Raw genomic sequence first — 144,179 nt, forward strand, 5'->3', positions numbered from 1 at the left:
TTGAAGACGGAGCCGTCTTCAAATTGCGTTCAGTGTTACTATGGCAGCCAGGATGCTATTAAAGTCCTGGTTGCCATAGTAGGAGCGGGGAGCGGGGGAGCGGTATACTTACAGTCCGTGCGGCTCCCGGGGCGCTCCAGAATGACATCAGAGCGCCCCATGCGCATGGATGACGTGATCCATGCGATCACGTGATCCATGCGCTTGGGGCGCCCTGACGTCACTCTGGAGCGCCCTGGGAGCCGCACGGACGGTAAGTATGCTGCTCCCCCGCTCCCCGCTACACTTTACCATGGCTGCCAGGACTTTAGCGTCCCGGCAGCCATGGTAACCATTCAGAAAAAGCTAAATGTCGGGTCCGGCAATGCGCCGAAACGACGTTTAGCTTAAGACCGGATCCGGATCAATGCCTTTCAATGGGCATTAATTCCGGATCCGGCCTTGCGGCAAGTCTTCAGGATTTTTGGTCGGAGCAAAAAGCGCAGCATGCTGCGGTATTTTCTCCGGCCAAAAAACGTTCCGGAACTGAAGACATCCTGATGCATCCTGAACGGATTTCACTCCATTCAGAATGCATTAGGATAAAACTGATCAGGATTCTTCCGGCATAGAGCCCCGACGACGGAACTCTATGCCGGAAGAAAAGAACGCAGGTGTGAAAGAGCCCTTACACACTTATCGGCATTGTTGAAATGTTTCATTTGTTTCCTGTATGATTAAATAAATATATAATCTTTACGAGTACAATTACTTCTATTTTGTAGTAAAAGCTCTACTTTAAGGAAAATGATGTCCTAAAACCAGTAGCAAATTTTTTAACCACACACACAAACGACATACAAAATAAACCAGTGCAAAAACTGGGCAATTTTTATGGGGCCACTACACAAACAAAAAATGAAATTTACCCATTGAAGGGTCAGTGTTAGGCCTCCTGCACACGATCGTATGGCTTTTTCAGTGTTTTGCGGTCCGTTTTTCACGGATCTGTTGTTCCGTTTTTTGTTTCCGTTGTGTTTCCGTTTCTGTTCCGTTTTTCCGTTCCGTTTTTCCGTATGGCATATACAGTATACAGTAATTACATAGATAAAATTGGGCTGGGCATAACATTTTCAATAGAAGGTTCCGCAAAAAACGGAACGGAAACGGAAGACATACGGATGCATTTCCGTATGTGTTCCGTTTTTTTGCGGACCCATTGACTTGAATGGAGCCACGGAACGTGATTTGCGGGCAATAATAGGACATGTTCTATCTTTAAATGGAACGGAAAAACGGAAATACAGAAACGGAATGCATACGGAGTACATTCCATTTTTTTTGCGGAACCATTGAAATGAATGGTTCCGTATACGGAACACAAAAAACAGCCAGTAAATGGGGAAAAAAAACGGTCGTGTGCAGGAGGCCTTAAGGGGTGGGGAACTGTGGAATTCACTGTTAAAGGGGCGGGGTGCTGTAGAGGTCACTATTATAGGGGGCACTGTCGCTATCTTTTAACTACAAACATTAAATGAAATAGATGAAATATACCCGTGCAAAGCCGGGTCCTTCTGCTAGTCTATTATAGTGTTGATCACGAATATTCGAATTTCGAATTTTTATCGCGAATATAGGTACTTCGAAAATAGTTATATATATTCGTAATTTAGAATATTCAAATTTTTTCATTTTTTATTTTTTTTATCAGTACACATGATCCCTCACTGCTTCTAGCTTGTGGGCCAATAAGAAGGCTGCAATATACTTGACTTTAGGAGTAGTAGTGTTTGCGAATTTTGCTCTATATTCGTTTTTTTTTAATATTCGCTATATTGCTATATATTCTTGTTTTAGAATATTACGAATATTCGAAAAAACTAAGTTATAGCAATATAGAGAATATTCGAAAAAAATCGAATAGAGCAATTTAGCTAATATAGTGCTATAATCTTTGTCTAATAGTTGTAAATTGAAAAATTCGCAATAAAAATTCGAATCCGAAAATTAGAATTCCGAAAATTAGCATATTAAACAATCATTACCTTTCTGATTTTTCAAGTAAAAAAAAAACGCAAATTTTCGAATTTGCGAATTTTCAACAATTATTCTACAAAATATTCGAGAAATATCACGAATTCGAATATGACCCCTGCCGCTCATCACTAGTCTATTATATAAATGCCTCTATTACTATTAAGAACAGATTTGGGGGCAACCCTGTCTTGTGTTGAGTATAGCAAAACTTGGTGCCATTGAGCCAAATCTGCAAATTAGGGTTGTAATTAGGGATGAGCGAACCCGAACTGTATAGTTCGGGTTCGTACCGAATTTTGGGGTGTCCGTGACACGGACCCGAACCCGAACATTTTCGTAAAAGTCCGGGTTCGGGTTCGGTGTTCGGCACTTTCTTGCCACTTTTTGAAAGGCTGCAAAGCAGCCAATCAACAAGTGTCATACTACTTGCCCCAAGAGGCCATCACAGCCTTGCCTACTATTGGCATGGCTGTGATTGGCCAGTGCAGCATGTGACCCAGCCTCTATATAAGCTTGGGTCACGTAGCGCTGCACGTCACTCTGCTGATTCAAGCATAGGGAGAGGTTGCAGCTGCGACGTTAGGGCGAGATTAGGCAGATTAACTCCTCCAAAAGACTTCATTCTGTGATCGATCTGCAGCTGTGGATCATTGAAGTGCTATTATTGACTTGCTCACTTTTTTGAGGCTGCCCAGAGCGTTTTTAGATCACTTTTTTTTTTGGGGTGATCGGTGGCCATTTTGTGACTTGTGGTGCGCCAGCACGAGCTATCACCAAGTGTATTTAACCATCGATAGTGTGGTTATTTTGTGCTATATCCTACATCAGCTGCAGGCTGAGCCTGTGTCACCGAAGTGCATTTAACCATCAACAGTCTGGTTATTTTTTGGCCATATACTACATCAGCTGCAGGCTGAGCCTGTTTCACCCAAGTGCATTTAACCATCAACAGTCTGATTATTTTTTGGCCATATACTACATCAGCTGCAGGCTGAGCCTGTGTCACCCAAGTGCATTCAACCATCAACAGTGTGGTTATTTTTTGGCCATATATTACATCAGGGGCAAGTTGAGCCTGTCACCCAGTGCCTAAAAAATAGACCTGACATTTCTATTCAACCAAATCTGCACAGTTTTAGCTGGTCAAGTTATTTGTAGTGACCGTAAAAGCAGACTTTTTGTTCTGGGTTGAAAAAGCATTCCCAAATTTGCCATTCTGAAAATAACTAGTTTGTGGTATTTGAGGCCTACTTGAAATCTATCCCAAAAATAAAATCTTACATTGAAGTTATTGATAGTGTCATTCAGAAAAACCTAAGACACACGCTAGCGTGCTGATAGAAGTGTCATTCTGTGATTAAACCTATAACTGTCACACAGCGCAAAAAAAAACAGGTCTCACATCTCTATTCAACCAAATCTGCACAGTTTTAGCTGGTCAAGTTATTTGTAGTGACCGTCAATGCAGACTTTTTGTTCTGGGTTGAAAAAGCATTCCCAAATTTGCCATTCTGAAAATAACTAGTTTGTGGTATTTGAGGCCTACTTGAAATCTATCCCAAAAATAAAATCTTACATTGAAGTTATTGATAGTGTCATTCAGAAAAACCTAAGACACACGCTAGCGTGCTGATAGAAGTGTCATTCTGTGATTAAACCTATAACTGTCACACAGCGCAAAAAAAAACAGGTCTCACATCTCTATTCAACCAAATCTGCACAGTTTTAGCTGGTCAAGTTATTTGTAGTGACCGTCAAAGCAGACTTTTTGTTCTGGGTTGAAAAAGCATTCCAAAATTTGCCATTCTGAAAATAACTAGTTTGTGGTATTTGAGGCCTACTTGAAATCTATCCCAAAAAGAAAATCTTACATTGAAGTTATTGATAGTGTCATTCAGAAAAACCTAAGACACACGCTAGCGTGCTGATAGAAGTGTCATTCTGTGATTAAACCTATAACTGTCACACAGCGCAAAAAAAAACAGGTCTCACATCTCTATTCAACCAAATCTGCACAGTTTTAGCTGGTCAAGTTATTTGTAGTGACCGTCAATGCAGACTTTTTGTTCTGGGTTGAAAAAGCATTCCCAAATTTGCCATTCTGAAAATAACTAGTTTGTGGTATTTGAGGCCTACTTGAAATCTATCCCAAAAATAAAATCTTACATTGAAGTTATTGATAGTGTCATTCAGAAAAACCTAAGACACACGCTAGCGTGCTGATAGAAGTGTCATTCTGTGATTAAACCTATAACTGTCACACAGCGCAAAAAAAAACAGGTCTCACATCTCTATTCAACCAAATCTGCACAGTTTTAGCTGGTCAAGTTATTTGTAGTGACCGTCAAAGCAGACTTTTTGTTCTGGGTTGAAAAAGCATTCCAAAATTTGCCATTCTGAAAATAACTAGTTTGTGGTATTTGAGGCCTACTTGAAATCTATCCCAAAAAGAAAATCTTACATTGAAGTTATTGATAGTGTCATTCAGAAAAACCTAAGACACACGCTAGCGTGCTGATAGAAGTGTCATTCTGTGATTAAACCTATAACTGTAACACAGCGCAAAAAAAAACAGGTCTCACATCTCTATTCAACCAAATCTGCACAGTTTTAGCTGGTCAAGTTATTTGTAGTGACCGTCAAAGCAGACTTTTTGTTCTGGGTTGAAAAAGCATTCCCAAATTTGCCATTCTCAAAATTGTGGTGAATGGGAACAATGAGGAAAACATCTAATAAGGGACGCGGACGCGGACGTGGACATGGTCGTGGTGGTGTTAGTGGACCCTCTGGTGCTGGGAGAGGACGTGGCCGTTCTGCCACAGCCACACGTCCTAGTGAACCAACTAACTCAGGTCCCAGTAGCCAGCAGAATTTACAGCGATATTTGGTGGGGCCCAATGCCGTTCTAAGGATGGTAAGGCCTGAGCAGGTACAGGCATTAGTCAATTGGGTGGCCGACAGTGGATCCAGCATGTTCACATTATCTCCCACCCAGTCTTCTGCAGAAAACGCACAGATGGCGCATGCAAACCAAGCCCATCGGTCTGTCACATCACCCCCATGCATATCAGGGAAACTGTCTGAGCCTCAAGTTATGCAGCAGTCTCTTATGCTGTTTGAAGACTCTGCTGCCAGGGTTTCCCAAGGGCATCCACCTAGCCCTTCCCCAGGGGTGGAAGAGATAGAATGCACTAACGCACAACCACTTATTTTTCCTGATGATGAGGACATGGGAATACCACCTCAGCACGTCTCTGATGATGACGAAACACAGGTGCCAACTGCTGCGTCTTTCTGCAGTGTGCAGACTGAACAGGAGGTCAGGGATCAAGACTGGGTGGAAGACGATGCAGGGGACGATAAGGTCCTAGACCCCACATGGAATGAAGGTAGTGCCACTGACTTTCACAGTTCGGAGGAAGAGGCAGTGGTGAGACCGAGCCAACAGCGTAGCAAAAGAGGGAGCAGTGGGCAAAATCAGAACACCCGCCGCCAAGAGACTCCGCCTGCTACTGACCGCCGCCATCTGGGACCGAGCACCCCAAAGGCAGCTTCAAGGAGTTCCCTGGCATGGCACTTCTTCAAACAATGTGCTGACGACAAGACCCGAGTGGTTTGCACGCTGTGCCATCAGAGCCTGAAGCGAGGCATTAACGTTCTGAACCTTAGCACAACCTGCATGACCAGGCACCTGCATGCAAAGCATGAACTGCAGTGGAGTAAACACCTTAAAAACAAGGAAGTCACTCAGGCTCCCCCTGCTACCTCTTCTGCTGCTGTCGCCTCGGCCTCTTCTGCTGCTGCTGCCGCCGCCTCGGCCTCTTCCTCTGCCTCTGGAGGAACGTTGACACCTGCCGCCCAGCAAACATGGGATGTACCACCAACACCACCACCTGCGTGACCAAGCATCTCAACCATGTCACACGGCAGCATTCAGCTCTCCATCTCACAAACATTTGAGAGAAAGCGTAAATTCCCACCTAGCCACCCTCGATCCCTGACCCTGAATGCCAGCATTTCTAAACTACTGGCCTATGAAATGCTGTCATTTAGGCTGGTGGACACACACAGCTTCAAACAGCTCATGTCACTTGCTGTCCCACAGTATGTTGTTCCCAGCTGCCACTACTTCTCCAAGAGAGCCGTGCCTTCCCTGCACAAACAAGTGTCCGATAAAATCAAGTGTGCACTGCGCAACGCCATCTGTGGCAAGGTCCACCTAACCACAGATACGTGGACCAGTAAGCACGGCCAGGGACGCTATATCTCCCTAACTGCACACTGGGTAAATGTAGTGGCGGCTGGGCCCCAGGCGGAGAGCTGTTTGGCGCACGTCCTTCCGCCGCCAAGGATCGCAGGGCAACATTCTTTGCCTCCTGTCTCCTCCTCCTCCTACTCAGCTTCCTCCTCCTCTTCTTCCACCTGCTCATCCAGTCAGCCACACACCTTCACCACCAACTTCAGCACAGCACGGGGAAAACGTCAGCAGGCCATTCTGAAACTCATATGTTTGGGGGACAGGCCCCACACCGCACAGGAGTTGTGACGGGGTATAGAACAACAGACCGACGAGTGGTTGCTGCCGGTGAGCCTCAAGCCCGGCCTGCTGGTGTGCGATAATGGGCGAAATCTCGTTGCAGCTCTGGGACTAGCCGGTTTGACGCACATCCCTTGCCTGGCGCATGTGCTGAATTTGGTGGTGCAGAAGTTCATTCGCAACTACCCCGACATGTCAGAGCTGCTGCATAAAGTGCGGGCCGTCTGTTCGCGCTTCCGGCGTTCACACCCTGCCGCTGCTCTCCTGTCTGCGCTACAGCGTAACTTCGGCCTTCCCGCTCACCGCCTCATATGCGACGTGCCCACCAGGTGGAACTCCACCTTGCATATGCTGGACAGACTGTGCGAGCAGCAGCAGGCCATAGTGGAGTTTCAGCTGCAGCACGCACGGGTCAGTCGCACTGCGGATCTACCCACTTCACCACCAACGACTGGGCCTCCATGCGAGACCTGTGTGCCCTGTTGCGCTATTTCGAGTACTCCACCAACATGGCCAGTGGCGATGACGCCGTTATCAGCGTTACAATACCACTTCTATGTCTCCTTGAGAAAACACTTAGGGCGATGATGGAAGAGGAGGTGGCCCAGGAGGAAGAGGAGGAAGAGGGGTCATTTTTAGCACTTTCAGGCCAGTCTCTTCAAAGTGACTCAGAGGGAGGTTTTTGGCAACACCAGAGGCCAGGTACAAATGTGGCCAGACAGGGCCCACTACTGGAGGACGAGGAGGACGAGGATGAGGAGGAGGTGGAGGAGGATGAGGATGAAGCATGTTCACAGCGGGGTGGCACCCAAAGCAGCTCGGGCCCATCACTGGTGCGTGGCTGGGGGGAAACACAGGACGATGACGATACGCCTCCCACAGAGGACAGCTTGTCCTTACCTCTGGGCAACCTGGCACACATGAGCGACTACATGCTGCAGTGCCTGCGCAATGACAGCAGAGTTGCCCACATTTTAACGTGTGCGGAATACTGGGTTGCCACCCTGCTGGATCCCCGGTACAAAGACAATGTGCCCACCTTACTTCCTACACTGGAGCGTGATAGGAAGATGCGCGAGTACAAGCGCACGTTGGTAGACGCGCTACTGAGAGCATTCCCAAATGTCACAGAGGAACCAGTGGAATCCCAAGGCGAAGGCAGAGGAGGAGCAAGAGGTCGCCAACGCAGCTGTGTCACGCCCAGCTCCTCTGAGGGCAGGGTTAGCATGGCAGAGATGTGGAAAAGTTTTGTCACCACGCCACAGCTAACTGCACCACCACCTGATACGGAACGTGTTAGCAGGAGGCAACATTTCACTAACATAGTGGAACAGTACCTGTGCACACCCCTCCACGTACTGACTGATGGTTCGGCCCCATTCAACTTCTGGGTCTCCAAATTGTCCACGTGGCCAGAGCTAGCCTTTTATGCCTTGGAGGTGCTGGCCTGCCCGGCGGCCAGCGTTTTGTCTGAACGTGTATTCAGCACGGCAGGGGGCGTCATTACAGACAAACGCAGCCGCCTGTCTACAGCCAATGTGGACAAGCTGACGTTCATAAAAATGAACCAGGCATGGATCCCACAGGACCTGTCCATCCCTTGTGCAGATTAGATATTAACTACCTCCCCTTAACAATATATTATTCTACTCCAGGGCACTTCCTCATTCAATACTATTTTTAATTTCATTTTACCATTATATTGCGGGGCAACCCAAAGTTGAATGAACCTCTCCTCTGTCTGGGTGCCGGGGCCTAAATGTGTGACAGTGGCCTGTTCCAGTGGTGGGTGACGTGAAGCCTGATTCTCTGCTATGACATGAAGACAGATTCTGTGCTGACATCAGGCCAGATTCTCTGTTACGGGACCTCTCTCCTCTGCCTGGGTGCCTGGGCCTAAATGTGTGACAGTGGCCTGTTCCAGTGGTGGGTGACGTGAAGCCTGATTCTCTGCTATGACATGAAGACAGATTCTGCGCTGACATAAGGCCAGATTCTCTGTTACGGGACCGCTCTCCTCTGTCTGGGTGCCGGGGCCTAAATGTGTGACAGTGGCCTGTTCCAGTGGTGGGTGACGTGAAGCCTGATTCTCTGCTATGACATGAAGACAGATTCTGTGCTGACATCAGGCCAGATTCTCTGTTACAAGACCTCTCTCCTCTGCCTGGGTGCCGGGGCCTAAATGTGTGACAGTGGCCTGTTCCAGTGGTGGGTGACGTGAAGCCTGATTCTCTGCTATGACATGAAGACAGATTCTGCGTTGACATAAGGCCAGATTCTCTGTTACGGGACCGCTCTCCTCTGTCTGGGTGCCGGGGCCTAAATGTGTGACAGTGGCCTGTTCCAGTGGTGGGTGACGTGAAGCCTGATTCTCTGCTATGACATGAAGACAGATTCTGCGCTGACATAAGGCCAGATTCTCTGTTACGGGACCGCTCTTCTCTGTCTGGGTGCCGGGGCCTAAATGTGTGACAGTGGCCTGTTCCAGTGGTGGGTGACGTGAAGCCTGATTCTTTGCTATGACATGAAGACAGATTCTGCGCTGACATAAGGCCAGATTCTCTGTTACGGGACCGCTCTCCTCTGTCTGGGTGCCGGGGCCTAAATGTGTGACAGTGGCCTGTTCCAGTGGTGGGTGACGTGAAGCCTGATTCTCTGCTATGACATGAATACAGATTCTGCGCTGACATAAGGCCAGATTCTCTGTTACGGGACCTCTCTCCTCTGCCTGGGTGCATGGGCCTAAATGTGTGACAGTGGCCTGTTCCGGTGGTGGGTGACGTGAAGCCTGATTCTCTGCTATGACATGAAGACAGATTCTGCGCTGACATAAGGCCAGATTCTCTGTAACGGGACCGCTCTCCTCTGTCTGGGTGCCGGGGCCTAAATGTGTGACAGTGGCCTGTTCCAGTGGTGGGTGACGTGAAGCCTGATTCTCTGCTATGACATGAATACAGATTCTGCGCTGACATAAGGCCAGATTCTCTGTTACGGGACCTCTCTCCTCTGCCTGGGTGCCTGGGCCTAAATGTGTGACAGTGGCCTGTTCCAGTGGTGGGTGACGTGAAGCCTGATTCTCTGCTATGACATGAAGACAGATTCTGCACTGACTTAAGGCCAGATTCTCTGTTACGGGACCGCTCTCCTCTGTCTGGGTGCCGGGGCCTAAATGTGTGACAGTGGCCTGTTCCAGTGGTGGGTGACGTGAAGCCTGATTCTCTGCTATGACATGAAGACAGATTCTGTGCTGACATCAGGCCAGATTCTCTGTTACGGGACCTCTCTCCTCTGCCTGGGTGCCGGGGCCTAAATGTGTGACAGTGGCCTGTTCCAGTGGTGGGTGACGTGAAGCCTGATTCTCTGCTATGACATGAAGACTGATTCTGCGCTGACATGAAGCCAGATTCTCTGCTATGGCATGAAGAGACTGATTCTCTGCTGAAATGAAGCCAGATTCTTTGCTATGGCATGAAGAGACTGATTCTCTGCTGACGTGAAGCCAGATTCTCTGCTATGGGACCTCTGTCCAATTGATATTGGTTCATTTTTATTTTTTTAATTTTTATTTTAATTCATTTCCCTATCCACATTTGTTTGCAGGGGATTTACCTACATGTTGCTGCCTTTTGCAGCCCTCTAGCTCTTTCCTGGGCTGTTTTACAGCCTTTTTAGTGCCCAAAAGTTCGGGTCCCCATTGACTTCAATGGGGTTCGGGTTCGGTACGAAGTTCGGATCGGGTTCGGATCCCGAACCCGAACATTTCCGGGAAGTTCGGCCGAACTTCTCGAACCCGAACATCCAGGTGTTCGCTCAACTCTAAGAAAAATAAGCCTAAATGAATTCTGCAGAGAAGTCACATTTTCTAAGCACATGCCTCATATAAAGCTTCTATACTTTATCAGCATTATTCTCAGCATCAGTGCTAAGAAGGATCAATGGAGTGCTAGGGTTTCTAGTATAAGCAATTGCATTAGTCAAGTATTTTCCATACCTTTCTTACCTGTTATAAATGCTTTGTGTTCTTAATTGATCATAAAGGTCAAAAATGTTATCCATAAATATAGCAATTAAGTTGGCCTTTAATTGTATATCTACATTGAGTATCATTATAGCTCTAAAGCTAGCACATTAACATTCAAGGGAGATTAACATGGAATTTGACAGAATAAACTTTATATGTCCCCATATGAAACATAAGGCATACAGAAGCACAGAACACAGCCCATAAAGGTTTATGATATTTCATGGTTTCTACTGGTTGTAAGGAGGCATAATATCTTATGTTTATGTGCATGAAGTGAACTGTTTACATTTGGTTTATTTTTGCAGTCACCCTAAATCTTCACAATGTTTACGTGAACATTGTGAGTCAATTATCTTTTGCAAAGCTACCACAATACGATTGTGAGGTGCTGATGGTTGTCATTGCAGCTGTTAGGCTTATGAAGACTTCCAGGTCTGCTAACTACAGAAGCCTATGAAGTCTAGCTCCAGACTGGGTCTCATAGTGAACTGTCAGTGTGAAACTGCCAGTATGAAACGGCAAATATTGTACTGCATTGAACCAGCCATCAGACCCTCAAAAGTTGAAGTCCTCATACATTTCCGTAGAGAGAGACCGAAAAAAAAAAAAAACGTAGTGTAATAACAGTAATAACAGTACTGGTACCTCAGAGGCTGTTTGAAAGTAATATGGTACACGTAATCCAATCCATCAAAATATGTGTTACAAAAAAAGAAAAAGTGGTCTTTCACATTTGAACCCCTCAGCATACCCAAAACAGCAGTTTATGTCCACATTTATGGCAAATCAGTACCCAGTAGAACCCACCTAACAATTTAAGGAACGTGGGGTATCTAAGATGGCACAATCTGAGCAGAGCATATTAGGGACTGAACTTGCAATTTTCATTTTGCATGGTCACCCGCTAATTAATTTCTGCAAACCGCCTGTGGCGTCAAAATGCTTACTTTACTTAAGCATTTACTTAATACCTCGAGTAGTGAAGTTTCTAAAATAAGGTCACTTCTTAAGTGTTACATTTATTATTCTTCCCCTAACCAGAAAAAATTTCATAATAATGAGAGGGCTTACTTTTCACACTGGCACACGATAGGCACAACATATTGGGCACTGAGATGGCATATCTGTGTAAAAATTGCAGTTTTCATATTGCACCAACTGCTGTGCATTATTTTTTGCAAACCACCTGTGTGGTCAAAATGCACTCAATACCCCTTGGGAAATTCTGTGAGGTTTGGGGTTACTTCTTGAGAATTATTTTTCTTTTATTTCACCTCAGTGCATCTGAAGTTGTTGGGAGTGCTGTTCTGTATAAATTAATTGAATTATGCCGCAAATGCACATGGTTCTCTTTCTGTTCTAAACCCTGAAAAAGGCCCAAAAAGCAGTTTGCAACCAAATATCGGCTCACTCAGTAAAAATTATGTAATAAAATTTGGGGTGCTTTTTCTCCTATTACCACTTGTGAAAATTAAAGAGTAACTAAACTTCTATAATAATTTTTAATATGTTGTCCTTAATCCCCTAAATGAAATTTTTCTAATATACTTAATTTATTAATCTTCAAATTTTTACTATATTTTTACATCCCTAAAGCACACCATTCAGTGTGCGTTTAAAACTCAGATCTTCGTACATCGCTGAGTACAGAGTACATTTTATGAATGGTGCCACAGCAGCGCAGGGAGTACATTGCTGCTCCTACTGGTGCTCACTGAACTATTGATAACCTAAGAGAACTGCATGACAGCAGTTAGCTTAGCGGAGCAGGCAGAAGCAGGAGCCCGCTCCGCTCAGCTAATCCTGGCATAGTACATGGGTACAGGGTACCCATGTGCTATGCCAAGAGTTAATAATAGTTCAGGGAACACGGGCAGGAGCAGCAATGTGCGCTCCTGCCCGCACTCCCTGCGCTGCTGCTGCCCATTCATAAAATGTACTCCGTACTCCGTACACTCCTGAGCTGTCAGCATTGTACGGAGATCTGGGATTTAAGGGCACATTGAATGGTGCGCTTTAGGGCTCTAAAAGTATAGTAAAAATAGAAAATTTATAAATAAAGTATATTATAAAGATTTTATTTAGGGGATTCGGGACAACATATTAAAAATTATTATAAAAGTTTAGTTACTCTTTAAACATTTGCAGCTGAATCTACAGTCGTGGCCAAAAGTTTTGAGAATTACATAAATATTGGAAATTGGAAAAGTTGCTGCTTAAAATTTTATAATAGCAATTTGCATATACTCCAGAATGTTATGAAGAGTGATCAGATGAACTGCATAGTCCTTCTTTGCCATGAAAATTAACTTAATCCCAAAAAAACTTTCCACTGCATTTCATTGCTGTCATTAAAGGACCTGCTGAGATCATTTCAGTAATCGTCTTGTTAACTCAGGTGAGAATGTTGACGAGCACAAGGCTCGAGATCATGTCAGGCTGTTTGGGTTAAAATGGCAGACTTGACATGTTAAAAGGAGGGTGATGCTTGAAATCATTGTTCTTCCATTTTTAACCATGGTGACCTGCAAAGAAACGCGTGCAGCCATCATTGCGTTGCATAAAAATGGCTTCACAGGCAAGGATATTGTGGCTACTAAGATTGCACCTCAATCAAAAATTTATAGGATCATCAAGAACTTCAAGGAAAGAGGTTCAATTCTTGTTAAGAAGGCTTCAGGGCGTCAAAGAAAGTCCAGCAAGCGCCAGGATCGTCTCCTAAAGAGGATTCAGCTGCGGGATCGGAGTGCTACCTGTGCAGAGCTTGCTCAGGAATGGCAGCAGGCAGGTGTGAGCGCATCTGTACGCACAGTGAGGCAAAGACTTTTGGAAGATGGCCTGGTGTCAAGAAGGCCAGCAAAGAAGCCACTTCTCTCCAAAAAAAACATCAGGGACAGATTGATCTTCTGCAGAAAGTATGGTGAATGGACTGCTGAGGACTGGGGCAAAGTCATATTCTCTGATGAAGCCCCTTTCCGATTGTTTGGGGCATCTGGAAAAAGGCTTGTCCGGAGAAGAAAAGGTGAGCGCTACCATCAGTCCTGTGTCATGCCAACAGTAAAGCATCCTGAGACCATTCATGTGTGGGGTTGCTTCTCATCCAAGGTAGTGGGCTCACTCACAATTTTGCCCAAAAACACAGCCATGAATAAAGAATGGTACCAAAACACCCTCCAACAGCAACTTCTTCCAACAATCCAACAACAGTTTGGTGAAGAACAATGCATTTTCCAGCACGATGGAGCACCGTGCCATAAGGCAAAAGTGATAACTAAGTGGCTCGGGGACCAAAACATTGACATTTTGGGTCCATGGCCTGGAAACTCCCCAGATCTTAATCCCATTGAGAACTTGTGGTCAATCCTCAAGAGGCGGGTGGACAAACAAAAACCCACTAATTCTGACAAACTCCAAGAAGTGATTATGAAAGAATGGGTTTCTATCAGTCAGGAATTGGCCCACAAGTTGATTGAGAGCATCCCCAGTCGAATTGCAGAGATCCTGAAAAAGAAGGGCCAGCACTGCAAATACTGACTCTTTGCATAAATGTCATGTAATTGTCGATAAAAGCCTTTGAAACGTATGAAGTGCGTGTAATTATATTTCACTACATCACAGAAACAACTGAAACAAAGATCTAAAAGCAGTTTAGCAGCAAACTTTGTGAAAACTAATAATTTAGTCATTCTCAAAACTTTTGGCCACGACTGTACATATAATTGAAATACAATGTGATTTTTCATTTCACGTCACAATCTTAAAAAATTATATGAAACACCTGCTGTCACGGTAAGTGGGGATAAGAGGAACACCAAATAAAAAAACAGCGACAGAAAACAGACTAGGCCTCAAAGCTAGGGAAGAGGGAATGGTAACCTCCTAACAATCCCTGAGCCTCTCCCTGACTGCTGACAGTATGAGCAAGTCCTCATGGTGAATTAACTCATACGCTAGAACCTATGCCCTGCTGATACTGTCGCAAACCCTAACTTAGCCAGTGGGGAATGAGACAGCCGGTACCTTCCACCGTGAAGGGACCAGCGTCTCCCTGAGACCTAGAAACAACACATACACCAAGGAGAAACAGAACTTAGCTTGAGATGAGAGGGAAGCAGATGATCCACAAACAACTAGCATAGAACTCCAGAAGGAAAATATCAACCGCAAAGTCAGCAGTAAGAGGCGGACTTAAATAGAGCCTCTTCACAGATAACGAGCAGAACCTGTGGAGAGGTGGAATCCTGCCAGCAACAACAAACAGAAAGGAAACACAGAAAGACCTGTCAGATAGACTCACATGCTGCAAGTATATCCGATCTTCTCAGATCTCTCACAGGGGAGGCAGTGACACCTGCATGTTATGGCTAATCACTATACCTCTAGGGGAACTCCTTGAAGGATTTTGTTTCCAAATTGGTAACTTTTTTGGGCTTTATGTTGTATTAGTACCTTAGGGGCTCTACTAATGTGACATGACACCCAAAGACCATTCCAGCGGAATCTGCCCTTCAAAAGCCTAATGGCGCTCTTCTTCTTCTGAGACCTGCAGTGTGCCCAAACAGCAGTTTATGACCACATATAGGGTGCAGTCATACCAAAACGGGGTTACTTTTTGTGGGTTTCTACTGTACGGGTACCTCAGGGTCTCTTCAAATGCATGCTAAATCTGACCCCCAAAAGCTTAATGGTGCTCCTTCATTACTAAGCTCTGCCATGTGCCCATATAGCAGTTCATGACTACATATGGGGTGTGTTCATATTTAGGAAAAAATGTTTATCAAAGTGTGGGGTTATTTTTCTCCTGTTACCCCTTAAAAAAAATGAAAAATTTGAGGCTAAAGTAACATTTTAAGAAGAAATGAAATGTTTCATTTTCATAGCCGAGGGTCTCCAAAGTCTATATCACACCTCTAAGGTCAATGCACTCACTCCACCCCTCAATAAATTTCTTGAAGGGTGTAGTTTCAAAATGCGTTCACTTTTGTGGTTTCCACTGTAGCGGTACAATACCTCAGGATCTTTACAAATACGATATGGTGCCTAAAAACCATTGCAGCAATATCTGCCCTACAAAAGCTAAATGGTGCTCCTTCCCTTTCTCAGCCTCGCTGTGTTCATAAAGCAGTTTATGATCAAATGTAGGATGTTTCTGTAAACTGTGTTATAGAGGTTTGTTTTGCTGTTAACCCTTGCTGTGTTACAGGTAATAAATTGATTTAAATGGAAAATTTGCTAAGACATTTTTCTTTTGCTAATCCCTTTAGAACTCCGAAACAGTTAACAAAGTTTCTAAAAAAAATAGTTTAGAATCATTTGAGGGATGTAGTTTCTAAAATGGAGTGATTTATTTTTATTTTTTTTAATTATGTAAGCCCCTCAAAGTCATGCTTAGACCTGGACTAGTCCTTAAAAAAATTAGTTTTGGAAATTTTTGTTGTCTAATGTCCTAAACAAAATAAAAGAACATTTACAAAACAATGCCAATCTAAATTAGACATATGGTAAAAACTACTTTGTGAGGTTTTAAAAACAAAGAAATTTAAATTTAAAAAATTGCACATTTTTCGAAGCTTTCTGTAAATTTAGGATTTTGTATCCTGAAAAATCAATCTCAGAATCGCTTGAATGAATAAAATTACTCCAACTTTGTCACCATATAAAATGATATATGTAACACTTGCAAAATTAGGCTATGTAAAGAAGGTGAAAACTGGCTGACTCTGGAAGGGGTTAATGTGCATGGAAATATAATGTTAATTGCATATTGGTTCTCTTTTCTTTTAAATGTTAAATAAAGTAGTGCCTGTGTTTTAAAACTAAAAAAAAACATAAGTGGAAATACTGTACATAGCAGATATTCATTTTAATCCCAGACTAGTTCATTGGAAAGAAATACAGTACACAGTCCCTTAGGCATGACATGTTTTTCTGACAAAGAGTAACATTGCAATGATTTACAAAGATATTAAGATGGAAATGATGATGTTGAACAATATTTTCAATAGCTGTAAGTGTGTAGTGGGAGTTATGATTTCAGAGAAAGAAAATTAGTTACGTAGGTAACATTATTTTATAATTTCCCAAAGGACATTTACACAGGGAAGCATTTTATTATACTGTAAAATAAAGTTGTCTTGTGCTCACTTTATATATAATCTACTACAGAAATATTCTCATCAAGGCAAATCAGTGCTCTAGGAATAAGTTGTCGCCAGCATGAATTGTTGCAAAAAATGAGGACGGCTGCAAAGTGTTGCCTGTTAATGTATTTTTATTGCAAATGAATTCCTTTGGTTTCATGGTTTTGTAGTTTAAATTCAAAATCTGTCTTAGATTCATAGCTCTGTGATTCAGCTAGCTGCCCATTATTCAGTTCACTTGTGAGTGGATTGACACCAATAAAGTTACAGTAGCCTAGGTGGGATTCATGTTTGCTCCCATTTAGATGACAAAGTAACATTAGACAGCCCTTTCCTAAAACTAAGCTTTGTCAGTACATCTAAGGTTCTATTTACACTTTCACGGTAGTTTTTTGATCAAATAGCACTTTTATAATGAAAAAAAACCACATATTTAATGTAGTCTTAAATTGGTTTTCTGGCATTACTATGGTCTTTAACAGATATGCTCATGTAGCTTATTATCTAATGTAAAACATATTTCCAATTCTTTTTTTTTTCCAATATCCACTTATGATCCATTTTCAACATGTAAAAAAAAATCTCTCTGGTTCATTTGCATCCTGTATGTAGCACTCCCTGTTGCTGTATCCAGGGTTGAATTGCCTATCTGATAATTCTGACATACAGTATGCCAGATGGGTTGGTGTCTACAGTGGGCTGCCTCCTCTTTCTTCTTGCCAGGCACCTGTAACTCATGCTTACCTATTTCTGCATGCTCCAGTATCCTATCATCTTCGAAACAAAATGGGTATGATGCTGCAGTTTTTGTCCGGCCACATCTCGGCATGTTTGCCGTGCTGCGGTCACATCTTCAGCCTGTCCCCATTATAGTAAATGGGGCTGGGGCGGAGTTCCGGCAGCACAGGTGTGCAAACGTTGGTACAGATCCGGCAGGCTGTTCCCCTGCCAGAACAGCCTGCCAGACAAGCTTAACGCCAGTATAAAAGGAGCCATAAATGTGAAGTGGACAGGGCTTATTGGACTCTAGGCTAGGTCTTCGTTGCAAACTATATAGGCTCTATCAGGGTCCTGCAGTTGGAAAACCTAGGTAAGTAGGGTTAAGTGAACCTGAACTGTAAAGTTCAGGTTCGTACCGAACTTTAGGATTTTTGAACCCCGGACTGGAACCCGAACATTTCAGTAATAGTTTAGGTTCGGGTTCGGTGTTCGGCGATTTATTGCCGCTTTTTGAAAGGCTGCAGACTCCCTGATCACCCCCCTGTCATTGATCACCCCCCTGTCATTGCTCACCCCCCTGTAAGGCTCTATTCAGACGTCCGTATGTTTTTACGGATCCACGGATACATGGATCGGATCCGCAAAACACATACGGACATCTGAATGGAGCCTTACAGGGGGGTGATCAATGACAGGGGGGGGGATCACCCCATATAGACTCCCTGATCACCCCCCTGTTATTGATCACCCCCCTGTCATTGCTCACCCCCCTGTAAGGCTCTATTCAGACGTCCGTATGTTTTTTACGGATCCGCGGATACATGGATCAGATCCGCAAAACACATACGGACATCTGAATGGAGCCTTACAGGGGGGTGATCAATGACAGGGGGTGATCAGGGAGTCTATATGGGGTGATCAGGGGTGAATAAGGGGTTAATAAGTGACAGGGGGGGTGTAGTGTAGTGGTGTTTGGTGCTACTTATTACTGAGCTGCCTGTGTCCTCTGGTGGTCGATCCAAGCAAAAGGGACCACCAGAGGACCAGGTAGCAGGTATATTAGACGCTGTTATCAAAACAGCGTCTAATATACCTGTTAGGGGTTAAAAATATTGCATCTTCAGCCTGCCAGCGAACGATCGCCGCTGGCAGGCTGGAGATCCACTCGCTTACCTTCCGATCCTGTGAACGCGCGAAAATCATCATTTTCCGCTAACTTGTGACAAAAAATAAAAAGTTCTATGAACTCACTATGCCCATCAGCGAATACCTTAGGGTGTCTACTTGCCGAAATGGGGTCATTTGTGGGGTGTTTGTACTTTCTGACCATTGTAGAACCTCAGGAAACATGACAGGTGCTCAGAAAGTCAGAGCTGCTTCAAAAAGCGGAAATTCACATTTTTGTACCATAGTTTGTAAACGCTATAACTTTTACCCAAACCATTTTTTTTTTTACCCAAACATTTTTTTTTTTATCAAAGACATGTAGAACAATAAATTTAGAGAAAAATTTATATATGGATGTCGTTTTTTTTGCAAAATTTTACAACTGAAAGTGAATTATGTAATTTTTTTGCAATAAAATCGTTAAATTTCGATTAATAACAAAAAAAGTTAAAATGTCAGCAGCAATGAAATACCACCAAATGAAATCTCTATTAGTGAGAAGAAAAGGAGGTAAAATTCATTTGGGTGGTAAGTTGCATGACCGAGCAATAAACGGTGAAAGTAGTGTAGTGCAGAAGTGCAAAAAGTGGCCTGGTCATTAAAGGTGTTTAAGCTAGGGGGGCTGAAGTGGTTAAGCTAGAAATACAGCTATAATTTTCTGGGTTTGAAAAAACACCCTTTTTGGGCAAAATACTCAATTTTACAGCCTTTGCTGCATCTGTACGTGTGAAATTCAAGCGCTATATACTGCTGTCATATTCTGTTAGTAAAAAAACACCCATTTTGGGCAAAATATTAAATTTGCGGCCTTGTCTGCATCTGTCAGTGTGAAATTCAAGCGTTATATACTGCCGTCATATTCTGTTATAAAAAAAACTCCCTTTTTGGGCAAAGTACTTAATATTGCAGCCTTTGCTGCATCTGCTATTGTTAAAACAAGCTTTAAATACTTCAATAATTTTCTGGGTTTTAAAAATCACCCATTTTTTTGCAATACCCTCCATCTGGGGCCTCTGCCGCAATAGTCAGTGCGCAATCTAAGCTAGAAATATAGCTTTAATTTTCTGGGTTTTAAAAAACACAAATTTTTTGGTAATACCCTCCATCTGGGGCCTCTGCTGCATTAGTCAGTGTGCAATTTAAGCTAGAAATACAGCTATAATTTTCTGGGTTTTAAAAAACACCCATTTAGGGCAAAATACTTAATTTGCGGCTTTGTCTGCATCTGTTAGTGCGAGATACACGCTTTAGAAACTGCTGTGCTATTCTGGTATTAAAAAAACACCTATTTTGGGCAAAATACTTAATTTGCGGCCTTGTCTGCATCTGTACGTGTGAGATACACACTTTCGATACTGCTGTGCTATTCTGGTATTAAAAAAACACCCATTTTGGGCAAAAATCTTAATTTGCGGCCTTGTCTGCAACTGTACGTGTGAGATACACACTTTCGATACTGCTGTGCTATTCTGGTATTAAAAAAACACCCATTTTGGGCAAAAATCTTAATTTGCGGCCTTGTCTGCAACTGTACGTGTGAGATACACACTTTCGATACTGCTGTGCTATTCTGGTATTAAAAAAACACCCATTTTGGCCAAAAATCTTAATTTGCGGCCTTGTCTGCAACCGTACGTGTGAAATATACGCTTTAGATACTGCTGTGCTATTCTGGTAGAAATAAAACAAGCATTTTTTGCAAAAATCTTAAATTGTGGCCTTGTCTGACTCTGTACGTGTGAGATACACACTTTAGATACTGCTGTGCTATTCTGGTATTAAAAAAACACCAATTTTTTGCAAAAATCTTAATTTGCGGCCTTGTTTGCATCTGTACGTGTGAGATACACGCTTTAGATACTGCTGTGCTATTCTGGTATTAGAAAAACACCTATTTAGAGCAAAAATCTTAATTTACGGCCTTTGCTGCATCTGTCATTGTGAGATACACGCGTTAGATACTGTTGTTCTATTCTGTTACTAAAAAAACACCCATTTTTGGCAAGATCCTAAATTTGAGAAATATGAGGAAAGCGTCAAAAAAGGGACATGGGGATCATGGTGCTGCTGGTGGAGCTCCTGTTGCAGGGAGAGGACGTGGTCGATCTGTGCCAGTTACATGCACAAGTGAAACACCTTCCTCAGGTGCGAGTAGGCGATAGAACCTTCAGCGGAATTTGGTTGGGCCTAATGCGGCTCTGCGAATGGTGAGGCCAGAACAAGTACAGCCGATAGTAGATAGGGTTGCTGACAGTGCCTCCAGTTCCTTCACATTGTCTCCCTCCTAGTCTCCTGCTGAAAGATCAGAGTTGGCACCTGCAGCCGATGTCCATTAGTCTTTCACCTCACCCCCTTGCAAATCAGCCAAGCAGTCTGAGCCCCAAGTCATGCAGCAGTCTCTTCTGCTTTTTGATGACTCTGTTAGCAGGGTTTCCCAGGGCCATCCACCTAGCCCTGCCCCAGAAGTGGAAGAGATTGAGTGCACTGATGCCCAACCTCTTATGTTTCAAGATGAGTACATGGGAGGACTATCGCAGCACGTCTCGGATGATGACGAAACACAGGTGCCAACTGCTGTGGCTTTCGAAAGTGTGCAGACTGACAAGTAGGGCAGGGGAGAAGACTGGGTGGAAGATGATGTGGAGGACGATGAGGTCCTCGACCCCCACATGAAATCAAGGTCATGCGAGTGACCTGTGTAGTTCGGAGGAAGAGGCGGTGGTCGCACAGAGGCACCAGCACAAAGAGGGAGCAGGTTGCAAAAGTAGAGCTGCCGTCCCCTAGACAGTACGCCTGTTACTGCCCACCGCAGCAAGGGACCGAGCACACCAAAGCCAGCTCCAAGGAGTACCCTGGCGTTGCAGTTCTTCAGACAATGTGCTGATGACAAGACACGAATGGTTTGCTTGCTGTGCAATCAGAGCCTGAAGCGAGGCATAAACGTTCTCAACCTGAGCACAACCTGCATGACCAGGCATCTAAGTGCAAAGCACGAGCTGCAGTGGAGTAGACACCTCAAAAACCAAGAAAGTTCTCAGGCTCCTCCTGCTTCCTTTACTGCTGCAGTCTCGGCCTCTGCATCCACCTCTGGAGTGACAGTGCCACCTGCCACCCTGCAAACAGAGGATCTGCCAGCAACACCACCATCTGGCTCACCAAGCATCTCCACAATATCCCACGGAAGAGTTCAGTTCTCCATCTCCTAAACACTGGAGTGGAATAGGAAGTACCCCCCTACCCACCCGCGATCCCTGGCCCTAAATGCCAGCATTTCAAAATTACTGGCCTTTGAAATGCTGTCATTACGTCTGTTGGAGACAGAGAGTTTTAAAAGCCTTATGGCGCTGGCTGTCCCACAGTAAGTCCCTTCCCTGCACAACCAAGTGGGGGACAAAATCAGGTGTGCACTATCGCAAAGCCAACTGTGGCAAGGTGCACCTCACTACGGATACGTGGACCAGTAAGCACGGTCAGGGACGTTATATCTCCATAAAAGCACACTGGGTAAATGCAGTGGCGGCTGGGCCTGAGGCGGATAGCAGTTTGGCGCATGTCCTTCCACCACCAAGGATTGCAGCGCTTCAGTTTGCCTCCTGTTGCTTCCTCCTCCTACTCCGCTTCCTCATCCTCTACCGGCTCCTCATCCAGTTAGCGTAACACCTTCACCACCAACTTAAGCACAGCCAGGGGTAAATGACAGCAGGCAGTTTTAAAACTTATCTGTTTGGGGGACAAACCCCACACCGCGCAGGAGCTGTGGACGGTCCTTGAACAACAGACCGATGAGTAGTTTGTGCTAGTGAGTCTCAAGCCCGGCCTGGTGGTGTGCGATAATGGGCGAAATCTCGTAGCAGCTCTGGGACTAGCCGGTTTGGCGCACATCCCTGCCTGGAGCATATGCTGAATTTGGTGTTGCAGAGATTCCTTAAAAATTACCCCGATATGTCAGAGCTGCTGCATAAAGTGCGGGCCGTCTGTGCGCGCTTTCGGCGTTCTCACCCTGCTGCTGCTCGCCTGTCAGCGCTGCAGCGGAACTTCGGCCTTCCTGCTCACTGTCTCATATGCGACGTGCCCACACTGTGCGAGCAGCAGCAGGCGATAGTGGAGTTTCAGCTGCAGCACGCACAGGTGAGTCGCTCTGCGGAACAGCACCACTTCACCACCAATGACTGGGCCTCCATGCGAGTCCTGTGTTCCTTGTTGCGCTGTTTCGAGTACTTCACCAACATGGCCAGTGCCGATAACTCCATTCTCAGCGTTACTATCCCACTTCTATGCCTCCTTGAAAAGACGCTGCTGGCGATGATGGAAGAGGATGAGGTACAGGAGGAGGAAGAGGGATCATTTTGTAGGGTTTCCGGCCAGTAATTCACAAGTGGCTCCAAGGGTGGGTTCCTGCACCCACAAATGCAAGATACACAATTGTGCCAGGGCGCAGTTATGGAGGATGACGAGGTGGAGGATGAGGAGGAGGAGATGGAGGAGGAGAAACCATGTTCACAGCAGGGTGTCACCCAGACCAGCTCATGGCCATCACTGGTGCATGGCTAGGGGGATACAGAGGACACAGACGATACACCTCCCACAGAGGCCAGCTTTTCGTTGCCTCTGGGCAGCCTGGCACACATGAGCAATTACATGCTGCAGTGTCTTCGCAAAAACCGCCGAGTTGCCCACATTCTAACTTGTGCTGATTACTGAGTGGCCATGCTGCTGGATCCCTGTTACAAGGACAACGTACCGTCCTTAATTCCATCACTGGAGCGTGATCGTAAGATGCGCGAGTACAAGCGCACACTGGTAGACACGCTGCTGGTGGCATTCCCACCTGACAGCGGGGGCACAGTGGAAGCACAAGGCGAAGGCAGAGGACGAGGAAGAGGTCGCCAACACAGCTGGGGCATCGCCAGCACCTCATAAGTAAGGGTTAGCATGTCCAAAATGTGGAAAAGCTTTGTTAGCATGCCACAATAACCAGCACCACCAGCTGATATGGAACATCTTAGCAGGAGGCAGCATTTCAGCAACATGGTGGAGCAGTATGCGTGCACACGCCTACACGTACTGAATGACGGGTCTTCCCGTTTTAACTTCTGGGTCTCCAAATTGGGCACATGGCCTAAGCTTGCCCTTTACGCCTTGGAGGTGCTGGCCTGCCTTGCAGCCAGTGTATTATCAGAACGTGTGTTTAGCACGGCAGGGGGCGTTATCACAGACAAGCGCAGCCGTCTGTCCACAGACAATGTGGACAAGCTCACGTTCATTAAAATGAACCAGGCACGGATCCCTCAGGACTTGTCCGTACCTTGTGCAGAATAGAAATGTATACCAGTCTTTACCAGCCATTGTTATACTACAGGGCAATTGCTTATTCTTGTATTTTGGATATTTCACACTCTTTTGGAGTGTACCCTAATAATAAAAAAATTATAAAAAAATTAAAACCAAAAACCAGTGTTGGCTACCTCCTCCTCCACCGCCGCTTCCACCTACATTGCTACGTCCACCGCCTCCTCAAACTCCTACTCCATATGGACCTCCACCTCATAAATCAAGTATTTTTTTGGGTGTGATATACAACTGCTCTACCTAGTAGACAGGTAAAAATAATTCACTAAATTGTCTGTTACATTTTTAGGTGAAATTCACCAATTTTTAGGTGTGATATACCACTGCTCTACTTAGTAGACAGGTTAATAAATTTCAGTAATTTTTCTGTTACATTCTTGGGTGACATTTTAAAATTATTGCCGTGAAAAAAACCCGTCTGTGCGGCGTATTGCTTAATGACCTGTCACTTACCAGTAGGAGGAGCTCCCGCCGGACGCAGACATCGCAGCTCGCAGGTAAGTATAATGCTTCTACAAATTGCTAAGTAACCATGGCAACCGGGACAGCAGTAGCGTCCTGGTTGCCATGGTTACCGATCGGAGCCCCAGCGATTAAACTGGGACTCCGATCGGTACTCTCCGCTGCCACCAATGATAGGGGGGAGATTTTAATTAGGAGGGGGAGGGAGGGAAGAAGGCCCACTGGCCACCAACGAGTTAACTACAGGGGAGGGAGGGGGGCCCACTGGCCACCAACGAGTTAACTACAGGGGAGGGAGGGGGGCCCACTGGCCACCAACGAGTTAACTACAGGGGAGGGAGGGGGGCCGGCCGCACGGGCCACTAACGAGTTAACTACAGGGGAGGTAGGGGGGCCCACTGGCCACCAATGAGTTAACTACAGGGGAGGGAGGGGGGGGCGGCCGCACTGGCCACCAATGTGTTAACTACAGGGGGGGGGCTGCCCCCTGCTGCCTGGCAGCACCTGCCAGGCAGCAGGGGGCAGTCATGTACACAGTTCTTTTAGTATATTCTAACCTAAAGCGTCCCCATCACCATGGGAACGCCTCTGTGTTAGAATATACTGTCGGATCTGAGTTTTCACAAAGTGAAAACTGAGCTCTGAAAAAGCTTTTATGCAGACGGATCTTCGGATCCGTCTGTATTAAAGTAACCTACGGCCACGGATCACGGACACGGATGTTAATCTTGTGTGCATCCGTGTTCTTTCACGGACCCATTGACTTGAATGGGTCCGTGAACCGTTGTCCGTCAAAAAAATAGGACAGGTCATATTTTTTTGATGGACAGGATACACGGATCACGGTCTCGGCTGCAAAACGGTGCATTTTCCGATTTTTCCACGGACCCATTGAAAGTCAATGGGTCCGCGAAAAAAAAAAGGAAAACGGCACAACGGCCACGGATGCACACAACGGTCGTGTGCATGAGGCCTAACTGTGATCAACATGGTAGGCTCAGAAGAAAACATCGAAAGTTGATAGAGAAGATATCCAAATGGATCGTGGACGTCACAGGGACGTGCGATCAGGCAGAACTTATCTAGTGTCAGCAAAGCGGCAGCAGGGCCTCTCCTGGCTAATGTTTCCAAATCCTAAATACCCCAGTGACATTCCCTATAATTTTTTTTTTAATCATTTCAATAACAGGGCATCTTAAGAGTCCTTATTGTAATTTATCGTCACTATCTCCCCGAGTCGGGAGTGGGTAATTGCCGCGCTCCCCCTCCTTAACTTGGATGCTTATGCTTCAATACTTTGCCCCACATTTCCGCTCGATTACATTTAATTTCATCCATTGACCTCCCTTGGATGTGGTATCCCTTTCTCAGGCTCCCTCTCCGGCCTGGAACCCTTATTCCCCGCCACCCGTGATCACCATGGTAGGCGCATAAAAGAACATCGAAAGTTGATAGAGAAGATATCCAATTGGATCGTGGACATAACGGGGACGTGCGACATGGTGGAGCAGTATGTGTGCACACGCCTACACGTACTGAATGATGGATCTGCTCCCTTCAACTTCTGGGTCTCCAAATTGGGCACATGGACTGAGCTTGCCCTTTACACCTTGGAGGTGCTGGCCTGCCCTGCAGCCAGTGTATTGTCTGAACGTGTGTTTAGGACGACTGGAGGGGGTTATCACAGGTTATATTTCCCAATGTTTTGGGGTGTACCCTAATTTAAAAAAATAAAAATAAATTTTAAACCAAAAAGCAGAGTAGACTACTTCCTCCTCCACCGCCGCATCCACCTACACCGCCACATCCACCTCCTCCTCAACCTCCTACTCCATATGGACCTCGTCCTCCTAGATCGAGATTATTATTTTTACGTATTTTATGTTATTTAAAGTCATTTCCCTATCCACATTTGTTTGCAGAGCACTTGTCATGCTCTTAATCACATTTTGCTGGCATTTGCAGCCCTCTAGCCCTTTCCATTACATTTTTAGAGCCATTTTAGCTCTCAAAAGTTTGGGTCCCCATTGACTTCAATGGGGTTCAGGTTCGAGGTCGAGTTCGGGTCGAGTTCGGGTCGAGTTCGGGTCCCGAACTCTAACTTTTTTATGAAGTTCGGCCGAACCCGTCAAACCCGAGCATCCAGGTGTCAGCTCAACTCTACCGGTAAGTCATAGTGTAGTGAAAGTAGTCAGTGTTTGGTATGTGTCATGGGTGCTGTTGAATGATCCTTGTGGGGCATGTGCCCTATGTGTGTAGTGCATGTGCATGTGCATTATGTATGTTGTCGGTTACTGGTGCATGTGTCCAACGTACATGTTGCTTGTGTCTACTGTGTGAGTCATGTGTAAATTTTGCATGAGAATCATGTGCCCTATGTGACAATGATGCATGTGTCATACATGTGAATAGAGCATATGCAGCTTTATTGGTGAAAAACATATCAAGTGCGCCTATGTGCATTGAAATGTCAAAGCTAAAATTCAGTACAAGTCTGGCATTGGTTTGAACTAACTAGTTCATAAGCTCTGTTCCATCCAGATACATTAGTTACATAGGCACTCTGCTATCACTGCCCTTATTGCTGCTTTCACATATGTAATGTCACAGGAAATCAGAGCTGCATGGAGATGTTCATGTGACCACTGCCCAGAACGGAATATAGGACCAATAAAGGTAAAATAAATACATAAAAATTACACCTACTATCAAAAATTATTATTTTAAAGGATGTTGATGCAAACCAGAAAGTTCCCTTTAAAGAGTATCTGACAGCTGTCCAGTCTGTTATAGTAAAAAAAAAAATACAGTGACCTTTAACAGTGACCTTCACACTACCCGTCCCTTTAACAGTGACCTTCATAGTGTCCGCCGCTTTAACAGTGAACTTCACAGTACCCGTCCCTTTAACATTGACCTCCACAGTGCCCGCCCCTTCAACAGTGAACTCCGCACTGCCTGCTCCTTTAATAGTGAGCTCCACAGTGCCTGTCCCTTTAAAAGTGCCCGGCCCTTTAACAGTGACCTCCACATTGCCTGCCCCTTTAACAATGACCTCCACAGTGCCTGCTCCTTTAACAGTGATCTGCACAGTGCCCACCCTTTTAACAGTGACCTTTACAGTGGCCGCCCCTTTAACATTGACCTCCACAGTGCCTTCCCTTTTAACAGTGACCTCCACAGTGTCTGCTCCTTTAAAAGTTATCTCCACAGTGCCCACCCCTTTAACAGTGACCTTCACAGTGCCTGCCCCTTTAACAGTGACCTCCACAGTGCCCGCCCTTTTAACAGTGGCCGCCCCTTTAGCATTGACCACCCCTTTAACAGTGACCTTCATAGTGGCCACCCCTTTAACAGTGGCCTTCACAGTGCCCCCCCTTTAACAGTGACTTCCACAGTGCCAGCCCCTTTAAAAGTGACTTTACAGTGCCCGCCCCTTTAACAGAGACCTCCATAGTCCCCGCCCCTTTAAAAGTGACTTTCACAGTGACCACCCCTTTAACAGTGATTTTCACAGTGACCTACCCTTTAACAGTGATTTTCACAGTGACCGTTCCTTTAACAGTGACTTTTACAGTGACCGCCCCTTTAACAGTGACTTTCACAGTGACCGCCCCTTTAAGAGTGACTTTCACAGTGACCGCCCCTTTGACAGTGACTTACACAGTGGCCGCCCCCTTATCAGGGATTTTCACAGTGACCGTTCCTTTAACAGTGACTTTCAAAGTGACCGCCCCTTTAACAGTGACTTTCACAGTGACCGGCCTTTTAACAGTGACTTTCACAGTGACCGCCCCTTTAATAACAGTGACCTCCACTGTTACCGCCCCTTTAAAAACAGTGACCTCCACAGTGCCTGCCCCTTTAAGCAGTAAAGAAAAATGGCTGGGTTGTTATGGAAACCTGGAGTAAAACTGTGTTTATGGCAGTTGGGATTTGAAGAGAAAGACTTGCAGGCTTGTATTGGCTAATGTGGGTAATTTTTGGGGAATATCTCAGGAACGGTACGTCCTAGAGAGCTGAGACCCGATCTAAAACCTTCCCGGACACCTGATGTACCTGTGTGCTAAATTTGGTGAAGATCAGTCCAGTCGTTTGGTCGCGCATAAAGAACGTCCAGACAGACAGACGTCTAGACAGACAGACAGACAGAAATTCATTTTTATATATATATATTTATACAGTATATATACAGTTGCAAGAAAAAGTATGTGAACCCTTTGGAATGATATGGATTTCTGCGCAAATTGGTCATAAAATGTGATTTGATCTTCATCTAAGTCACAACAATAGACAATCACAGTCTACTTAAACTAATAACACACAAAGAATTAAATGTTACCATGTTTTTATTGAACACACCATGTAAACATTCACAGTGCAGGTGGAAAAAGTATGTGAACCCTTGGATTTAATAACTGGTTGAACCTCCTTTGGCAGCAATAACTTCCACCAAAAGTTTCCTGTAGTTGCAGATCAGACGTGCACAACGGTCAGGAGTAATTATTGACCATTCCTCTTTACAGAACTGTTTCAGTTCAGCAATATTCTTGGGATGTCTGGTGTGACGCGCTTTCTTGAGGTCATGCCACAGCATCTCAATCGGGTTGAGGTCAGGACTCTGACTGGGCCACTCCAGAAGGCGTATTTTCTTCTGTTTAAGCCATTCTGTTGTTGATTTACTTCTATCCTTTGGGTCGTTGTCCTGTTGCATCACCCATCTTCTGTTGAGCTTCAGCTGGTGCACAGATGGCCTTAAGTTCTCCTGCAAAATGTCTTGATAAACTTGGGAATTCATTTTTCCTTCGATGATAGCAATCCGTCCAGGCCCTGATGCAGCAAAGCAGCCCCAAACCATGCTGCCCCCACCACCATACTTCACAGTTGGGATGAGGTTTTGATGTTGGTGTGCTGTGCCTCTTTTTCTCCACACATAGTGTTGTGTGTTTCTTCCAAACAACTCAACTTTGGTTTCATCTGTCTACAGAATATTTTGCTAGTACTGCTGTGGAACATCCAGGGGCTCTTGTGCAAACTGTAAAAGTGCAGCAATGGTTTTTCTGGACAGCAGTGGCTTCCTCTGTGGTATCCTCCCATGAAATCCATTCTTGTTTAGTGTTTTACTTATCGTAGATTCGCTAACAGGGATGTTAGCATATGCCAGAGACTTTTGTAAGTCTTTAGCTGACACTCTAGGATTCTTCTTCACCTCATTGAGCAGTCTGCGCTGTGCTCTTGCAGTCATCTTTACCGGGCGGCCACTCCTAGGGAGAGTAGCAGTAGTGCTGAACTTTCTCCATTTATAGACAATTTGTCTTACCGTGGACTGATGAACAACAAGGCTTTTGGAGATACTTTTATAACCCTTTCCAGCTTTATGCAAGTCAACAGTTCTTAATCGTAGGTCTTCCGAGAGCTCTTTTGTGCGAGGCATCATTCACATCAGGCCATGTTTCTTGTGAAAAGCAAACAGAACTGGTGTGTGTTTTTTATAAGGCAGGGCAGCTGTAACCAACACCTCCAATCTCATCTCATTGATTGGACTCCAGTTGGCTGACACCTCACTCCAATTAGCTCTTGGAGATGTCATTAGTCTAGGGGTTCACATACTTTTTCCACCTGCACTGTAAATGTTTACATGGTGTGTTCAATAAAAACATGGTAACATTTAATTATTTGTGTGTTATTAGTTTAAGCAGACTGTGATTGTCTATTGTTGTGACTTAGATGAAGATCAGATGCCATTTTATGACCAATTTGTCCATAAATCCATAAAATTCCAAAGGGTTCACATATTTTTTCTTGCAACTGTATATATATATTTATTTTATTTTAATTTTTTTACAAAAAGTTAGTGATTTTTGGCTTTCGTGTGAAATATATGGAAAACGTAAAAAGTTCACTCTACAGTGATATTATCTTCTGAAAGTAGGGCATTTAACGAAGCATGCAATGGTAATTTTCTCATCTCAAATAATTTATTGAAACAAAAGCCAACAAAAAATTCTCCTATAACAACCACTCTAGTGAGTCTACTGGATCCTCTTCGTTCTTTGTAGTTTATGGACAACACCCTTGTACTCCATCTGTGGTATCTGAAGATTCTGACGAGACATTTGAGGTCAAAGACATCCTGGACATCAAAAGCGTGGCAAGATAACCTACTATCTTGTGGACTGAAATGGCTTTAGTCCTGAGGAGAAGTCTTGAGAATCAGAGGAGAACATTCATGCTCCAAGCCTGATTAAAAAGTTGTGGACTCAAGAAGAGGTGGCGTAAAGGGGGGGGGGGGGGGTGTTCTGTAACAGCGGCTGCTGTGCGCCGCTGTTCCCCTGCTTACCGCCGCAGTGTTCAGCGGTAATCTGCGGCCGGTGCTTCCCATTCACCGCTGCAGTCCTGGGCTCTGTCTGTGTGGGTGCTGTTGTTCTGGGATCTGCTCCACAGTTTGCTCTCAGCCCTGGTCACAGCATGCTTGCTGTTTGTTTCCTGCAGCACTTCCTTAAGAGCTGGCAAGTGTCACTTTCTGGGCTTTATTGGTTAGGTCATGTGACCTCGCTGACCTATCCTTGCCCCCCTGCAAATGTATAAGTGGCTCAGTCCCCTTCCCAGATGCCTCAGTGTCAAAGTCCTTGTGTCTTGCTAAGGTTCCTGTTTTCAGCTTGTGTTCTTGTGTTCCTGACTCGTATCTGCATTCCAGGACTCTGCTACCTGTTATATCCCTACTTGCTTGCCTTGACGCTCCTGTTGCCGACCCAGATTGCCTGAACTGTACCTGTGCCGTCTGCCCTGACCTTTTGCCTGTCTGACAAAGCCTCTAACTCATCCTTCGGTCCTGCACCTCTAGTACCTTTCTCAGTTACCTCCTGGTCCACCTGGACCGGCTGCCTCGTGTTCCTATCCTCTTCAAGAGGTAGCGACCTGGTGTTCCCCTCATGAAAGTATAAACCCACCATCAGGGGTACTGTGAAGATCCAGGGGTTCACTTAGACAACACCCTTAGAAGAGGTAGGACACGTGGCACAGTGGGTTCACAACCACTGGTTCGTGACAGTGACAACAGTGGCTGATGCATAGCACTCTCCTTGATGTCTCCAACATCGTTGGTGGCCATCATTTCTGCTCAGCATGAATTGACTTTCATAAGGGAACAGCACTGAGGCCCACTGGTCCCTCGTTCAGTGTAGATGCTCCCTGGTACATGCAAGATGATGATGCCTGTGGTCAGGTAACATTATGGGTCGTCTAGTATTCAGATGCAAATGATTTTGAATGGTCTGACATGACACTTCACAATTCCCTTAAATGTGCCTGGAGCCGTGTGGCATTCATCATCCGGTTTCCCAGGGAAATGTTCACAATGAAGCTGTCATCAGTGTGGGATGTGGCCAATGGACATGCCTTTCTGTAACTCTTCCAGTCTCTCCGTTGCAACCTGCTGATGATACTTTGTGACACCCTAAGCTCAGTGCCCCTTATTCACAGTTTGATAAAGGCATTATATGTGCCAAACGCGTCACTGATGTTGTGACCTATAAGATTTAAACTACAAGCAACTTGGGAGTGCCGGTCCTCTATTTTCTTTTCGTCTATTGGGGGAATCCGACCTTTGGACCGAGCACCCCGACCGATTTGGACAACATATACTCTAAGCTCAGTGGTCACTTTCGCCTGAGAACATCATGCTTGAAGGCTTGCAATGACGAGGTACTGTTGATCAATTGTTAGATGCTGTCTTGGTCTCATGATGTAAAAATGTGAACAGCATGAGAAGGACTGTTTAAATACCAATTCTAATTGAACCAAGAAATTTAATGGATGATTCATGGATCAAACACTGGTTGTGAATTTTGCCGTTAAGCAAGTTGTAATGAAACATTGGACATGTGCATTCAAAAGTTTAAAGAAGGTAACATTAAGTTCACCTGTAAAGATTAGAGTGAATTTTAGGTTCATCCTTAAAGAGGACCTTTCACTAGAATAAAACATCTAAACTAACTATACAGACATGTAGAGAGGCGCCCAGGGATCCCCCTGCACTTACTATTATCCCTGGGCGCTGCTCCGTTCTCCCGTTATAGCCTCCGGTATCTTCATAGTTAGGCTCCACCCAGTTGAGCCTGCCGGCGTCTCATTCTCCCATGCTGTAGCGCTGGCCAATCGCAGCACTCAGCTCATAGCCTGAGAGAAAAAAAAGCCTCTCAGGCTATGAGCTGAGCGCTGCGATTGGCCAGCGCTACAGCATGGGAGAATGAGACACCGGCAGGCTCAACTGGGTGGAGCCTAACTATGAAGATACCGGAGCCTATACCGGGCGAATGGAGCGGCGCCCAGGTATAACAGTAAGTGAAGGGGGATCCCTGGGCGCCGCTCTACATGTCTATATAGTTAGTTTAGATTTTTTATTCTAGTGAAAGGTCCTCTTTAAATTTGACCCAGAAGTAGGGATGAGCGGACCCGAACCCGAACATTTTCGTAAAAGTCCGTGTTCGGGTTCGGTGTTCGGCGCTTTCTTGGCGCTTTTTGAAAGGCTGCAAAGCAGCCAATCAACAAGCGTCATACTACTTGCCCCAAGAGGCCATCACAGCCTTGCCTACTATTGGCATGGCTGTGATTGGCCAGTGCAGCATGTGACCCAGCCTCTATATAAGCTTGGGTCACGTTGCGCTGCACGTCACTCTGCTGATTCAAGCATAGGGAGAGGTTGCAGCTGCGACGTTAGGGCGAGATTAGGCAGATTAACTCCTCCAAAAGACTTCATTCTGTGATCGATCTGCAGCTGTGGAAGTGCTAATATTGACTTGCTCACTTTTTTGAGGCTGCCCAGAGCGTTTTTAGATCACTTTTTTTCTGGGGTGATCGGCGGCCATTTTGTGACTTGTGGTGCGCCAGCACAAGCTATCACCAAGTGTATTTAACCATCAATAGTGTGGTTATTTTGTGCTATATCCTACATCAGCTGCAGGCTGAGCCTGTGTCACCGAAGTGCATTTAACCATCAACAATAGTCTGGTTATTTTTTGGCCATATACTACATCAGCTGCAGGCTGAGCCTGTGTCACCGAAGTGCATTTAACCATCAACAGTCTGATTATTTTTTGGCCATATACTACATCTGGTGCAGGCTGAGCCTGTGTCACCCAAGTGCATTTAACCATCAACAGTGTGGTTATTTTTTGGCCATATACTACATCAGGGGCAAGTTGAGCCTGTCACCCAGCAACTAAAAAATAGACCTGACATTTCTATTCAACCAAATCTATCCCAAAAAGGATATCTTACATTGAAGGTGCTGATAGTGTCATTCAGAAAAACCTAAGACACACGCTACCGTGCAGATAGAAGTCTGATTCTGTGATTAAACCTATACCTGTCACACAGCGCAAAAAAAAACAGGCCTCATATCTCTATTCAACCAAATCTGTACTGTTTTAGCTGGTCAAGTTATTTCTAGTGACCGTAAAAGCACTTTTTTTTTTCTGGGTTAAAAAACTATTCCCAAATTTGCCATTCTCAAAATAACTAGTTTCTGCTATTTGAGGCCTACTTGAAATCTATCCCAAAAAGGATATCTTACATTGAAGGTACTGATAGTGTCATTCAGAAAAACCTAAGACACACGCTACCGTGCAGATAGAAGTCTGATTCTGTGATTAAACCTATACCTGTCACACAGCGCAAAAAAAAAAAAGGCCTCACATTTCTATTCAACCAAATCTGTACTGTTTTAGCTGGTCAAGTTATTTCTAGTGACTGTAAAAGCACATTTTTTTTTCTGGGTTGAAAAACTATTCCCAAATTTGCCATTCTCAAAATAACTAGTTTCTGGTATTTGAGGCCTACTTGAAATCTATCCCAAAAAGGATATCTTACATTGAAGGTACTGATAGTGTCATTCAGAAAAACCTAAGACACACCCTACCGTGCAGATAGAAGTCTGATTCTGTGATTAAACCTATACCTGTCACACAGCGCAAAAAAAAAAAGGCCTCACATTTCTATTCAACCAAATCTGTACTGTTTTAGCTGGTCAAGTTATTTCTAGTGACCGTAAAAGCACTTTTTTTTTTCTGGGTTGAAAAACTATTCCCAAATTTGCCATTCTCAAAATAACTAGTTTCTGGTATTTGAGGCCTACTTGAAATCTATCCCAAAAAGGATATCTTACATTGAAGGTGCTGATAGTGCCATTCAGAAAAACCTAAGACACACGCTACCGTGCTGATAGAAGTCTGATTCTGTGATTAAACCTATACCTGTCACACAGCGCAAAAAAAAAACAGGCCTGACATTTCTATTCAACCAAATTTGTACTGTTTTAGCTGGTCAAGTTATTCCCAAATTTGCCATTCTCAAAATTGTGGTGAACGGGAACAATGAGGAAAACATCTAATAATGGACGCGGACGTGGACATGGTCGTGGTGGTGTTAGTGGACCCTCTGGTGCTGGTAGAGGACGTGGCCGTTCTGCCACAGCCACACGTCCTAGTGAACCAACTACCTCAGGTCCCAGTAGCCAGCAGAATTTACAGCGATATTTGGTGGGGCCCAATGCCGTTCTAAGGATGGTAAGGCCTGAGCAGGTACAGGCATTAGTCAATTGGGTGGCCGACAGTGGATCCAGCACATTCACATTATCTCCCACCCAGTCTTCTGCAGAAAACGCACAGATGGCGCATGAAAACCAAGCCCATCAGTCTGTCACATCACCCCCATGCATATTAGGAAAACTGTCTGAGCCTCAAGTTATGCAGCAGTCTCTTATGCTGTTTGAAGACTCTGCTGCCAGGGTTTCCCAAGGGCATCCACCTAGCCCTTCCCCAGGGGTGGAAGAGATAGAATGCACTAACGCACAACCACTTATTTTTCCTGATGATTAGGACATGGGAATACCACCTCAGCACGTCTCTGATGATGACGAAACACAGGTGCCAACTGCTGCGTCTTTCTGCAGTGTGCAGACTGAACAGGAGGTCAGGGATCAAGACTGGGTGGAAGACGATGCAGGGGACGATGAGGTCCTAGACCCCACATGGAATGAAGGTCGTGCAACTGACTTTCACAGTTCGGAGGAAGAGGCAGTGGTGAGACCGAGCCAACAGCGTAGCAAAAGAGGGAGCAGTGGGCAAAATCAGAACACCCGCCGCCAAGAGACTCCCCCTGCTACTGACCGCCGCCATCTGGGACCGAGCACCCCAAAGGCAGCTTCAAGGAGTTCCCTGGCATGGCACTTCTTCAAACAATGTGCTGACGACAAGACCCAAGTGGTTTGCACGCTGTGCCATCAGAGCCTGAAGCGAGGCATTAACGTTCTGAACCTTAGCACAACCTGCATGACCAGGCACCTGCATGCAAAGCATAAACTGCAGTGGAGTAAACACCTTAAAAACAAGGAAGTGACTCAGGCTCCCCCTGCTGCCTCTTCTGCTGCTGCCGCCTCGACCTCTTCTGCTGCTGCCGCCGCGTCGGCCTCTTCTGCTGCTGCTGCCGCCGCCTCGGCCTCTTCCTCTGCCTCTGGAGGAACGTTGGCACCTGCCGCCCAGCAAACATGGGATGTACCACCAACACCACCACCTGCGTCACCAAGCATCTCAACCATGTCACACGGCAGCGTTCAGCTCTCCATCTCACAAACATTTGAGAGAAAGCGTAAATTCCCAATTAGACACCCTCGATCCCTGGCCCTGAATGCCAGCATTTCTAAACTACTGGCCTATGAAATGCTGTCATTTAGGCTGGTGGACACACACAGCTTCAAACAGCTCATGTCACTTGCTGTCCCACAGTATGTTGTTCCCAGCCGCCACTACTTCTCCAAGAGAGCCGTGCCTTCCCTGCACAAACAAGTGTCCGATAAAATCAAGTGTGCACTGCGCAACGCCATCTGTGGCAAGGTCCACCTAACCACAGATACGTGGACCAGTAAGCACGGCCAGGGACGCTATATCTCCCTAACTGCACACTGGGTAAATGTAGTGGCGGCTGGGCCCCAGGCGGAGAGCTGTTTGGCGCACGTCCTTCCGCCGCCAAGGATCGCAGGGCAACATTCTTTGCCTCCTGTCTCCTCCTCCTCCTACTCAGCTTCCTCCTCCTCTTCTTCCACCTGCTCATCCAGTCAGCCACACACCTTCACCACCAACTTCAGCACAGCCCGGGGTAAACGTCAGCAGGCCATTCTGAAACTCATATGTTTGGGGGACAGGCCCCACACCGCACAGGAGTTGTGGCGGGGTATAGAACAACAGACCGACGAGTGGTTGCTGCCGGTTTGCCTCAAGCCCGGCCTGGTGGTGTGCGATAATGGGCGAAATCTCGTTGCAGCTCTGGGACTAGCCGGTTTGACGCACATCCCTTGCCTGGCGCATGTGCTGAATTTGGTGGTGCAGAAGTTCATTCGCAACTACCCCGACATGTCAGAGCTGCTGCATAAAGTGCGGGCCGTCTGTTCGTGCTTCCGGCGTTCACACCCTGCCGCTGCTCGCCTGTCTGCGCTACAGCGTAACTTCGGCCTTCCCGCTCACCGCCTCATATGCGACGTACCCACCAGGTGGAACTCCACCTTGCATATGCTGGACAAACTGTGCGAGCAGCAGCAGGCCATAGTGGAGTTTCAGCTGCAGCACGCACGGGTCAGTCGCACTGTGGATCAGACACACTTCACCACCAATGACTGGGCCTCCATGCGAGACCTGTGTGCCCTGTTGCGTTGTTTCGAGTACTCCACCAACATGGCCAGTGGCGATGACGCCGTTATCAGCGTTACAATACCACTTCTATGTCTCCTTGAGAAAACACTTAGGGCGATGATGGAAGAGGAGGTGGCCCAGGAGGAAGAGGGGTCATTTTTAGCACTTTCAGGCCAGTCTCTTCAAAGTGACTCAGAGGGAGGTTTTTTGCAACACCAGAGGCCAGGTACAAATGTGGCCAGACAGGGCCCACTACTGGAGGACGAGGAGGACGAGGATGAGGAGGAGGTGGAGGAGGATGAGGATGAAGCATGTTCACAGCGGGGTGGCACCCAAAGCAGCTTGGGCCTATCACTGGTGCGTGGCTGGGGGGAAACACAGGACGATGACGATACGCCTCCCACAGAGGACAGCTTGTCCTTACCTCTGGGCAGCCTGGCACACATGAGCGACTACATACTGCAGTGCCTGCGCAACGACAGCAGAGTTGCCCACATTTTAACGTGTGCGGACTACTGGGTTGCCACCCTGCTGGATCCCCGGTACAAAGACAATGTGCCCACCTTACTTCCTACACTGGAGCGTGATAGGAAGATGCGCGAGTACAAGCGCACGTTGGTAGACGCGCTACTGAGAGCATTCCCAAATGTCACAGGGGAACCAGTGGAAGCCCAAGGCGAAGGCAGAGGAGGAGCAAGAGGTCGCCAATGCAGCTGTGTCACGCCCAGCTCCTCTGAGGGCAGGGTTAGCATGGCAGAGATGTGGAAAAGTTTTGTCAACACGCCACAGCTAACTGCACCACCACCTGATACGGAACGTGTTAGCAGGAGGCAACATTTCACTAACATGGTGGAACAGTACCTGTGCACACCCCTCCACGTACTGACTGATGGTTCGGCCCCATTCAACTTCTGGGTCTCCAAATTGTCCACGTGGCCAGAGCTAGCCTTTTATGCCTTGGAGGTGCTGGCCTGCCCGGCGGCCAGCGTTTTGTCTGAACGTGTATTCAGCACGGCAGGGGGCGTCATTACAGACAAACGCAGCCGCCTGTCTACAGCCAATGTGGACAAGCTGACGTTCATAAAAATGAACCAGGCATGGATCCCACAGGACCTGTCCATCCCTTGTGCAGATTAGATATTAACTACCTCCCCTTAACAATATATTATTCTACTCCAGGGCACTTCCTCATTCAATACTATTTTTAATTTCATTTTACCATTATATTGCGGGGCAACCCAAAGTTGAATGAACCTCTCCTCTGTCTGGGTGCCGGGGCCTAAATGTGTGACAGTGGCCTGTTCCAGTGGTGGGTGACGTGAAGCCTGATTCTCTGCTATGACATGAAGACTTATTCTGTGCTGAAATGTTCCAGATTCTCTGTTACGCGACCTCTCTCCTCTGCCTGGGTGCCTGGGCCTAAATATGTGACAGTGGCCTGTTCCAGTGGTGGGTGATGTGAAGCCTGATTCTCTGCTATGACATGAAGACAGATTCTGTGCTGACATCAGGCCAGATTCTCTGTTACGGGACCTCTCTCCTCTGCCTGGGTGCCGGGGCCTAAATGTGTGACAGTGGCCTGTTCCAGTGGTGGGTGACGTGAAGCCTGATTCTCTGCTAAGACATGAAGACAGATTCTGTGCGGACATAAGGCCAGATTCTCTGTTACGGGGCCTCTCTCCTCTGCCTGGGTGCCTGGGCCTAAATGTGTGACATTGGCCTTTTCCAGTGGTGGGTGACGTGAAGCCTGATTCTCTGCTATGACATGAAGACAGATTCTGTGCTGACATAAGGCCAGATTCTCTGTTATGCGACCTCTCTCCTCTGCCTGGGTGCCTGGGCCTAAATATGTGACAGTGGCCTGTTCCAGTGGTGGGTGACGTGAAGCCTGATTCTCTGCTATGACATGAAGACAGATTCTGTGCTGACATAAGGCCAGAATCTCTGTTACGGGACCTCTCTCCTCTGCCTGGGTGCCGGGGCCTAAATGTGTGACAGTGGCCTGTTCCAGTGGTGGGTGACGTGAAGCCTGATTCTCTGCTATCACATGAAGACAGATTCTGTGCTGACATCAGGCCAGAGTCTCTGTTACGGGACCTCTCTCCTCTGCCTGGGTGCCTGGGCCTAAATGTGTGACAGTGGCCTGTTCCAGTGGTGGGTGACGTGAAGCCTGATTCTCTGCTATGACATGAAGACAGATTCTGTGCTGACATAAGGCCAGATTCTCTGTTACGCGACCTCTCTCCTCTGCCTGGATGCCTGGGCCTAAATATGTGACAGTGGCCTGTTCCAGTGGTGGGTGACGTGAAGCCTGATTCTCTGCTATGACATGAAGACAGATTCTGTGCTGACATCAGGCCAGATTCTCTGTTACGGGACCTCTCTCCTCTGCCTGGGTGCCTGGGCCTAAATGTGTGACAGTGGCCTGTTCCAGTGGTGGGTGATGTGAAGCCTGATTCTCTGCTATGACATGAAGACAGATTCTGCGCTGACATAAGGCCAGATTCTCTGTTACGGGACCGCTCTCCTCTGTCTGGGTGCCGGGGCCTAAATGTGTGACAGTGGCCTGTTCCAGTGGTGGGTGACGTGAAGCCTGATTCTCTGCTATGACATGAAGACAGATTCTGTGCTGACATAAGGCCAGATTCTCTGTTACGCAACCTCTCTCCTCTGCCTGGGTGCCTGGGCCTAAATATGTGACAGTGGCCTGTTCCAGTAGTGGGTGACGTGAAGCCTGATTCTCTGCTATGACATGAAGACAGATTCTGTGCTGACATGAAGCCAGATTCTCTGCTATGGCATGAAGAGACTGATTCTGTGCTGACATGAAGCCAGATTCTTTGCTATGGCATGAAGAGACTGATTCTCTGCTGACGTGAAGCCAGATTCTCTGCTATGGGACCTCTGTCTAATTGATATTGGGTCATTTTTATTTTTTTTATTTTTATTTTAATTCATTTCCCTATCCACATTTATTTGCAGGGGATTTACCTACATGTTGCTGCCTTTTGCAGCCCTCTAGCTCTTTCCTGGGCTGTTTTACAGCCTTTTTAGTGCCCAAAAGTTCGGGTCCCCATTGACTTCAATGGGGTTCGGGTTCGGGACGAAGTTCGGTTCGGGTTCGGATCCCGAACCCGAACATTTCCGGGAAGTTCGGCCGAACTTCTCGAACCCGAACATCCAGGTGTTCGCTCAACTCTACCCAGAAGCCAAATATCCCTAAGTGTATATATAGTTTTCATGAAATAACAATGCTGGTGTAACACAGTTCAGGGCAGCATTTATCTTTCTCAATTAGCACAGTATACTAATATATCTATTTTAACTATAAAAAGATGTGTTACAAAAAAAATAAAGACATGTAAGGGTACCATTGCAGGGCTTACATTGTCGGGTTTCCACATTAATACTTTTTATTCTAAGGAAAAAAATAAGTGATTTTCCAGTGCGACAGGGTTGCTATTCATATGCACTTATATACTAACTAGACATTAAGCACGTTACAATAATGGACGTTAAAACAGTAGTGCATAAGCATTAGTATGAACAGTCTATATTAAATGGCAAGGGAACTTGACCACACTGACTGGGGGCTGAGACTGGTGGCTGTGTCTGGTGGCCAAGACTGGCCGCTGTGGCTGAGACTGCTGGAACTGACTGGTGGCTGTGGCTGAGACTGCTGGCACTGACTGGTGGCTGTGTCTGGTGGTCGAAACTGGTGGCTGCGACTGAGATTGCTGGCACTGAGTGCTGGCTGTGGCTGAGACTGCTGACTGCGGTTGGTGGCTGAGACTGCTGGCTGTGGCTGAGACTGCTGGCTGCAGCTGAGACTGCTGGCACTGACTGGTGGCTGTGGCAGAGACTGTTGGCTGCAGCTTGTGGCTGAAACTGCTGGCACTGAGTGCTGACTGAAGCTGAGAATGCTGGCACTGACTGGTGGCTGAGACTGGTGGCTGTGGCTTAGACTGCTGGCACTGACTGGTGGCTGTGGCTGCTGGCCGAGACTGGTGGCTGCGGCTGAGATTTCTAGCTGTGGCTGGTGGCTGAGACTGCTGGCACTGGGTGCTGGCTGTGGCTGAGACTGCTGACTTCGGCTGGTGGCTGAGACTGCTGGCACTGACTTTTGGCTGTGGCTGAGACTGCTGGCACTGACTGGTGGCTGTTACTGAGACTGCTGGCTGCGGCTTGTGGCTGAGACTGCTGGCACTGAGTGTTGGCTGTAGCTAAGACTGCTGGCACTGACTGGTGGCTGTGGATGGTGGCACTGACTGATATTTGAGATGGCTGGCACTGACTGGTGGCTGTGGCTGTACGACTGACACTGACTGCTGGTAGCGACTGGTAGGTAAAACTGCTGACAGGGCCTCCTCTCTAAATGGCTGATAGTGCTGTGAATGACTAACAGAAATGGCGGCTGGAAATGACAAACAGAAATGGCGGCTGGGACTGGCAAACAGAAATGGTGGCGCTCCTACCTGCTTAACCAGCGCGCAGGTGTGGGCAGTGCAGGCGGAATGTGGAGTGCCGTGTCCTGATTGGTCGCGTCTGGTGTGAGCAGTGCGGGGCGTGTTATTATTAGAACTGCAGCATAGAAATCTTTTGCTAGAGGTAGTTTGCATTGTGTGTGTGTGTGTGTATACATATATATACACTCACCTAAAGAATTATTAGGAACACATGTTCTATTTCTCATTAATGCAATTATCTAGTCAACCAATCACATGGCAGTTGCTTCAATGCATTTAGGGGTGTGGTCCTGGTCAAGACAATCTCCTGAACTCCAAACTGAATGTCAGAATGGGAAAGAAAGGTGATTTAAGCAATTTTGAGCGTGGCATGGTTGTTGGTGCCAGACGGGCCGATCTGAGTATTTCACAATCTGCTCAGTTACTGGGATTTTCACGCACAACCATTTCTAGGGTTTACAAAGAATGATGTGAAAAGGGAAAAAACATCCAGTATGCGGCAGGCCTGTGGGCAAAAATGCCTTGTGGATGCTAGAGGTCAGAGGAGAATGGGCCGACTGATTCAAGCTGATAGAAGAGTAACGTTGACTGAAATAACCACTCGTTACAACCGAGGTATGCAGCAAAGCATTTGTGAAGGCGGATGAGCTACAACAGCAGAAGACCCCACCGGGTACCACTCATCTCCACTACAAATAGGAAAAAGAGGCTACAATTTGCACAAGCTCACCAAAATTGGACTGTTGAAGACTGGAAAAATGTTGCCTGGTCTGATGAGTCTCGATTTCTGTTGAGACATTCAAATGGTAGAGTCCGAATTTGGCGTAAACAGAATGAGAACATGTATCCATCCTCTGATGGCTACTTCCAGCAGGATAATGCACCATGTCACAAAGCTCGAATCATTTCAAATTGGTTTCTTGAACATGACAATGAGTTCACTGTACTAAAATGGCCCCCACAGTCACCAGATCTCAACCCAATAGAGCATCTTTGGGATGTGGTGGAATGGGAGCTTCGTGCCTTGGATGTGCATCCCTCAAATCTCCATCAACTGCAAGATGCTATCCTATCAATATGGGCCAACATTTCTAAAGAATGCTATCAGCACCTTGTTGAATCAATGCCACATAAAATTAAGGCAGTTCTGAAGGCAAAAGGGGGTCCAACACCGTATTAGTATGGTGTTCCTAATAATTCTTTAGCTGAGTGTATATACAGTGGATATAAAAAGTCTACACACCCCTGTTAAAATATCAGATTTCTGTGATGTAAAAAAAAATGAGACACAGATAAATATCTTCAGAACTTTTTCCACCTTAATGTGACCTATAAACTGTACAACTCAATTGAAAAACAAACTGAAATCTTTCAGGTAGAGGGGAAAAAAATATAAAAATAGAATAATATGGTTGCATAAGTGTGCACACCCTTAAACTAATACTTTGTTGAAGCACCTTTAGATTTTTTTACAGCACTCAGTCTTTTTGGGTATGAGTCTATCAGCATGGCACATTTTGACTTGGCAAGATTTGTCCACTCTTCTTTGCAAAAACACTCCAAATCTGTCAGATTGCGAGGGCATCTCCTGTGCACAGCCCTCTTCAGATCACCACACAGATTTTCAATCGGATTCAGGTCTGGGCACTGGCTGGGCCATTCCAAAACTTTAATCTTCTGGTGAAGTCATTCCTTTGTTGATTTGGATGTATGCTATGGGTCGTTGTCATGCTGAAAGGTGATGTTCCTCTTCTTGTTCATCTTTCTAGCAGAAGCCGGAAGGTTTTGTGCCAATATTGACTGGTAATTGGAACTGTTCATAATTCCCTCTAGCTTAACTAATGCCCCAGTTTCAGCTGAAGAAAAACAGACCCAAAGCATGATGGTGCCACCACCATGTTTCACTGTGGGTATGGTGTTCTTTTGGTGATCTGCAGTGTTGTTTTTGCGCCAAACATATCTTTTGGAATTATGACCAAAAAGTTCAACCTTGGTTTCATCAGATCATAACAACTTTTCCCACGTGCTTTTGAGAGACTACAGATGTGTTTTTGCAAAATGTAGCCTGGTTTGGATGTTTTTGTTCGTAAGAAAAGGCTTTCTTCTTGTCATTCTACCCCATAGCCCAGACATATGAAGAATACAGGAGATTGTTGTCACATGTACCATACAGCCAGTACTTGCCAGATATTCCTGCAGCTCCTTTAATGTTGCTGTAGGCCTCTTGGTAGCCTCCCAGACCAGTTTTCTTCTCATCTGTTCATCAATTGGTGGGACGTCCAGTTCTTGGTAATGTCACTGTTGTGCCATATTTTCTCCTCTTGATGATGACTGACTTCACTGTATTCCATGATATATCTAATGCCTTGGAATTTTTTTTGTACCCTTCTCCTGACTGATACCTTTTAACAATGAGATCCCTCTGATGCTTTGAAGTTCTCTGTGGACCATGGCTTTTCCTGTGGGATGCGACTAAGAAAATTTCAGGAAAGACAAACTAGAGCAGCTGAATTTATTTGGGGTTAATCAGAGGCATTTGATGGCAGGTGTATGCTGACTCCTATTTAACATGATTTTGAATGTGAGTGCTTAATTCTGAACACAGCTACATCCCCAGTTATAAGAGAGTGCACACTTATGCAACCACATTATTATTATTATTATTATTATTTATTTTTTTCTCCCCTCCACCTAAAAGATTTCAGATTGTTTTTCAATTCAGTGGTACAGTTTATAGGTCACATTAAAGGTGGAATAACAGGGATGTGTAGACATATTATATCCACTGTATATATTGTGGGAGATTAGCTGGTGGGGATCACCTTTTCTGAAAACAGACAGTCCGTATGCAGGCAGTTTCTTTGAAAGTCTGGCTGGTTGCCAGGTTTATTTAGCCCAAAGGTTTGCACAGCAGAAAACAAACAAAACAGAAAGTAAATCCTTGCCGTCCGGCGCTAAGCTATACAGTTATGTCCTGACTATACGGTGTGGGGCTGCTCCCCGACCCCGCCAACACAAATGGTAAAGCAAACCTTTTGTTTCTCTTGCATCCAACATAGCTCTCCCTTCAGCCACACAGGTTACAATCCTGAGACTCAGCACATTAGAGAGCTGTTGTGCTCTCTTCCTGTTTATTTAAAGTCCACCTGGAGGTGAACTCCAGTGGACCACAATCTCTGGACCGGAACCAAGCCTGCCTTAGAGGCTGGAAAAACCCGGGCCGGATTCCGGTTCAGTCCCTCACAACAGAGCGCATGCGAGGTGAAACATACCTATCATCCACCTCCTCGCCTCGCATACCGTCACAATATATATATATATATATATATATATGCAAAAAAGGCCAAGGCAGAACTCAAATATCCGTGAAAAACAAGGGGTATTTTATTAACCCATGTGGTAACAGCAATGTTTCAGCTCACTTCATGGAGCCTTTGTCAAGCCATGGCTTGACAAAGGCTCCATGGAGTGAGCTGAAATGTTGCTGTTACCACATGGATTAATAAAATACCCCTTTTTTTTCACAGATATTTAAGTGCTGACTTGGCCTTTTTTGCATATATCTAATAAGACCGGGTCCGTGGTCTGCTTCAAGGTATTGCACCAGTCTTTATTTGTGTGCTGCTCTTCAGCTTTTTTCATATATATACAGTACAGACCAAAAGTTTGGACACACCTTCTCATTCAAAGAGTTTTCTTTATTTTCATGACTATGAAAATTGTATATTCACACTGAAGGCATCACAACTATGAATTAACACATGTGGAATTATATACATAACAAACAAGTGTGAAACAACTGAAAATATGTCATATTCTAGGTTCTTCAAAGTAGCCACCTTTTGCTTTGATTACTGCTTTGCACACTTTTGGCATTCTCTTGATGAGCTTCAAGAGGTAGTCCCCTGAAATGGTTTTCACTTCACAGGTGTGCCCTGTCAGGTTCAATAAGTGGGATTTCTTGCCTTATAAATGGGGTTGGGACCATCAGTTGCGTTGAGGAGAAGTCAGGTGGATACACAGCTGATAGTCCTACTGAATAGATTGTTAGAATTTGTATTATGGTAAGAAAAAAGCAGCTAAGTAAAGAAAAACGAGTGGCCATCTTTACTTTAAGAAATGAAGGTCAGTCAGTCAGCCGAAAAATTGGGAAAACTTTGAAAGTAAGGGCTATTTGACCATGAAGGAGCGTGATGGGGTGCTGCGCCAGATGACCTGGCCTCCACAGTCACCGGACCTGAACCCAATCGAGATGGTTTGGGGTGAGCTGGACCGCAGAGTGAAGGCAAAAGGGCCAACAAGTGCTAAGCATCTCTGGGAACTCCTTCAAGACTGTTGGAAGACCATTTTAGGGGACTACCTCTTGAAGCTCATCAAGAGAATGCCAAGAGTGTGCAAAGCAGTAATCAAAGCAAAAGGTGGCTACTTTGAAGAACCTAGAATATGACATATTTTCCGTTGTTTCACACTTGTTTGTTATGTATATAATTCACATGTGTTAATTCATAGTTTTGATGCCTTCATAGTCATGAAAATAAAAAAAAACTCTTTGAATGAGAAGGTGTGTCCAAACTTTTGGTCTGTACTGTATATATATATATATATATATATATATACAGTTGCAATAAAAAGTATGTGAACCTTTTGGAATGATATGGATTTCTGCACAAATTGGTCATAAAATGTGATCTGATCTTCATCTAATTCACAACAATAGACAATCACAGTCTGCGTAAACTAATAACACACAAAGAATTAAATGTTACCATGTTTTTATTGAACACACCATGTAAACATTCACAGTGCAGGTGGAAACAGTATGTGAACCCCTAGACTAATGACATCTCCCATAGCTAATTGGAGTGAGGTGTCAGCCAACTGGAGTCCAATCAATGAGATAAGATTGGAGTTGTTGGTTACAGCTGCCCTGCGCTATAAAAAACACACACCAGTTCTGGGTTTGCTTTTCACAAGAAGCATTGCCTGATGTGAATGATGCCTCGCACAAAAGAGCTCTCAGAAGACCTACGATTAAGAATTGTCGACTTGCATTTAGCTGGAAAGGGTTATAAAAGTATCTCCAAAAGCCTTGCTGTACATCAGTCCACGGTAAGACAAATTGTCTATAAATGGAGAAAGTTCAGCACTGCTGCTACTCTCCCTAGGAGTGGCCGCCCTGTAAAGATGACTGCAAGAGCACAGTGCAGACTGCTCAATAAGGTAAAGAAGAATCCTAGAGTGTCAGCTAAAGACTTACAAAAGTCTCTGGCATATGCTAACATCCCTGTTAGCGAATCTACGATACTTAAAACACTAAACAAGAATGGATTTCATGGGAGTATACCACAGAGGAAGCCACTGCTGTCCAAAAAAAACATTGCTGCACGTTTATAGTTTGCACAAGAGCACCTGGATGTTCGACAGCAGTACTGGCAAAATATTCTGTGGACAGATGAAACCAAGGTTGAGTTGTTTGGAAGAAACACACAACTCTATGTGTAGAGAAAAAGAGGCACAGCACACCAACATCAAAACCTCATCCCAACTGTGAAGTATGGTGGTGGGGGCATCATGGTTTGGGGCTGCTTTGCTGCGTCAGGGCCTGGACGGATTGCTATCATCGAAGTAAAAATGAATTCCCAAGTTTATCAAGACATTTTGCAGGAGAACTTAAGGCCATCTGTCCACCAGCTGAAGCTCAACAGAAGATGGGTGATGCAACAGGACAACAACCCAAAGCATAGAAGTAAATTAACAACAGAATGGCTTAAACAGAAGAAAATACACCTTCTGGAGTGGCCCAGTCAGAATCCTGACCTCAACCCGATTGAGATGCTGTGGCATGACCTCAAGAAAGCGATTCACACCAGACATCCCAAGAATATTGCTGAACTGAAACAGTTCTGTAAAGAGGAATGGTCAAGTATTACTCCTGACCGTTGTGCACGTCTGATCTGCAACTACAGGAAACGTTTGGTTGAAGTTATTGCTGCCAAAGGAGGTTCAACCAGTTATTAAATCCAAGGGTTCACATACTTTTTACACCTGCACTGTGAATTTTTACATGGTGTGTTCAATAAAAACATTGTAACATTAATTTCTTTGTGTGTTATTAGTTTAAGCAGACTGTGATTGTCTATTGTTGTGACTTAGATGAAGATCAGATCACATTTTATGACCAATTTGTGCAGATATTCATATAATTCCAAAGGGTTCACATACTTATTCTTGCAACTGTATATATAGAGGGATAAATCCACTAGGGATTTACGCTTCACTGAAATGAGCAAGAAATTTGCAGTTCGAGGGTATCCGAAGAAACTCATTGCAGAGAGCAAGTTGCGGGCTGACACTAGCCTCCCTGCAATGAGACTACAGTAGCCCCACATATTCCCTTTATCTCACAGTATTCTGCTGACAGTCTGCAGATTGCGTCTGTCATCAGAAAACATTGGAAGATTATTGGTAACAGTTTCCCTCAGATTGATGAGTTTCGGACACCCCCACTTTTCTCTTATCGTAGGGGGCTAAACTTGGGTGATAGGTTAGTTAGAGCTGATGTGGGCAGAAACAGAACCACTGTGAGATCATTTTGTGGCTCCACACGGACTGGCTGCTATCCATGCTACCACTGTGTGAACTGTTGCCTCATGCTCAAGGGGGACTCTTTCCTTAATCCAACAACAAATAAAACAATTAAGATTGCTCCATATTTGACGTGTGATTCGTCCCACGTGGTCTACCTACTGTCATGTCCATGTGAGGCTTGGTACGTTGGGGAGACCACGTGGGATGTTAAAACATGTTTAAACCAACATAAATATTCTATTAGGAAGGAAAAAAAGGATTTGCCAGTCTCCAAACATTTCAAGGAGGCAGGTCATTCTGAAAAAGACCTTAGGTTCCGTGTGCTACAGCAGGTACAGATGGGCAGACATGGTGGTGATAGGAAGGCTCTCCTTAAAAAGCGAGAATTATTTTGGATATTCACTTTGTAGACACTTAAACCAAACGGCCTGAACGTTGATTTCAGGGTGAACTGATGGTGTCTCTCTCCGTGTTTCGTGTTGTTCTCTTTCCCTGGTGTAGTCCTTTTGGACATGTGTGTAAATAACTATGCTTACATTTTACAAGTATGTTATAAAATGAGTAATATTTTCTCTCTCTTTATAAATCTTTTTAGATTCAGCTACGAGTTACAACTCCAGTGGATATCCGGGGTGATTATTTGAGCATCGCGGCCTTACATCAGCTATCCACATTATGTTTTTTTTATATATTGTCAACAATTATAGGATGGCCATATTTATATAGTACTATACATGTGTCATGCTGTAGATTGCAATTTTTTGTCCACCTTTACATATGACTATCTGTGATATTTTTTGGAAACATTGAGATGGTGGCTTCCTCCTGACCCTGGGGTTTACACTGCGTCTGCTTTCTATATATATCTGTCATACGTATGGATTTGTTTGAGGTCTTTTGGTAGCCGTTGACGGTTTGACAAGGTAACCCGTGCCAACGTCTTCGCCTTCCCACAACAGTGATGACCTGACTGATGACCCGGTCGGTTTTGACTGTGAGACACCTTCAATCCTGCGGTTTATATTATTTTATTTTGTTCACCTTTGGGTCTATACAGCGTGATGAAAGTTGGGGGGATGCTCGGCGCCGGGGATCCATGGCGGCGTCTCCATCACCTATATCATTAGTGAATCGTTGACTGCTGATACAGTCTAGATCCGCTGCTAGTCGCTGTGATCCTTTATGTATCATTGATCATGTTTACTTGTTGCGATCTGGATCATGTGACTATGATCACATGACTTTGCTTTGGGTGGCAACTATTGCTCAGACATGCGCACATGTAAGTATCTCCAGATTTGGCCATCTTTGATGAGGTTTCCATAGAGTTCCTTTGCGCATGAGATATCGTAAGATCTATGGATCTCGCACATGCGCATTAACTGAATGTGGACGCTCTCGAGACCGTGAAGCTCCATCGACACTGTTTGTTAACTGGTTTTGTAAGTTTTTAATCAACACCACTTATTGGGAACACGTGTATTTTTAATTATCAATTATATTCGATCATGCACTTTTGTCATGTACTATGTATTTTTGCACGAGGCACTGTCACTTTACCTGTACTGTATGTAATTTCACATTGATGCTGATTAATATGTATTTATTTAAACATAGCTCTTATGAATTGTGATTGTTTTTATTTTAATTGGATATTTAATGTAATGAATTGACACACCTTTATATATCGCTGTTGTGACACATGTTCACATAGCTTGAGAAAGACCGCAACAAGTGGTTGAAACGTCGCTGCTATTTGACACTGGGTGAATAAACCGTGTTGATTTTTTGATTACATTGGAGTGCTGCTGGCTTTTTGAATTTTCTCTCTCTCTCTCTCTCTCTCTCTCTCTCTCTCTCTATATATATATATATATATATATATAGAATAAAAAAAATTGGACAGCACTCCAAAAGCTATAAAAATATGAAAAGTTTATTTACCCATGTGGAACAGTTCATATTCTTATAGCTTTTGGAGTTCGGGTTCGCTCAACTCTAGTATTAACATTACTTGCACCTCAGATATCAGCTCCATTTTCTGCTTTGATTTCTACAGAGATAAAAAACATAAATAAAAATGTAGTAGCTCTTCCAACAGGAAGATGGCCACCTGGGATCAGGAAAAGACATTGTTTAGGGCAGGCATCCTCAAACTGTGGCCCTCCAGCTGTTGTAAAACTACAACTCCCACAATTCCCTGCTGTAGGATGATACCTGTAGGCTGTTTGGGCATGCTGGGAGATGTAGTTTTGCAACAGCTGGAGGGCCGCAGTTTGAGGATGCCTGGTTTAGGGGATCCAACCTGACTAAATGACATCAAAGAAAATAGTTGGATGAAGCTTCCTTTGTTTATGACAATGCATAGTATGCGGTATCATGTCTGTAGCTATACCAGCTTGAGCTCATATGTTATCCTATACCAGTGATGGTGAACCTTTTAGAGACCGAGTGCCCAAAACTGCAACCAAATACCCACTTATTTATCGCAAAGTGCCGACACTGCAATTTAACCTAAATACCAATATAATATATCTTTCATGTCCTTTATCATTTATCTATAATAGATTAATAGCCTACATTTAATGCACTGCCAGTGCTGTTTATAGTGTATCCTGGGGATGATGAATGGCAGGAAAAGTCTAAAGCATATTGCTATGCCATAGACTTTTTCCAGGGCGTGGGTGCCCACATAGAGGGCTCTAAGTACCGCCTCTGGCACCCGTGCCATAGGTTCGCCATCACTGTCCTATACTCTGTGCAACTGTAGGTTCTCAACAAGAATCATTACAATTTTAGAGACAATTCCATCTTGGCTCATTGTACAATATACTGTAGGCAGCTTTCCATTACGACAGTCATTAGTATGAAAAAGAATTGTAAAGCAGGGCTGCGAAAATGGATTGAAGGAGTGCTATACTTTGAGTCAATATATGGTGAATAACACTGTATGCCTATGCAACGGAATACATTGATTCCTTCTGGATATATACCTCAGGGAATATTCCTGATGTATAACACCAATGGAAGAAATATACAAGGTGTGAACAGAGCATAATCTCATGTGATAAATCTTTATCCCCTGCTCCCCTTCACATAAATCCGGGATTCTTGCTCTAGGAGGAGCAGATAAAGACATTTATTTTTCAATTCAATGCCAGCTGTAAAAATCCACATGCGGTGAACTCCTTCTAGTGTTCATTGCAGAGAGTCAGGATTTTTTTTCCCCACAAGTTTCAATTCTTGCTCCAAAAATTTCTCTCATAAAAATAATTTTTTTATTTTTTCATGCAATTTAGGCTTATTGCACACGACAGTATATTTTCACGGTCCGCAAAACGGGGTCCCGTTTTTCCGTGATCCGTGACCGTTTTTTCGTCCGTGGGTCTTCCTTGATTTTTGGAGGATCCACGGACATGAAAAAAAAGTCGTTTTGGTGTCCGCCTGGCTGTGCGGAGCCAAACGGATCCGTCCTGAATTACAATGCAAGTCAATGGGGACGGATCCGTTTGACGTTAACACAATATGGTGCCATTTCAAACGGATCCGTCCCTATTGACTTTCAATGTAAAGTCTGGAGTCCCTTTTATACCATCGGATCTGAGTTTTCTCCAATCCGATGGTATATTTTAACTTGAAGCGTCCCCATCACCATGGGAACGCCTCTATGTTAGAATATACTGTCGGATATGAGTTAGATCGTGAAACCTCATTTCCGACAGTATATTCTAACACAGAGGCGTTCCCATGGTGATGGGGACGCTTCTAGTTAGAATATACTACAAACTGTGTACATGACTGCCCCCTGCTGCCTAGCAGCATCCGATCTCTTACAGGGGGCCGTGATCAGCACAATTAACCCCTCAGGTGCGGCACCTGAAGGGGTTAATTGTACTATCATATCCCCCTGTAAGAGATCAGGGCTGCCAGGCAGCAGGGGGCAGCCCCCCCCCCCTCCCCAGTTTGAATATCATTGGTGGCCAGTGCGGCCCCCCCCCTTCCTCCCTCTATTGTAATAATTCGTTGGGGGCACAGTGTGCGCCCCCCATCGCCCCCCCCTCCTTCTATAGCATTAACAACATTGGTGGCCAGTGTGCGGCCTCCCATCTCCCCCCCCCCCGATCATTGGTGGCAGCGGGTTACTAGCAATAGTACAATAGTAAAAGATTCATACTTACCTGGGAGCTGCGATGTCTGTGTCCGGCCGGGAGCTCCTCCTACTGAAAAGTGACAGTTCATTTAGCAATGCGCCGCACAGACCTGTCACTTACCAGTAGGTGGAGCACCCGGCCGGACACGAACATCGCAGCAGCCACCAGCAGGTAAGTATGAATCTTCTACTATTGTACTATTGCTAAGTAACCATGGCAACCAGGACTGTAGTAGCGTCCTGGTTGCCATGGTTACCGATCGGAGCCCCAGCGATTAAACTGGGACTCCGATCGGAACTCCGCTGCCACCAATGATGGGGGGGGGGAGATGGGAGGCCGCACACTGGCCACCAATGTTGTTAATGCTATAGAGGGAGGGGGGGGGCCGATGGGGGGCGCACACTGTGCCACCAACGAATTATTACAATAGAGGGAGGGAGGGGGGGGCGCACACTGTGCCACCAACGAATAATTACAATAGAGGGAGGGGGGGGGGCCGCACTGGCCACCAACCTATTATTACAATAGAGGGGGGGGGCCGCACTGGCCACCAATGATATTCAAACTGGGGAGGGGGGGAGGGTCTGCCCCCTGCTGCTTGGCAGCCCTGATCTCTTACAGGGGGATATGATAGTACAATTAACCCCTTCAGGTGCCGCACCTGAAGGGTTTAATTGTGCTGATCACGGCCCCCTGTAAGAGATCGGGTGCTGCCAGGCAGCAGGGGGCAGTCTTGTACACAGTTTGTAGTGTATTCTAACTAGAAGCGTCCCCATCACCATGGGGACGCCTCTGTGTTAGAATATACTGTCGGTTCTGAGTTTTCACGAAGTGAAAACTCAGCTATGAAAAAGCTTTTATGCAGACGGATCTTCGGATCCGTCTGTATAAAAAGTAACCTACGGCCACGGATCACGGACACGGATGCCAATCTTGTGTGCATCCGTGTTCTTTCACGGACCCATTGACTTGAATGGGTCCGTGAACCGTTGGGCGTGAAAAAAATAGGACAGGTCATATTTTTTTCACGGCCAGGAAACACGGATCTCGGATGCGGCTGCAAAACGGTGCATTTTCCGTTTTTTCCACGGACCCATTGAAAGTCAATGGGTCCGCGAAAAAAAACGGAAAACGGCACAACGGCCAAGGGTGCACACAACGGTCGTGTGAAAGAGGCCTTAAGAAGATGTTTTACACATGGTGGTTTTGCTTGCCTGTTTGCAATGTAAATTTCCACAGGAATCTACTTCATCAGTATTGCTATAGATTTGCTTTAGTGATCGTAGTTAATTTAAAACATATTCAACTCAACACTATTTACTCAAATGCAATTAAATGTTGAATTTTTCTTATTAGCTTTCTAGTATGTATTTTACTAAACAGCTACTAAACAGCTTAGCTAGCACTGTTTTGCAGATTTTTTATAGTCTATCCATGGTAAAATAGGAACAATGTCTCAGCACATAAGCATGCTTCATGGGTATGATAATGAAGCCAGCTGTTGTATAAAGGAGTATGGAGTCCAAAAGTATTATTGCTTAAAAAAAGTTAAAAAAAGAAATGTGTATATTTGTTCTTTGCATCTAACTCAGATATTACATTGGCTATCTTCCTAGTAAACATCTGTGTCAATTTAGAGCAAAATGAACACAACAATGACCATCACCATCACTTCATAACTGTTGTGATTCAGTTTTCTTGGCTTAGTGCCTAGCCTACTGTAATTATTGTGGCAATTTAACAGAAGGAAAGATAGTTGGATTTTTCTGTTTGAATCAGTAGGTCTCTCTTTTTGTGCTATATAGTGTGTGCACAAAATCTAATCTATAGTCTGGTGTAATTATCTTTCCACCTCCTGTTGCAGTTTGCTTCTATATCATATCTTGTACTTATGTCGTAGCTGTATTATTATTTTTTATTCAATCTTTATTTAACATTATGACAGACAAATAAAGATGTAGGAACACCAACATCCAGTACACAAATCAAAAGAACATGCCTAAATTATATGATTCACTTATCTAAAGAAAAAACTTACGGGTGTGTCCGCATTGCTGCTAGTGGACTCTGTGGATGCAGACCTGGTCTTCCACGGACCCCAGAATTTGAGAAACTTGTCATGCGACCAAGCTTCTCAGCTACTACAATCTGAAAATTTGTTGGGACTTATATACCCACATCTGAATTTGTTGTGTGTGTGGAGGTGTCAGTCTGCAAATTTGTTGGGACCTATCTACCCACATCTGAATTGTGTGTGTGTGTGTGTGGGAAGGGGGGGGGGGGGGTCAGGGATCAACCAGTGGAGACATATTAGTAATTTAGCTGCCATGATCAGGTGAGTAGGCATCAGGCTAGGATTGGCCCACAGGGGTACAGGTGAATCCCCCAGTGGACCCCTTAGCAAGGTGGGCCCCTTGTCTTCCACTTGAATATTTAAGAAACTACCTAGTTTATTATAGACACGTTCATGTGGCTGATATGACTTATAGGTACAGAGGCAGGATGGCCAGTATCCTTCAATCCCAGAGACCGGCTTTTTCAAGGTGGGAACCCATAATCAATCATCTTGTTGCTGCCTACTGCTGTGTGAGCAGGTGATATTTGGACATATCTGTATGGTAGGCCTCCAAAATAAATTTTACTGGTGGGCCGTAGACAGCCCAGGCGACACTGGTAGGCAGGGAGGTTTTGGATAATCTACATGCCTTGGAATGTAAGTTCAGGAGGACTGAGGTGTTAAAGTGATTTTTGTCTGACGTGGAGTTTATCAATGTTTTTACTCTTTTCCAAAAGCGGTAATATATGGACAAGACCACAGGGTATGTAGTAGCAAGCCTGGGCTATGTCCACATCGCATCACATATTGGGTGACGTAGGGTACATTCTGGCCACAATGTTCAGGGATCTGTGCTATCTGGTAATAATCTTGTATGAGTTCTCTTGAGTACTGACACATCTAGAAAACACATTTGAGTTGATAAAGTTAGTTTTAACCTCAGAATCAGAGAAATAGATACAGTACCTACATTTTTCTCACAAGCCTGTAGATACAAGGGTTTTATTGGGGCAGAGAATGACACCAATACTTCAGGTTTGGCTCAGTGCTCAAATTTATGATCTGAAAGTCGAATCGCTCAAGCCTATTTAGAACATTAAATTTACAAATATATTGTAGTATATATTCTAGTTTAAAATATATATTTGTGGTTCAATTTAGATTTCAGTTAACCACCTCCCGTCCGCCCATAGACTAAAAACGTCCGGAAGGAGATTCTCTATTTCTGAATGGACGTTCCAGAACGTCCATTCAGAAACTGCAGCTGCACGCTAATCGTGCAGCTGCTGATCGGGTTGCCCGCTGTCAGTGACAGCAGGGCAACCCAGAGAGAAGGCAGGGACAGTGCCCAGGTATCCCTGCCTTCTGGATCGCTGCATACACAGCGCTCACCGAGCGCTGTGTATACAGTGCAGGAAGCGCTATGCGCTTCCTGTTCCTGCCCGGCGGTCATGTGATCGCCGTGATCGGAGAGTGCAGGAGCTGTGTGAGGTCTTTCAGAGACCTCGATCAGCCCTGCACCGAGGCTGTACAGCCTCTCTGGGGGCTACTATTTCTCCTGTAACTGGGGCTACTATGTCAGCCCCAGTTACAGGAGAAATCAACAGTGAAAAACAAAAAAAAGTGAAGTAAATGTCCCCCAGAGGTCTTGTATGACCTTATGGGGGACTTAAAGTGTAAAATAAAAAATAAAAAAATAAAGTGTTAAAAAAATAAAATAAAAAAAAGGTTTCACATGTAAAAAAAAAAGATTCCCCAAGTAAGGAATAAAAAAAAAAAAAAATTAAAAATAGAAAAAATTTAATAAAATAGACATATTTGGTAATGCTGCGTCCGTGACGGTCGGCTCTATAAATATATCACATGATCGACCCAGTCCGATTAACACCATTAAAAAGAATAAAAAATAACTGTCAAAAAAAGCTATTTTTGTCACCTTACATCACAAAAAGTGCAACACCAAGTGATCAAAAAGGTGTATGTCCAACAAAATGGTACCAATAAAACCGTCACCTCATCCCGCAAAAAATGAGCCCCTACATGAGAAAATCTCTCAAAAAATAAAAAAACTATAGCTCTCAGAACATGGAGACACTAAAACATAATTTTTTTGGTTTTAAAAAAAATATATATATAAAACTGTGTCAAAACAAGCAATTTTTGTCACCTTACATCACAAAAAGTTCAACATCAAGTGATAATTTTTTTTATTTCAAAAATGCTATTAATGTGTAAAACTTAAATAAATAAGAAAAAGTATACATATTAGGTATCGCCACATCCGTAACGATCTGCTCTATAAAAATGTCACTTGACCGAACCCCTCAGGTGAACGCTGTAAAAATAAATAAATAAAAACTGTGCTAAAACAACCAATTTTTTGGTCACCTTGCCCCATATATACACTGCTCAAAAAAATAAAGGGAACACAAAAAAAACACATCCTAGATCTGAGTTAATTAAAAATTCTTCTGAAATACTTCGTTCTTTACATAGTTGAATGTGCTGACAACAAAATCACACAAAAATTAAAAAATGTAAATCAAATTTTTAACCCATGGAGGTCTGGATTTGGAGTCACACTCAAAATTAAAGTGGAAAAACACACTACAGGCTGATCCAACTTTGATGTAATGTCCTTAAAACAAGTCAAAATGAGGCTCAGTAGTGTGTGTGGCCTCAACGTGCCTGTATGACCTCCCTACAACGCCTGTGCATGCTCCTGATGAGGTGGCGGACGGTCTCCTGAGGGATCTCCTCCCAGACCTGGACTAAAGCATCTGCAAACTCCTGGACAGTCTGTGGTGCAACAGAGCGGATAGAGCCAGACATGATGTCCCAGATGTGCTCAATTGGATTCAGGTCTGGGGAACGGGCGGGCCAGTCCATAGCATCAATGCCTTCGTCTTGCAGGAACTGCTGACACACTCCAGCCACATGAGGTCTAGCATTGTCTTGCATTAGGAGGAACCCAGGGCCAACCGCACCAGCATATGGTCTCACAAGGGGTCTGAGGATCTCATCTCGGTACCTAGTGGCAGTCAGGCTACCTCTGGCGAGCACATGGAGGGCTGTGCGGCCCTCCAAAGAAATGCCACCCCACACAATTACTGACCCAATGCCAAACCAATCATGCTGGAGGATGTTGCAGGCAGCAGAACGTTCTCCACGGCATCTCCAGACTCTGTCACATCTGTCACATGTGCTCAGTGTGAACCTGCTTTCATCTGTGAAGAGCACAGGGCGCCAGTGGCGAATTTGCCAATCTTGGTGTTCTCTGGCAAATGCCAAATGTCCTGCACGGTGTTGGGCTGTAAGCACAACCTCCACTTGTGGACGTCGGGCCCTCATATCACCCTCATGGAGTCTGTTTCTGACCGTTTGAGCAGACACATGCACATTTGTGGCCTGCTGGAGGTCATTTTGCAGGGCTCTGGCAGTGCTCCTCCTGTTCCTCCTTGCACAAAGGTGGAGGTAGCGGTCCTGCTGCTGGGTTGTTGCCCTCCTACGGCCTCCTCCACGTCTCCTGATGTACTGGCCTGTCTCCTGGTAGCGCCTACATGCTCTGGACACTACGCTGACAGACACAGCAAACCTTCTTGCCACAGCTCGCATTGATGTGCCATCCTGGATAAGCTGCACTACCTGAGCCACTTGTGTGGGTTGTAGACTCCGTCTCATGCTACCACTAGAGTGAAAGCACCGCCAGCATTCAAAAGTGACCAAAACATCAGCCAGGAAACATAGGAACTGAGAAGTGGTCTGTGGTTACCACTCCAGAACCACTACTTTATTGGGGGTGTCTTGCTAATTGCCTATAATTTCCACCTGTTGTCTATCCCATTTGCACAACAGCATTTGAAATTGATTGTCACTCAGTGTTGCTTCCTAAGTGGACAGTTTGATTTCACAGAAGTGTGATTGACTTGGAGTTACATTGTGTTGTTTAAGTGTTCCCTTTATTTTTTTGAGCAGTGTATATAATGAATGATCAAAAAATCATATGTACCCAAAAATAATACCAATAAAACTGGCACCTTATCCCCTAGTTTCCAAAGTGGGTTCACTTCTTGGCAGTTTCTACTGTAAGGGTGCATCAGGGGGGCTTCAATTGGGACATGGCATCTAAAAACCATGTGGAGTTCCTTTTCTTCTGCGCCCTGCCGTGTGCCTATACAGCAGTTTATGACCACATGTGGGGTGTTTCTGTAAGACGCAGAATCTGGGTAATACATATTGAGTTTTGTTTGGCTGTTAACCATCGATGTGTTAAAGAAAAAATTGGATTAAAATGGAAATCTGCCAAAAAAGTGAAATGTAAAAATTTGATCTCCATTTTCCTTTAATTCTTGTGGAACGCCTAAAAGGTTAACAAAGTTTGTAAAATCGGTTTTAAGTAACTTGAGGGGTGTAGTTTCTACAATTGGGTCATTTATGGGGGTATCCACTATGTAGGCCCCACAAAGTGACTTCAGACCTAAACTGGTCCTTAAAAAGTGGGTTTTGGCAATTTTCTTAAAAATCTAAGCCTCCTAACGTCCCCAAAAAATAAAATGACATTTCCAAAATGATGCCAACATAAAGTAGACATATGGGAAATGTTAAGTAATAAATAATGTATGAGGTATCACTTTCTGTTTTAAAAGCAGAGAAATAAAAATTTAGAAAATTGCGAATTTTTCAAAATGTTTGGTAAATTTGGGATTTTTTTCATAAATAAAGGTGAAATATATTGACTCAAATTTATGACTATCATGAAGTACAATGTGTCACAAGAAAAGAATCTCAGAATGGCTTGGATAAGTAAAGGTGTTCCAAAGTTATTACCACATAAAGTAAGATATGTCAGATTTGCAAAATTAGGCCTGGTCAGGAAGGGGGAAAATGGCCCAGATGGGTAGTGGTTAAAGGGGTTGTCCCATGATAAAATATTGCAGATTCCAACAAAATTACACAACGCAACAATTTTCTAATTGCCATCATTTAAAAACAAAAAGCTTTTTAGTGTATATGTAATAAGGCCGATTTATTGGCATGTATTTGTGGGAGGGGCTCTGCCCCGCTATTTTAGGGTCACTCTCCCCCCTGCACTTTGTACGTCGGTTTCAGCACATGTTACCCAGGTGAGCGTGGCTGCAGCAGACTGCAGTGCTACAACATACCCACACTGCCCTTTGTTCGTCTCCGGACTGCGCCCCGCAAGCCCAGGTAAGTAGCCGCCTCAGTCAGCAGCACCGTTGTTTCAGTCAGGTCGGCAGCGCCGACTCCCCAGAAAAGGGGGAGACACGCTGCACCGGAGCGATCTGCCCGGCAGCCCCGGCTCCCAAGCAGCAGTGTAGGTAGGATGCAGGGGTGTGCGTGATCCCGATCTCGTGTTTCGTTGCGCGGTGTCTTTGGCAGTCACGCTCCCCGATCCTGTCTGGGTTCTTGCGCCCCTGGTGGCCACAGCTGGGTTTGCAGGCCGGGGGTTCGCAAGCCAGCATTGTTGCAGGCAAGGATACTGGCGCCCTCTGGTGTTTCACTCCTGCTATTGCACAAAATAAATAAATAAAAAAATATATATACTCATATACACTCACCTTAAGAATTATTAGGAACACCATACTAATACGGTGTTGGACCCCCTTTTGCCTTCAGAACTGCCTTAATTCTACGTGGCATTGATTCAACAAGGTGCTGATAGCATTCTTTAGAAATGTTGGCCCATATTGATAGGATAGCATCTTGCAGTTGATGGAGATTTGAGGGATGCACATCCAGGGCACGAAGCTCCCGTTCCACCACATCCCAAAGATGCTCTATTGGGTTGAGATCTGGTGACTGTGGGGGCCATTTTAGTACAGTGAACTCATTGTCATGTTCAAGAAACCAATTTGAAATGATTCGAGCTTTGTTACATGGTGCATTATCCTGCTGGAAGTAGCCATCAGAGGATGGATACATGTTATCATTCTGTTTACGCCAAATTCGGACTCTACCATTTGTATGTCTTAACAGAAATCGAGACTCATCAGACCAGGCAACATTTTTCCAGTCTTCAACAGTTCAATTTTGGTGAGCTCGTGCAAATTGTAGCCTCTTTTTCCTATTTGTAGTGGAGATGAGTGGTACCCGGTGGGGTCTTCTGCTGTTGTAGCCCATCCGCCTCAAGGTTGCGCGTGTTGTCGCTTCACAAATGCTTTACTGCATACCTCGGTTGTAACGAGTGGTTATTTCAGTCAACGTTGCTCTTCTATCAGCTTGAATCAGTCGGCCCATTCTCCTCTGACCTCTAGCATCCACAAGGCATTTTTGCCCACAGGACTGCCGCATACTGGATGTTTTTTCCCTTTTCACACCATTCTTTGTAAACCCTAGAAATGGTTGTGCGTGAAAATCCCAATAACTGAGCAGATTGTGAAATACTCAGATCGGCCCGTCTGGCACCAACAACCATGCCACGCTCAAAATTGCTTAAATCACCTTTCTTTCCCATTCTGACATTTAGTTTGGAATTCAGGAGATTGTCTTGACCAGGACCACACCCCTAAATGCATTGAAGCAACTGCCATGTGATTGGTTGACTAGATAATTGCATTAATGAGAAATAGAACAGGTGTTCCTAATAATTCTTTAGGTGAGTGTATATATGTTTGCAAAAAAAAAATAATATATATATATATATATATATATATATGTTTGCAAAAAAATAAATTATATATATATACACTGCTCAAAAAATAAAGGGAACACAAAAATAACACATCCTAGATCTGAATTAATTAAATATTCTTCTGAAATACTTTGTTCTTTACATAGTTGAATGTGCTGACAACAAAATCACACAAAAATGAAAAAATGGAAATCCAATTTTTTAACCCATGGAGGTCTGGATTTGGAGTCACACTCAAAATTAAAGTGGAAAAACACACTACAGGCTGATCCAACTTTGATGTAATGTCCTTAAAACAAGTCAAAATGAGGCTCAGTAGTGTGTGTGGCCTCCACGTGCCTGTATGACCTCCCTACAACGCCTGTGCATGCTCCTGATGAGGTGGCGGACAGTCTCCTGAGGGATCTCCTCCCAGACCTGGACTAAAGCATCTGCCAACTCCTGGACAGTCTGTGGTGCAACGTGACGTTGGTGGATAGAGCCAGACATGATGTCCCAGATTTGCTCAATTGGATTCAGGTCTGGGGAACGGGCGGGCCAGTCCATAGCATCAATGCCTTCGTCTTGCAGGAACTGCTGACACACTCCAGCCACATGAGGTCTAGCATTGTCTTGCATTAGGAGGAACCCAGGGCCAACCGCACCAGCATATGGTCTCACAAGGGGTCTGAGGATCTCATCTTGGTACCTAATGGCAGTCAGGCTACCTCTGGCGAGCACATGGAGGGCTGTGCGGCCCTCCAAAGAAATGCCACCCCACACCATTACTGCTTCAATGCCAAACCGGTCATGCTGGAGGATGTTGCAGGCAGCAGAACATTCTCCACGGCGTCTCCAGACTCTGTCACTTCAGTCACATGTGCTCAGTGTGAACCTGCTTTCATCTGTGAAGAGCACAGGGCGCCAGTGGCGAATTTGCCAATCTTGGTGTTCTCTGGCAAATGCCAAACGTCCTGCATGGTGTTGGGATGTAATCACAACCCCCACCTGTGGACTTGGGGCCCTCATGTCACCCTCATGGAGTCTGTTTCTGACCGTTTGAGCAGACACATGCACATTTGTGGCCTGCTGGATGTCATTTTGCAGGGCTCTGGCAGTGCTCCTCCTGTTCCTCCTTGCACAAAGGTGGAGGTAGCGGTCCTGCTGCTGGGTTGTTGCCCTCCTACGGCCTCCTCCATGTCTCCTGATGTACTGGCCTGTCTCCTGGTAGCGCCTCCATGCTCTGGACACTACGCTGACAGACACAGCAAACCTTCTTGCCACAGCTCGCATTGATGTGCCATTCTGGATAAGCTGCACTACCTGAGCCACTTGTGAGGGTTGTAGACTCCGTCTCATGCTACCACTAGAGTGAAAGCACCGCCAGCATTCAAAAGTGACCAAAACATCAGCCAGGAAGCATAGGAACGGAGAAGTGGTCTGTGGTCACCACCTGCAGAACCACTCCTTTATTGGGGGTGTCTTGCTAATTGCCTATAATTTACACCTGTTGTCTATCCCATTTGCACAACAGCATGTGAAATTGATTGTCACTCAGTGTTGCTTCCTGTGGACAGTTTGATTTCACAGAAGTGTGATTGACTTGGAGTTACATTGTGTTGTTTAAGTGTTCCCTTTATTTTTTTTGAGCAGTGTATATACACGTACAATGGTTATAGTGAGGTTTTCCATTCTCATCTCACTAGATTGTGTTCAGTCATTTTCAGATACAAAATTATCACGTTAGTTCGCTTCATACCACAACAGACTACGCATAGCTCGTATATTCATCAATCTCATTCACGTTTCAAGTCACTTATCGCCGTTTCCTTATCCATTTAAGTATGTTTTTTCGTTCTCTCTCCAGGGACGTTCTTTCTTCTCAGGGTCAACTATCGATTCTGGGTGGTCCAGTATCGTTTCCAACTGGTAGTATAAGGAAGTTAAAGGGGTAGGTTCGCTCCCTTATTTGTTTTCTAAACATACGATTTAACTCAGGTATTCTCCTCAACTTGCCATCTGCTCTCCCCGCGCTGTGGGTAAGTCAGCTCAGTCTATCGGTTGCAGCAATTCTCGGTCACGAGGTGACACCATTCGCGACTCCTTTTTTCACAAAATAGCATGTTTGCGCACACCACATTATTCGGTGGTAGGTTTGTCACTGGTGTCTGGTCTCGGGTCATGTCACTGAGCCTCATTGTTACATACTGTACCTACAGGACCATGTCTCACGCTTCTGATATTGTGGAGGCCTCGGTCAATTATAATGCCACCAGACTGTCCAAAGGGGGTAGCATCCCGTCATTATGGAATTGGACCGTACCCAAGTTGATGTTGGAGCTATCCAGGAGGGGTATACCGTTTTCAGCCTCGGCCAGAAAGGCAGAATTATACCTCCTACTCATGTCCAATTCATGTCCTCAACGCCAGGAGGAAGTCTCTATGGCCATGGTCCAGACTTCACTAGCTCAAATTCATGTTATGCTTAACAATCTCACGTCATCGGTCACGGACATTCAATCCAGACTGGAAACGGTCGAGTCCCGTGGTGCCATCCTCACTCCTCCGAATCCGGAGTTGGCCATCCCGTCCACGTCCGCCACTGGGAGTACCGGTACGAAAGTCTCAGTTACCAATATCACTCCGGCTCACTTCATACCGGCTAACACCAAAAAAGATATCCTTGAAGGCAGGGACGTCAACTTGGCTTCCTTGTTGATTGCTACCCGGGATTTCTCAGACAGCAAAGTCATCGCGTGCGGTGATGTTTCAGTGGTACTCCGGGGCCGTGATCTCAGGTTGAATAGAATTCATACCATCCCTGAGTTCATTCTAGCTTTTAGCCTATATAGGGATGTTATTTGCTCTGTACGGCCCGACCAGAGGGAGGAATTAGATCTCTATTTGTTCAGAGTAACCGAGTTGGGGTACAAATATGGTGGTAGTTCGTTCTACGACTATCACTGTTCCTTTTCCGCTAAGGCTGCTGCGGCCCTTAGTCAGTTTCAATTCGTCATGAACTGGGCTAATATCAACACTGAGCTATTTTGTAGACATTTTGTTCGCCTTAGGGCTCCTGCTTGTTCCCTATGCCAGTCCATCTACCATACAGCATAATGGTGTCACAAAGCTGCCTCAAGTGTCGATAGCAGCCTTTTTGCACAGCCATCTGGGTACTCTGAACCCCAGAAAACCTCCGGTTTAGTCGATAAGTTAGGGAGGCCCATAAAACACCTCGGCCGGTCTCAGATCTGCAATAACTTTAATTTTCCTCCTGCAATTACAGTCAGTGTAGGCTATTACATGTTTGTGTTAATTGCTTCAGAGCCCACCCCAAATCGGTCTGTACATTAAAGTCGGATAAGTCATATTTAAGTGTCGTTAACATTGATTGCTTGCTGCATTTCCTACGCAACCACCACGATCCTAGCTTCGTAACAGTTCCTCATATCGGGACTTAGGTCAGGTTTCCACACTGGTCTAATTGCCCTGCCCGAATCATCTTATGAATGCAGAAAATTATTATCGGCGGAGCGCTACCCTGAAGCAGCAGATGAACGTATTGCCATCGAGTTGGCCAAAGGGTTCCTGATAGGCCCCTTTTCTTTCCCTCCTTTTGATCAGTGGAGAGTCAGTCCTATAGGCGTAGTCACAGGGAAGTTTAGCAATAAAGAAAGATTGATCATCGATTTATCAGCCCCACACGGTCACTCCATTCCCAGTATCAACTCCCACATACCTTCCGAAGAAGTCAGTATGAAATATTCCTCGATAGATCAGGCTATCGCCATAATACTGCAGTTAGGCCGTCATACTATTCTGTCAAAAGCCAATATTCTGACGCTTTTAAACTACTCCCCATCAGTCCAACTCTGTGGCAGTGGCACGGTATAAAGTGGAGAGATCTTTACTACTTTGCCTCTAAACTCACCTTCGGGTCCAAAAGCAGCCCGTGGTTGTTTGACAAATTGGCTCAGGCTCTCCACTGGATACTAATCAACGAGATTCATTGTAGTTTTGTCATCCATTACCTGGTCGCTTCTAAGCTGTTTCCACCAACTTGGTATTCCCGTATCCCCAAAAAAGGTTGAAGGTCCATCCTCGGTTATCATTCTGGTCACGCTAAACATGGTCGTAAAATTACCGGAAAACAAATTGAGTAGGATTAGGGTCGTCCTTCACAAGTTTACGCAGACCACAATTATTAAGAAAGTAGAATTACAGTCTCTTTTAGGTATGTTAAACTTCGCTATGCAAATTATTCCCCAAGGTAGGCCATTTGTTTCACGACTACTAGCTCTCCTTCCTTTAGCTCCTTCCCAAGACAGCCTTATATGCCTTGACGATCAAGCAGTAGCCGATTTAGCCACGTGGGACTATTTTCTTAACAACTGGAATAGTATTTCACTTTTCATCCCTGAAGTGTCCAACAGTTCCCCTGTAGTATTCTCCAATGCCGCTCCCAGTTCTGGGTTCGCAGCCATTTTTGGCACACACTGGCTAGCGAACGAGTGGCCTAACGAGGTCAAGACACTACCGGGGTTTCTAAAGTCTTCAGCTTCCTTTGAGATTTCCCCCATAGTTGCAGCCGCTCGTGTTTGGGCCGGTCATACGGTATTATTCGTTTCCGACAACGCAGCGGTCATTGATATCTTGAATAACGGGTCATCTAAATCCCCTCAGGTGTTGTTGTTCGTCAGACGTCTAGTGCTTCTTTCGTTGCAGCACCAATTTCGATACATATGCTCACATATATCCGGGGAAAAGAATGTCGCGGCCGATGACCTGTCTAGAGCTAATTTTGCCCTTTTCTCACAGGTATTTCCCGAAGCGGACGTCAACGGTGCCACAGTCCCTCCTTTTCAGTCACTGATCTGGGTTTAAACTCTCATCTGGTCACAGCTCGTTCATTACTAGCCAAGTCCCTGTCACCTAACACCAGATCTTACCATACAGGTTGGAGGGCATTTCTCAAGTTCCAAGACAGGTTTCCCCAAGGCAGTCTCGATTTTACCAACTACATTTCAACCAGAAGCTTGCTCACTATTCTCCATTCTATTCTCCATTCATGTAATTAAGGCTACTCTCAGGGGTCTTGACAAATGCAATCAAGATAAATGTCCTGGCCGACAGGCCATCACCGGGCAAACATTTTGTGAGTTATCTGACATGTCAGACAGAAGCCCCTTTGGAGCCCAACAGAGTCTAGTGATCAAAGCAGCCATGTACCTGGCTTTCTATGGGTTCCTGAGACCAGGAGAATTTACCTCAGCCCTTAGTAGCAGTAGGTATCTTACCGTCGGTCAACTCAAGGCAAATAGATAAAGTTTTATTCTCTCGCTCACATTCACCAAAACATCACAATCAGGCCCTCCAACCCAGATCATATACTACCCTACCACCCACCACTGGTGCCCTGTTCAAGTGGTACGCCAGTTGTTAAAAAATTCAGACAATAAACCACCCGATAGTCCATTGTTGCCATTCAATGCTGCGCATCTCACAACTACGCAATTTGTCTCTCATATCTGTACCCTGGTGGCCAACCTAGGTATAGACCCAGCATCTGTCTCCGGCCACTCCTTTCAAATTGGCGCCGCTTCCGCAGCATCCAAGAACCAAGTTCCGTCTCATGTCATCAGGAAACTAGGGCGGTGGCAGTCCTCCTGTTATTACAGATATATACCTCATCCGAACATTGAGATGTCTCTAGCCTTTCAGAACTTGGTGTTGTAAGTGCGAATTGTAATAAAGTTTTTCTGGTTATATGTTGTCTCTTTTGGCCTCCTTCAGTCATCACTACAACGTTGCGGTTACGACACAAATCAAACCGCTTATTCAGGTAAATACTTAGTTAGGATTCCTGTTCTAGTTGTAGCCCCGACCACAAGTAATAAGGCCGATTTATTGGCCTGTATTTGTGGGAGGGGCTCTGCCCTGCAATTTTAGGGTCACTCTCCCCCCTCCACTTTGTACGTCGGTTTCAGCACACCCACCCTTCCCACCCTGTATTCCATTGTCACACCAGGGGATGGCCTCCTTCAGTCATCCCTACAACGTTGCGGTTACGGCACAAATCAAACCGCTTATTCAGGTAATTACTTAGTTAGGATTCCTGTTCTAGTTGTAGCCCCGACCACAAATCATGGTTATATACATGTTATATTGGCCCCTGGTTTTATTTTGATTTTTACACCAGAACATCCAGGGAGGGTGTCCCCCACACAGTACAATGCCCCTGTGCCCCTCACGCATACTATGGGCCCTGGGCTGTGTGAAAAATGTGGGCACCCACCCAACTAATACATAGACATTGTAACAGAACCATGCTTACTACAGAGATATGATAATGGTATATGTAGAGTGTATGTATGAGTATACAGAAATAAGTACAGTGTATATGTGAGTATATAGATATATGTACTGTGTATGTGTGTATATAGATATATGTAATAGTGTATGTGGCTGTATATAGATATATCTACAGTGTACGTATGAGTATATAGATATATGTACAGTGTGTGTGTGTAGATATATGTACTGTACAATGTATGTGAGTATATAAATATAACCCATAAAATCCAGTTGCTGGGCTGTAGTGCACATAAGGACCATATGTATTTATAACATGAACACTGACATCTATATACTCACATACATCATACGCATAGCTATATACACACACTGTGCATCTATATACTCATACTGTACATACAGTATATCTATATACTCACATATACTGTACATATATCTATATAGACATACACTGTACATATAGTACATCTTTATACTCACATATACATTGTGCATATATCTATACACTTACACACTGTACACATTGCTATACACAAACAAATTACAAATGTTACCATACTTACGTGCTGGACAAGCTGGGGCCAGGATCCTGGCGGTTAATTTGGTTTCTTCTCCACTACTGCTGATGGATCTTCTTTGTGTCAGAGGGCAGAGTGAGGTTATCATTCACTGCCCCTCAAGTAGACAGAATTTGCTTGGGCATGTAGCAGAGTGTGACAGCAGAGATAAACTACATGGAGCTGGAGGTACACAAGCAGAGGGTAGTAGCAGCCCGATATGAAGGAGGAGGCAACGTCGGGTCATGCTCCTTACAGATCGCCCTGGCAATAGTGTCAGTACGCTATGAACACCAGTCTGAAGCTGGGCTTGCGGCGGTGAGTGGGCCTATCTGGGCCCTGGGCAAGGTGCTGAAGAAGCTGCATGGGTGCAGCTTAAAAGGAACAGTGGCCAGTTCCCTGGAGCTCCAGTAATGAGGTCTTCCATCTGAATTGATGGAAGCACTCATAGAGGCTCCCACCCTCTGAGAGCAGGCACAAGAGGGCATACCCACCCCCCTCCTTTGCACACCACTGTATCCACCTAATGTATTCAGTACTAGTGGGCACATGTGCCCAATAGCACAGTCCTTTCATACACAAATGATCGACTTCTGCGATTGTAGAGGTCAGCCAATCATAATCTGTAGCAATGAATTACAGTAGATGGATGCTAAGAGGGAACCGAACAAACACCAGGGGGTACAATAACAAGTATATATCAGCAATATCTAGATATAGGAGCATTTAAAAAAATATAAATGAAAAATTATAATCACTATAATTATAATTTCCTGTTTTTTTCATTATTCCCACATTGCTGTACAGTACATCCACACATATGTATACATATACATACATACATAAATATACATACACACGTAAGAAGGTTGAACATAATGTGGTCTATCATTGTACCTCATAGCTATCTACATCTTATCCTTTTTTTGTATATAGTTGTCAATTGTCATGTTTTGTGTGTGCTATGGGATGCACCCCTCCCCCCCAAACACACACACACATCCACACCTATTGACCATTAACATACATTACACACCATAATGCACACAATTGTGTGCTTGGGGCTAAAATCTGTTTTAAAAAGTTGCAATGTCTGATTGTGTGCCAGCTGTCATCATTTCAGTCTAGCAGAGGGAGCCAGAGGAGTTCAATTAGGGCCTGGGGAAGAAGAGAAGTGCAGTGTCAGAGATCCAGAGTAGGGTCTGTTACCAGAGCTCAAGGGTGGGGTGATAGGACCACCCAAGTAATGAAGTTCAGCCCAGACAGGTATAGAGAGGCTTCAGCAGGCAGAGCATTGTATGGCACTGATAGAAGAGTGCAACATGAGCCAGTGCAAGGGGGCAGATTGTGGAGCACATGTGACAGATGAGCAAGGCCTCAGAAGTGTCCTGCCAGACTCTCCACTGTAGCAAAGAGAGGTTCTGTCGCCCGATAGCAGCATCAATAAGTGTGGCCCTTGAGAGACGGCATAAGGTTAAAGGGGTTTTCCGGGAATAAACTTTTAATTTCCCAAAAACATGCCCTGGCATTACTAACATATATATAATATGATTTTATTACCTTTACCCATTATGGCCCATTTCCTTGATTTACAAACCAGTCACTTGATATCATTTCAACGGATCACATGTTCCCCCCATCTCCCCACCCCCGAGCTACACTGCCAGTTGACTCGATGTCAGTATTAAAAGTCAGGGAGGGGCTGCCTCTGTGTACGCGCATGCCCCCCTCCTCTGTCACATTTGCTGCCCAGCCCGGGACCATCTTTCCCTGCCTGCATTGCTGCCCCTCCACTGCCTCCTCCGTCTGCCTCCTCATATCGCCGCTACATACTAGCAATATGTACTAGCGCTATGTGTAATCAGATGTCGCTTTGTCTGCACAACTATGTGACAAGCGTGCAGACTGGGCGGCATCTGATTGCATATAGCAATAGTACATACTGCTAGTGTACTGTATATCAGCGATATCCAGCTCAAGGATGAGGAGGCAGGTGGAGGAGGTAGTTGAGGGGTGTCAATGCAGACAGGAAAAGGCAGTGCTGGGCTGGGCAGCAAGTGTGGACACAGGAATAGATACACATACACTGATGAGCAAAAGGGTAACAATGTTTAGAACTTTTGACTTTCATACTCCATTTCTCACCATCCACTACACCTTCAAATGTGAGACTACCATCATTTTATAGACAAGCATCTTGGATATCTCATACATAAATTGGACTGGCAACTATTTAGCATATGATTAGTTATGCAGATTATTGCAAGTATGGCCAGGGCATGTTACATAGCAACATAGTAACATAGTACATAAGGCCGAAAAAAGACATGTGTCCATCCAGTTCGGCCTGTCATCCTGCAAGTTGATCCAGAGGAAGGCAAAAAAAAAAACCCTGTGAGGTAGAAGCCAATTTTCCCCACTTTAGGGGAATAAAAAATTCCTTCCCGACTCCAATCAGGCAATCAGAATAACTCCCTGGATCAACGACCCCTCTCTAGTAGCTATAGCCTGTAATATTATTACACTCCAGAAATACATCCAGGCCCCTCTTGAATTCATTTATTGTACTCACCATCACCACCTCCTCAGGCAGAGAGTTCCATAGTCTCACTGCTCTTACCGTAAAGAATCCTCTTCTATGTTTGTGTACAAACCTTCTTTCCTCCAGACGCAGAGGATGTCCCCTCGTCACAGTCACAGTCCTGGGGATAAATAGATGATGGGATAGATCTCTGTACTGACCCCTGATATATTTATACATAGTAATTAGATCTCCCCTCAGTCATTTTTTTTCTAAAGTGAATAACCCTAATTTTGATAATCTTTCAGGGTACTGTAGTTGCCCCATTCCAGTTATTACTTTAGTTGCCCTCCTCTGGACCCTCTCCAGCTCTGCTATGTCTGCCTTGTTCACAGGAGCCCAGAACTGTACACAGTACTCCATGTGTGGTCTGACTAATGATTTGTAAAGTGTTAGGACTATGTTCTTATCACGGGCATCTATGCCACTTCTGATGCAACCCATTATCTTATTGGCATTGGCAGCAGCTGCCTGACACTGGTTTTTGCAGCTTAGTTTGCTGTTTATTAAAATTCCTAGATCCTTTTCCATGTCAGGGTTACCAAGTGTTTTACCATTTAGTATGTACGGGTGACTTGCATTATTCCTTCACATGTGCATAACTTTACATTTGTCAGTGTTAAACCTCATCTGCCACTTATCTGCCCAAGCCTCCAATCTATCCAGATCCCTCTGTAGTAGTATACTGTCCTCTTCAGTGTTAATTACTTTACACAGTTTAGTGTCATCTGCGAAAATTGATACTTTACTATGCAAGCATTCTACAAGATCATTAATAAATATATTGAAGAGAATAGGGCCCAATACTGACCCCTGAGGTACTCCACTAGTGACAGTGACCCAATCTGAGTATGTACCGTTAATAACCACCCTCTGTTTTCTATCATTGAGCCAGTTACTTACCCACATACAGACGTATTCTCATTTTATATACTAACCTTTTGTGTGGTACAGTGTCAAATGCTTTGGAGAAGTCCAGATATACGACATCCATTGATTCGCCGCTGTCAAGTCTAGAACTTACCTCCTCATAGAAACTGATTAGATTAGTTTGGCATGACCGATCCCTCATGAAGCCATGCTGATATGGCGTTATTTGCTTATTTCTGTTAAGATGCTCTAAGATAGCATCTCTCAGAAAACCTTCAAACAGTTTACTCACAACAGATGTTAAAGGGCTTCTGTCACCCCCAAAACCCTTTTTTTTTTTTTTTTTGGGCTTGTTAAAATCCTTTTATAACGACTATTCCCTACATAGGGCTCTTACCTTTGGCTGTGGCTTAGACCGTGTTTAGATGTCCACCAACCTGCACGTCTGTTGTTCTGTTGGCTGTGGCTTCCTTAAAAAACTATCTTTTAAAATATGCAAATCACTTCACTATCAGCAAGTAGGGCGTCTACTTGCTGGTAGCCGCCGCAAAAAACCGCCCCCTCGTCCTGTTGATTGACAGGGCCAGCGAGCGCTCTCCTCCTCCGGCTGGTCCTGTCAGCATTTCAAATCCTGCACCTGTCTTCATTCGGCACAGGCGCTCTGAGAGAAGGAGGCTCGCCTCCTCAGCACTCCTTCAGTGCGCCTGCGCCGATGACGTCTTCTCTTTTAGAGACTCGATTTGCGATTCCAAACGGGTAATTTGCTCACATCTTGAACAAAGATATACACCCTCGAACGGCTGTTCCAGGACTGCATACATCATGCAAGATGCGCACTGGACTGCGTTGTCAATTGTGCAACACATACTAAATGGAAAATAAAAGTTTATTCCCAGAAAACCCATTTAAAATATTTCACAGACGGTAGTTATATTCTCCCTGTTATCAGAAGAGTCCCTATTGAATACAAATTTATCTGTTGCGCAAGTTCAAATGTTTATCTGTGTACTGCTAAATCATTCTCAGTAAAGCCGTTCCAGTGTTACTCAGTTGTCACAGTGACTTTGTCGCCATCGAAATGCACCCCTTACATAACCAATAAGCCTGCACTCTCTGAGAGAGAGAGACTGTAAATGAAACTCTAATTGCCTCAATGTTGAGTAAATGTCCTAGTCTGTGTCAGTCACTGCATATACAGGGCCCCAGTTCAACACAGAGGTCAAGGCCCAGTACTACCTGTAAGCACTAACCCCCTAACATACAGATTGCACGATTACATGCAGATAACACACATACCTTTCCGGTATACCCTGTAGCTATCTCAACCCCGTTGTGCTCTTCGTGATCCACTCTCCGCACACTCCCTTCCCTCTCCTCTTTTATTCTTCCTATACAGAGATCAACAACTGTAAAATTAAATCAGCAGTGTTTGCTTGTGATATACTTATGTTCTTTGATATTGTTCATAGTGATCTTACAAAGGGACCTTAAAACTTTAGATCTACTATATATGGATCAGTTTCCAGATTTTAAAATTAATGACTGACAGTCTTAAAGGGAACCTGTCACCGGGATTTTGTGTATAGAGCTGAGGACATGGGTTGCTAGATGGCGGCTAGCACATCCGCAATACCCAGTCCCCATAGCTCTGTGTGCTTTCATTGTGTGAAAAAACTATTTGATACATATGCAAATTAACCTGAGATGAGTCCTGTCCCTGAGATGAGTTAGGGACAGGACTCATCTCAGGTTAATTTGCATAAGTATCAAATGGTTTTTTTCACACAATAAAAACACACAGAGCTATGGGGACTGGGTATTGTGGATGTGCTAGCCGCCATCTAGCAACCCATGTCCTCAGCTCTATACACAAAATCCCGGTGACAGGTTCCCTTTAAGTTTTATACATAGAGAGCAGGTTTCTAAATTGCATAAAAACAATACATGCAATATACTTGAAAGTAGTAAAAGATCAGATAAAATATTTTACTTCTGTTTTGGACGTACAAGGCCTTATACACACGACCATGTATTTTAAGGTAGGCAAACCATGAATCTGCAAAATACTGATACTTGTGCATGCAACTTCTTTGTAGAGATTAATATTCTTGGCTGCAAAACAGACAAGACTAGAACATGTTCTATTCTTTGCGGAAAGGCCGCAAAGATGAAAACAGCTGTCACGGCGGACAGGATCTCAGATACACAGATAAACCAAGCAACAAGTTTCTAGGCGAGAAGCTGGGGTAAGGTCACATCCTAGCAAATCACTAACAGCTCTCCCTATACTGCTCAGCCCACATTCAGACCCTTAAGGTGAGAACAATGTGTCCTCGTGCCTGGGCTGCAAATATCCTAGAATCCCTGATATGGTGAAAGGGGAATAGGGCAGCCTGCTCCCTCAGAACCTGGAGGGGACAGACGAAACACAAACAGCCTAGACAGCAAACCACAAAAACAGAAACCAAACTTATCTTATCTGAGCCGGAACAGACATTCCTTCCTTCCTTGCTTCCAAGGCCAGACTGATTTCTATAACCCATACGGAACACTGGGATTGAATGTGATTTAAACCAATGACTCCACCCAGTGCACCTGAAGGGAGGAGGATCTAGCACGACTCCAAAACAAAACAAAAAACTAAACATGTGATGCTAATCTGGCCGACCTCCGCACATAGTCAGAGCAGGGCATGACAACAGCACACCGATGACTGAATTTTTGCAGCCCTATAGAAAGGAATGGATCCACAAGCAGCTAATTTAAAAAAAATATATATATATTTATTTCCACTTCTTTTGCTGTGGTCAAAAACTAAAAAAACAAAATAAAAAAATAAAGGTGCTTCCACTAACCCTGATTTGTAGAATAAATGTGTTGAAACTTACCTTCTTACCTAAAATAATATTGTCATTACTCAGGATTCCATTACTTGTTAAAATATTTGGAATATCGTGCAATATGTTTTCCATACAGTAATTTTAAGATGAAAAGAAAATGAACTGAAGTATACAGGGAAACTTCATATAATATCAATCAAATTAGTAAGAAATTTGGTATATCTGTAAATGATTTTCATTATTACTCTCAAAGGAGAAATGTGATATCTAGCACGTATTAAGGATTTGACAATTTATGAACACTTCTACAAATAGTTTCCTCTTGAAGAAAAAAAAATATATATCTCGAATTTACAGAATAATTAATTATTGGAAAAGACATTTAGAACTAACATCTTCCCCTGAAAGGGGAAAGCAATGATAAATGGAGTGGGTAATACTCATTCTTTAATTAAGTTAGAATTAAGAGGAAACAGCTTTTTGGATTCTAGGCATTTGATATTAAGTTGTACATGAGAGACTTACTCAAAGTAAACTTTGGGGGTCATTTATGATCAGAAATACACCTCTATTAGGCGTATTTCTGGTGCAGATTGCTACGTATAGGTTATTTGCGCCGCAATCTGCGACTTCTCCCCGCTCACACCAGGACTAAAAAAGTGGGCTTGGCGTGGGCGGGGAAGGGGACAGGCCAGCAGGTCTCTCTCATTCATCATTTTCTACATCTGTTTTAGGCATAGAAAATTATCTGAATGTAATCCTGCAAGGAATCTGTCTTACATTTAGAACTGGCACTGGATATGCCAAAGCTATGTAGAGGCCGGCACCTCTACATAACTTTGGCAGATCTATCGCCAACGCAGGGACTTATTAAGAACGGCGTCTAAAATGCTGGTCTTAATAAATGACCCCTTCACTCTTTAAAATGAACAGGTGCAAAGTCTATGGTCCCTTCTTTTTTGCCAAGAATAGTGTCACAGGCCACTCCCACCAGGAAATAATAACGGAAAGGCTTATACCACATATAGCGAAAGATCTGCCAAACATAGTCTGCATTCAGCATTGGTGCTTCTGTTGGGTGTTCATCAATACCTGAATGAAATTGTACTGGAAAATGAATAAACAATTTGCCAATATTGCATTGACCTCCACCATCACCAGATCTAACACCCTGTGACTTGTGCCCCTTGTGGTTATATATCAAGAACTCAGGGTATCTCTCGCCCCCAAATCTATTGGATATTTATGACGTCAAATGACACATCACTGAAAAAAGTGGAGTCATTATCCGAAGATAAGATTGAAAGCATCTGGACAGAATCGGACTACCGCCTAGACATATGTCATCTCACCAATGGAGCTCACATCAAACATTTGTAGTGTATGGATAAAACTCGGATAGATAGTGTGTCTCTTTTCACATTAATAAAGTTCTAACTGAGGTTAGAATTTTGCACCATTTTTGTTGAATCACCCAGTATGTTAGTGCTCATTACTTGTCTTCCCACCCTCTGTGTCTATATTTAGTATATATATGTAAGTAAAAGTAGGTCATCCTATTTAAGTAAGATTTGTTGAGCATTCTTTATTAATAGGGTTCCATTTATTCATTTGAAGATTATAGCAAAATGCTTTACAGTGTTTTAAAGGCCAGTTTTTAAATATGTATTGTCAAAAGTGATTAACTTGTTTCTAAATTCTTGAAAACATGGGTTCCCTGAATAGCCTATCATAATTATCTGAATGGTAGTGGTGACCCCCTCCACATTCTTTTGCTTCATTATCGTCTCCAAGCTCACTCTCTTCCTCTGGACATTGTATTGTGACATACAGTATTACGTCAGGAAATGTACTTTTATTATGAGTTATTATTTTGCATCCATGACAAGTTCGGACCATCATTATTTTGCTACTGATTATTTTCGATTGCTCCTGTATTCACAGATTACCTTTAAAGGCTATGTACAGCTTTGAGAGGTAGTTTTTTGATTATTGCATTGTACTCATTTTGAGCTACAAATAATTTTTTAAAATTGTTTTTTGTTAATATTTTTTTCTGTACAGAGTTGACATGCAGAGTTAACACCCTTTAGATTTTCTGTCTTTGCTCTCTGACATCCTAAACACTCATATGTGACAGACCAGCTCAATATTTTTAATAAAGGCCAATTGAAAAAAATATTTTTTGCCAAAAATTTGTAGCATGCAATCATAAAAAAAGCCTCCAATGGTGTACATAGCCTTTACGTCTAATATTTTCATATGCTGTGTTTTTGTATTGATCTTAAATCTACTAATCTAGGTTAGTTCTGCAAACTAAATGCCTTATGGGAAAAGTTTTGTTTAGTTTGTAACATGGTTCATTTTTATTTGTATATGCATTTTATATGTCTGTTTTTGGTGTATTTTCTTAGTGTTATTGTCACAGGTAATGGGGAGGAGATAACACCAAATGACACACAGAAGGAATAGACCGGAGTCTAGACCTCAAAGCTAAGGGAGGGACCGTGCCGCCAGTCTCTCCCATCTTCTCACCTCGGTCATGGGAGGGACCATGACAGTCATAGAACCTCTGGTAAACTATTCCACAAACAACTTCTACGCCTAGAGTGTCACCTAAGTTTACAGGGAGTGCAGAATTATTAGGCAAGTTGTATTTTTGAGGATTAATTTTATTATTGAACAACAACCATGTTCTCAATGAACCCAAAAAACTCATTAATATCAAAGCTGAATATTTTTGGAAGTAGTTTTTAGTTTGTTTTTAGTTTTAGCAATTTTAGGGGGATATCTGTGTGTGCAGGTGACTATTACTGTGCATAATTATTAGGCAACTTAACAAAAAACAAATATATACCCATTTCAATTATTTATTTTTACCAGTGAAACCAATATAACATCTCAACATTCACAAATATACATTTCTGACATTCAAAAACAAAACAAAAACAAATCAGTGACCAATATAGCCACCTTTCTTTGCAAGGACACTCAAAAGCCTGCCATCCATGGATTCTGTCAGTGTTTTGATCTGTTCACCATCAACATTGCGTGCAGCAGCAACCACAGCCTCCCAGACACTGTTCAGAGAGGTGTACTGTTTTCCCTCCTTGTAAAACTCACATTTGATGATGGACCACAGGTTCTCAATGGGGTTCAGATCAGGTGAACAAGGAGGCCATGTCATTAGATTTTCTTCTTTTATACCCTTTCTTGCCAGCCACGCTGTGGAGTACTTGGACGCGTGTGATGGAGCATTGTCCTGCATGAAAATCATGTTTTTCTTGAAGGATGCAGATTTCTTCCTGTACCACTGCTTGAAGAAGGTGTCTTCCAGAAACTGGCAGTAGGACTGGGAGTTGAGCTTGACTCCATCCTCAACCCGAAAAGGCCCCACAAGCTCATCTTTGATGATACCAGCCCAAACCAGTACTCCACCTCCACCTTGCTGGCGTCTGAGTCGGACTGGAGCTCTCTGCCCTTTACCAATCCAGCCACGGGCCCATCCATCTGGCCCATCAAGACTCACTCTCATTTCATCAGTCCATAAAACCTTAGAAAAATCAGTCTTGAGATATTTCTTGGCCCAGTCTTGACGTTTCAGCTTGTGTGTCTTGTTCAGTGGTGGTCGTCTTTCAGCCTTTCTTACCTTGGCCATGTCTCTGAGTATTGCACACCTTGTGCTTTTGGGCACTCCAGTGATGTTGCAGCTCTGAAATATGGCCAAACTGGTGGCAAGTGGCATCTTGGCAGCTGCACGCTCGACTTTTCTCAGTTCATGGGCAGTTATTTTGCGCCTTGGTTTTTCCACACGCTTCTTGCGACCCTGTTGACTATTTTGAATGAAACGCTTGATTGTTCGATGATCACGCTTCAGAAGCTTTGCAATTTTTTAGAGTGCTGCATCCCTCTGCAAGATATCTCACTATTTTTGACTTTTCTGAGCCTGTCAAGTCCTTCTTTTGACCCATTTTGCCAAAGTAAAGGAAGTTGCCTAATAATTATGCACACCTAATATAGGGTGTTGATGTCATTAGACCACACCCCTTCTCATTACAGAGATGCACATCACCTAATATGCTTAATTGGTAGTAGGCTTTCGAGCCTATACAGCTTGGAGTAAGACAACATGCATAAAGAGGATGATGTGGTCAAAATACTCATTTGCCTAATAATTCTGCACGCAGTGTAGACACTGCCACTAAGGCAATCTTGTTGATATCTGTTTTTCAGAATGTTGTTTGTTTGTTGTGAAAAATGAGAATCTTTCAATAAAAATAATGTTAAGCAAAAATGTATTCAGTTTTACAATTTGTAAACTTCACGTTATTCCTTTAGAACCACTTTTGTACACACACCAAATCAATATTCAGGAAGGTAGGGAACTGATCTCCTTCCTCCAGTACTATTATGTTAGATTTAAATGGATAATTATACAAATTATTTAGTTTATTGGATCCCTATATATCAGACAACTGACCCCTATGATAAAATATAGCTATTATTCTACAGGGTGGGCCATTTATATGGATACACCTTAATAAAATGGGAATGGTTGGTGATATTAACTTCCTGTTTGTGGCACATTAGTATATGTGAGGGGGGAAACTTTTCAAGATGGGTGGTGACCATGGCGGCCATTTTGAAGTCGGCCATTTTGAATCCAACTTTTGTTTTTTCAATAGGAAGAGGGTCATTTGACACATCAAACTTATTGGGAATTTCACAAGAAAAACAATGGTGTGCTTGGTTTTAACGTAACTTTATTCTTTCATGAGTTATTTACAAGTTTCTGACCACTTATAAAATGTGTTCAATGTGCTGCCCATTGTGTTGGATTGTCAATGCAACCCTTTTCTCCCACTCTTCACACACTGATAGCAACACCGCAGGAGAAATGCTAGCACAGGCTTCCAGTATCCGTAGTTTCAGGTGCTGCACATCTCGTATCTTCACAGCATAGACGATTGCCTTCAGATGATACGAGATGTGCAGCACCTGAAACTACGGATACTGGAAGCCTGTGCTAGCATTTCTCCTGCGGTGTTGCTATCAGTGTGTGAAGAGTGGGGGAAAAGGGTTGCATTGACAATCCAACACAATGGGCAGCACATTGAACACATTTTGTAAGTGGTCAGAAACTTGTAAATAACTCATGAAAGAATAAAGTTACGTTAAAACCAAGCACACCATTGTTTTTCTTGTGAAATTCCCAATAAGTTTGATGTGTCAAATGACCCTCTTCCTATTAAAAAAACTAAAGTTGGATTCAAAATGGCCGACTTCAAAATGGCCGCCATGGTCACCACCCATCTTGAAAAGTTTCCCCCCCTCACATATACTAATGTTCCACAAACAGGAAGTTAATATCACCAACCATTCCCATTTTATTAAGGTGCATCCATATAAATGGCCCACCCTGTACATACAATGAAAAGAAAATCCCTGAAATAAAAGTGAAATACCTTCACCAAATATAGATGCTCAATTGCATAGATGCCAATTTCTGACACTTTTCATAATTTAGTGATGCCCCAGAAACTGCTTTAGGAATGTTTAACCATTGTGTCATTTTTGATCTAACCAGGGCTCTAGATGAAGTAAAGGCCATCATTAATTCTATAAACACTGAAAAATGTCCCAGTTTAACTGCACATGTAAGACATTATTTAGCTAAAAAATATACTTTTTGCTCAAAGTAAAAATATATAAATCCACATAAAGATTTACCAATCCACATCTTGATTCTTAACATGCAAACAGGATAAGGGATAACTATTATATTGGTGGAGGTCCTACTGCTGGAACTGCCACCGATCAAGAGAATGGGGTTTCATACCCCCTGCAGCCCCTCTCAAATGAACAGAGTGGTCGGTCGCACATTCACCTGGCTGCTCCATTTGTTTCTATGGGAGTTCTGGACATAGCCGAATATAGCACTCGACTATCTCCAGAATATCTGCAGAATTCCCATAGAAATTTAGCAGCCACATGCATTCCCAACAAGCTGCTCCATTCATTTCAGAGGGGCTACAGAGAGTAGGGGTTCCCCATTCTAGTGATCAATGAGGACCCCTATCAATCTAATAGTTATACCCTATGCTGTGGATTGAAGATAACTTCAAACAACCAAAATACCCCTTTAACTAAACAATAGTAACAAACTTTTAGTAGACTTTTTATATGACTTTCAATGACTTTTGTGCTGTGATATCATGAGTTTTCAAAAAGCCTTTTGGCTATAAATACCCTATTTGCGTTTAGCTATCAAATAGTATTCACTCATACTACAAACCGGATTCCAAAAAAGTTGGGACACTAAACAAATTGTGAATAAAAACTGAATGCAATGATGTGGAGATGGTAAATGTAAATATTTTATTTGTAATAGAACGTAGATGACAGATCAAACGTTTAATCCGAGTAAATGTATCATTTTAAAGGAAAAATATGTTGATTCCAATTTTCACGGTGTCAACAAATCCCAAAAAAGTTGGGACAAGTAGCAATAAGAGGCTGGAAAAAGTAAATTTGAGCATAACAAAGAGCTGGAAGACCAATTAACACTAATTAGGTCAATTGGCAACATGATTGGGTATAAAAAGAGCTTCTCAGAAGCCAAGATGGGTAGAGGATCACCAATTCCCACAATGTTGCGCAGAAAGATAGTGGAGCAATATCAGAAAGGTGTTACCCAGCGAAAAATTGCAAAGACTTTGCATCTATCATCATCAACTGTGCATAACATCATCCAAAGATTCAGAGAATCTGGAACAATCTCTGTGCGTAAGGGTCAAGGCCGTAAAACCATACTGGATGCCCGTGATCTCCGGACCCTTAAACGACACTGCACCACAAACAGGAATGCTACTGTAAAGGAAATCACAGAATGGGCTCAGGAATACTTCCAGAAACCATTGTCAGTGAACATAATCCACCGTGCCATCCGCCGTTGCCAGCTGAAACTCTACAGTGCAAAGAAGAAGCCATTTCTAAGCAAGATCCACAAGCTCAGGCGTTTTCACTGGGCCAGGGATCATTTAAAATGGAGTGTGGCAAAATGGAAGACTGTTCTGTGGTCAGACGAGTCACGATTCGAAGTTCTTTTTGGAAATCTGAGACGCCATGTCATCCGGACCAAAGAGGACAAGGACAACCCAAGTTGTTATCAACGCTCAGTTCAGAAGCCTGCATCTCTGATGGTATGGGGTTGCATGAGTGCGTGTGGCATGGGCAGCTTGCATGTCTGGAAAGGCACCATCAATGCAGAAAAATATATTCAGGTTCTAGAACAACATATGCTCCCATCCAGACCTCATCTCTTTCAGGGAAGACCCTGCATTTTTCAACAAGATAATGCCAGACCACATTCTGCATCAATCACAACATCATGGCTGCGTAGGAGAAGGATCCGAGTACTGAAATGGCCAGTCTGCAGTCCAGATCTTTCACCTATAGAGAACATTTGGCGCATCATAAAGAGGAAGGTGCAACAAAAAAGGCCCAAGACGATTGAACAGTTAGAGGCCTGTATTAGACAAGAATGGGAGAGCATTCCTATTTCTAAACTTGAGAAACTGGTCTCCTCGGTCCCCAGACGTCTGTTGAGTGTTGTAAGAAGAAGGGGAGATGCCACACAGTGGTAAAAATGGCCTTGTCCCAACTTTTTGGGGATTTGTTGACACCATGATATTCTGATTCAACATATTTTTCCCTTAAAATGGTACATTTTCTCAGTTTAAACTTTTGTTCCGTGATTTATGTTCTATTCTGAATAAAATATTAGAAGTTGGCACCTCCACATCATTGCATTCAGTTTTTATTCACGATTTGTATAGTGTCCCAACTTTTTTGGAATCCGGTTTGTACTAATCTCACAGAATTAAAGTCAATTGAACAGAAAATCTGGTGGAAACATGGAATATATAAACTAGGCCAGGTATGGGAAGAGGGGGACATAATTCCCTATGAAGAACTCAAAGAAAAATATCAACTGAAAAATATAGAGTTGAGTTTTTTTTTATTTACAGCTAAAACAAGCATTGAATAAGATGTTAGGAAAAGGTACACAAATAATTGTCCTACCGCAGCTTTTAGTTAATATCACTAAATTAATATCAGGTAGGAAACTGGTTTCAAGAATATATCAATGCCTGTTACACCAAAAGACCAAGAGAAGAGCAGTTGATAGTCTAATACATAAATGGCAAAAGGTCTTGAATTTTCAACGGGCAGATTTTTGGGAAATGGCTATACAGGCAAAAAACAAGGTTTCAAGGAACTTTTCCCATAGAATTACTCAATTTAATATATTGTATCGTCTTTACTACTCTCCCAAGATGTTAATAAAGTGTTACAAATCTAAAGTCTTTACTTGTCAAAAATGTGGAGAGATAGGAGCAGACAATATACATATATTATGGACATGCGTAAAAATTCAAGAGTACTGGGTAAAGGTTAATGAAAAAATTGAGGAATAACATCGGTTTAAAGTTCCTAGGCATTTTGAAAAATGTATTTTGGGGGTGATGGATGGAGTGGAGGCTCCCCAACATAGAGAGATAGCATCTAAACTCTTATTCCAGGCCAGGAAATGCATTGTTGGACACTAAGGGGGGGGGGGGGGAGTGTTGTCCCACGGTTAAAGAATGAGAGAATTCCACTAGAGTGTTGCTTGTCAGAGAGGAATTTCATCTGGTAGGGATTATGAAAAAACATAGATTTGCCAGAAATGGTTAAATAAAAACTGAGTTATGGGAGGGAGAGTCAGGACCAGGGGAGGTGGGGAGACAGTATGAGGAGGAGGTTCGGAACGGGGAAGAGGAGAATTAATACTCTTTTCCTTTTCTATTTTATTTTTTTCTTCTTTCTTTTCTTCTCATTTTTGAGAAGGCGCAAGTGGCGGGCAAAGGGGGGGGGGGGGGGTTGGAAAATTGTATAGAAATGTAAGAAAAAATTGACTGTTGAAGAATTTTTGTAATGGTTGTAAAAATGTAATAAAGATTTATATATATAAAAAAAGAATACCCCTTTAACTAAACAATAGTAACAAACTTTTAGTTGACTTTTTAAATGACTTTCAATGGCTTTTGTGTTGTGATATCATGAGTTTTCAAAAAGCCTTTTGGCTATAAATACCCTATTTGCATTTTGCTATCAAATAGTATTCACTCATACTACTAATCTTTTATTTTAATCAATCTAAGTAGTTTCCATTAAAACCGGAACTGTTAAATGCAATGTTGATATTAAATTGCATAAAAGAGTTAAAAGGTTGAGATGCTTCAATATATTGTGTAACATTTAATATTAAAAACATGTATACCACATGAGGCTAATTAATCAAACAAAATTTGGTAACCCAACAGACATTTTTTAAAATAGCTGCGTCAATGGGAGCAGCAGATAGGTCTATTTGGATATAGCGAATATATTCACAGGAGACGTCACAAAAAATTAATAAAAGTAAAAAAATTAAAAATTAAAAACTGAATAAAAAATAAATGAACCTTAGATGTTACAAAATATGGGACTACAGGGTTATGTAGTCTTGCGGACTCCTGCGAACATAGGTGTACAGTCGTGGCCAAAAGTTTTGAGAATTACATAAATATTGGAAATTGGAAAAGTTGCTGCTTAAGTTTTTATAATAGCAATTTGCATATACTCCAAAATGTTATAAAGAGTGATCAGATGAATTGCATAGTCCTTCTTTGCCATGAAAATTAACTTAATCCCAGAAAAAACTTTCCACTGCATTTCATTGCTGTCATTAAAGGACCTGCTGAGGTCATTTCAGTAATCGTTTTGTTAACTCAGGTGAGAATGTTGATGAGCACAAGGCTGGAGATCATTATGTCAGGCTGATTGGGTTAAAATGTCAGACTTGACATATTAAAAGGAGGGTGATGCTTTAAATCATTGTTCTTCCATTGTTAACCATGGTGACCTGCAAAGAAACGTGTGCAGCCATCATTGCGTTGCATAAAAATGGCTTCACAGGCAAGGATATTGTGGCTACTAAGATTGCACCTCAATCAACAATTTATAGGATCATCAAGAACTTCAAGGAAAGAGGTTCAATTCTTGTTAAGAAGGCCAAGAAAGTCTAGCAAGCGCCAGGATCGTCTCCTAAAGAGGATTCAGCTGCGGGATCGGAGTGCCACCAGTGCAGAGCTTGCTCAGGAATAGCAGCAGGCAGGTGTGAGCGCATCTGCATGCACAATGAGGCAAAGAATTTTGGAAGATGGCTTGGTGTCAAGAAGGCCAGCAAAGAAGCCACTTCTCTCCAAAAAAAACATCAGGGACAGATTGATCTTCTGAAGAAAGTATGGTGAATGGACTGCTGAGGACTGGGGCAAAGTCATATTCTCCGATGAAGCCTCTTTCCGATTGTTTGGGGCATCTGGAAAAAGGTTTGTCCGGAGAAGAAAAGGTGAGCGCTACCATCAGTCCTGTGTCATGCCAACAGTAAAGCATCCTGAGACCATTCATGTGTGGGGTTGCTTCTCATCCAAGGGAGTGGGCTCACTCACAATTTTGCCCAAAAACACAGCCATGAATAAAGAATGGTACCAAAACACCCTCCAACAGCAACTTCTTCCAACAATCCAACAACAGTTTGGTGAAGAACAATGCATTTTCCAGCACGATGGAGCACCGTGCCATAAGGCAAAAGTGATAACTAAGTGGCTCGGGGACCAAAACGTTGACATTTTGGGTCCATGGCCTGGAAACTCCCCAGATCTTAATCCCATTGAGAACTTGTGGTCAATCCTCAAGAGGCGGGTGGACAAACAAAAACCCACTAATTCTGACAAACTCCAAGAAGTGATTATGAAAGAATGGGTTGCTATCAGTCCGGAATTGGCCCAGAAGTTGATTGAGAGCATGCCCAGTCGAATTGCAGAGGTCCTGAAAAAGAAGGGCCAACACTGCAAATACTGACTCTTTGCATAAATGTCTTGTATATGTCGATAAAAGCCTTTGAAACGTATGAAGTGCGTGTAATTATATTTCACTACATCACAGAAACAACTGAAACAAAGATCTAAAAGCAGTTTAGCAGCAAACTTTGTGAAAACTAATATTTGTGTCATTCTCAAAACTTTTGGCCACGACTGTAGATAAAGTTCAATTCTTCTATTGTACCCCAATAGATCTCCTATATATGGAGGTTATGTCCAGTCACTAATGTATTACTGTGGGAGATATGGTGAGTCCAGTTGTTGGATATTGAAGGAAATATGGGGTTAATGAGTCTGTTACATCTCTTGTGATCCAATGTACCTTACTGGATCTTTTAGCATTTAAAAAACCTTATATATACTTCAACAAATGTTTCTCCTTGTCCCGCAAGGTGTTAGTTTGGGTTTACTGTATTCCCGGCGTCTTCCTCTACCGCCATGGTTCGGCGTTCTGGGGCGGTATTCACTGTCTCAGCCTGAGGCTTGTCTCGCAGTCTGCAAGTTACTTCCGCGTAGTAGGTCACGTGTAGGTGATCTGTTTGTGAGCCGGAACTCAAATCCTTTTGGACCGCTAGTAACTAGCCGGTAATAGTGCACCTAAAGGATTTGAGATTGTTTGATGAATTAGCCTCATGTGGTATACATGTTTTTAATATTAAATGTTTTTTAATACATATATGTTTCAGCGCACAATCTATTGAAGCATCTCAACCTTTTAACTCTTTTATGCAATTTATTACCAACATTCCATTTAACAGTTCCGGGTGATAGAGTGCCTGTTCCATTATACACATATCCAAATTTACCCTTTGAAAGAACTGTGGGCCAGTCCTGGTACATAAGCACCTAGGTCCATTAGTTGAGTGGGGTGAGCCGCTATCAAATCTATTTCTTAAAACTTGATAAGGGTCCGACCCAAATCGCTAGTGCCTCAATCGCCTAAAAAAATCTGTGTCCATCGTACTTTTTCTTGATGTTCCTCAAGCGAATCGCCCAAAAATTTGAATTCTTTCTAACCTAAACTTTCCTGAAAACTCAAATTCCCAATTTTTAGAATCGATTCACTCTTCTTTGTTGGGTACATTAGTAATAGATATCAGCAAATTTCTTGAAATTCATTTCAGGTCCTATTCTAACAAATTAGTCAGAAGATTAAATTCCACCAAAAACGAAATTGCTCAGATCTGGAAATCAGGAAAGCCTTAACCCCTCTTTCCCGCTACCCCATTGAGCGAGGAGAGTGGGGTCTGGAGCAGATTCTCCAATTGCACCATTATAAAACCATAAAATAACATTTCTTGACTTTTATATCTCAGGTTGAGATCACACTTCAGTTACTTGGTCAGGTATTTCGATCTGTTATTGCGAGCCAAAACCAGGTGTGGGTCAAAAACACAAAATAGTTGCAAATCAACTCATTTTTTATGATTTCTCAGTAGGCTTCACTGCTGGTTTTGGTTCACAATTACTGAGTGTGAACTTAGCCTAAGGGCTCATGCACATTTTTGTATTGTATGTATTTTGTGGTCCGCAAAACACGGATCAGCAAAAAATATGGATGAGGTCCGTGTGCATTCCATATTTGACGGAATAGAACAGCTGGCCCCTAATAGAACGGTCCTATCCTTGTTCGTAATAATAGGACATGTTCTATTTTTTTGCGGAACGGACATACAGACATATGGAAACAGAATTTACAGGGAGTAACCTCCATTTTTGCAGACCCATTGAAATGAACAATTCTGCATACAGTCTGCAAAAAAACAGAACGGACACAGAAAGAAAGAAAGTTCATGTGCATGAGCCCTAACTTATATATATTAGGACTGAGTAAGCACAGATTCTGCAATAAAGCTCACACACCCTGCTGCACTGCTGCACTATTCATTACAGGAAAGAAGCATGTGTCTCTAATATGGTCATACATAACAATAAAAAAAACAATGTTTTAAAAAATACACATTAACACATTAATTATCTGCTATAAATGTAGTTGCAATTAATGAAGCAGAAACATTCCCTTAAAAATCACTAAACTCTCAGCATGTTGCATGCCCAAAATGTAAAATGCTTGTCAGTGACAGCACAGTTGATTATTCTTTCCTTACAGTAGAATCATTTAAGTTTTATAATTCCAAACTAAAATTTAATTAGTACAGTATATGCCAAGAAGTTCCCATGGAAATATGGGTAGTTTAACAATAACCTTTAAAGATGTGTTGAAATTAAATCTTCAGTGTAATACAGAAATACTATGTTTTATATAGTATTTAAGCTTAAGGGCTCATTCACACGGCCGTTGCACCTCCATTGCCACATTGTGGCCCGCATACGGCGGATCCGCAATACAGGGGGCACCGGCCGTGTGCATTCCGCATCACGGATGCGGACCCATTCACTTGAATGGGTTCGCAAATCCGGAGATGCAGTGCAGAACGGAACCACGGAACCCTATGGAAGCCCTACGGAGTGCTTCCGCGGGTTCCGTTCCGTGCCTCCGCACCGCAAAAAGATTGAACTTGCTCTATTTTTTTTGCGTAACGGATGGATCGCGGACACCATTCAAGTGAATGGGTTCGCAATCCGCATGCGGCAGCCCAATGGCCAGTGCCTGTGCATTGCGGACCGCAATTTGCGGTCCACAGCACAGTCACGGAGGGGCAACAGTCGTGTGAACAAGCCCTTAAAGGGACACTGACATTTCTTTCTTTTTTTTAGTGCACACAATAATAACTAGTGAGTGAAAAATTTGATTTGGCTGCCAAAATGAGAAACAAACTCAGTAAAAAAAAAACTTTTTCTGGTAAAAGTGTCCTTTAAAATTAAGGCTGCATCTACACTTTTTGTCATACCACAAGATTGACTTTAGCTATTAAGTGACAGCTGCTGTCCACAGAACTGCACCAAGTTTTGTGGAACTTGTGTTACTTTGGACAACAATTGTAGCTCAGTAGTTAATATTGAAAAATGATAAAACTTTCTTCAAAAAGTCTGTGTGTAACCTCAGCTTAAAGGGAATTATGAAAATGAAAATACTTAAATATTACTTTATTTTAAATATGTTCCCAAATACCTTTCATTAGTTATAATAACTCATTTTGTCTAGGGAGCAATCATCAGGAGTAATAAAATGGCCGCCGTCCTATTAGTACACATAAAACCTGTCCTAATCACACAGCAGGACAAGTTACTTCACAACACTAAGCTAAAGAGCTGCATCATCCTCCTCTCTGCTCTGCTTGTCAGGGATCATAATCCTGAACACAGCTGAATTTCTGGGAAATGGCTGAATTTATTATAATGTCTTTTTTTCTTAATTCCGGGGGAGAACCCCTTTAACCAGTTTTGAGGAGCCATCAACTGTCCCTTATTGACATATTAAGGGTGGGTTAATATGTGAAAAGTTTCTTGAATAGTTAAGGTGATTAGTATTGAGCGCGAATATTCGAATTACGAATATTTATCGCGAATATCGCAACTTCAAGAATTCGCGAATATTTAGAATATAGTGCTATATATTTGTTTATCGAATATTCTTAATTTTTTTTTTACTAGAAAAATCGGCAAGGTAATGATCGAGTTATATGCGAATATTACGCAATCAATGCAGGCGTGAGTCAAAAACAAATATATAGCACTATATTGAATATAGTGCTATATATTAGTTTTTTTAGAATATTTGTCATTTTTTTCCATCTGAAGTCATGATTCCTCCCTTGTCAAGCAACTTAGGCAGGGAGGAATCATGACTTCAGATGGAAAAAAAATTCCGAATATTCGTTTTTTAGAATATTCGTCAATGACGAATATTCAAAAAATTTAACATATAGCACTATATTCGATATGGTGCTATACATACATTTTTTTGAATATTCGTCACATCTGAAGTCATGATTCCTCCCTGCTTAAGTTTCTTGACAAGTAACTTAAGCAAGGAGGAATCATAACTTCAGATGGAAAAAAAATGACGAATATTCTAAAAAACTAATATATAGCACTATATTCAATATAGTGCTATATCTTCGTTTTTGACCCACGCCTGTATTGATCGCGTAATATTCGCATATTACTGGAACATTACCGTGCCGATTTTTCAAGTAAAAGTTTAGAATATAACGAATATTCAAATTCGCAAATATCCGCCGAATATTCTACAAAATATTAGCAAAATATAGAAAATTTGAATATGACCCCTGCAGCTCATCACTAAAGGTGATCAATATGAGAAAACCCATGCAAATACATTAACACAAACAAAACACATGCATATTATTTAGCAAAGAGAACTATTGAGATATACCTCAAAGAACCTTGGTACTTTGATGCTTTTCATGTGTGATCTAATTGTTACTTCCTGTGCCTGTGCTATCAATATTCAATACCTTTCTCTGATGCTGCTGATTCTTTGTCATTATGATTTAATAATCTGCAGGATGTCAGTAACAACTCTTTTTCATACAGGGTTTTCTACACATGCAGCACCGGACCTCTGATGGCATGTCTACATAAAAGCAGATAACCTGACCATTACACTTGTCTTTATGACCTGTTGAGAGCTATGTCCACCTTCATATACCTTTGTGACAAACAGAATTTATTTAAAAAAAGGCATTTTTTATGCCTAAAACCCAAATCCAAACAAAGGCGTACACTCAAAAACAATGCATAAGTGTCTACAGTAGCATTTGTGTTAATTATAATATCCTCATATAGACAGTTTGCAATAGTCTCGGAAGCAGCTGTCAATGAAAGAACAGCAGTATCTGAAAATAACAGGGTTATAGAGTGCCTGATAAATTCAGCATAGAAAATTGAGTGCCACACTACTTAACCACTTAAGGACCACAGGTTTATACCCCCCTAAAGACCAGGTCCTTTTTTACAAATCGGCACTCCACAAGTTTAGCGGTTTATTGCTTGGTCATGCAACTTACCACTCAAATGAATTTTACCTCCTTTTCTTCTCACTAATAGAGCTTTCATTTGGTGGTATTTCATTGCTGCTGACATTTTTACTTTTTTTGTTATTAATCGAAATTTAACGATTTTTTTGCAAAAAAATGACATTTTTCACTTTCAGTTGTAAAATTTTGCAAAAAAAAGACATCCATATATAAATTTTGCTCTAAACTTATTGTTCTACATGTCTTTGATAAAAAAAAAATGTTTGGGTAAAAAAAAAATGGTTTGGGTAAAAGTTATAGCGTTTACAAACTATGGTACAAAAATATGAATTTCCGCTTTTTGAAGCAGCTCTGACTTTCTGAGCACCTGTCATGTTTCCTGAGGTTCTACAATGCCCAGACAGTACAAACACCCCACAAATGACCCCATTTCGGAAAGTAGACACCCTAAGGTATTCGCTGATGGGCATAGTGAGTTCATAGAACTTTTTATTTTTTGTCACAAGTTAGCGGAAAATGATGATTTATTTATTTATTTATTTTTTTTCTTACAAAGTCTCATATTCCACTAACTTGTGACAAAAAATAAAAACTTCCATGAACTCACTATGCCCATCAGCGAATACCTTGGGATGTCTTCTTTCCAAAATGGGGTCACTTGTGGGGTAGTTATACTGCCCTGGCATTCTAGGGGCCCAAATGTGTGGTAAGGAGTTTGAAATCAAATTCGGTAAAAAATGGCCAGTGAAATCCGAAAGGTGCTCTTTGGAATATGGGCCCCTTTGCCCACCTAGGCTGCAAAAAAGTGTCACACATCTGGTATCTCCGTATTCAGGAGAAGTTGGGGAATGTGTTTTGGGGTGTCATTTTACATATACCCATGCTGGGTGAGAGAAATATCTTGGTCAAATGCCAACTTTGTATAAAAAAATGGTAAAAGCAGGGCTTTAAGTATCCGGTGTATGAGTATTTCCACCATCAGGATCTGCTCATACTGGCAGGAGTTCGGTAAAGGCCTAGGGATTACTAGGAGGTCACCATTCCTCTTCCTTAGCTTTTGAGGCCTAGATTGTTGTCTATTCATTGTGGTGTGTATTTGGTGTTTTACCTTCCCCTTAACCTGTGACAATATGAAACCCTGCTATATATGAAAAATTCAACGCTACTACATATCACTCCCTTCAATTGATAATACACTCAGCATTGCTACACGACACCTTATTATGTATGACACATTCAGCACTGCTACATATGACACCCTACATATGTAGCATATGTATATGATACAGTCAGCCCTGGTACATATGAAACTGTCAGCCCTGGTACATATGACAGTTAGCCCTGCTACATATGACTTTATATGACACAGTCAGCACAACTACATATGACATAGTCAGCCATGCTACATACGACACCCTGCTATATATATCACATTCAGTCCTGCTACATATGACACCCTGCTATATATGACACAGTAGGCCCTGCTGAATGACACTGTTATATTTGACAAATTTAGCCCTACCACATATGACACCCTTCTATAGATAACACTAGTGTTCAGCGAAGCAAAGCATTCAAAGTGGAATTCAGTCCGCAACAAATCCAAATTTCCTCGCTCTTCGTGGTAATGAATCAAGTTTTCCTAAAATGGAGACTGCACGTGGTACAAATCGAAAGTAAGATGCTGGCAATGTGAGATCACCCATAATGCCATGTAGGCAGCCTATCCTCAGATAGCCATCCCCTGTGATGTCACAGCCCTATAAAACCCTCATTCTGAGCAGTCTCTTCCTTTGTCCTGTGAGCTGAGCATAGGGACAGTGTTGCTAAAAATGATTTATAGAAGAATATTGGAGAGGGAGAGTGCAGGGAGAGTGCAGGGAGAGTGCAGGGAGAGTGCAGGGAGAGTGAAGAAAGAGTGCAGAGAGACTGCAGGGAGACTTATTCTTTATCAGTTTTATTTATTCCTACATTTACTTTTTCCTACATCAGCGCTAAGATATGTAATTCAATACCAATAAGATGGAAGCCTTTATTATTTCACTGCCAATGTGCCAACTAATACCATCCAGTCTGTACCCCTTGGGGGGCCAGGTCTTAATGATCCTTATCATAGTAACATAGTACATAAAGCCGAAAAAAGACATCTGTCCATCCAGTTCAGCCTGTCATCCTGCAAGTTGATCCAGAGGAAGGCAAAAAAAAAAAACTGTGAGGTAGAAACCAATTTTACCCACTTTAGGGGAATAAAAAATTCCTTCCCGACTCCAATCAGGCAATCAGAATAACTCCCTGGATCAACGACCCCTCTCTAGTAGCTATAGCCTGAAATATTATTACACTCCAGAAATACATCCAGGCCCCTCTTGAATTCCTTTATTGTACTCACCATCACCACCTCCTCAGGCAGAGAGTTCCATAGTCTCACTGCTCTTACCGTAAAGAATCCTTTTCTATGTTTGTGTACAAACCTTCTTTCCTCCAGACGCAGAGGATGTCCCCTCGTCACTGTCCTGGGAATAAATAGATGATGGGATAGATCTCTGTACTGACCCCTGATATATTTATACATAGTAATTAGATCTCCCCTCAGTCGTTTTTTTTCTAAAGTGAATAACCCTAATTTTGATAATCTTTCAGGATACTGTAGTTGCCCCATTCCAGTTATTACTTTAGTTGACCTCCTCTGGACCCTCTCCAGCTCTGCTGTGTCTGCCTTGTTCACAGGAGCCCAGAACTGTATACAGTACTCCATGTGTGGTCTGACTAGTGATTCGTAAAGTGGTAGGACTAAGTTCTCATCACGGGCATCTATGCCCCTTTTGATGCAACCCATTATCTTATTGGCCTTGGCAGCAGCTGCCTGACACTGGTTTTTGCAGCTTAGTTTGCTGTTTATTAAAATTCCTAGATCCTTTTCCATGTCAGTGTTACCAAGTGCTTTACCATTTAGTATGTACGGGTGACTTGCATTATTCCTTCCCATGTGCATAACTTTACATTTGTCAGTGTTAAACCTCATCTGCCACTTATCTGCCCAAGCCTCTAATCTATCCAGATCCCTCTGTAGTAATATACTGTCCTCTTCAGTGTTAATTACTTTACACAGTTTAGTGTCATCTGCAAAAATTGATATTTTACTATGCAAGCCTTCTACAAGGTCATTAATACATACAGTACAAACCAAAAGTTTGGACACACCTTTCTCATTCAAAGAGTTTTCTTTATTTTCATGACTATGAAAATTGTAGATTCACACTGAAGGCATCAAAACTTTGAATTAACACATGTGGAATTATATACATAACAAACAAGTGTGAAACAACTGAAAATATGTCATATTCTAGGTTCTTCAAAGTAGCCACCTTTTGCTTTGATTACTGCTTTGCACACTCTTGGCATTCTATTGATGAGCTTCAAGAGGTAGTCCCCTGAAATGGTTTTCACTTCACAGGTGTGCCCTGTCAGGTTTAATAAGTGGGATTTCTTGCCTTATAAATGGAGTAGGGACCATCAGTTGTGTTGAGGAGAAGTCAGGTGGATACACAGCTGATAGTCCTACTGAATAGACTGTTAGAATTTGTATTATGGCAAGAAAAAAGCAGCTAAGTAAAGAAAAACGAGTGGCCATCATTACTTTAAGAAATGAAGGTCAGTCAGTCAGCCGAAAAATTGGGAAAACTTTGAAAGTAAGGGCTATTTGACCATGAAGGAGAGTGATGGGGTGCTGCGCCAGATGACCTGGCCTCCACAGTCACCGGACCTGAACCCAATCGAGATGGTTTGGGGTGAGCTGGACCGCAGAGTGAAGGCAAAAGGGCCAACAAGTGCTAAGCATCTCTGGGAACTCCTTCAAGACTGTTGGAAGACCATTTCAGGGGACTACCTCTTGAAGCTCATCAAGAGAATGCCAAGAGTGTGCAAAGCAGTAATCAAAGCAAAAGGTGGCTACTTTGAAGAACCTAGAATATGACATATTTTCAGTTGTTTCACACTTGTTTGTTATGTATATAATTTCACATGTGTTAATTCATAGTTTTGATGCCTTCATAGTGATGAAAATAAAGAAAACTCTTTGAATGAGAAGGTGTGTCCAAACTTTTGGTCTGTACTGTATATTGAAGAGAATAGGGCCCAATACTGACCCCTGAGGTACTCCACTAGTGACAGTGACACAATCTGAGTGTGTACCGTTAATAACCACCCTCTGTTTTCTATCACTCAGCCAGTTACTTACCCACATACAGACATCCCTCATGAAGCCATGCTGATAAGGCGTTATTTGCTTATTTCCATTGAGATGCTGTAAGATAGCATCTCTCAGAAAACCTTCAAACAGTTTACCCACAACAGATGCTAAACTTACCGGCCTATAGTTTCCAGGCTCTGTTTTTGGACCCTTTTTGAATATTGGCACCACATTTGCTATGCGCCAATCCTGTGGGACATTCCCTGTCAGTATAGAGTCCGCAAATATCAGAAATAAGGGTCTGGCTATGACATTACTTAATTCCCTTAGGATATGGGGGTGTATGCCATCCATATCCTTAACCATCCTTATCTTTTGCTCGCTTTTCTTCTTCCAAATCATCCTTCAAAGTCTCCATGTCCTGGAAAAGTCAGCAAGATGCAGAGAGAGGAGGAGCTGGATGTTCCTGATGACATATTCTCATCAATATTAGATGATGTGGAAAAGGAGGAAAATCAGATGACAGGGCAGGAGAGCACTGGGTTTGGAGAAGTGGGTATGCCAGAGCTGATTAATATACTGTGTTTACTGTCAAACAGCAATAATTTACATATTGTCTCCTCAACCTAACCAGCCAAACCCCATACCAGCAATAGCCTCTGTTTGAAGATGCATTAAAAGTGCCACACGTCATCGATATTACATTATGTGGAAAAGGAAAAGGAGGAAAAGCAGATGACAGAAGAAGGGCTCCCACCTAGGGTAGGAGAGTGCTGGGGTTGGAGAAGTGGGTATTCAGAACTGTCAAATAACCTGCAGGGACTAATTGGCCGTGCGGTTCTTCACCTCAGCATGGACGCAACCCTCCCCTGCTCCATGTGATCATACCTGTTCAAGCATGTCAATTTTGTGTGTTTTTTCCTAGCTCGTCAATATTTTTTTTTTAATGAGAAGACCATATTGCAAATATGTAGACTCTAAATATACCCCATGTCTAACCTGCTAACCATATGTATTTATTAACAATTAATACATTTTGTTATTACTTGTGTGATACACGTGTCCTTCCTTAACTTTGTTCTTGCTCAATAATTCCTGATATGTGTGATGCAAGATACTGTGTTAAAAAATGTACATGCTATGATGTGTCTTTGTGTTGCCATCCATTGGTTGTGTTGTGAGCTGCAGCCTATCAAGAGTATAACTCTTGAATTTTCTTTTTAGCAAACAAAAGGGTGGACAGTTCTGTATGTAGCTATATGAGGGTATTGAGTAGCACCCAGGGTACTAAGTTACTGCAATAAGCATACCTAAAGATAACTAGAGTCAATTGTATTTTTATATTGGCTACGTTCCAGTGAATCTTCATCTTTTTGTGTCATTTTTGGTTCCAATCTCTATACTGATTCATTTCTTAATATGCAGTATCTTCATTGGTGCTATAACTATGGTTTTCTGATACAGTGCTTCAAATCCACTGCATGTATCTAGATTTAAATGATAAAATGCTAGTTGCTTACTGCCTCCACTAAAAGGAGCTTAAAGGGGTTGTCTCACCGCAGCAAATGGCATTTATTATGTAAATGAAGTTAATACAAGGCACATACTAATGTATTGTGATTGTCCGTATTTCTTCCTTTGCTGGCTTGATTCATTTTTCCATCGCATTATACACTGCTTGTTTCCATGGTTATGACCACCTTACAATCCTGCAGTGGTGGTTGTGCTTGCACACTATAGGAAAAAGTGCCAGCCTCTCTAGTGCCTGGTACCATGGTAGTCTGCATAGGCAGGCACCTTTTCCTATAGTGCAAGCATGACCACTGCTGCTGGATTCCAGGGTGGTTGTAACCATCCATATGAACAGTGTATAATGTGATGGAAAAATGAATCCTGCCAGCAAAGGAAGCAATATGGACAATCACAATACTTTAGTAAGTGCCTTGTAATAACTTCCTCTACATAATAAATGCTATTTGCTGAAGTGAGGCAACCCCTTTAAGAACTTATTGAGTAATTTGAGTTCAATGTAAAACAGTTTGTAATATGATAAAAACAAAAAAACAAAACAGCATGTAAGGGCGAAGAGCCGCGTTAAGCCTTCTTTGGCAAAGTCTTCTGACATAGCAGGATTACTGCTGTGTAAAATAGCATGATACTGTTATTTAGCAAATTACCTGCACATGCAAAATGTCAACCTTGCTGTTCATTTACAGTATATTACATACATTTCACCTACTTCAGATGTTATATAATTGCTTAAAACACTCATACCTGCAACACCTTAATTATAGTGCAGTGAAATATACTGTACTTATTTACATCAGGATCATTTTTCCCCCATAACTAACTAGTAACTAGTGACTACTATTAGAGTTGAGCGAACCCGAACTGTAAAGTTCGGGTTCGTACTGAACTTTATGTTTTTCAGCACCCGGACCCGAACCCGAACATTTACGTAAAAGTTCGGGTTCGGCGCTTTCTTGGCGCTCTTTGAAAGGCTGCACAGCAGCCAATCAACAAGCGTCATACTACTTGCCCCAAAAGGCCATCACAGCCATGCCTACTATTGGCATGGCTGTGATTGGCCAACTGCAGCATGTTACCCAGCCTCTATTTAAGCTGGAGTCACGTAGCGCCGCTCGTCACTCTGCTTGGATTAGTGTAGGGAGAGGTTACAGCTGCTGTAAGGGAGAAATCAGGGAGAAATCTTATCAAGAACTGTTTTTTTTACTCAGCGATCTACAGCAAATGTGTTTTGTGGGTGCAGTGCACAATTGTTTTAAGCCTGCCCTGAGCCAACTACTACTGAAAACAAACTTTTTTTACTTCAGTTTGTCAATATCAATACATAATCGGTAGCCATTTTATGCAACGATAGTGCACCAGCACAGGCTATCTGGCAAAAGTCCCATGGAAAATTAAGGTAGTTGACGCAGAGTTGGATTTTAATCCATAAAGGGCATAAATCACCTAACAATCCAATTTTTTTTTGAACAACGTGGTTTAAAACATCTAGTGTGTGTATACGATCAGGTGTGATGTTGTATCTATCAGGTAGTGTAAGGGTTACGCCCGCTTCACAGACATTGAAAGACCAAACTGCCCTTTTAATGCACCACAAACAACCGCAAACAGTCCATTTGCCCAACCGCAAACTCCCCATTTGTTCAAGGTTGGATACCAAGCTAGCCATGTCCCGTTGATGTCATTGAAGGTTTCTTCCTCCACCCAGCAACGTACAACACCAAGGGTCCCCGAAAGGTGAATTGAATTGATTTTTCGAACGGGGAGATGGTTAAAAAAATGCTGGCTCCCTCCCCTTTGTTTGAATCCACGCCACGGTCACTGCGTCTGCACCGTGCAATTTACTGCCCCACCGGATATGAGTGGTATTTTCTGTAGTACTATTCTCATCAGTTTAATCCCTGTTACGTCCCCAATCTGGGGTCAAATTATTAAATAGATTTTTTTCGAACGGGGAGATGGTTAAAAAAAATGCTGGCTCCCTCCCCTTTGTTTGAATCCACGCCACGGTCACTGCGTCTGCGCCGTGCAATTTACTGCCCCATCGGATATGAGTGGTATTTTCTGTAGTACTATTCTCATCAGTTTAATCCCTGTTACGTCCCCAATCTGGTGTCAAATTATTAAATAGATTTTTCGAACGGGGAGATGGTTAAAAAAAATGCGGGCTCCCTCCCCTTTGTTTGAATCCACGCCACGGTCACTGCGTCTGCACCGTGCAATTTACTGCCCCACCGGATATGAGTGGTATTTTCTGTAGTACTATTCTCATCAGTTTAATCCCTGTTACGTCCCCAATCTGGTGTCAAATTATTAAATAGATTTTTCGAACGGGGAGATGGTTAAAAAAAATGCTGGCTCCCTCCCCTTTGTTTGAATCCACGCCACGGTCACTGCGTCTGCACCGTGCAATTTACTGCCCCACCGGATATGAGTGGTATTTTCTGTAGTACTATTCTCATCAGTTTAATCCCTGTTACGTCCCCAATCTGGGGTCAAATTATTAAATAGATTTTTCGAACGGGGAGATGGTTAAAAAAATGCTGGCTCCCTCCCCTTTGTTTGAATCCATGCCACGGTCACTGTGTCTGCACCGTGCAATTTACTGCCCCACCGGATATGAGTGGTATTTTCTGTAGTACTATTCTCATCAGTTTAATCCCTGTTACGTCCCCAATCTGGGGTCAAATTATTAAATAGATTTTTCGAACGGGGAGATGGTTAAAAAAAATGCTGGCTCCCTCCCCTATGTTTGAATCCACGACACGGTCACTGCGTCTGCGCCGTGCAATTTACTGCCCCACCGGATATGAGTGGTATTTTCTGTAGTACTATTCTCATCAGTTTAATCCCTGTTACGTCCCCAATCTGGGGTCAAATTATTAAATAGATTTTTCGAACGGGGAGATGGTTAAAAAAAAATGCTGGCTCCCTCCCCTTTGTTTAAATTCATGCCACGGTCACTGCGTCTGCACCGTGCAATTTACTGCCCCACCGGATATGAGTGGTATTTTCTGTAGTACTATTCTCATCAGTTTAATCCCTGTTACGTCCCCAATCTGGGGTCAAATTATTAAATAGATTTTTCGAACGGGGAGATGGTTAAAAAAAATACTGGCTCCCTCCCCTTTGTTTGAATCCACGCCACGGTCACTGCGTCTGCTCCGTGCAATTTACTGCCCCACCCGATATGAGTGGTATTTTCTGTAGTACTATTCTCATCAGTTTAATCCCTGTTACGTCCCATATCAGGGTGGGATTGCCTTTTGTGAAAAAAAAATTAGGCCGGGTACCTTCGACTGCCTTCACAGTGACAGACCAAACTCTGATACACCAAAATGAATTGATTTTAGGAACCGGGAGATGGAAAAAGCAGCTTGGTTGGTCCTCTTACTCAGTCCCAAGTTGGGGCACTGCGCGTGCACGGAGCAATGTGCTGTGACACCCTATATGAGTGGTGTCTTAACTAGTACTATTCCTATCAGTTTAATCTCTGTTACGTCCCCTATCCGGGGACGTGTGTCGAACTGATTAACCATTGTCGAATTAACGTACCATTACGACATCCTAGAATAATTTCGTTCTGAGCTTTGTACTTGCTTTGTATTGGAATTGATGGGGATTTTTTAAATTGTCTGCATTATTTCTAATAAACTATTAAGAGACTTTATTATGATTTTTTTATTTTATGTATTAAAAACCCACCCATACAACTTAAAAAAAAATATATAAAAAAATGTATGTTTTTTTCTATGAAAAATCATCCAGCCGATCGCTTTTGGTCTGATCATAATGAAGCAACGGCCTTATCATCTGGGGTGTGGCAACATTGCCAACACACTCATAGAGGTGATGATCGCTTCATTGTGATATGCAAGCCCCTTCACCACAACAAGATAACGATCACGAAGGGGAATTGACACTTGTATGTGCCTTTTTTTGTTTGTTTTGTTTTTGCAGCCACAGTGCAGCACCAGAGGCCAGAAAAATTAGGCATGTACACATGCCTGAAAAATAATTTTATTGTTGCAGCCGCTGTTGTAGCAGCGGCCGGAAAAATTGATGTTTTCAAGGCAGAAAGGTGACTAAAACATTGCGGCTCGAACCCTAGTTGGTGGCGGAGAATTCACTAAAGTCATCCGGTATGCAGACATTAAATACAGCAGCGTGGGGACCATTTTGAGGCCAAGGCATGTCATCAGGCCCTTTGTTAGTCAAACGTATCCCCCACTGTCAGTCCCTTCGGGATCCATGTGTAGTGTACGGGAACTGTAATACCCGTCACTACCAAAGTGTCACTTGGTGTGCTGTCGTCCCTCCTAATTTTGGGAAGTTGTTATATGTCAGTTTTATAAAATGTAATGTAATGTGTGTATTTTCCTGTCACTGAAACTTGCACTTACAGGCCTGCTAGGGGTGTCATTCCTACTTCTAGTCCTAGTTTATATAAGGCCAGACCAGGAAGTGCAGGGCAGACGGAGTCTAGTATCTGTAACCTACAGTTGGAGTTTAGACTATGTCTGAGACAAGTCCAGGCCTGAAGCCTGCTGTTCAGGAGAAGATTCCCTCCTGAATACCCATATGCAGAAGCAGGAACATCTTAGCCCTAGAGCTTGAGGAACCATTCAGAAGCTAGGAGAGACTGAGGCAAAGATCAGAGGAGCCAGAGGTACTAAGAAAGACAGAGGAGGTACTTATCTAAGCCCAAATCAAGGATATAAAGCCAGACTTAGGTTAATGGGCCTTGGTGGAGGATTGCTACATTCCAGGATCAGACAGAGTTAGAGTGCAAGCTCCTTTGCTGCAAATCCTGTGTTCAACACTCTGTAATAACCCTGCTGTACTGTATTGCCTGCATCGACCGAATTGCCAAATCGACTGTATGCTGAGGAACTGCGTTTCCAATATTGTCTCTGCCTGCAAACTACTAAAGTTGAAGTTCTGTTTTAAGACTACGTTTCCTCAAATTATTCCTGCATCCGCAAACGGCGTGCCACCGTTTACTTGGCACTGGCGTCACGAACTATTCCCTACCTATACCTGCCCTTGCAGAGAGTCAGCTGTACCAGGTTAGTGTATATTGCACTGCTACACTCAGAAACACCTACTACGCACAACTTGAGTACACTGCACATGCCTCATTCATCTTAATGAAGGTGAGGTAATCAACACTTTTTTGACTGAGGCGACTTCTTTTGTCAGTGACAATGCCTCCTGCTGCACTGAAGGTCCTTTCTGACAAGACACTTGAAGCAGGGCAGGCCAGAAGTTCTATCACAAACTGGGATAGCTCAGGCCACAGGTCAAGCCTGCACACCCAGTAGTCAAGGGGTTCATCGCTTCTCAGAGTGTCGATTTCTGCAGTTAAGGCGAGGTAGTTTGCTACCTGTCGGTCGAGTCGTTCTCTAAGGCTGGATCCCGAAGGGCTGTGGCGATGTGTAGGACTGAAAAAGCTCCTCATGTCCTCTATCAACAACACATCTGTAAAGCGTTCTGTCCTTGCCGCCGTTGTCGTGGTAGGAGGAGGATTACTTTCACCTCTTCCCCTGTTAGATTCCCGTTGTGCTGTGACATCCCCCTTATAAGCTGTGTAAAGCATATTTTTTAGTTTTGTTTTGAACTGCTGCATCCTTTCTGACTTTCGGTAAGTTGGTAACATTTCCGCCACTTTCTGCTTATACCGGAGGTCTAGTAGCGTGGCCACCCAGTACAGGTCGTTCTCCTTCATCCTTTTTATACGAGGGACCCTCAACAGACATGACAGCATGAAAGACCCCATTTGCACAAGGTTGGATGCCGAGCTGCTCATTTCCCGTTCCTCGTCCTCACTGATGTCATTGACGGTCTGTTCTTCACCCCAGCCACGTACAACACCACGGGTCCCAGATAGGTGACAACAACGAGCACCCTGGGATGCCTGCTGTGGTTGGTCTTCCTCCTCCTCAAAGCCACATTCCTCCTCTGACTCCTCTTCCTCACACTCCTCTTCCAGCGTTGCCGCAGGTACAGGAAGCGATGATGACAAGGCTGTTTCTGGTGGTGATGGTGACCACAACTCTTCCTCTTCACGCTCATCTACAGCCTGATCCAGCACTCTTCGCAGGGCACGCTCCAGGAAGAAAACAAATGGGATGAGGTCGCTGATGGTGCCTTCGGTGCAACTGACTAGGTTTGTCACCTCCTCAAAAGGACGCATGAGCCTACAGGCATTGCGCATGAGCGTCCAGTAACGTGGCAAAAAAATTCCCAACTCCGCAGAGGCTGTCCTAGCACCCCAGTCATACAAATACTCGTTGACGGCTTTTTCTTGTTGGAGCAGGCGGTCGAACATTAGGAGTGTTGAATTCCAACGTGTCGGGCTGTCGCAAATCAAGCGCCTCACTGGCATGTTGTTTCGGCGCTGAATGTCTGAAAAGTATGCCATGGCCGTGTAGGAACGCCTGAAATGGCCATACACCTTCCTGGCCTGCTTGAGGACGTCCTGTAAGCCTAGGTACTTAGACACAAAGCGTTGTACGATGAGATTCAACACGTGTGCCATGCACGGCACATGTGACAACTTGCCCAAATTCAATGCCGCCAACAAATTGCTTCCATTGTCACACACCACTTTGCCGATCTCCAGTTGGTGCGGGGTCAGCCACTGATCCATCTGTACGTTCAGGGCGGACAGGAGTGCTGGTCCGGTGTGGCTCTCTGCTTTCAGGCAAGTCAACCCCAAGACAGTGTGACACTGTCGTATCCGGGATGTGGAATAGCCCCTGGGGAGCTGGGGGGATTCAGTTGATGTGCAGCCAGACTCCGCAGCAGAAGAGGACTCAGCCGAGGAGGTTATGGAAGAGGATGGAGTAGGAGGAGTAGAGGAGGTGGCAGTAGGCCTGCCTGCAAGTCGTGGCGGTGTCACCAACTCCGCTGCAGAGCCACGCATTCCATGCTTGTCATCCGTCAGCAGGTTGACCCAATGCGCAGTGTAGGTGATATACCTGCCCTGACCGTGCTTTGAAGACCAGGTATCAGTGGTCAGATGGACCCTTGCCCCAACACTGTATGCCAGAGATGCATGACTTCCTTTTCAATCACTGAGTAGAGGTTTGGGATTGCCTTTTTTGAAAAATTTGTCCGGGTACCTTCCACTGTGGTGTCCCAATAGCGACAAATTTTTTGAAGGCCTCAGACTCCACCAGCTGGTATGGTAAAAGCTGGCGGGCTAAGAGTTCCGTCAAGGCAGCTGTCAGATGCCGGGCAAGGGGGTGACTCTGGGACATTGGCTTCCTACGCTCAAACATTTCCTTTACAGACACCTGACTGTGGGCAGATGAGATGGAACTGGTGAAGGTGAGAGGCGGAGTGGCGGGTGGTTGAGAGGGGGCAAGGAGGACAGCAGTGGTTGACGTGGCTGAAGATGCTGGACCAGGAGGAGGATGGTGGCTTTGAGGTTGTGTGCTGCTTCTACTCGTCATCATGTGTTGATCCCATAGGCGTTTGTGATGTGCGATCATGTGCCTTTGCAAAGCAGTTGTACCTAGGTGGGTGTTTGATTTCCCACGACTCAGTTTCTTTTGGCACAGGTTGCAAATGGCATCGCGGTTGTCAGAGGCAGACACACAAAAAAAATGCCACACTGCTGAGCTTTGCAATGACGGCATTCTGGTGGTGGCAGCAGCATGTGTTGATTGGCGTGCTGTCTGGCTGACCCCGGGTGCCGATACATGCTGTCTGACTGTGCCACTAGCTCCTTGCGACGACCTCCCCCTGCTTCCAACTCGTCTCCTCCTTCTCTCTGTCTCCCCTTCTGAACTTTCCCCCTCTTCTTCTTCTCTTCGAGCAGGCACTTACGTGGCATCCACAGACACATCGTCATCATCAACCACTCCACTTGTATCTGACACCTCAGCAAAGGAAGCAGCAGTGGGTACAACATCATCATCATCATCACACTGTACGTCCATGTGTGTAATGCTGCCTGACTGAGACATATCCCTGTTATCTCCATCCTCTGGCAATAATGGTTGCGCATTACTAATTTCATCCAAATGATGTGTAAATAACTCCTCTGAGGGATCAAGTGAAGCGGCTGTGGTGGCTGTGGTGGTAGTGGTGGTGGTGGCGGCGGGCGGGAGAGTGGTAACTTGAGAGCAGGTGACCAAAGCTGAGCTGGAGGAGGATGGTGCGTCAAGGTTCTTAGCGGAAGCTGTTGAAGATTGGGTGTCCTGTGTAAGCCAGTCAACAATTTTCTCAGAATTTTTGGGGTTCAGGGTACGTGGCCTCTGAACACTGGGCATTATTCCAGGGCCAGTGGAAATCACAGCACCACGAACACGACGGCCCCTGCGGCGTGGCTTGCCTCTGCCTGTCATTTTTTATTAGATAAGTGTTACTATGCGTGCAAAGTACTGTTCCACCCTATATAAGTGGTGGGCAGTGGGAACAATACAGTCTGTGTGGGAATGACACACACTGGCTTGCAACTGTGATTATATCACAGAAAAATATTAAATAGAATTTTTATTTATCTGCGAGGTATTTGTGAGTGAATGACACCCTGTAACAGTATAAGTGGAAGTCTAGCCACTAGCCAGTGGCCACAGTACAGTCTGTGTGGGCCTGACACACACTGGCTTGCAACTGTGATTAGATCACAGAAAAAAATTAAATATATATTTTTTTTATCTGCGAGGTATTTGTGAGTAAATGACACCCTGTAACGGTATAAGTGGAGGTCTAGCCACTAGCCAGCGAACACAATACAGTCTGTGTGGGCCTGACACACACGGGCTTGCAAATGGGATTAGATCACAGAATTTTTTTTTATAGAATTTCTTTTATCTGCGAGGTATTTGTGAGTAAATGACACCCTGTAACGGTATAAGTGGAGGTCTAGCCACTAGCCAGCGGACACAATACAGTCTGTGTGGGCCTGACACACCTGGGCTTGCAAATGGGTTTAGATCACAGAAAAATATTAAATAGATTTTTTTTTTATCTGCGAGGTATTTGTGAGTAAATGACACCCTGTAACGGTATAAGTGGAGGTTTAGCCACTAGCCAGTGGCCACAATACAGTCTGTGTGGGCCTGACACACGCTGGCTTGCAAATGGGATTAGATCACAGAAAAATATTAAATATAATTTTTTTTATCTGCAAGGTATTTTCTGTCACACCCTGTATGAATGGTGTCCACACAGTACTGTCTGTGACTGAGCCTGCAGCCTCTCACACACGGGCAGGCAACTGCAATATATGTATATATAAAAAAAAAAATCAGACTGATGTACCAGCCCTGAAAAGGGCTTTTTGGGATGCTGTCAGGACGCTGTCCTGACAGCAGATGAGTCTGTGGACACAGAACAATGCCCTAGCTAACGCTTTCCCTATTGAATCAGCAGCAGCAGCAGCACTTTCCCTCCTCTCACTGAAAATGCAGATTCCGAATGAATCTAAAATGGATGCTGTCCGGGAGGTGGGAGGGTCTGGGAGGGAGGGTCTGCTGCTGATTGGCTGGAATGTGTCTGCTGACTGAGGTACAGGGTCAAAGTTTACTCAATGATGATGTATAGGTGGCGGACTGAACATCGCATATGTTCGCCCGCCGCGGCGAATGCGAACAAGCTATGTTCGCCGGGAACTATTCACCGGCGAACTACTCGGGCCATCTCTAGCCAGAAATACGGCTTTTTGGTTACTGGGGTGAAAAAAAAAATCTCTAATATACTGCACATCTGGGATTAGATGTGCATAAGTGACTGTCACATTTAGGCCAGAAAAATGGCTTTTTGGTTAATAGGGTGAAAAAACCCTCTGATATACAGCACATCTAGGATTAGACGTGCATAAGTGACTGTCACATTTAGGCCAGAAATACGGCTTTTTAGTTACTGGGGTAAAAAAAAACCTCTAATATACTGCACATCTGGGATTAGACGTGCATAAGTGAGTGTCACATTTAGGCCACAAATACATCTTTTTGCTTAGTGGGGTGAAAAAACCCTCTAATATACTGCACATCTGGGATTAGACATGCATAAGTGACTGTCAAATTTAGGCCAGAAATACGGCTTTGTGCTTTCTGGGGTGAAAAAACCCTCTAATATACTGCACATCTGGGATTAGACGTGCATAAGTGACTATCACATTTAGGCCAGAAATACATCTTTTTGCTTACTGGGGTGAAAAAACCCTATGATATATACTGCACATCTGGGATTAGACATGCATAAGTGACTGTCACATTTAGGCCAGAAATACGGCTTTTTGGTTACTGGGGTGAAAAAACCCTCTGATATACTGCACATCTGGGATTAGACATGCATAAGTAACTGTCACATTTATGCCATAAATACGGCTTTGTGCTTACTGGGGTGAAAAAACCCTCTAATATACTGCACATTTGGGATTAGACATGCATAAGTGACTGTCACATTTAGGCCAGAAATACGGCTTTTTGGTTACTGGGGTGAAAAAACCCTCTGATATATTGCACATCTGGGATTAGACGTGCATAAGTGACTGTCACATTTAGGCCAGAAATACGGCTTTTTGGTTACTGGGGTGAAAAAACCCTCTGATATACTGCACATCTGGGATTAGACGTGCATAAGGGACTGTCACATTTAGGCCAGAAATACGGCTTTTTGGTTACTGGGGTGAAAAAACCCTCTGATATACTGCACATCTGGGATTAGACGTGCATAAGTGACTGTCCCATTTAGGCCAGAAATACGGCTTTTTGATTACTGGGGTGAAAAAAAACCTCTAATATACTGCACATCTGGGATTAGACGTGCATAAGTGACTGTCACATTTAGGCCAGAAAAATGGCTTTTTGCTTAGTGGGGTGAAAAAACCCTCTAATATACTGCACATCTGGGATTAGACATGCATAAGTGACTGTCACATTTAGGCCAGAAATACAGCTTTTTGGTTACTGGGGTGAAAAAACCCTCTGATATACTGCACATCTGGGATCAGACATGCATAAGTGACTGTCACATTTAGGCCAGAAATACGGCTTTTTGGTTACTGGGGTGAAAAAAAACACTAAGATACTGCACATCTGGGATTAGACATGCATAAGTGACTGTCACATTTAGGCCACAAATACGGCTTTGTGCTTACTGGGGTGAAAAAACCCTCTAATATACTGCACATCTGGGATTAGACATGCATGAGTGACTGTCACATTTAGGCCAGAAATACGGCTTTTTGCTTACTGGGGTGAAAAAACCCTCTAATATACTGCACATCTGGGATTAGACGTGCATAAGTGACTGTCACATTTAGGCCAGAAATACGGCTTTTTGGTTACTGGGGTGAAAAAACCCTCTGATATATACTGCACATCTGGGATTAGATGTGCATAAGTTACTGTGAAATTTAGGCTACAAATACCGCTGTCATATGGAGTTAAAAAAAAAATATTGAGTGCAATACCCTTCATCAGGGTTTTTATTGGCGGTTAATTATTTTTAACAGACTTAACCACTTTTTACTTTGCTTTGTGAACGCTAACTATGAGGCAAACATCTAATAAGGGAGGCGGTCGTGGTGGTGGTGTTGGTGGAGCATCCTACTGAAACTACTACCTTAGGTCCCAGTAGTCGCCAGAATCTACAGCGATATTTGGTCGGGCCTAATGCCGTTCTAAGGATGGTAAAGCCTGAGCAAGTACAGGCGCTAGTCAATTGGGTGGCCGACAGTGTATCCAGCACGTTCACATTATCTCCCACCCAGTCTTCTGCAGAAAGCGCACAGGTGGCGCCTGAAACCCATGCCCATCAGTCTGTCACATCACTCCCGTGCATATCGGAGAACCTGTCTGAGACTCAAGTCATGCAGCAGTCTCTTATGCTGTTTGAAGACTCTGCTGGCAGGGTTTCCTAAGGGCATCCACTGACACACAACCACTTATGTTTCCTGATGAGGACATGGGAATACCACCTCAGCACGTCTCTGATGATGACGAAACACAGGTGCCAACTGCTGCGTCTTTCTGCAGTATGCAGACCGAAAAGGAGGTCAGGGAGGAAGACTGGGGGGAAGACGATGCAGGTGACAATGAGGTCCTAGACCCCACATGGAATGAAGGTCGTGCCAATGACTTTCAGAGTTCGGAGGAAGAGGCAGTGGTGAGACCGAGCCAACAGCGTAGCAAAAGCGGGAGCAGGGTGCAAAAGCAGAGCAGCCGTTGCCGAAACAGTTCGCCTGCTACTGGCCACCATCACCAGGTACCGAGCACACCAAAGCCAGCTTCAAGGAGTTCCCTGGCATGGCACTTTTTCACACAATGTGCTGACGACAAGACCCGAGTGGTTTGCACGCTGTGCCATTAGAGCCTGAAGCGAGGCATTGACGTTCTGAACCTTAGCGCAACCTGCATGACCAGGCATCTACATGCGAGACACGGGCTGCAGTGGAGTAAGCACCTTCAAAACCAAGAAAGGGCTCAGGCCCCTCCTGCTCCCTCTTCTGCTGCTGCCTCGGCCTCTTCCTCCGCCTCTGGAGGAACGTTGGCACCTGCTGCCCAGCAAACAGAGGATGTGCCACCAACAACACCACCTTCGTCACCAAGCATCTCCACCATGTCACACGGAAGAGTTCAGCTCTCCATCTCACAAACCTTTGAGAGAAAGCGTAAATTCCCACCTAGCCACCCTCGATCCCTGGACCTGAATGCCAGCATTTATAAACTACTGCCCTTTGAAATGCTGTCATTCAGGATGGTGGAGATGGACATCTTCAAATAGCTCATGTCGCTTGCTGTCCCACAGTACGTCGTTCCCAGCCGCCACTACTTCTCCAGGAGAGCCGTGCCCTCCCTGCACAACCAAGTATCGGATAAAATCAAGTGTGCACTGCGCAACGCCATCTGTGGCAAGGTCCACCTAACCACAGATACATGGACCAGTAAGCACTGCCAGGGACGCTATATCTCCCTAACTGCACACTGGGTAAATGTAGTGGCGACTGGGCCCCAGGTGGAGAGCTGTTTGGCGCACGTCCTTCTGCCGCCAAGGATCACAGGGCATCATTCTTTGCCTCCTGTTGCCTCCTTTTCCTACTCAGCTTCCTCCTCCTCATACAGTCAGCGACAGACCTTCACCACCAACTTCAGCACAGCCAGGGGTAAACGTCAGCAGGCCATTCTGAAACTGATGTGTTTGCGGGACAGGCCCCACACACATGGAGTTGTGGCGCAGGAGTTGTGGCGGGGTATAGAACAACAGACCGACAAGTTGTTTTTGCCAGTGAGCCTCAAGCCCGGCCTGGTGGTGTGCGATAATGAGCGAAATCTCGTTGCAGCTCTGGGACTAGCCGGTTTGACGCACATCCCTTGCCTGGCGCATGTGCTGAATTTGGTGGTGCAGAAATTCATTCACAACTACCCCGACATGTCAGAGCTGCTGCGTAAAGTGCGGGCCGTCTGTGCGTGCTTCCGGAGTTCTCATCCTGCTGCCACTCGGCTGTCTGCTCTACAGCGTAACTTCGGCCTTCCCACTCACCGCCTCATATGCGAAGTGCCCACCCGGTGGAACTCTACCTTACACATGCTGGAGAGACTGTGCGAGCAGCAGCAAGCCATAGTGGAGTTTCAGCTGCAGCACGCACAGATGAGTCGCACTGCGGAACAGCACCACTTCACCACCAATGACTGGGCCTCCATGCGAGACCTGTGTGCCCTGTTGCACTGTTTCGAGTACTCCACCAACATGGCCAGTGGCGATGACGCCGGTATCAGCGTTACAATACCACTTCTATGTCTCCTTGAGAAAACACTTAGGGCGATGATGGAAGAGGATGTGGCCCAGGACAAGGAGGAGGAAGAGGGGTCATCTCTAACACTTTCAGGCCAGTCTTTTAGAAGTGGCTCAGAAAGAGGATTTTTGCAACAGCAGAGGCCAGGTACAAATTTGGCTAGCCAGGGCCCACTACTGGAGGAAGATGAGGAGGAGGATGAGGAGGAGGAGGATGGGGATGAAGCATGTTCACAGCGGGGTGGCATCCAACGCAGCTCGGGCCCATCACTGGTGCGTGGCTGGGGGGATACGGAGGACGCAGACGATACGCCTCCCACAGAGGACAGCTTGTCCTTACCTCTGGGCAGCATGGCACACATGAGCAACTACATGCTGCAGTGCCTGAGCAACGACAGCAGAGTTGCCCACATTTTAACGTGTGCTGACTACTGCTGGATCCCCGTTACAAAGACAATGTGCCGTCCTTAATTCCCTCACTGGAGCGTGATCGGAAGATGCGTGACTACAGGCGCACGCTGGTAGACGCGCTTCTGAGAGCATTCCCGACTGACGCCGGGGGACAAGTGGAAGCACAAGGCGAAGGCAGGGGAGGAGGAAGAGGTCGCCAACGTAGCTGTGTCAGCGCCAGCACCTCAGAAGGCAGGGTTAGCATGGCCGACATGTGGAAAAGCTTTGTCACCTCGCAGCAACAACTGGCCCCAACTGCTGATATGGAGCGTGTTAGCAGGAGGCAGCATTTGAACAACATGGTAGAACAGTACCTGTGCACACGCCTACACGTACTGACTGATGGTTCTGCCCCATTCAACTTCTGGGTCTCCAAATTGTTCACATGGCCAGAGCTTGCCCTGTATGCCTTGGAGGTGCTGGCCTGCCCTGCAGCCAGTGTACTCTCTGAACGTGTATTTAGCACGGCAGGAGGCGTCATTACAGACAGACGCAGCCGCCTGTCCACAGCCAACGTGGACAAGCTCACGTTCATTAAAATTAACCAGGCTTGGATCCCTCAGGACATTTCTGTTTCTTGTGCAGAATAGACAGTTCTAATTTGCCATGCTCTTAAGCACATTTTGCTGCCTTTTGCAACCCTCTAGCTCTTTCCATGACATTGTTACAGCCATTTTAGTGCTCAAAAGTTCGGGTCCCCATTGACTTCAATGGGGTTCGGGTCAAGTTCGGGTCAAGTTCGGGTCTCGAACCCGAATTTTTTTTTCAAGTTCGGCCGAACCTGCCGAATCCGAACATCCAGGTGTCCGCTCAACTCTAACTACTATTCCTTAAATAGGTTGCTTAGGCTTTTTGGTGCTAAACTTCAAAAAGTATGTTAAAAAAAAAAACATACCTTCTGAAGCACCCCCTGATCAAGAATGGCTGTTCTGTCTTCTCTACTGGGCTGCATGACATATTGTTTTGGCTGTAATGGAGACATCTCGTATATGGCTGCAGCCTATAACTGGCTGGTACTGCATGGTACTGCACAAGAGCAATGAGGCTAATGAACAGTGTTGCCACTATAGCCTGGTGGAGAAGATAGAGTGGAGGAATTGGATCAGAAAAGTACAGTAATGCTTTTAAAAATTATTTTAACAGGCTCCCGGCAGTTTAGTGCAATACAAAAATTAACTGTTGTCATCGGTCTAATTACTTGTAGATATAATATAAATGGTCAAAGTCCTTTAACCCCTTCAAGACCAAGCCAGTTTTTACCTTCAGGAACAAGCCACATTTTGCAAATCTGACATGTTTCACTTTATATGGTAATAACTTTGGAACACTTTTACTTATCCAAGCCATTCTGAGATTGTTTTCTCATGACACATTGTACTTCATGTTAGTGATAAATTCGAGTCAATATGTGTTACCTTTATTTATAAAAAAAATCTAAAATTTACTGAAAGTTTTGAAAAATTTTCGCAATTTTCTAAATTCGAATTTCTCTGGTTTTCTGACAGATAGTGGTACCTCTCAAAATAGTTATTACTTTACATTTACCATATGTCTACTTCATGTTTGCATCATTTTGTAAATGTTATTTTATTTTTTTAGGACGTTAGAAGGCTTAGAAGTTTAGAAGCAAATTTTAAAATTTACAGAAAACTTCCAAAACCCACTTTTTAAGGACCAGTTCAGGTCTAAAGTCACTTAGTGGGGCTTATATAATAGAAACCACCCAAAAATGACCCCATTGTAGAAACTACACTCCTCAAGGTATTTAAAACTGATTTTAGAAACATTGTTTACCATTTAAGTGTTCCATCAGAATTAATGGAAAATGGAGGTGAATTTTTCAAATTTCACTTTTTTTGCTGGTTTTTCCATTTAGATCAATTTTTACTGCAAACCAGCATGGGTTAACAGCAAAATAAACCTCAATATTTGTTACCCTGATTGTTACGTTTGCAGAAACACCCCATATGTGGTCATAAAGTGCTATATGGGTGCACAGCAGGGCTCAGAATGGGGGGAACACTGTGTTGGTTTTGGAAGGCAGATTTCACTGGAATAATTTTCAGGCACCATGTCGCATTTGAAAATACCCTGAGGCACCCCAACAGTGAAAAAAAAAAAAAGTAACCCCATTATGGAAAATATAACCCCCAAGGAATTTTTCAAGGGGTGCACTGAGCACTTTGGCCCAATAGCCGTTTCATAGAATTTAGAAAGACTTGGCAGTGAAAATGAAAAATTTCATATTTTTCAAGAATATCTTGCTTTAGGCCCAAATTTTTCATTTTAACAAGGGGTATCAGGAGAAAATGCATCCCATAATCTGTAACCAATTTTCCCTAAATACGTCAACACCCCATATGTGATTGTAAAGTGGGAGAAACACTGTGTGGCTTTTGGAAGGCAGATTTCGCTGGAATAATTTTCAGGCACCATGTCGCATTTGAAGACACCCTGAGGCCCCCCCCTACAGTGAAAGCCACAAAAACGAGCCTCTAGGGGTGTTAGTACATAAAAGGAAATTGAAGAAATGCCTCATTTAATATAATGACACATTTCAATGTATTCATCTAGTGCTATAATGGGAATTTTTATGCTTTTTTTTTGTCTTCCCATGGATTAATTAAGAAATTAATGAAATGGACTTAATGGATATCAGTGGAGGTGTAATAAACTTGAAAGCACTCTCCAATGCAGATGCCCGGTAGTGAGTGGTGTCTTTCCTAATCCCTTTAACTGAGCAAACTCGACGCCTTTTTTGGGGTCGTCTTTTTTCTTCTATGGGGGGAAGTACTCCAGGGAAATGCTGCCCATGTATTATTCTTGAGACCCCAGAAGCACTGCTGTCTGAAAAACTGCCCTCTCTTTCCTGAACGCCAAAAATCTATTTTTTTTATTATTATTTTCCAGAAATTCCAAGAAGGTCCTCCCATGACCAGCTATTCTGTGGATGACAAAGGCAATATATAGTGAGACTTGGGTTAGGTATATATAGGGCCGGCGCTTCCATAGAGGCAAGGGGGGCAATTGCCCCCGGGCCCCCGAGTCCTTAGGGGCCCCCCCGCGCCGGTCCGCAACTAACTTTAGGCAGGACAGTCACACGGAGATGAGCGCTTCCATTGTGGAAGCGCTCATCTCGAGTCATCTGTATTGCCGTCCTCAGGACAGCGATACAGATGGCTGTGCGGCAGGGGAGGGAGAGGTGTGTCCCTTTCCCTTCCTCTGATAGGCTGCAGGCATTAGACAGGCAGCCTATCAGAGGCCGGCAGGTGGCGTGATGACGTCATCGCACCGCCTGAGCACTGAGCCGTACACAGCGCGGAACACAGGCCGGAAAAGGCCTGCATCGCATCGCTGCCAAGGAGGTAAGTATAAGTGTTTTTTTTTTCTTTTTTTTTTTTCTGTACAATACTGGTGGCTACTGGCAAATGATAGGGGGGGCCCTATGGCTAGTGGCACATGATAGGGGGGCCCTATGGCTAGTGGCACATGACAGGGGGGCCCTATGCTAGTGGCACATGATAGGGGGGCCCTATGGCTAGTGGCACATGATAGGGGGGGCCTATGGCTAGTGGCACATGATAGGGGGGCCCTATGGCTAGTGGCACATGATAGGGGGGCCCTATGGCTAGTGGCACATGATAGGGGGGCCCTATGGCTAGTGGCACATGATAGGGGGGCCCTATGGCTAGTGGCACATGATAGGGGGGGCCCTATGGCTAGTGGCACATGATAGGGGGGGCCGCCTATGGCTACTGGCATGGCACATGTTGACGGGGGGCTCAGGCTACTGGCACATAATAGGGTGGCCCTATGGCTAGTGGTACATGATAGGGGGGGCCGCCTATGGCTACTGGCACATGTTGATGGGGGGCTCAGGTTACTGGCACATGATAGGGAGGCCCTATGGCTACTGGCACATGATAGGGGGGGCGCCTATGGCTACTGGCACATGTTGATGGGGGCTCAGGCTACTGGCACATGATTGGGGGCATCTATGAGGGCACATTTTACTGGGACATTATTGGGGGACATCTATGGGGGCACTTCTTACTGGCACATTATTGGTGGCACTATAGGGGCATCAACTGATGCCACAAAGAATGGTTATTTTATATGGGGGCTCTGTATAGGGGCATATTATACTGGGACACATTGTGGTGGGTACTATGGGGAAGGGGGGAGAGGACTACTATGGGTCATCTACGGGGGCACTGAGAAGGGGTATTTTATGCTTACAAATTATGAGGGACACCGAGGGCATCTACTGGCGCACTATATATATCGGGCATTTTATACTGGTACATTATGGGGGGCACTAGGGGGGAGAGGACCACTATGGAGGCATTTACTGTGGGCACTATATAGGGGTATTTTATACTGGCACATTATGGGGGCACTATGGGGACATTAGCTCAACTGGGGGCATTACAAGGGGGTATTTTTTGCACTGTCACATTATAAGGAGAATTATTTCTACTGGGGGGGGCATTATGGTGGGCTTTATTACTCCCCCATGGTATGACCCCCTAGTAGCAGTACCAGCCTCTCCTGCTCTGCTATCCCTCTGCCCTTTCTCCAAATTCTTATTATGAAATCTTTCTCATTAGGATAAAGCACAACATCAGCTCCGCCGAGCCCCAGGCCAAAGTGTGGAAGTGGCGTCCGAGATCCCCAAGGGCCAAGCCAAGTAACTGTAAGTTTTCATATGAATTATGTTTATGTTATACACATATAGCCTACACTGTGCCCCACAATATACAGTATACCACTACACTGTGCCCCAAAATATACAGTTTCTTCTGTAAAAGTCATCAAGTGTCATGGGGGGCCCCTTATTGTTTTTCGCCCCAGGGCCCCAATTTACGTAGAACCGGCCCTGGGTATATAGCTAATTTTTTGTACCACACCTTAGATTTTCTTAAGGCACTGTAGGGCTGTAGTACCTGGTCTGAAAGATCCACTCCGCCCATGAGCTTATTGTAATCCTGGATAAACACAGGCTTGATGTTCTGCTCTGTGGTTCCTCAGACTGGGACTGGGGTGGACTGATTTGCATGGATGGTAGTTAACACAAGAACATCCCGAACATCTGAGCAAACAGCCCTGCTTTCCTCACCACGCACTGGTCTATAAAATATTTAGGGAGCCCTTTTTGATTTCTTCTAATTGTGCCACATGTGCCTATGCCTCGGGCAGCAAGGCACTTCAGGAGAGGGACACTATTGTAAAAGTTGTCCAAATACAGATGGTATCCGTGGTCCAGCAGGGGGGGGACTAAATCCCATACTATCTTCCCACTTATATCCAGAACCGGGGGACAGTCGGGTGGCTTAATTTTGGAATCTTTTCCCTCGTAAATCCGAAAGCGCAATGTATACCCGGTTACACCTTCACAGGCCTTATACAACTTCTCGCGGGCAGGTCAGCTCTCCGATTCGGTTGCCACCGGTGTCACTGGTTGCCTAGCAACCCCAGCACACCGGCTTCACTGAACTGTCAACGCATCGCTTCGTGCTCTGACAGTGAAACCCGATCACGTACATGCATGTGGGGATGTGGTAAGGCACCACATTCCCCCACGTACATGTACGTGATATTGCGGTAAGGGGGTGAACAACCTTTTCATAAATCAATAGTATAGGTGAATTTAAGAAACTTTGTAATATATCTTATGAGAGAAAAATGCTTTTTTATTCCCCCATCTTTTTCCTAAACTAACATTGTAAATTTTAAAGGAAGAGTTTACACTGCACAATTGTCAGTCCCATTATCCAGAAATAACATTTGTCTGAACACTCATTCACGTGCCCACATAAAGGTGGCATCGATAACCCGATAAAAGAACAAAATGCTCATTCATCAGATAAATTCATTGGCATGGGTTCCTACCACTAGACTACCTACGGTGTGTGAACACGGTCTGAGAGGTGCTAAGATACAACTTACAGCCAAGCTCCCACATACCTCCATAGTGAAATCACTCAGGTAGTGGGAGAGATGATAAGGCTGTAAGCCCCACCTATAACAGGCCATGTGACACAGGCTACCAGGTGCAACAGAATGCTACCAGAAGTAGCCAATGGCACATTCTAAACATATCCAAAAAAGCTTTTGTGGTGCATGTGGTCCGCTGCCGACATCCTCCATTGTATGCATTTTTGCTGGGGATTGCCATTAGCAACGGATCACATGTGGAGGAATTGCTCCCCCGGTTATAAACACGCCACAGTGTTTTGGGGTTTTTGAGCATTTCCTCCCATTTAGGCCACTTTATTTCAGTTATTTTTTGGAATATGTTTAGAATGTGCCATTGCCTACTGCTGGTAGTATTCTGTTGCACCGAGTAGCCTGTGTAACATGGCCTGTTATAGGTGGGGCATGCAGACCTATCATCTCTCCCACTACATGAGGGATCTCACAATGGAGGTATGTAGGAGCTTGGCTGTAAGTTGTATCTTAGCACCTCTCAGACTGTGTTCACACACTGTAGGTAGTCTAGTGGTAGGAACCCATGCCACACTGAGATACCTTGACGGTGGTGCAAAAGGGCTCTGATGTGTTCCTGACAGGAATACATTGGCTAAAGTCTCAGTTCTTAACATCAGATGGAGGGATTAGCCAGTGTTGTCAGTTGCATATCATTGTGGTGCACCTTTCACAGTAAATTATGTATTTTTATATTTGCATCCACACATTATCCCATCTTGTGTAGGATGCCTTTGTGGTGCATGTGGTCTGCTGCCGGCATTCTCCATTGTATGCATTTTCGCTGGGGATTGCCGTTAGCAACGGATCACATGCGCAGAAATTGCTCCCCAAGTTATAAACACGCCACAGTGTTTTGTTTTTTTTGAGCATTTCCTCCCATTAAGGCCGTTTATTTCAGTTATTTAAAAAAAACATTTTAACTTATTATCAACTATCAACATTGTCTTACAATACACTACCTTTCAAATTGTCTATTATTGTACTGTAAACCTTTAAAATGATTTCAAGAAATATTACTTTAAATGCCTTTGCTTTAAAAAAAATGTTCATTGAAGTGCCATTTTTCCATCTATAGATTTCACTGTCATTTTATAATGCTTTATACTTGATCCATCATTTAATCTTTTCATCTTCTCTCTAAAGTGCTCCCTGTTGCTCATCATAATCCTTCAGCTTTTATAAGAATTATTTGCTAAATGGCAAACAATACTCAAATCATTGCATTTCTTCCACCTTAATTTCATAAATATACCACTGTCTGCTTTAATGTGCCTCCTGTGAGAGAGAATACGAAATGCCCTGTTTGCTGAGTCTTAGTAATATTTTTGGTGCATTGTATGTGACAATTTTTAAAGCAATATTATGATTCTGTGCATAGGCCATACATTTACTCTATAATCCAATTTAATACATTTCCATTTAATCCAGATTTCTTTCATAGCAAGTCAGGAAAGCCTTCCACAAAATACTGTATGTCTTTGTAAAGTTTCCATTTTAGCCACTAGTTAAGGTTATGTTCGCATATGCGACAGCGGATCTAGCAGACTGTTCCGGCAGTTTCGCTGGATTTGGCATTGCTGGATTCAACAGTTCGTCACCTGATCTCCATTGACTATAATGGGGTCAGGCAGTGATCTAGATACATAACCCCACATAAATGTGGGGTTTTGGACGGACAAAAACTGGTTTTTGCATGCAGGCATTTGTGACTGATCAGGCATGCCGCAGATGCGATCAGACTCTAAACTGGTTAGTAGAGATGGCCTTGCGGTTCACCCGGTGGTCGTTACGCAGCGAACTTTGCGTGTTTGCGATTAGCCGAACATATGGAGAAATTTGCGCCCGCCATATTCTTTTACATTATGAAGAACTTTGACCCATGACACATCCATCAGGTGGTACAGGACAGCCAATTGAGACATTTCAGCACATGGACATACCGCCTACCTTATAAATAAACCTGATCTGGCCGCCATTTTACATTCAGTGTTTTGCCAGTGTAGGGAGAGGTTGCTGTGTGGAGCAGGGACAGGCTGTTAGGGACACCAAACGCTAGCTAATAGGGCCACAAAAGTCATTTTAAGCACAAGTATAGGTGTGCTATTGATATGTGTGATACACAGAGGGGTGCAATATACTTATAATATACTTTTATAATGAGTCAAAAACACATAGATCTATATAGTGATCACCTGGAAGTCAAGGGCCTAGGGGCTAGGGGCTTACTAGGGCCATTTTTATATAGGATAAGGTTCCGGACGGGGTCGCTCTTATCAGGGCACCCCCCTGTAGGGCAATATCAGGGACAGTTCTTTGCCCACCCTGTCTTTCAATACAACATCATCATCTAGCCCAGGGATAGATGGTTTTTGCTTTCCCTCCGGGATTCATGGATGTGCACTGGAACCCCCCGGATTGTGGTAGGACATATGGTTTCTGATTTGGTGCCGCCGAGCACCTGATTTAGTGCCGCCGAGCACTTGTTATTGCCTACCACATCTATGCTTTTTGCTTAAAGGGGTTCTGCACTTTGTTTTAACTGATGATCTATCCTCTGGATAGATCATCAGCATCTGATCGGCGGGGGTCCGACACACGGGACCCCCGCCGATCAGCTGTTTGAGAAGGCAGCGGGCTTCAGCAGCGGCGCGGCCTTCTCGCTGTTTACCGCTGGCCCAGTGACGTCACGACTAGTATCAACTAGCGTGGGCGGGGCTAAGCTCTGTTCACTTGAATGGAGCTTAGCCCCGTCCACGCTAGTTGATACTAGTCGTGACGTCACTGGGCCAGTGGTAAACAGTGAGAAGGCCGCGCCTGGGTGTTGGATCCCCGCCAATCAGATGCTGATGATCTATCCAGAGGATCATCAGTTAAAACAAAATGCAGAACCCCTTTAACTTTAATAATTTTATTTATTTTCATTTTGAGGGATATCTTTTCCATTCACATGTCCACAAAATGGGTCCACATTCATGTTCAATGGAGCCGGAATGTGCTGTCCGCATCCGCATTTGCGGATCCGCATCCGTATTTGCGGATCCGCACTTCCGCATCTGTGCTTCCGTTTCCGCAAAAAAATAGAACATGTCCTATTCTTGTCCGCAATTGCAGACAAGATTAGGCATTTTCTATTTTAGTGCCAGCGATGTGCGGTCCACAAATTGCGGAATGCACATTGCCGGTGTCCGCGTTTTGCGGATATCCAAAACACTTACGGACGTGTGAATGGACCCTCATGGTAAAATTATTAAAGGTTTCGTTTTATCTTCATGTATATTCTAATGGATTGCCTTCCTTGTACAATGTTATAATATACTTTCTATGTTAGAAAGTATATTATAGTGCATTTGTATTGTGCGGCAGTTGTGTGCGGTATTGCTGCGATACTGCAGGTATATAGAGGGACAAGCGTTAGTGGAACAAATAATTTCTACTGGTGTGATATACCAGTCACCCCCCAAAAAAACTGATTGAAGCGGGGTGTTATATACCAATATATTTTCTTTATAGTGCATTTGGGTACTGTATAGTGCATTTGCGCATGCGCGTACGCGAAAAATATATTGCCGATATTTCACATTGAAAAAAATAATAAATGGAGATCGCTAATTCAAATAATACATCTGGTATGTCACTGTCCATGTTGTGCGACTATTTGTGCACTTCTAGTAATTATTTCTTGGCTGCAAATATGAGCTGAAGGTTTTTCAGGTTTGCCTGCCATTAAAATGAATGGGACCCGCTGCGAACTTGCGGTTCGCGAACATTTGATGTGCAGATATCGCTGGAAAAAAATCAAATCTCTGCATTTTAGCACTTTCCAAAGGGTATATGTAACGTTTTGTAGCAAAAATCATGCAGCAAAAACCACCTGTTTTACTGTGAATCACCATGGTTTTGAGAAGCTGTTTGCTGAAACACATCTTGTACAGGTGAAGTACTGTAGATATTTTTTACAAGTGCTAAACCTGTGCAAACCTCATGGGCAGAAACTGCAATGCAAAACAGTAGTATATTGTGAAAAAGCTCACAAGATTTTTGATCTTGGTCAGAAATTTATAATATGGGAGCTGTTTTCATCTGTAAATCAGGCTTCTATGGATGGTCCAGTTCAAGTGAAAAATTGATTTAAAAAAAAAAAGTATTAGGCCTCATGCATGTTTGGCCATTTCATGCATTAGGGACCACAATTTCCGGTCCTCAATGTGCACGGACAACATCCATGCGATTTCTGCAGACAGATTCAGAAGCATTCAATGTTCTATTTTTTGCGGTGCAGAAGCATGGAGAGAAACCACACAGAACCCTCCGTATTGCTCCTGTAGGGTTCTGTGCCTCCGTTCCGCACAGCACCTTCCAGATTGCAGACCCACTCAAGTGAGTACACAGCCCGAACCCGTATATTTTGCGGACCTGCTGTTTGCAAGCCACAATACGGGCACAGCCTGGCAACGGTCATGTGCATGAGGCCTTAATGAAATACAAATGAAGGCAAAAAACATACCACTGAAATTTTCTGTTATTTTTCTTTTATAAATGTTGCCATGTACATGTGCATATTCATTTATCATATCGTGCAGGATGTTTTTTTTTTATTTTTATCTTTTCTGTGTTTTTTGATTATTTTGCAGTGGCATCTTCAAGTGTGAATGCACTTCTCTTTTATCTGGGGAGCAGCATTTTTGTGCAATTTTGCCCCGCCTATCCCAAAGGCGACCTTGATTAGGTGGTACATATAGCTGTGCGTGCTCCTCCTCTAATTGGTTGCTTGTTGCACACAGAGGTAACTAGGAGCACCACATTATATGTGCAGGGTGTGCTCTCCTGAATGTAGATACCAAATAGCATAGATGGATTTAGAGTAGGTCCTGACTGACTGAGACCACCTTGGTGCTGGTAGGTGGGCATAGATGTGTTTTGATCAAAATATATTGGTTGAGAGTCTCAGATTTTATCCTATCAGAGTGAGGGCTTAGTCCATATATAATGTTTGCTTATACTGTGTTTAGTGCATTATTTTCTGTGATTTTTCAAAAAACATATTGAAAGGGTAAAATTTCCTTATCAATGCACCTCGATTTCATCCTTTGTCCCCGAAGACAGACGTCTGGAGAACATGTCAGTGACACAAGCAGTATGATGTCAGTAACAGTACTATTTATTGTTTTGTCATACAGGCCTTATATACGTTCATCCATACATACAAGAATAGCTGCAGCTCTCATTACAATAATAGCAGTTCCTTCTACAGACAGCAACTCTTGTTATAATAATGCTGACTAGAAACTTTTCCTTATACAGAGAAGAGGTAAATGTGTATATATAGTCACCCTTCAATATGATGTCACCCATACTCCTGTAATTCATACAGATTATATAGCTAATTCTTGTTAACCCTTCAATCCCCTCTTAAGTCATGAATATGACTTATCTTTTCTCTCTCATAGAGAGGTAAGTAGCATAGGATTGTCCAGGGCCTTTGGGTTTTAGACACATTCCACAAAACATCTGTATGAGGGAAGGAATACATTGGATGCAACAACATATGACAATCAAGGAAGCAATTATAATACTCATCGATAATGTTCTAAACCAACTCAAATCCAGCAGCCAGCTCAATAACCAGTCCCACCAAGAGGATGACTCAACATCTTTCCTGATATTATTAGCAATTTCATGTAACCCTTGAATATGGGACTGGATTGATCTGGAATGATCAGATAAATTAAAGCAACACATTCCTTTAAAATCTTGACATCCTATATTATGTTTCAGTAACAGATAATCTACAGTGAATCTAGTTTCTTGCACTGCTCCTCTTATGCCTTGTATATCTAAAAGCATGTCTGATAAGGCGATAGAGGTATGAATCAGAGATTTAGCTAAGTCACATGCAATAGAATTTATAGCACGAGTATTATATATAGCCAGTCCAGGCACTCCTAATATAGAGGTTCCCAAACGTGTATATTCTGTACGGCTGAGAAGGGGTAAAGTAGAGTCACAGTCTTCTGATAAAGTCTTGGTAACCGATCTGTAAGCTTCTACTGATAGGGGGTTGACTGGGAAGGGCCAAAGTCAGCCTGGATAACGCACAGGGACCTCCAATAACATTAGCAGGAATGTAATTGTAGGTGTTGTTACCACAAGACAAAAACCATCCCTTAGGGATCATTATGTTATAGATAAAACTGGGAGTCACAATGGTCTTATTACAACTCATGGAATTATCCAGGGAGCTAGCAAGCCTACTATTCTTTTTACAAGTGTCGTCAATCTACTCATATACACTATTCCTAGGTAATCCACTTTTTATGTCTCTATTATCACAATATAAAGTCATATCATGGGTAAAATAAGTTTCTACTGTAGTCACGTTAATAGTAGTTATTCTAATATTATCCCTGCTATTTCCTAATTTCTGACACTCCCCACAGAAGTCATACAAGGGAATAAAAGATTGTGTATTGTTAGCCATCGACCAGACTACAAGGAGGGATTCATCAGGTGTAGACACAGCAAAAACACATGTTTGTATAAGATCCTGTGGGCTCTGTAAGTCTTTAAGGCACAATGAACTAACATTTAGGGCATTTGCCATCCTGACTATACTATTCTGTTCAGAATAAAAGGGGACGGGAGCAAAGGGGTCCTGAGCTCTTTTATATACTGGCTGATTATTTGGTGCACGGCAGAAGAAACTCATCTCCTCTGGGTGATAAATACATGTAGTAATAAGCCAGACTGGCAAGAAAACACAAAGATTAATAAGTATCAGCAGACAAACAAATCTCCCAGAATATTGTGAGGTCATCATCTTCAGCCTATGACAAGGCACTTTTCAGGGAAACTTCTTCTGAGTTCCCCTCTTTCTTCAGGGATTTCACACCTGCTTCACCCTCTTTATCTTTGTCTGTCACCAGAGAAGAAGCCTAAGGGACCCTTTTCACTCTGCTAGCGTGAATCCAGATTGGAGCCTCTTCTGTGAGAATCGCTGTTCTGGTGACTGCTACCACTCGGGTGGGTTGTCCAAACGGGAACTCAGTCTGTGTTCGTCCTTTTGCCAGGCGCTGGACTATCACCACGTCTCCTGGTTGGAAAGGATGCGTAGGTTCCTGTGGAGAGAAAGGAGAGGCACGAGCAATATCTTGTTCAATTTGATCTAAGATTTATACAAGTTTCCTCACATATTCTGCGTGTACTACTTCTATATCCCCTTTTTCTATCACAGGGGCCTTTGGACCCCAAGGGTTGGGGAAGGGTCTTCCCATTAGGACCTCAAATTGTGAGTAACCAGTATTCTTATTAGGCTGCATCCTAATTTCTGCTACATATAATACACCTTGAAACATAAGATTGTACCTTTGATCAGCTAGGGCATTCCCTTTAGCTATGTGTGTTTGGAGTCCAGTATGTGCCTTACAATGGATAATAGCAACTTTTCTCGGTAATTGGATGGTGGCCAGGAGATCATGTACTAGGGTGGAATGTGAGATTTGTCTCCCATCTGCAGCTATGAAGCCTCTCCTCTGCCAGATTACCCCATGATTGTGTACAACCCCAAAGGCATACTTGGAATCGGTGTATACATTTACATCTTCCCCCTCAAAAAGACAACAAGCTCTAGTGAGGGCAATCAGTTCATCAGCTTGGGCCGAACGTGGCTGCTGAGTATATGATATGAAGTTGAGAATTAGAGAGCAACAAAACTTTATATCCACTCAGTCTTTGTGCTGACATATGTTGCGTATGTATGTTCCTCAATAGGGCCTGAACATTGTGTAAGGTATGCAGAGTAGTGGGATGACCTAGGGTGATAGGCGTAGCCATCTCAGCGACCATAGCACAGGCTGCCAAACTCCGGAGACACGCAAGCATGCCCTGAACCTGTACGGGAACCACTTTTGAGAAAAAAGCAACCAGCCAAACTCATGCTGTATCCAAGGCTGAGTGGAAGCTGTGGAGTTGAATTCTCAAAAGCAATACCACCTACAGAAACAGAGCCCAGGACCGCAGCGGTGAAATGGGAAGCACCGACCACAGGTCACCGCTGAGCGCGGTGCCCAGGACCGCATCAAAAAGTGGGGTAACAGCATTGTACAGCAGCCGCTGTTACACAAAGTGTAAATAAAATACTAATAAAAAAAAAGCACAGCACCGATGAAAATTGAAATTGAAAATTGAAACTGATGTGCAGGATTCATTTTTTACAGGATTCTATTTTTTTTCTGATGGATCAGAAGAATGGAATGTGAAATGGAGATTTGAACTGAAGCAGAACATTTGGCCCATTTAGTACTTTATTTTCATGTCAGTTTGCAAAGTTAAAAACTTAAATCTATAAATGCAGGTTTTTTAAAATACACTTTTATATACTTTTTTTAATACACACTTTACCCCTAAAAAAATAAGAGAGAAAAAAATATGTTACTGTTATTGAAAAAATATTAAAAGACAGCCCAGTATGTAATTCAACAAACATGGCACACAAATTATTATATAAGTCCAATAAATTAAAAAAGGCAGATATAGCTAAGTAGAAAATGGCATGACATGCCCTGGTGGGTGGAAGGGAGCCCTGGACTCTCAAACACACAGTTCTTCCCCTTTTCACTAGATGCAGGAATTCTGATGACATCAATGCACCTCTAGTGTCATTATGCAAGATCCAGGTCATAAGAGGCAAATATTGCCATAAGACAGCTCAGGAGTATAGATAAGTATTGAGTTCAATATTTAAAAATTTGCACTCTGTGTAATATTTTGGGACCACTTTCTAAAGTAATTGTGGCTATGATTTTATTTATTTTTTTATAATTTTTTTCTTCGGTGGGGGGGGTTACTATCTCAGTGTGGCACTGTGCTCATCAGCATGGGAAATATATATAGCCCTGATGTTATGTGAGGCACTGAGATTTTTTTTTTTTTGGAGGGGCAGTGTAAGTGGTACTGAATTTATAGTTAGCAATTAGTGTTGAGCGAGAATGCTTGGCCAAACTGCTGTTCGGCTCAAGCATCGCTATGCTCGGCACATCTGAGTGCTTGGCCGAATAGTGTGGGTGCTCCAGTAAAATTTTAACAATGAAAGTCAATGGGGGACCCGAGCATCAAACCAGGCACCCCCGCTCTGAAGAAGAGAGGGTGTCTGGTTCACAAAAATTTTTTTTAGAAATTGATGGAAACCCCATCAAAATGGTTTAAAGACAGCATTAAGAGAATGGCTGGATGCAGCTTGGACTCCTATTATCTACGACATACAATAGACAACCACACAAAGTCTACATGCCAAAAGCTAGGTATATGCAAGCCATCAATCTATCGATGAGACAGATAACAGGCTTAGTCAGCATACCTTACAATGGCAGCCTTGTGCACTATGAGACATTCCAAACCAGCTCTCATCTGACTGAGAGCCAGTAAGCCTCAAAGTTACTTCAGATCTGTTGAATGGCTTGGGTGGACCTGCACACCTAGATCAATATCATTAGGGAGACAAAAAGTTTTCTGATTGTATTCAATAACCTTTCTATACAGTTTTGTCATGTAAAACTCATTTGCATAAACATGGGCATATGGGAAAGACATGCAAAAGAGCAGAATTTGCCTTGTTTTTCAGCTGAAAAACCATTTGCATGGAAAATTTGCGATCTACACTACTCATGAATAGAGATGTCCCGAACTATTCGCCGCTTGTTCGCCGCGGCGGGCGAACATATGCGATGTTCGGTCCGCCCCCTATACGTCATCATTGAGCAAACTTTGACCCTGTACCTCACAGTCAGCAGACACATTCCAGCCAATCAGCATACCCTCCCTCCCAGACCCTCCCACCTCCTATCAAATAGCAAGGACGGCATTCATCTTAGTTCATTCTGAAGCTGCAGTGTCACAAATTTGACTAAGTTGTAATCGCAATGCGATTAATACAGGTTATATTAATCGCTTAGCGAATTCAACTTAGAGCTGGGTTCCTAATGGTTGTATTGCTAGAATATAACAAAGATTGAGAATATAGTGCTATATTCATTATATTCGTCAATTCTAGCAATGCAACCATTAGGAACTCAGATCTAAGTTGTAATCGAAATGCGATTAATACAGGTAATATTAATCGCAATTGCGAATTCAACTTAGAGCTGGGTTCCTAATGGTTACAGTGGCGTTGCTATGGCTGGTGTCACCCGGTGCGGTAGAAAATGGTGTCACCCCTGCCCCCCCCCCCTCCCCCCGAAGCCATAATAAAGAGATAAAGAGAGAAAAAAAGAAGTCACTAAGTCAGCTCCAATCAGATATCTGCATAGACCCAGAATCTTGGACTATGTGCAGATATCTGATTGGAGCTGACTTCTTATTTTCTCTTTTGCACATAAACGTTTAAACTATATTCATTAGCAAAAATGACCAGTCCACACCATGTGGGTCTATATTTATGAGGGCCCTCCTGAGCAAAGATTAGTAAATGTGGCCGGGTGGCCCCAGCCCACAGTTCAACACAACCCCTTATGTCTCCTGGCCTGGGGCCATCTCTATAATAATCCACAGTAATTTATGAATGGGGTTAGGTTATTAACTTATTATTATTGGGGTATTATTAAAATAATTTGGTCTATAAAGTCAGAGCCGCTCTACCTACCTCCTCCTCCCGGCACCAGAGGCTCCTGCAGGGCAGCTGCCGCGGCGCCCCACCACTCACCAGGTTGCAGTGAGCCACACCCCCGTCCCCTTTTACCACGTGACGGCGCGACCAATACAACCATTATGAACTCAGACCTAAGTTGTAATCGCAATGCGATTAATACAGGTTATATTAATCGAATTGCGAATTCAACTTAGAGCTGGGTTCCTAATGGTTGTATTGCTAGGATATAACGAAGATTGAGAATATAGTGCTATTTTCGTTATATTCGTAAATTCTAGCAATACAACCATTAGAAACTCAGATCTAAGTTGTAATCGCAATGCGATTAATACAGGTTATATTAATCGCATTGCGAATTCAACTTACCACTCTCTGCGTCAACTACGTAATTTTCCATGGGAGTTTTGCCATGGATCCCCCTCCGGCATGCCACAGTCCAGGTGTTAGTCCCCTTGAAAAAACTTTTCCATCACTATTGTGGCCAGAAAGAGTCCCTGTGGGTTTTAAAATTCGCCTGTCTATTGAAGTCTATGGCGGTTCGCCCGGTTCGCCCGTTCGCGAACATTTGCGGAAATTCGTGTTCGCTGTTCGCGAACGGAAAATTTTATGTTTGCGACATCTCTATTCATGAACAGCGCCATCTATTGGTTTCATAGTTTTATGACAAGAGTAATAGAATTGTCATAAGACTATGAAACCAATAGATGGTGCTGTTTATGAATCATGAACAGCGCCATCTATTGGTTTCATAGTCTTATGACAAGAGTAATGCTATTGTCATAAGACTATGAAACTAATAGATTGCGCTGTTCATTAGTGATGAACAGTGCCATCAATTGGTTTCATAGTCTTATGACAATTCTATTACTCTTGTCATAAAACTATGAAACCAATAGATGGCGCTGTTCATGAATAGAGATGTCGCAAACATAAAACATAGAATTCGCGAATATTTCGAAAATATAGTGCTGGATATTCATTATAGCAAATATTCGTCATTTTTCCCCATCTGAACACATGATTCCTCCCTGCTTCTTGCGTGTGGGCCAATGAGTCATTGGCCCACAAGCAACTTAACCCTCCTCTTATGTTAGCTTTCTGTTACTATCCATGATGTTAACGGGTCGGTTTTGACCCGTGTCTTAAATCAGCCATAAAATACCCTCTGAACAATTATTTATCATCCAATTAGTTTCTTACCTCTTGGATACCTTGTTAGGCTTCTTTATCCTTGAAATGATTAGTTTTAATATTTTTGGTGTGACCCCTTAGACCTTTCTTTTGATAGCGTACCTCTCATTTTCAAATAAAAAAAATGGTAAAATAAACCTCAATAGAATATTATAAGTAAATAAAAGGTTGTTATGTCACCAGAATGTTTCTGAGGAGTATTTGAACACATCTCTTAAATTTTTTATTTATATTTTTGTTTTTATTTTAATAACATTAACTATAATAACATTGATGGTGTTAGGGTCAATTTTGACCCATATATATTTACTTCAAGAAAATAGCCAAAAGTCTTTTTTTTTTTAACATAAAACGTTCATAAACAATGAAAAGCAAGTAATAATCCAAAATGTAGACTTGCAAGGTCAAACAAACACCCACACAATCAAGCAAGGCAAACCAATAGAAATCAAGTACTAGTTTCAAAGCATCTTTGTGCAAGAACTTGTATGTGTTTGTGTGGGTGTTTTTAGATGCATGTGTTGCAAAAGCTGACACTTTTAGCATGTTCTTTGCAGATATATTTTTTACAGTGGAGGCATAATGTGTGTGTCTTTCTGTCCTTATTGCTGGGGCAGACCTGACACCTCTTTCTTTTAGAATCAGATGGCATCACTGGAGTTATGACTGTGGCTGTGCTGGTTGATGTTGAGGCAAGGCTAGATGATGATGAGGATGCTGGCACGGATTCTCTTTGTGTTGTTGATGGTGTGGATGGAGTGCTTGATGAACTCTGCATCTGTCTGATCACGGCTGCAGTGATTGGATCTCGAGACACCCGTTTCCTTTGCTCAATGTGTGCCTTGACAAGGGAACTTCCTAGCTCCTCGAGAAATATTCTCCACTTGTTTTTTTTTTTTGTGTTCCAACCTGGGTGGATGTGGGTCCATAACACAAATGCATTGTATGCAGACACATCTAGGATGTTAGAAAACACAGCCATCGGCCATCTTGACATATCTGCCTCTTGACTTGTCCCAGAGACTATCAGTGGCCTCATTATAGGATCTGTACACTCCAGCAAGAGAAGAACACCAATATAAGCATCTAGGCATGGGGGCAAATGACACACTTTAATACTAACTAGGTTGTTAAATAAATAATTGACACTAACAACATAGTGGAAGAAATGGCCGCTGTGCTTTATTAAGGGTCACTTAAAATATTTTACAACCATGAATAAAAAAATTTATTAATTTAAAATACCATAAAAACCAATACCAGAAGACCAATGATAAATTAACCATATAAGGACCAAGATCCACTCAGCATGAGCTGAGCGACACTACCCCTCTAATAAAGCCCAGCGACAGATGATACAGTGGAAAAAATAAGGGAAGGGGGGGGGGTGGGACGCTGGTCAGCTCTTCAGGCACTTCTGAGCCAGCTCCGCCGAACCTGGGAATATAAAGGGGAACAGATTCCCGCCGATAAACAAACAACAAATCAGGGAGCTGGAAATCTCCCCCAGCAACGGGCAGCAACCAATCAGCTGCGCTCTTGACTCCCAGCAGCTGGAATCTTCTAGAATGCAGGTAAGACGATTTCTGAGGTGATTTTACCTGAAATAGAAAAAAGGGCGGGAAAAGAGGTACAGAAAGAGAAACAAGGCCCTAAAGAAACCCTAACTTAAAACCTACCTAAGGTGTCATAGCCCCCATGTCTCCCCCCAAGCTAAACGCTCTGGAGGGGTTAATTCATGGGGGCAAATGACACACTTTAATACTAACTAGGTTGTTAAATAAATAATTGACACTAATAACATAGTGGAAGAAATGGCCGCTGTGCTTTATTAAGGGTCACTTAAAATATTTTACAACCATAAATAAATAAATAAATTAATTTAAAATACCATAAAAACCAATACCAGAAGACCAATGATAAATTAACCATATAAGGACCAAGATCCACTCAGCATGAGCTGAGCGACACTACCCCACAAGCCACGCCTAACAAAGGCGAGGCCCCCCACAACACCGCAGCCATTTCTCCACTATATTCTGAAGGCCCAAATTAAAAATGTCAATCCCTACCTCAGAAAGATGAAGTTATCGGACCTAAAAAGGCCAGGCAAAAACCCCTCCAAGTCTAAATGCCTATAACTAAACCCACCCACTAAAGGAAGAAATTTATCAAGGGCCCTATTCACTCTTTTACGAATTTTTTCTAAAAATTTACCATCCTTACCTGACCAGACTAAACGAGGGACAATTTCTGAAAAAACTAAATCAGTACTGGGAAGACTATGACGTAATAAGGCCAGATCCCACTTCATAACCCACAATAGTTCACAGGTTCTTGACCTACCTAAATCATTCCCCCCAAGGTGGATAACTAACAAATGCGGAACAGGCCATTTTTTCATTAGCCTAATCATTTCCACCATTAACCCTTTCCAACACAATCCTCTAACTCCCTGCCAAAGGATAAGAACTTCAGATGTATTAAACGACAAATTCTCTGAGTATATTCTTTTTTCAGCTCGCTTCTGAGCCCAAAACACAAATGAATGTCCCACAATCCAAATCACAAACTGACTCCCTGTAAAAATAAAAAAGGCATTCAGACTGGTAGCATTAACTCTGGTCTAACATAAATTTTAAACCTATTAGATTCCCATCTCCCAATTCTTTTAACTACTGAATCATCTAACCCAAACCTAGAAGCCTCCGTCGCAGCACTTATCCTAAAATAATGCGACGAGAATTTTACAGAGCTAAGCCCCAATTTCCTCAAACATTTCTTCAGAATTGCGCTAAACTGAAATTTAGTGAGAGGGGAGAAATCCTGATGCATTAAAAAAGAGCCACTTTCAGAAGGATGAATCTCAAGAAAACACCTTATCAATTTAACCGGACAAAAATCAGAACCTAACCAAGAACATAATCTAACTACCTGACCCCTACCATACTGATCAGTTTTGGACCTTCTGATAAAAATCTCCACTTTATTATCAAAAACAACAACATCTGAAAACACCAAACCGGATAAATTATTACGGCTCGCCGCCACCAACTCACTAATCCTAAAAGCCCCGAAAAAGCTAACACAAAGGCTGTACGAAAAAGCAATACCTCAAATTGATCCCTACACACGTTACCCAAAACTCTACAAAGGTCACCCAATAAAGAGATAGAAATTGGCCTCCTAGTATCCAGCTTGCAAACACTTTTCTTGTAACCCTTTAACGACTGTTTAATCTGAAAAAAGGAAGATAACGGTCTCTCACCTCGCAGTTTCTGAAAAAATGAAACACCTGCCACCACTCTAGCAATAGACGAAGCCGCCAATTTTCTATTAAACAAACTAGTAACAAACAATAAACCATTACTTAAAACATCCCCTTTAATATCCACAGAACATGCATTTACGAAATAACACCAATCCCTCCATGCGGCAGAGTAAGCTGCCCAGGTTTTTGGGGCTACAGACCTCTCAATAGCTGCAGACATCAATCCCAAATCAACCCCCACAGATGTTGAGGACACGGGCTCCCATCCAGATCCGCCTCCGGAGCTAACTCCCGGAATCTCAGGAACTGTGAACGAGACAAAGAATCAGCCAGCACGTTAGAAGATCCTACAATATATTTCGCTTTGATCCATATATTAAACTTCATACAGAAAAGAACTAAATGCCTTAATAACTTTACTACTACATCACATTTAGACGAGAGAGTATTGACCGCAAAGCAAACCCCTTTGTTATCCGTGTGTAATAAAATCCTCCTATCCTTAAACTCATACCCCCAAAGAACAACGGCAACAATAACCGGAAACAGTTCTAATAAAACAATATTCCTAGTAAGACCATTCTCCACCAATGAAGCTGGCCATTTTTCAGCTGACCATTTTCCGTTCCAGAACGCCCCATATCCACAACTACCGGCTGCATCTGTAAATAACCCTAAAGCGTCTGAACTCAAAAATTCTTCTTGCCAACAACTAGAACCATTAAATTCCTGGAGGAACTCTAACCAAACACCCAAATCTTCCTTCAGACATCTAGTCAACCGAATATGGGCATTAGGCGACTTAAGACCCCTAGTCGAAAAATACAACCAACTAGAAAAAACCCTACCTATGGGAATAACCTTACAAGCAAAATTAAGGGAACCAAGAAGAGATTGCATTTCTCTCAGCGTACATTTCTTCTTACCCAACAAAGACAACAGCAACATCCGAATTTTGACCAATTTCGCCTCAGACAGGCGGAATTCCATGCGACTAGAGTCGATAACTATCCCCAAAAACTCTAAACAAACACAGGGACCAACAGTCTTCTCTTCTGCTACTGGAATGCCAAAACAAGAACAAATATCTAAAAACCTAACTAACAGATCTGAACAAGCGCTAGAATGAGAAGAACCGACAAACAAAAAATCATCTAAATAATGAAGAACACCATTAAAATTTAAATCACACTCAACAACCCACTGAATAAAAGAAGAAAATGCTTCAAAGTAATAACAGGACAACGAAAAACCCATCGGCAAGCATTTATCAAAATAAAAATAACTATCAAAATGAAAACCTAACGAGTTGAAGCCATCTGGACAAACAGGTAGTAAACGGAACGCAGATTTAATGTCCGCTTTCGCTAACAGGGCATCCTTGCCGAAAGACCTAACTAAAGCTAATGCACTATCAAACGAGGCATATGACACAGAAGCCTTAGATTTATCCACCATATCGTTCAAAGAACTTTTTTCTGGGAACGACAGGTGATGAATCAGTCTAAAATCCCCAGGCTCCTTCTTTGGCACAACGCCCAAAGGAGAAAGCCTAAAAATAACAAATGGCGGCTCTGAAAAGGGGCCCTCAATCCTCCCCAAATCCAGCTCTTTCTGAATCTTAATACGGACCACCTCCTTATGCAAATTTACGGATTTTAAGTTCTCAACCCAACAGCAGCCAACACCAGAAAAATGTGGAACTTCAAAACCATACAGAAAACCGTTAAAAATTAAATCAGCTTTCTGACGGTCTGGATAAAGAGCGAGCCAGGGTTGCATTTCTGCCAACTTCACTGGACTCAATGCTTTTTGCCACTTGTTCCCTAACGTTTGGCTGCTGTTGGCTTGACTGGGAATTCCTTTTAAAGCAACGGGACATAGGATGGGTCCCCCCACAAAAGGAACACTCATGTTTAAAACGGCAACTATTCAACCATTTACATGAAGCCTCGTTATAAGCAAAACATACACCCTTTCTCATAACCGTATGAGACGACACCGGCGGCTTTGCCGGAATAGCTTTTTGCGGCAACATCAAATTTACCCAAATCCCAATGTCCTTCACACCCCATTTAAGGGATGGATGGACAGCTAACTTTTGGCGGAATGTCTCGTCGTATTGAAACCAAGCCATCCCGCCAAAATTCTGGAACAATCCCGAACACAGCTCAGAATGCTTCTCCCCCAAAACCGCAGCATAAACACAAAATGCCTGAAGCCAATTGTTAAATGATCTAGGGGGAAAGCGTTTCTTTTCATCATCTAATTTTACATCCTTTTTAAAAGCACTATCTTTGGCGGATGGCAATAACGCCATTAATTCAACGTACTCCATCCGCCAAATACGCTCTTTCATATTAACACTAAGATGATATCCCAAAGGAGACACTTCATAGGCTAGAGCCTCCTTCAAACTTTAACCCCTGCGCTTCTCTCCATCACAGGCACAACATTGCCAACATTATTAACACCAGACGGCATAACAACCGTACCTAGACCATTGCTCCAGACATCTGAAGCAGCATTAACCGTTTGCCTGCTAGTAAACTCAGCTAGCAGCTTAACCAGATCATTTAAAACAGAAGACTCAGACACAGGGACAACATTTATGTTCTCACCCACTGGTAGACCCTCCTGGCGTGGACCAGAGGCTGAAGATGATGGGTGTGGTAGTCTTCCCAGGGGGCCCGGAGACGGCTCAACCAACAAAGGTGGGAGCCTCTCAACAGGCCGCCCCTGTAGCTCATTCAGGATGCTTCGCTGATCCACTTCATGCTGCAGCTCCTCACTGGCAGCACCTTGATGACGCTCCCCACTAGTGAGATCACCTGTAGAATAGATAGTAGGACCGCTCTGCCCTCCAGACTCGCTGCTCCTGGAGGACCGACGGCCTCTCTGCAAAGCCACTCCTCTCTGGCTGCTGCTGCGTCGGTGCCCCGCCCCCGGGGGAGGAGTATAAGCGCTCCTTGCTTTTCTAGCTCTTTTGCTTGGTAGCGCTGCTGACTCCTCCTCCCGGAAACGGCCCATAGATCCTCTAGCTGAGCGCCGCTACAGCAAGCTTCTAACAGCTGGAACCGGTCCTTCATCTTCCTCCACAGGCGGCGGCGGCAGCTCCAGCGATGGCGGCAGCGGCGGTAACATCGGGGTTCCCAGCAGAGGTCCAGACGAACTCGGCGGCGGTGACAACCCTTGAGGTGAGCTTGATAGGAGCGGCGCCGGTATATTCAAACAGCTCCTCAGCCAGTCTTCTCCGCCGGCGGACCCCGCTCTCTTCATCAGCTGCTGCAGGAGTTCTTCCATGTCCCACGCTGGTCAGCTCTTCAGGCACTTCTGAGCCAGCTCCGCCGAACCTGGGAATATAAAGGGGAACAGATTTCCGCCGATAAACAAACAACAAATCAGGGAGCTGGAAATCTCCCCCAGCAACGGGCAGCAACCAATCAGCTGCGCTCTTGACTCCCAGCAGCTGGAATCTTCTAGAATACAGGTAAGACGATTTCTGAGGTGATTTTACCTGAAATAGAAAAAAGGGCGGGAAAAGAGGTACAGAAAGAGAAACAAGGCCCTAAAGAAACCCTAACTTAAAACCTACCTAAGGTGTCATAGCCCCCATGTCTCCCCCCAAGCTAAATGCTCTGGAGGGGTTAATTCATTCCTCATTTATGTCATTCCACATGTTGCCATGGACTTTTTTTCCTTCAAGGTTTGTCATTGCAATGATCACTTTTTTTAGTGACAATGGCATGAACAGTTCAAAACATGTTTTGATGTCACTTACTCTCGTCACAGCAAACCTTGTGATCCCAGGGGTCATTTTGATTACATCTGCAGCAGCTGTAAGTCAGGAGGTTCTGAACTCCAACAGATCTTACCACTTTTGGATTTGAATGTTTCAGCAGGAACAGCAGCAGGTTCAGCACTGGTGGCCTCCTCATCAGACTCATCAGATGTTTCTGTGTATTCTGGTTGATACTCTACTTCATTTTCTGCCTCAGAAACCTGCTCATGCATATCACTATGCTGCTCTGTGTCCTCTGCCTCATTTTCATCCAAGATATAATCCAGTATTTGGCTTCCTGCAAATCTTCTCACTCTTGCATGCTGCATATTGGAGATGATTACTCTGCAAGTCAGCAACTCTGAAATGTATTGGTCCTATGTTTCTTTACTTTATTTAGAGAAGCAGACAAGCAGGCAAAGAGATAGGCCCCTCCCTAACTACAGCTCACAGGGCTGAGAGGTGATTGGCTGTCTGTGTTACTAAGCAGAGAGAGTGTTTAGGATTTCAGTTTTGGCACTTATTATTGTCCTATAATCCTATATTATAACTGGGTCAGAATTGACCCTAACACCATAAACGTCTTAATTTTCACTACAGTATTTTATAATTTAGTGAAAAGGATTATTTTTCTATTACATTGTTTAAATAGAGGTTCCTGACAAAGTAAAAAAATCATGATGCAATAAACAAATTTATGTGATACTTATAGACATTCAAAACCTGAAAACGGGTCGGTTCTGACCCTAACATAAGAGGAGGGTTAAGCTGGGAGGAATCATGACTTTAGATAGAAAAAATGACGAATATTCTAAAAAACGAATATATAGCACTATATTGAATATATTCGTTTTTTAGAATATTCATCTTTTTTTTCAATCCGTACAGTTGTTCCACTTAGGCATACTCCTCCACTCCTCAGTGAGATCGTGAAAATCAGTTCTGATGGTATATTCTAACCCCCAGGCGTTCCCATGGTGACGGGGACACTTGTCGGGGAGGAGTGGTAAGGTGGCAACAGCATGAGAAGTCAACACAGTGACCCAGTCACAGAGTGGCAAGGTGGCAATCAAATGAGCAGGATCAGGTCAGGTTCCAGCTGCCAGATACAGCGGGGACCCTGAGGATAGGACAGGAGCGGTTTATTATCGCTTCTACCTACTCCTGTGCCAGGAGGAGAGTGCTGCATAAGGCCAGGTAGGGAAAGCAGGAAGATGCCGAGCGGCTTCTTATCTTAATCAGGTGTCTTAGGGCAGGAGCAGAACTGCAGGGTCTAAGGAAACTCTGATCAGCTCTGCCTGTGTGTAATGCCCCCACAGGGGGCTGCTTTCCCCTATAAATGGGGCTCTTGTGGATGTCCCAGTTACAGTGGAAACAGTGCAAGAAAAAAAAGTCTGCGTCCTCCAGAGGTCTTTTAATGACCTCTTGGGGACATATTATGTACCAAAAATAAATCAAAATATAATTAGAAAAAAATATATTAAAAATACAAATAAAAAAATATTAAAAAAAATTCTAAATCCCTTTGTTAACATAAACCATCCCTATAGTCACCCCGTTCACTTAGACCTATACATGTTATATATCAAAACGATTGTCACAAAATAGGGAACCCATTTCAATAATTAATTTTTGTGTCAGTTTTAATATTTAAGAAATATAAAGCTATAATTAAAAAAATACTTTTTAATAAGAATTAGCAGTTTTCTCCTAATGAATCTTAAAAAAATGATAAAAAAAATCTCTATAAAAACATGCTAATAAAAAGTCCTAAGTGTCAAATAAAAAACGTGACAAAATTTATTTTGGTAGTCAAACAAATTAAAAAGTTAGGTCACTAAACCACCATGTGCGCAAAATCACCAATAAATTGCCTGAACATCCAAGCCTTTTTTAGGCCCAGTCATGAAAGGGTTAAAAAAAACACATTTCGAATTAAATTGTTTTTGCTGGTAAAGTAGCTGAATTCTCTGCAGTATCTAAAAATGTATCTTTACACTTTGATTTTTAGACTATCATAAATAAAAGCCTTGTGTTGAAAGATAAGAGTTTTGCCATTGCGGTGTTAAACAACGAGAAGATAGGAAAAATATGAAATGATTGTTGCTATAGAAACCCTAACAAGTAAAACCTCTTAGTAAATGAAGTCTTTCCCTAACCCTGATGATTATGGAAGATTGGTATATTACCATCTTATGTTATTCATGTTACATATACTATATGCATATACAGTACTGTACTATAAGGAGTTTTAGTTTTCATGCATTCATTTTGCTTGGTAGAAAATAAGATTTTATACGATTTTCAATTTTATCCTAATTGAAAGTGATTCGGAAAAGTCTTTCTCTTGCTCTCTGTCTTTTATCTCGATTCTCTCAAATATTAGGACTCAAAACCCTAATTAATTAAATTCCAAAACTTGAATAAAAAACTTATATACTGTATATATATATACAGTACAGACCAAAAGTTTGGACACACCTTCTCATTCAAAGAGTTTTCTTTATTTTCATGACTATGAAAATTGTAGATTCACACTGAAGGCATCAAAACTATGAATTAACACATGTGGAATTATATACATAACAAACAAGTGTGAAACAACTGAAAATATGTCATATTCTAGGTTCTTCAAAGTAGCCACCTTTTGCTTTGATTACTGCTTTGCACACTTTTGGCATTCTCTTGATGAGCTTCAAGAGGTAGTCCCCTGAAATGGTTTTCACTTCACAGGTGTGCCCTGTCAGGTTTAATAAGTGGGATTTCTTGCCATATAAATGGGGTTGGGACCATCAGTTGCGTTGAGGAGAAGTCAGGTGGATACACAGCTGATAGTCCTACTGAATAGACTGTTAGAATTTGTATTATGGCAAGAAAAAAGCAGCTAAGTAAAGAAAAACGAGTGGCCATCATTACTTTAAGAAATGAAGGTCAGTCAGTCAGCCGAAAAATTGGGAAAACTTTGAAAGTAAGGGCTATTTGACCATGAAGGAGAGTGATGGGGTGCTGCGCCAGATGACCTGGCTTCCACAGTCACCGGACCTGAACCCAATCGAGATGGTTTGGGGTGAGCTGGACCGCAGAGTGAAGGCAAAAGGGCCAACAAGTGCTAAGCATCTCTGGGAACTCCTTCAAGACTGTTGGAAGACCATTTCAGGGGACTACCTCTTGAAGCTCATCAAGAGAATGCCAAGAGTGTGCAAAGCAGTAATCAAAGCAAAAGGTGGCTACTTTGAAGAACCTAGAATATGACATATTTTCAGTTGTTTCACACTTGTTTGTTATGTATATAATTCCACATGTGTTAATTCATAGTTTTGATGCCTTCATAGTCATGAAAATAAAGAAAACTCTTTGAATGAGAAGGTGTGTCCAAACTTTTGGTCTGTACTGTATATATATTATAAAACTTGAATTTTAGAATTTTAGATTTGATTTACTAACCTATAGTTGTATATAATGGAAGGGTGACCAGGCTTATATTTACAAGTTGCACACCTGACCAGTCAATCTGTCCTGGAGGCTGGTTTTAAAGTCAGTATAAAACTGAGTCTGCTTATATAGAACCTACCAGTAGCCATTTGGCTCCAGGAGAAATATATGGTGGGCTCAGCGTGCATGTTGGAACTTGCATCCCTGGATCCGATGAAAGCTGTAATGGCACCGGACGGGGTTAAAAGCAGAGTGTGCTTGGCGTGCACGCTGACCTGCATTCCCTGGATTTTGTGTGGCTGTCATGGCCCATGAACAGGTAGGAACTAGAGTTAGGGACCACTCAAATAGAGGCGACCTTGACGTGGTGAGTGGCTTACTACGCTTTGGCCAAAATGTACACCAATGCCTCATCCAGCAGGGAGGCAAATTGCTGGATGTAGAGTGCTATCACATTTGTATTTTTCGTTTGTATAGGTATTTCGCCATAGTGATGTGCACCACATATACAGGTTGTGCTGACCCAATTCCCCACATTTTTTCTTTGCAGTAAATATTGGAGGCGTGGCGATCTTCTTGGAGTCATTGCACACCTGACCAGTCAATCTGTCCTGGAGGCTGGTTTTAAAGTCAGTATAAAACTGAGTCTGCTTATATAGAACCTACCAGTAGCCATTTGGCTCCAGGAGAAGTATATGGTGGGCTCAGCGTGCATGTTGGTACTTGCATCCCTGGATCCGATGAAAGCTGTAATGGCACCGGACGGGGTTAAAAGCAGAGTGTGCTTGGCGTGCACGCTGACCTGCATTCCCTGGATTTTGTGTGGCTGTCATGGCCCATGAACAGGTAGGAACTACAGTTAGGGACCACTCAAATAGAGGTGACCTTGACGTGGTGAGTGGCTTACTACGCTTTGGCCAAAATATACACCAATGCCTCATCCAGCATGGAGGCAAATTGCTGGATGTAGAGTGCTATCACATTTGTATTTTTCGTTTATATTTACAAGTAGCTGTTGTCACGCTGGACATGATACAAGATACAACAGAAATCCACAAACAAGTGTCTAGGCCAGAAGCTGGGGATAAAGGTCACAACCTTACAAATCCCTACCAGCTCTTCCTAGACTACTGTGCCCACGTTCAGACCCTAGAGGTGGGAATAAACGTGCCCCCGTGCCTAAGGCTGAAGATTCCCTAAAATCCCTAAGATGGTGACAGGGGGAAAGAGACAGCTTGCTTCCTCAGACCTGGAGGAGGCAGGCGTCTCTTTAACAGCCTAGACAGAACACACACAAGAAAACAAAACCAACTTATCTTGTCACAAAGCAGATACAGCAAATCCTTCTTTCCGTCCGTCCGTCCGTCCTTCCTTCCTTCCTTCCTTCCACTGAGCAAGATAGAAGCTATAACCCGCACAGGACACTGGGAAGGGGCGTAATTTAAACTCATACAAATGACCCCACCCAGTGCACCTGAAGGGAGGCGGATACAGCTTAACTCCAAAACAAAAACAAAAAACTACACACGTGCTGCTAACCTGGCAGACCTCCGCACATAACCTGAGCAGCGCATGACAGCTGTTCAATATTTGTGTTTTGCTTCCAGCTTAAAGGGAAACTGTCACCGGGATAGCTCTGTGTGCTTTTATTGTGTAAAAAAACAAAAAACAAAAACAATTTGACACATATGAAAATTAACCTGAGATGAGTCCTGTCCCTGAGATGAGTCAGGGACAGGACTCATCTCAGGTTAATTTTCATATGTATCAAATGGTTTTTTTTACACAATAAAAGCACACAGAGCTATGGGGACTGGGTATTGTGGATGTGCTAGCGGCCATCTAGTAATCCATGTCTTCAGCTCTATACACAAAATCCCGGTGACAGGTTCCCTTTAATATTGGATTATTATAAAACAACCTTGCAAATTGTTTTGACTAACCTCTTCCCAATCTTCAACATACATGTATGACACAGGAGGAAGTTAATTCCTGACCTGCTCCACACATGTACAGCAAAATGGAAACAGATCACCATGTCTAATGATTGGGCTAAGTTGGCAGCTGTCTTTGACACTGAGCCATCTTAGCTAAGTTGTACCTTCCCCTGCAGCCCCAATCATGCAACTCGCCAGTAAATGGTGACCAGCCAATCACAGCTTCCTCACTGTAAAAGTCAGTGAGGCGTTGCAGGTGTCCAAAAGTAAAAGTGAGTGGTGCTTTACAGGACAGCACCAATCACCTCCAAGTGCACAGAGTTGACACACCTGTTTTGCATCTCTTTTATGTGCTGTGAATGACTGTTATGCTATACCAGCCAATTGCAGCACAAGAGGGCCATGTAAAAAGACGTCTCTGCATGCTGCCATTTTAGCCTGGAACAACATGCTCAGAGGGCTTTGTGCTTTCTTGTGCTGGGTTTCGGCCTTGCTGGGACTAATGGTGCACCACAGTGAACAAAAGATCTACTGCTTGTGAACTGCTGTAGAAATCATCATCATCACCATTATATTATATGTTGATCACTTGCAGCAGTTCTAGGATCCCTAATCCCGGTTCCCTAAGTCCCAAACCCTATCCTTCTCCCTGCTCCCACCTCCCCCCTTTGTGATTTTGGTAGATGTTGAGCCATCTAGGATCGTTTATTTATTTTTTTGTCTTTTTTTTTTAGCCCTGCACTAATTTTTATGTGTGCAAGCTGTGACCGCTGAAAGCTAATCAGTGCATATGTCACAGATCCGCATCTGTGCTCGATTTTTTTATTTTTATTTTTGTGCCCAGGTTTTCTTTGTCATATTTGTGCTTGAGAGAGTCTCAAAAAGCTTCTCCATGACCAATTAGACAGTATTGGAGTAGAGATGGTTCGAACTTTCTAACACAATCAAATTTACAGTATGGCCATGACTCAGCAATTATGATATGTTTACATTACAATGATAATGCACAATGTCCATCCCAGAGTGACCTGAAATTTAACCATCTGTTTAAAATTTGGCCTGTTTTCGAACACTTTGGCACCAAGTTTGCTGAGGTGTACAGCCCATACAAAAGTCTCTTATATATGGAGAGGTTTTCTTCTGATGACTCTTCTATGAAGACCATATTTGTGCAGCTGAACAGTAGAGCAATGTACCACAACTCCAAAGTCTACAAAATCTTCCTGATTGACCTTCACTATTCCTGCCATTTCTTAATTACATTTCAAACTGGGGAAATGGAAACTTGAAAATGCTTTGATATCTTCTAATAGCCTTCTGCTGATTTGTGGACCTCAATCACTTCCATTTTCAGACTGTTAGGCAGCAGCTTAGAAGAACCGATGGCTGCTGTTTTTTGGGACAAGATTAGAGGAGTCTGGGTATTTATAAAGCTTTGAAATTTGCATAACCTATCCTTTCCTAATGATGATTGTGAACAAGCCTTAACTCTAACAAGCTATTTAAGGACTGAGACCTTGGTCAACGTTATGTGAGCGCTCAAATCTGCATGAGTTCCCATATTTTTGCAAGGTACTTCTTTCCTTTTTTCACTCTAAAATTGTACAAAACCAAAATAATAAACTGATATTGCTTAAAATGTTGAAAAGAGTGTTTCATCTTTAACTTTATGTCTTTTGGAGATCATTTCATCTTCAACTTACTTAAAGGAATTACCGATCTTGTAAACAACCCCCATGAAATGCCTGGGTCCCTCATACAGAACATACCTGGTCCCTGATGCCTGCATCCCTGTGGATTCCTGTATGGCCACCACTGCATCTCCCTGTCGTGCAGATCACAGCATCCGTCGACAGGGGTACAGCCAATATCATGACGTGATGGTGACCTGTTTCCTTGCATCTGGTGTGATGTCACCCATGAAACTAGGGGAGCAAGTCACCCTTGCAGCCTGCTATTGACTGCACCCCGGGAGATGCAGCTGTGGCCATGCAGTGATCTGGAGGTACATAGACATCAGGGACCAGGTAGATATGTTCTGTTTAAGGAACACAGGCATTTGGAGGGTGTTTAGAGAATTGGTTGACTCCTTTAACTGTTCACAGTAGCAATAATTTCAACCAGGGGTGCCTGAACTATTGAAGCCATTAAACTGCTGGACCAGGGTTATCTGTTCTATGTGGACAACTATTACACCAGCAGTCTACTATTTAAATCCCTAAGTTGCAATGGTAATATAGTTTATGGCACGGTACACAAAAAATCTGAGAGGCTTCTCAAGGTTCCTTTTCAGGCAACCACTCAAAAAAAGCGACAGCAGGGCACTCTGTGATGAGAGCATGTTGGTAGTTAAGTACAAGGACAATAGTGATGTGCTTATACTGGCCACGGTTCACAGTAACAGCAACTCCACTGCCCCTATATAAAGTACCACTAAGCCCAAGACTGTCATGTTCGGGTGTGGGATGGAAACACCACACTGAACATAGGAGGGAAAGGGGTGAGGGAATAAGGCCTGGAAACTAGGGAAAGGAGATGGACACCTCCTAGTAAAACCCTAATCAATGTCCTGACTAACTACCAGTACGAACAGACCCTGGAGGTTCATTCACAGGAATACTTAGAGTTCTAACTCACCCTATAGGACTCTGGTATTAATATCAGGACTGAAACAACTTGTTCCTCCAAAAGGAAGGAGGAGCAGGAGTCTCCCTCAGGCCTTAATACAAATGACAGGGAAATGCAACACACAAAATAACCCAAACTAAATACAAAAGGGAAAGAACACACTTAACTTCAAGTGGCTATGGCAGCACTAGGAACTCAGCCGAGATCCACACACAAGCTATCCACAACTCCAACAGAAGCTATATACCGCATAGTATAGTGGGAGAAACAATAATAAATAGAAAAGGTTAAATTACCATTATAGCCACACCTGGGGAAAGAAGGTGTGGCAAGCAACAGAAACATCACAGACGTCATTTGATCCAAACGTAAAACATGTCAGATCAAACCACGTGTTGCCAGGCTCACCAATTTTCTGCCACCTGTCGCAGGATTGTCCATGACAAAGACATACTGCTAGAAATACTGACAGTGCCCGTCACGACCTTTGTGGTTTGGCGAGCTGGTGGACGTGAGGCGCAAATCACAACCGGATTAGACAAGTACGGGTTTATTGAGAGACAACGCGTTTCGGGGTGCGCATGACCCCTTTATCAAGTCTGGTGTGCTGCAGCTGCAGGTGCAGCTGGATGTTTGCTGTTCGTTTAATGCTCCCCGGTCACTTTTACTGACAATGTAGTACAATGCTTTGCCAGAGATGAATTAGGTATGGCTGAAGTGCTGTGGCTGTTCGTTCAATGCTCACCAGCCTCACCACCGCAACAGCATTGCCTGACGAAGTATAATAGCAAAGCCACAGCGCTTCAGCCATACCTAATTCATCTCTGGCAAAGCATTGTACTACATTGTCAGTAAAAGTGACCGGGGAGTATTAAACGAACAGCAAACATCCAGCTGCACCTGCAGCTGCAGCACACCAGACTTGATAAAGGGGTCATGCGCACCCCGAAACGCGTTGTCTCTCAATAAACCTGTACTTGTATAATCCGGTTGTGATTTGCGCCTCACGTCCACCAGCTCGCCAGACCACAAAGGTCGTGACGGGTACTGTCAGTATTTCTAGCAATTAACAAAGTGGCGACTTGGCCCTCGCCCTTGGTTCTTTTGGACACGGCAGCTCCAACCTGATACCTAGCTAATCCAGCGGACCTTTATCACGGTTGCACCCAATCGGTGCAACCCAAACAGGTGAGCAGCACATATTCACCTTAAATTGAAGAACGCTGTTTCATCTTTACCTATTTACCCTATGAGCGCCTTTCTCATCCTGTGGCCACATATTTGCTAAAGACATATTGCATCCTGGATCACAATACGTACAGCACATAGGAGGTGTTGATCTTTTAGATGAAATGCTGAAGATGTAC

This window comes from Bufo bufo, chromosome 2, assembly GCF_905171765.1.
Source record: "Bufo bufo chromosome 2, aBufBuf1.1, whole genome shotgun sequence".
NCBI classification, from domain to species: Eukaryota; Metazoa; Chordata; class Amphibia; order Anura; family Bufonidae; genus Bufo; species Bufo bufo.